This window comes from Bos indicus, chromosome 6 (genome assembly GCF_029378745.1).
Source record: "Bos indicus isolate NIAB-ARS_2022 breed Sahiwal x Tharparkar chromosome 6, NIAB-ARS_B.indTharparkar_mat_pri_1.0, whole genome shotgun sequence".
Taxonomy (NCBI): domain Eukaryota; kingdom Metazoa; phylum Chordata; class Mammalia; order Artiodactyla; family Bovidae; genus Bos; species Bos indicus.
In genome coordinates, this window is record NC_091765.1 from 14,882,256 (window position 1) to 15,026,434 (window position 144,179).

The 144,179-nt window shown below is 37.4% G+C and overlaps 1 pseudogene; it reads right to left on the reverse strand.

Moving 5' to 3' along the window:
- Positions 1-31,767: 31,767 nt before the first annotated feature.
- Positions 31,768-113,171, reverse strand: LOC109559982 (14-3-3 protein zeta/delta pseudogene; annotated as a pseudogene).
- Positions 113,172-144,179: the final 31,008 nt, after the last annotated feature.

A 144,179-nucleotide genomic window follows, 5' to 3' on the forward strand; every position in this document is an offset into this window, starting at 1 on the left:
TACAGTTTACAAAGGGTGCCCCCCCCCCATACAAGTGTAGTTTATAAATATATTGTAAGCATTATTTTTGTGGTTTTGATCATAAAAGTGAGGTGAAACTTAAACCAAAACACTCATTTTCCCTACATATGTATTATATATAATGAAAACTTCAATAATTATTATATGAAGTAAAGAAGGGACATTTGATCAATTGAGAAATCATTATGTCTTCACTCTGGAAAGTAGGTCTGGAAGACACTAAATAGAACGTAAAGATATGAATCCACTTTATTGTTAGTTATTTCAATAGAGTTAATATATAAATGATAAAAACAATACATATTAGAATTATTAACTTTGACATTAAACAGATGTGGGGCATAATTCACATGTTATTATTTCTCTACATCATCCGTTCATTGAGATAACTAAAAGAATAATGTCTACTATTCATGAGAAGGGCTTTCCAGATGACACTAGTGGTAAAGAATCCTCCTGCCAGTGCAGGAGACATAAGAGATATGGGTCGGATCCCTGGGTTGGGAAGATCCCCTGGAGAAGGAAAAGGTAACGTCTCCCATATTCTTGCCTGGAGAATCCCATAGACAGAGGAGCCTGGGAAGCTACAGTCCATGGGGTTGCAAAGAGTCAGACATGACTGAAGTGACTTACATGCACATTCATTATAAACCTCATATTATCCAGACAATCTATCAGACATTTTGATTAAAAGAAATATTATAATGTATTGAATATTTGCTGTCATTGATGGATATTAACAAGGATAATTTTAGCTACAGTAACAAATAATGTTCAAGATTTCAGGGGCATAACACAATAGGGATTTATTTTTTCTCACATCACAGTTCAGTATAGAGATGCCTAGTTAGTACGTAACTTTTTCATGATTAGGCAGGTTTTCAGGCTCCTAACAAAGGCTCCAATAATTCTTGAGGCTAGGATCTCTTTTTGCTCTGCACCTAGCCAGGGAAAGGGACACAGAACCTGCAGGACACTAATCTTAAAAGCACTTTCCACTTCTGCTCTCGCCCTGTTGTAAGATCTAGTGTCGAATTCCCATTGAATGTGCATGCTAAGCCACTTCAGTCCTGTCCTACTCTTTGCAGTCCCATGGACTGTAGCCCACCAGGCTCCTCTGTCCATGGGATTCTCCAGGCAAGAATACTGGAGTGGATTGCCATTTCCTTTTCCAGGGAATGTTCCCAACCCAGGGATCAAACTCACATTTCTTATGTCTCCTGCTTTGGCCGGCGAGTTCTTTACCACTAATACCACCTGGGAAGTCCTTCAGTGAATGTGAGGCATCTCTAAACTAGAGTTCCTGGCTGATAGCTGCCTCCCAGAGACTACTTGACATTATGGATATTTAAATCAGACAGCTTTCTGTCTCTGGCGCATATGATCTAGTGCTGGTAACTCTATATTCACTGTATATTTTAGTCCCTTACAAGCAATTTGACCTTGAAATTATTATTTCTTATTTTACAGAAGAGTAAACTTAAGCTCAGAGAAGTTATTTGCACAAGGAAAAGTTTGAACTCAGGTCTAACAGTAAAAAAATCATGTTCAATAATTATGATATATATTATCAAATTATAAGACATATAATTATTTCCAATACTGATATTAATAATATTAATCAAATTTGAACTCTTTTTATGGATTTGGCACTGTTCTAAATATTATTCGGGGATGCCTTGGAGAAGGAAATGGCAACCTACTCCAGTGTTCTTGCCTGGAGAATCCCAGGGACCGGGGAGCCTGGTGGGCTGTCGTCTATGGGGTCGCACAGAGTTGGACACGACTGAAGAGATTTAGCAGCAGCAGCAGCAGCCTTGTCTGAAAACCCTTGGTTCCTCACTGGCACCTTCTCTTCCTACAACTGCCACCACCAATTTCAACCAAATGACATAACAATCATTTGTTAAGCAGAACACTAATGACTTTTTATGACTTTGCAAACACAAGTGGGACGCCTGTTATAAGCACAAGAGAGATCAAATATACCACTTCTCTCTTCCTCTCAGACACGGCACTAGATCTGGAGAAGATCTTAAAGGCAGTTTGGTCTCAACATCCAGCAAATGTAAGTTCTTTACGATTTCTGAGTAAATATTCCTAGTAATGGAACCTATCCACTCACAAGATAACCTCCAGGTTTTGATAGAAAATACTTAGAATCATAGAGTCATATAAATCAGTCTAAGTGTAGTCTACAATTTTTTATACTGTGTTAGTCTTACAGGTTGAGATCTATGAGATCACTTCCCAAATTTTGTATCTGTGAAAGTGTAGGCCATGAGTCTTCAAAAAATAAATTTGCCAAAAATCCAAAGCTGATTTTTCTGGAACTTCAATGCTGACCCTGTCCTTGGAATTACTCAAAGCAATTAAAATTTCTTATCTACCTGACAGATTATTATTGTTCTTGAAACCAACTATCTTGTTTTCTTTACTTCTTTTCTTCTCCCAAAAAAAACCCAATTTTCTCATAATTGCTTATAAAAAATCCTTTCAAGTATTGATGATTTGGACAGTTCTTTGTTTTTCAATGTCTCATAAATACCCTTCCTTATAACACTGAACTCCAAATGTGGTTTGACCAGGGCAAGATATAGGAGGAATAATTTCAATTTATTATTTGACTCTCTGCTTATGTTAATTAAATTTAAAATAAGTTAGTTTTGCTTTGTTTTTCAGTCTAGATTTCCTGGATGGCTACTCATGATGTGGTTCCATAATATTTTTCCTCTGTCCTCTTCCTAAAAATGGTATCTGAATAGATAGGCATTGTCAGACTCATGTTAGAGGGCAAAACTATGGATGACACCATTGTGGTCTTTCATGAAGAGACATATACTGTCTTTTTCAAATCCATACAATCTACAACACCAAGAGCGAAGTTCAACATCAACCATAGAATCTGTGTAATTATGATGCATCCGGAGAAGACAATGGCACCCCACTCCAGTACTCTTGCCTGGAGAATCCCATGGATGGAGGAGCCTGGTAGGCTACAGTCCATGGGGTCTCTAAGAGTCAGAAACGACTTAGCGACTTAGCAGCAGCAGCAGCAGCAGCAGCAGCATGATGCATCAGTATGGGTTCATCAATGTAATAAATGTACCATTCTGGTGAGAGATCTTGAAAATGGGGGAGACTATCCAAGTGTGAGGACAGGGGGATGTAAGAAATCTCTATCTTCCTTTCGATTTTTCCATAAACATAAAACTTCTGTATAAAAATAGTTTTTATTAGAAAAAGAAGTCTGACTATTCAAATTTTCTTGGCTTCCCTGGTGGTTCAGTAGTAAAGAATCTGCCTACTACTGCATGATACAAGGGTTTGATCCCTGGGTCAGGAAGATCCCCTGAAGAAGGAAATGAAAACTCTCATCAGTATTCTTGCCTGGGAAATCCCATGGACAGAGCCTGGTGGATTACAGTCCGCGGTGTCACTAAAGAGTCGGACATGACTTAGCAACTAAATGACAACACAGTTTTCTTAGCATATGTCTTGTTGACCATTCTGTATCTATATTCTCAGGTGAAAAAGATATATGCTCTCAATAGGAGGCCCAGTTTAAAAAAATTATCACATTTTTCTTGAATGAAAGCTTTTAATGTATTTTCTATTTTCATGCTTTTGTTATGATTTTCTATGTTGGATTTTCTGTGCCTGTCTTTAATGAATATCAACAGCCTTTAATTACTTTCTTCTTTTTTTCCTAAGGCAACATTGATTTATAACATTATATAAGTCTCATGTGTACAACATTTTATTTCCACTCTTGTATACACTGGGGCCTTCCCAGATAGTGCTAGTGGTAAAGAATCTGCCTGCCAATGCAGTACACTCAAGAGACTCGGATTAGATCTCTGGGTTGAGAAGATCCTTTGGAGTAGGGAATGGCAACTCACTCCAGTATTCTTATGTAGAAAATTCCATAGACAAAAAAAAAAAAAGAAAATTCCATGGATAGAGGAGCCTGGTATTCTACAGTGCATGGGGCTGTAAAGAGTTGAATATGACTCATGACTGAGCACACACACCTGTATACACTACAGCATGGTCACCACCAAATATTTAGTTTCCATCTGTCACAATTCAGTTGACCTCCTTTACCTGTTCCATCCTCTGCCTCATCCACTTGCTGGTAACTTCTACTGTGTTCTCTGTTTCTACATGTTTGTTTTTGTTAAGTGTTGGTTGTTCATTTGTTTGTTTGTTTTATATTCCACATGTGAGAGAAATCATATGATATTTGTCTTTTTCCATTTGACTTGTTTCACTTAGCATAATACCCTCAAGATCCATCCATGTTATTGTAGATGGTAAGATCTGATCTTTTTATGGCTGAGTAGTATTCCATTATTCCATTGGAGAAGGAAATGGCAACCCACTCCAGTGTTCTTGCCTGGAGAATCCCAAGGACGGGGGAGCCTGGTGGGCTGTCGTCTCTGGGGTCGCACAGAGTTGAACACGACTGAAGCAACTTAGCAGCAGCAGTATTCCATTATGTCACATCTTTATCTATTCATCCATCAATGGGCACTTATGTTGTTTCTATATCATGGCTTTTGTAAATAATGCTGCAATGAACAGAGGGGTTTTTTTTTTTAATTGATATTTTTTCTAATTGATATTTTTATGTTTTTCAGATAAATACCCATATGTGGAATAGTTGGATCATATGGTAATCCTATTAACTTTGTGAAGAATTTCTATACTACTTCCCATATCCCATAGTGGCTGCACCAATTTACATTAACAGTTCCCTGAATGTTCCCTATTGCCACACCCTCTCCAATGCTGATTTTTCCCTTTTAGATAATGACTTCTCTAACTGACATGAGATGATACTCTATGTGGTAATTGATTTAACAGCATGATATTGGCATAAAAACAGATACGTAGATCAATGGAACCAAACTGAGAGCCCAGAAATAAACCCACACATTTATAGAAAATAAATGTATGATAAAGGAGCAAAGAACACAATGGAGAAAAGATTGTCTCTTTAGTAAATGATGTTGAAAATACTGGACAATCACAATCAAAAAGAAAAACCATACCATATCTCACCCCCACACAAAAATCAACTCAAAACTTGGATGTAAGACCTGAGACCATAAAATTGCTAGAAGAAAACACATGGTATGCTCTTTGATATTGCTCTTAACAATATCACAAGCAAGGAAAACAGAAGCAAAAATAAATGAATGGGACTAAATTAAAATGCTTAATTAAACTATATTAAACTAAAAATCTTCTGCACAGCAAAGGAAACCATTAACAAAACTAAAAGACAACCTACTGAATGGGAGAAGATCTTTGCAAATCATACAGCCAGCAAGAGGTTAATATACAACATATATAAAGAACTCATACAACTTAATAACCAAAAAAAGCACAATTAAAAATATAGGCAATATGGAGCTGAGTATACATTTTCCAAAGAAGACATAGAGATGGTCAACAGGCATGAAAATATATTGTGTCATTTTATTCTTTTTTAAAAGAAAACTAAAGTTTCTACTTTTGACTTTTTATTTCTCATAAGGCATTCTTTGTTTTGTAATATGTGTTTTTGTGTTTATTCTTTTTTATTTTTCACTCCTTAAGGGATGTTTTTCTCATTTATTTCTAATTCTATTTGAATTTTATCACCTCCTTTCTGTTTTTTTTTTTTTTTTTAATTCTTATCTATAGAATGCTTGCATCTCTTATCATTTTCTTAACATCTACAGTGCACTAAAGATGGCTACAATTTTTTTGACACTCCTCTGGTTTGTGCTAGGAGTGATGGTAAGGACTATGTCCCCTTTCTGCCTTCTTTGAGCACCAAACCACTTTGTAAGAAATATTACGCTGGGATCTGTGAAAAATTCAAGCCAAATTGACTGGATCTTAAGGGGGAGATTCCTTAGGCAGGAGAGCACCAAAGAGCACCAAGGTGATGGATGTGTGTGTCAATGAAGAAGCTATCTTGGGATTGCATTTTCCAGCTCTAGTTGCTTGATCTGATGCCACATGGATCAGAGACAAACTGTCCTGACCAGGTGTCCCCAGATTCCTGACCCATGAAATCACATGGGTGATTTTGAGCCACTACATTTTTTGATAGTTCGGTACCTATCAATAGATAACCCAAACAATTTCTTCAGCTCCTTTTGAAATGCTTGTGCTTAGTTGCTCAGTTGTGTCCGATTCTGTGACCCATGGGCTGTTGCCCACCAGGCTCCTCTGTCTTTGGGATTATTCAGGCAAGAATACAGGAATGGGTTGCCATGCCCTCCTCCAGGGGATCTTCCTTACCCACAGATTGAACCCACCTCTCTTATGTCTCCTGTATTGGCAGTGGTGTTCTTAACTGTTAGTGCTACCTGGAAAGCCTGTAGGAATTAATCCCCTGCTCCTTACAGTCTTTTTTTGTTTTTAAATAATATCTTTGTATGAGAGTTGACTTCCAAACTCCACTGTTTTTCCTTTTTACACTAGTTTAGCTTTCTTGATAGGTTCTCAAGGCTTTTCCAACATGAGACAGTTTCCTCCTCTGATGTTTTCATGCCGTCTTAAAATATCTGGCAGCTGTTTTTCTCTTTTATTTATTTATTTTGGTGGTATCTTGGATCTGTTCTCTCACCTCACTTTTTCCAGGATTCTCTCTCTCCTTTGTCTTTGCTCTTCTTTTCTGCTCAATTTTGATTCTACTCTTGACACTTTCTCTTTTAAGATGCCTTCTCCTGTAAGGAAGCCAAGAGGTTAGTTTCACAAGTTCATGGGGTCAACCTGTGACAGTTCCTTTAGGCTGGACTTCTTGCACTTATTGGGATTAAAGAGGGTAAAACCTAGTCAGTTCACTGGTCCACCATGCGTGTTATCAACTGGGTTCTCTTGCTACAGGTCTGCCTGACACTGTCTTGATTTCCTCTGCTTTCTCCTTCAAGATACTGCTAACAGAAGATCTTGGAAGTACCGATGGTTCCTTCTTTCATATTTCTATTTTATTTTGAGGGAGATACCTCATCATCTAGTTTTTCATGTGTCCTGTCCAAGTCTTGTTGGTTTTGCTCTCTAGTTAATCTTTCTGTTTTCACAGGGGAGTCAGGAAGATCCCAAAACTGCTGCCACCATCTCCACTATCTTTCCATAATCCACTCATAGTATACTCAATTGTAGAATTACATGCTTATTTTCAAAAAGTAAGTTCTTTTTAAATATAATCTATTTTGCTTATACAAGAGATCCCACTGTACTGAAAGTTTACTCCTCACATGTAGATATATAATTCTCCTGCATTTAAGTTTGTTCCAAGAGTAATATACCAATATAATAAAGAGTAGTTAAGCATCTAATTAACTAATTTTATTTGTCTTAGAATTTAGAAGAGTTTTTCAAGGAATAGAATGGGGTCTTGTAAAATAAATTGTGTAAGGACTTGTTACTGCTGTATTTTCTTTTAAGTCGAGGAAAGGATTTATATACAAAACTATTTCATTTACTTAGAGCCTCAGCAAAGTACTACAATAACTCAATTCCACAAGTTTGTGGTGAGGATGATGGCATTCTGTCCACAAAAACACTTTTATAAAGTAGGGGTGATCTAGTATTTTTTTCTTTTAATTAGCAAGCATTTATTGACCAATTACTATGTGTAATTCTTTATACCCAACATAATGAAAGTTTAAAAGAATGGCAGAATCTTTGTCTTCAAGCACTCCAAAAACTGATAAATGAAATTAACATTTATGCAATTATCAATAATATAATTGAGAATGACAGTTTGAAAACTAGTTCAGTATTTATAGAGACAGTCCCCTCAAATATAGGACAGCTACATAATAATAACTGGGAAAAGTTATTAAAATGACCAACTTAGACTGAGTCTAAATTTATTTAATAGATGTGCACACTTACATAGAATATTAAAATATTTAGATACTCTATGCCTCGATGTTTTCATTCGTAAAACATAAATTCTCAAAATTTTGAAGAGGTATCATTTTATACTTCTATGACTTCTTGGTAGATACCTAAGTTGTATGCATACCCTGAAAAATCTTAAACTCCCAATTTCCTGTGTGCAGCAACTGACAGAAAGTATACAAAGCAGCTTGGATTTCTCATATGTTTTCCTGTACATACATATGCTCAGAAGCACATATTTTCTATTTGGATAATAAGCAGATTTTTAAACTTTCTATAGTCCATTTGTAGCAGAACCACAATCTTGGAAAACTAATGCTTGTTGGAATTTACAAATTCTTTCTGTAATCCTTCCTTTTGATTTTTGTTCTAATAATTATGAGTCATTTGACTTTATATAGTTCCCTTATTAACCAAGTACACTGTCTCCAAAGGACCTAGATTTCTCTACATACTAACGATAACTTCTGTCACGAGTGCTTCAATCTGTGACCTGACCAGTGATCTCAGAAGCAAAAGGGATAAAAAAGAGATCACCCTTGATTAAATCAATCATTTAATCAACAAGTATTAAGAGCTGTGAGAGAGATACAAAAAACAAGATAATCACCTCTGCTATCAAAGAGCTTATAGTCTTGTTAGAAATGTAATACATGCAAGAGGCAAGTAGAGAATAAGACAGTATATAATGAAGTGTTTTAATTGAGATGTGGGTGCAACCTCAGCTCTTTTGCTGTAAACTAAAGAGTTGGACAACATGGGCTTTAAGATCACCTCCAGGAGTACTGTCTCTGAAAAGTAGAATGCTGCTGCTGCTGCTACGTCACTTCAGTCGTGTCCGACGCCATAGACGGCAGCCCACCAGGCTCCCGCGTCCCTGGGATTCTCCAGGCAAGAACACTGGAGTGGGTTGCCATTTCCTTCTCCAAGGCAGAAAAGTGAAAGTGAAGTCGCTCAGTCGTGTCTGACCCTTAGTGACCCCATGGACTGCAGCCTACCAGGCTCCTCTGTCCATGGAATTTTCCAGGCAAGAGTACTGGAGTGGGGTGCCATTGCCTTTTCCTAAAAGTAGAATGAGAGGACATTAATGAAGGTAAAAGCCTTAAAGAAGTTGCTTACTTGTAGGGCAGGAATAGAGATGAAGACGTGGAGAATGGACTTGTAGATACGGTGGGGGGAGGGGAGGATATAGCCCAGGGAGCTCAGCTCAGGGCTCTGTGATGACCTAGAGGAGTGGGTTAGGAGGTGGTGTAGGGGGGAGGCTCCAGAGGGAGGGGGTATGTGTGTACAGACAGCTGACTCACACTATTGTACATCAGGCATTAATACAGCATTGTGAAGCGATTATTCTCTAGTTTAAGAAAGAAAGTAGGAACTTTGCTGGTGGTCTAGTGGCTAAGACTCCAACTTCCCAATGCAGGGGGCCTGAGTTCAATCCCTGGTCAAGGAACTAGATCTCACATCCTGTAACTAAGAGTTGAGATGCCAAAACTAAAGATCCTGCAGACCACAGCTAAAATAGATCCTATATGCCCCAAGTAAGACCCGGAACAGCCAAGTAAATAAATGTTAAAATAAAATAAAAAAGAAAGTAATTTATCTCTTTGCCACATATGTTTCTTTTCTCCATCCTACTCCCATTCCACTCTAAATACTGAGGAAATCTTCTCTTTATAAAGTCTTGATTCACGGGTATAATTTTATTGATCATATCTCAAAACTACAGACAAACTTTTTTGACAAGCCATCAACTGAAGTAGAATGACAAACACCTAAAATAGTATCAATGTCTAAAATTGTTTAATGTAATTATTTTTACTGAAAGAAGACATACATATTTTCAATAAAGGCAAAAGTTCTGAAACACTATAAACAACGCCTGATTGGGTATGAATCTCCATTAGAAGAGAGGCAGGTTATCCGTGTCCTGCAAATTAAGCAGTTACTGAAATGATTGCCAGAGATGACCCAGAGAGAAGGGCACAGTGAAGGTATGACATCGCATACCACATGACTGCTTCCACCAGCCATCCTGGGAAGAATGGGGAAACCAATGACTGACTTAGGCAGCTGCTTTGAAATACGCTGGTGAGTTTAGAGAAGAAATTAAAATGCAGCCCTTTAAATTCTCATATTGAGATGACATCAGAAGACCATGATCATCCACGGATGTCCTAAAAGAATCATCACTTTATTACCTCCAGTGGCAATTGCCTAACTAGACTGTCCAGTCTGACTCTAAGTTGCTAAATTATTTTATAGGTTATATTCTGAACCTCCTCAAGGTTCTTGTAAGTTTTAGAGCACTTATTGGGAAAGAGTGAGATCCGCAAATTGGAAAACAGACATAATAAGTATATGACTTATACTTTATAAGTCTTCCATATATGACTCTGCAACCCATACTAGGAGACTGGCCATGATTTGTTTGAATACCTCATAAGTACCCCTGCCTAATAACAAATGCTAGTTTTTCTGAAATCTCTTTCAAGGTCTCCAATCTCAGTTACTCACGTAATTGTGACTACAGCTGTATTAGAGAGTGGTAAGGAGGGGTGGGGGCAGAAGCAGAGGCTCAACTCTCAAAGTTCCCCTTTACTCCTAGATCTTTAGTTTCTTAGCTCCTAACCCAGGTCTGCATGTTCTGCCAGGTCATTCCTTCATTGTTATTTCTCTGCTGAGCTGTGGCTTGTGACGAATTTAGTCATGTGTTAAGTCCAATGTCAACAGCTGCTCAAGAACTTGTCTCTTTATTGAAGCATATCAACCCAATCTCTAGCACTGGGCATGAAACAATTATCTGGCAAAGCCAGGGTCTCTGTCTCAAGAAGCAGAACATTCCAGGGCAATTGGTTTTCCTCTCAGTGACAATAGTATAACTCTACTATATTACTCCAATTTGCCACTTTCTGGTTCTTTGTCATAATTTATTCTGCTGGTACCATGGTCAACTCACCATTGCATAGAGTATAATGCAGGCCCACTCTATAGAGGTCTCTATGCTGATAGGAGCTGGAGGGCAAGAAATAACTATGATCTATGTGTGTATGTGGGACATGCATGCAAGAAGGTGAGAGCTGCATGCTGCAAAAAAAACAGAGAAGCTTGTAGAGATCCAGTAGTGTGTCATATGTAAGGTAATCTCCTCAAGCATAAAAGAACCCTTCCCAGACTTTGTATCAATTAGCATTGGAGAAAAAAAGGCATAATGCTTGTTGGACTTCTTTAGATTTAGAGGCAATTTAAACAATACTTGTCGGAGAAAGCAATGGCAACCCACTCCAGTACTCTTACCTGGAAAATCCCATGGACAGAGGAGCCTGGTAGGCTGCAGTCCATGGGGTAGCAAAGAGTCAGACACAACTAAGCGACTTCATTTTCACTTTTCACTTTCATACATTGGAGAAGGAAATGGCAACCCACTCCAGTGTTCTTGCCTGGAGAATCCCAGGGATGGAGGAGCCTGGTGGGCTGCCGTCTATGGGGATCGCACAGAGTTGGACACGACTGACGTGACCTAGCAGCAGCAGCAGCAAACAATACTTGTGGGTGTTTTTATAACCCATTCACTGAGTATGCCTTAAGGCTGCCACCTTTGAGTGAGTCCCAGAAAAGAAAGGGCTTCCCTTGTGGTTCAGATGGTAAAGAATCTTCCTGCAATGCAGGAGACCTGGGTTCCATCCCTGAGTTGGGAAGATCCCCTGGAGAAGGAAATGGCTACCCACTCCAGTATTCTTCACCTTGTCTAGGCAGCAGTGGAAGAAGTTTCTCCTTTGGGCCTATATGGTACAGCATATATAATGATGCTTGAAGATGAGAAAAATAAATGAAGACTCTGGGAGTGCTAGATAATCACGACCAGGCCTGTTAGATTTTGGAACAAGGCGTTTTGTGGTCAGCGAATTGTTCTGCTGGCATGCTACTGGAATGTATTGAACACCTGAGATACCGAGTGATCGTGTGTCTTGGACTCCCTATCAATAAGCAAGTGTTCTTATCACAAAGTTGTGGGGTTAGAAGTTCAAGCAGTAGTCCGTAGTCCAAGTTGACACAGTTTGTACAAGATCAACCACAAGCATTTTCTGAAAATCATAAATAAGTTGCTAGGGAAGGTGTCTTTTCCTCACATGGTGCCTATTTTTTCCACACTGCCATTCTTCCCTTCCCTGCTACCTCTGGCCTCATGGAGAAGACCCATAAAAGCAGTCTATTAGTTAACAGGTTGTAGAGGATGCTATGCTTTCCCCAACCAGAAGTGGATGCTCCCAGCATTGTAGCTGTATTCAGAAGTGGGCTTTAGGGGTAAATCTTCCTAGCAGGTAGAACCCTTGGCAACAGTTTTCTGGAAGGAGACATGACCAGGGCCTCTTCACTGGCTAATGTTTTGGCCAAGTGGTCAGGTGGAAGATTAGTGGCAAGAAAAATCTAAGAATGTTCTTAATTAGATTACTGCTGCACATCACAGGCAGGGAAGTGACCGTCGCCCTCCCAGAAAACCACTGGGAGACTGGCTGACACCTGCAGAATAAGACACACCAACCTGTGCAGGCAGATTCTTCAGGAATGACTGTTTGGCTTACTCTTCTCTGTGAACAACAATGACCAGCTGGGTGTTGTGGCTAAGAGCAAAGGGAATGTGGACTGGGCATTAGAGGAAGGATTTTATCATATTCTGATTCTGAATTAATTGTCATTTACAGATGGTAAAAAATCTGCCTGCCATGCAGGAGACCTAGGTTCCCTTGATTAGAAAGAGCCCCTGGAGAAGACAGTGGCTACCCATTCTTGCCTGGAGAATCCCATGGACAGAGGAGCCTGGTGGGCTATAGTCCATGGGATCCCAAAGAGTCAGACATGACTGAGCAATTAACACTTTCTTTTTACAGAAATAAGACTGTTGTTACTATCCACAGTGTACACGTTTATACAGAAAACACACACATGCATAGATCTTTGCAATGAAAGTATTTCAGATGTAATGAGATTGGTTACTGACTTGCATCATCCAACCAGTCCCTGCTTTCAAATGCTTCCCACATGGGATGGAAACATGAAGCCCAGAGAAGAAGTAGCAAGCAGCTCCATCTCAGGAAACTGAGGGGTGGAGGGTGAGGCCCTCTGTATCCTGCTGTATCAGGATGACTAGAATCCCTGCCAAAGTCCTAAAACTCACAGCCAGGGAAATGGCACAAATTCTCCCTGTTGATATTTAAGGCAGAAGAGACATTTAAAGCAGAAGGAACCAGGTGGTTCCTAACATGGAGGGACTGGAATTTATTTGTTTTGCAAAAAAGTGAAAGTGAAAGTCATTCAATTGTGTCTGACTTTTTGCGACCCCATGGACTATACAGTCCATGGAATTCTCCAGGCCAGAATACTCGAATGGGTAGTGGTTCCCTTCTCCAGGGGATCTACCCAAACCAGGAACTGAACCCAGGTCTCCCGCATTGCAAGCAGATTCTTCACCAGCTGAGCCACAAGTAAAGCCCAAGAATACTGGAGTGGGTAGTGGTTTCCTCCTCGAGCAGATCTTCCCGACCCAGAAATGGAACCAGGGTCTCCTACATTGCAGGTGGATTCTTTACCAACTGAGCTATCAGGGAGCTCTGTTTTGCAGAAGTAAGCCCCTATTTAACTTGCAATACAGGTTCACACTGGTCAATTCATTCATCTCACCTGATCCCCCACTTTATGTGAATGAATTTTTGAATCCTTCTTATTCCTTTTTCCCCACTCTCTTTTATCTCATGTATGACCATGATTGCTAAGTTTATTATTCAGTATATATGATTTATATGGTAATAAGACAGGATGGTAAAGAATCCACCTGCAATGCAGGAGACACAGGAGACGTGAGGAGGGCATAGCCACCCACTCCAGTATTCTTGCTTGGAGAATCCCATGGACTAAGGAGTCTGACAGACTACAGTCCACAGGGTCACAAAGAATTAGACACTACTGAAGTGACTGACGGAGAAGGCAATGGCACCCCACTCCAGTACTCTTGCCTGGAAAATCCCATGAATGGAGGAGCCTGCAAGCCTGCAGTCCATGGGGTCACTGAGGGTCAGACACAACTGAGCGACTTCACTTTCACTTTTCACTTTCATGCATTGGAGAAGGAAATGGCAACCCACTCCAGTGTTTTTGCCTGGAGAATCCCAGGGACGGGGGAGCCTGGTGGGCTGCCGTCTATGGGGTCGCACAGAGTCGGACACGACTGAAGTGACTTAGCAGCAGCAGCAGCAGAAGTGACTGAGTACACACACACAAGGCAAGACTGTAGCTGAATTAGAAAAAAAATCACCTTATTAGAGATAAATACAGTAATGGATAGAACTTTGTGTCCACCCTTTGACAGGGGGTGGGGCTTTTTCATTTCTATTCATTGTGCTTGTGTGTTGGAGATTGTGGCTGTTTTTCTCATCGATACTGTACCTGAGTATGACAAAAAGTGTATATATGGGTATTATGGCTGTTCGGAGCCAAAGAGCTGGACTGTTGAACTCTCTTGTCATGCTATTTTATATTGAGGTGGGTCAAATGCTAAAAGCCATATTTCCTAGGCTCCTTTAATGATAGGTCCTGGATGTGACTAGGGGCCCCAATCCAATGCAGTCACCTGAGTCTGAAAGTCAAAGGGAGGCAGAGGCCATGCTTCTGAAATACCAAGTGTGTCTGCTGACAGGCACCGCCGAGAAGGGTTTGATTTTTCTTCTCGACATTAACTATGAACTAGTGTCTTGTCAAGTTGGTGGGTGTTGAGAGGGAAACTCCAGGATTCCACTGGTTGGAGAGAGTCATATTAGGCATGGCATGGTCCTGGAGCTAGTAGATAGCAGTTCACCTATTAGGTTCATTCAACAAATCCTATTGAGCTCCTATGCAATGCTAGACACTCTTCCAAGTCCATGGGGTTTCTGTGAATGGAGCACACCCTGCTCCCTGGTCTTGTAGAGCTTGCCTGCCTAGTTTATGATGGTTATGCTTGTTCCCTTCATATGGGCAAGGACAGGGTGCTCTTGGCCAGGGATTTCCTGATTGGAGGAACACACAGCAGTTCCTTTGTGGCCTGACTCTGAAAGTTATTTTAGAAAGTGCAATTGAAAACCTTTCCTCAGTCCTCCCAAAGATTTATAAGCTAAATAACACTTTATATTAAATTCCTTCTTGCTCAAGCTGTTTAGAGAGAATTATGTTCTTTGCAAAGGGAGCCTAACCAACACCAGCTACCTTGGAGTGCTCATTCATTCCCACTCTGGACACCTTTAAAGTCCTACACATTCTTTAATGTCCTTCAGCTAACATGTTACCTCTGACCCTTGTCTGTACCCCATGCAATTAATCACTGTTTCCTCTGGCTGCCACAGCATCAAAGCAATGCCTAAATGCTTCCTATATGGAGCTTATCAAGCTGTGTGCCTTGGCTGCCTCTCCTGCCCTCTTCCTGTCACCCACACGACACACAAGACAGGGACTGGATCTTATTTACCTACAGTGCTTTGACAACCGACAGTGTTGGATGAGCAAGTCACCCATGTTTTGTTTACTCATATTAATAAATGAACCACAGTATTCCTGATTACAGACATGTTTTTAACAGCATTTACACTCTTCTTTTCCATATACATGTATTTGTATCACTTAAAAATTTATATAAGAAATCATCATTGAGCTCCAGGTTAAGGAATAGCATTAGAAGTTAAGTAGTTCAGACTTTTCCAGGTCAGGAATTTCAGGCCAGAAAAATCTGGTTTCTCATTTCAAGTTTAGTGTTCTTTTTTATGCTACAATTACTGATAACATATTAGCTTGTGCTTGATCAGGTTTGTAATTTCAGTGAAAACATGTACTGTCTCTGAAACTCCTCAAGGTTCCCCAGGCTTTGCAAGTGGAGAGCATAACTAGCCATGCAAGAACTCAGATTTTCCTCAAATATGCATTTATGGGACTGGTAATGCAGAGACAGGGTGTTCGCCTTTTACAGCAAGTAATTTTGTCAACAAATAGGTTCATGGACACTAGATAAACTGTAAAATATTTGATTCTGATTCCATAAATTATATATCTCTCTCTTCTACATTATAGTTTTACTCTGTGTGCTGCAAAATGATTCTAAAATACGAATGCACGTGCTCTTATAAAGTGGGTACAAACTAGTTAAATGTTTTAAAAGAGAACTTTGTAAAGATTTTTCTTCCAACACTTAACCAGTTTTATTCTAAGCATATTCTTCCATCTCTTCCAGGAGACTGGACCCCATGAGAGCAAACTTCATATCTTCATGGTTGTTGTTGTTCAGTCGCTCAGTCATGTTTGACTCTTTGTGACACAGTGGACTGCAGCACACCAGGCCTCCCTCTCCTTCACCATCTCCCAGAGTTTGCTCAAACTCATGTTCACTGACTTGGTGATGCCATCCAACCATTTTATCCTCTGTTGTCCCCTTCCCCTCCTGCCTTCTATCTTTCCCAGCATCAGGGTCTTTTCCAGTGAGTCAACTTTCACATCAGGTGACCATATTGGAAACTTCAGCTTCAGCATCAGTCCTTCCAATGAATATTCACCTCTGATTTCCTTTAGGATGGACTCGTTTGATCTCCTTGCTGTCCAAGGGACTCTTAAAGGTCTTCTTCAACACCACGGTTCAAAAGCATCAATTTTTCAGCATTCAACCTTCTTTACGGTCCAACTCTCACATCCATACATGACTACTGGAAAAACCCATAGCTTTGACTATAGGGACCTTTGTCGGAGAATAATGTCTCTGCTTTTTAGTGCTCTGTCTAGGCTTGTTATAGCTTTTCTTCCTAGGAGCGTCTTTTAATTTCATGGCTGCAGTTACCATCCACTGTGATTTTGGAGCCCCTCGCAAAATAAAGTCTGTCACTGTTTCCATCGTTTCTGCCTTGAAGTAATAGGACTGGATGCCATGATCTTAGTTTATGGAATGTTGAGTTTTAAGCCAGCTTTGGCACTCTCCTCTTTCACTTTCATCAAGAGGCTCTTTAGTTCTTCTTTGCTTTCTGCCATAAGTGTGGTGTCATCTGCATATCTAAGGTTATTGATATTTTGCTCAGAAATCTTGATTCCAGCTTGTGCTTCATCATGCCCAGCATTTCTCATGATGTACTCTGCATATAAGTTAATAAACAGGGTGACCATATACAGCCTTGACGGTCTCCTTTCTCAATTTTGAATCAGTCTGTTTTTCCATGTTCAGTTCTAACTGTTGCTTCTTGACCTGCATACAGGTTTTGTAGGAGGCAGGTAAGGTGGTCTGGTATTCCCATCTCTTGAAGAATTTTCTACAGTTTGTTGTGATCCACAAGGTCAAAGGCTTTAGCGTACTCAATGAAGCAGCAGAAGATGTTTTTCTGGAATTGTTTTGCTTTTTCTATGATCCAAGGAATGTTAGCAATTTGATCTTCTGGTTCTTCTGCCTTTTCTAAATCCAGCTTATACATCTGGAAGTTCTCGGTTCAAATACTTTTGAGCCTAGCTTGGAGGATTTTGAGCATGACCTTGCTAGCATGTGAGATGAGTGCAATTGTGTGATAGTTTGAACCTTGTTTGGCATTGCTTTGCTTTGGGATTGGAATGAAAATTGACCTTTCACAGTCCTGTGGCCACTGCTGAGTTTCCCAAATTTGCTGGCATATTGAGTGCAGTACTTTAACAGCATTATCTTTCGGGATTTGAAATGGCTTAGCTGGAATTCCATCACCTCCACTAGCTTTGTTCATGGTGATGCTTCCTAAGGCCCACTTGACTTCATACTTCAGGATATCTGGCTCTAGGTGAGTGATCACACCATCATGGTTATCCAAGTCATTAAGATCTTTTTATGTGTAGTTCTTCTATGTATTCTTGCCACCTCTTCTTAATATCTTCTGCTTCTGTTAGGTTCATACAATTTCTGTCCTTTATTGTGCCTATCTTTGCATGAAACGTTCCCTTGGTGTCTCTAATTTTCTTGAAGAGATCTCTAATTTTTCATATTCTATTGTTTTTCTCTATTCCTTTGCATTGTTTACTTAGGAAGGTGTTCTTATCTCTCCTTGCTATTCTTTGGAACTGTACATTCAGATGGGTATATCTTTCCTTTTCTCCTTTTCCTTTCTCCTCTCTTCTTTTCTCAGCTATTTGTAAGGCCTCCTCAGACAACCATTTTCCTTTTTTTGCATTTGTTTTTCTTGGGGGTGTTTTTGCTCACTGCCTCCTGTACAGTGTTACTAACCTCCATCCATAATTCTTCAGACACTCTCTCAGGTTTAATCTCTTGAATCTATTTGCCACTTCCACTGTATAATCATAAAGGATTTGATTTAGGTTATACCTGAATGACCTAGTGATTTTCCTTACTTTATTCAATTTGTGTCTGATTTTTGCAAAAAGGAGATCATGATCTGAGCCACAGTCAACTCCTAATGTTGGTTTTGCTGATTCCACAGTGCTCTTCCATCTTCGGCTACAAAGACTATAATCAATCTGATTTCAGTTTGATCATCTTATGACCTTCATGGTAGTAGGTTTAATTCCTAATAAGGTTCTTGGCCGAGGCTATATGTTTTGTTTGTTCATGAAGGTTCTTATATGCAAGGCAACCAAACTACTACATTTCCCAAAATAAATGTGGTGAGACCATTTTCATTTATCCCCTTAGACTAAGAGTTTATTCTTTGGAGAAATGGGTAGGTGTTTCCTACTAGTTTATGGATTGTTCATTTAACTTTAACAAGTGTCTCAAGATCTTTCCAATATTTCAAGGAAGAGCAAAATTTTGTTTGATCTGTGTTAGTTCTTTGCAAAGGCTGTTCAGTTTTCTTTCCCAAATCGCTCCATGCGGCATGGAGTATCTAGAGAACAGACCTATGAGTACTTTGAAATGACCCCAATTAACAAAGTTGACAACTACTTCAACAAATATCATCAAAAGTAGGAAAGGTCCATTTTTAAGTGGTACTTCTGAGAAGTGTGAACTCATCTTGGAAGACATACTCACATAATCACTTACAAATGAATCATCTTGAAAATGAGTCCTACACAAGTTAGATATAAAACACAGTGGTTCTGACAGAGCACACACATGTGAGCTCTAATGAGTGTAACAAGATCCCTTTCCTGGTGACAGTCGTGGTTGGCAGCAGGTGCTGGGAATGAAGGCCAGGGAATAGGAAATACAGTTGTTCAGGGAAAGTTGCAAATGAAGCTCGTGGAGACGATTCCTGTGTGCTTTAGAACAGGAGGAGTGAACTGTGTGGACATTTCTTGGTCTAAATTAAAAGATATTGCAAACTTAAATGACATAATGAAAAACAGGAATCAAATTCAGTACTTGGGTACTTAGCTCACTCGGTCTTTTCATCATATTTCCTAGGTGAGTTGAAGAAGACATAGGAGGATGTTTTTCGAGGAATTTTAGATATCTCAGGGGAAAATGCAACTTTTACATCTTGGACTACCCCAAATAAAAAGACAGCAAGAATTGGTTTCCAGAAGAAGCTCACCATGATTACAAATACACACTGAACATAAATGAGAGCCTCCTCACCCTTTAACACTCATACTGAAGAACTGGGTCCTATAAGCAATTAATGTGTTAACTTGATTCATTAATGCAGAGAATATTCACAGTTTTCCACCTTGGCAGAGACTGATTCTGTCATCGCTTTAATAGAACTCTGTTGGAAATCAAACACAATTTTTATTCTAGGGAATGATTACTGTGTCTTGTTTAATTCTCCCCTAACAAATGTCAGCACTAATGTATTACAGATTATTCAGTCAATTTGATGGTTCCAGGTGAAAGAAAGGAACACAAATCTCTTCTTTTAGTGTAAAAAGGGTCAGCCGATGACTTCCCCTGCAGGAGCCGAGATGAGGCTTGACATGAATCAATCAAGAAGGCTCAATTTTACAGTTATAGTGCCTAATGCCTAAACATGAGCGGACGGTTGGAAATTAGCACCCGATTATGAGCATACATGATCTTCCCCTGGAAGACAATAATATTGGCATTAAGCTTCTCAAGAGGGAAGATGCTGCTGGTTTTTAATATGTCTTAAATTATGTCAGGAAAAACACTGGAACATCACACAAAAGCCACAGTCAGTGTCTATTGCTATCTCATAAAGCTGGAGATCTTTACAGCAATATTGACACAAGAGCAGGCAAGCAAATGTCAGCCAATATAACATATGAAATACTTAACGTAACCAATTTTCAGCTGTCAATCAGCAGGGAATAATGACTGATGCAAGGAATCAATACGCCACAATTGAATTCCAGCTCACAAACTTGTTTCGTTCTGTGCTATAAAAGACTGTCAAATGTCACACCCCAAGAGATGCAACAGGATTCCGAAGATTTATTTATTTCAAGCTCTGAAGTCTATTAGCAATAGTGCTCCTTTGCCATTGGAAATAGAGCTTCAGTGACATTAAATTCTCAGAAACGACAACTGAAGTTTCTGACAAATTAATGATAGGACTTTCTTAGTCCCATATTTATTTATTTTTTGCCAACATGAAGTACAATTATACTCAACCAATTCTCAGGATTTCAGAAAGCAAATATTTGACATAATTTGTCAAGTAAACTGCTCACAGAGCCAACTGATCTTAGACAAGTTGTCCTATACATTGTAAATAAATGGAAATTGCGTATGACAAACCTTAAGCTTATGTTAAATCCAAACCTTAATATTATGAAAATGCTTGATAGCAAATTAAATCTATGAAATGTTATTTTCCTCCAATAACAATATTAAATTCTACTCTTTCTACTACATAGTTAACTTTTAGCAAAAAAAAAAAAAAAAAATGTAGTGTATCTGTGTGTTTAAAAAAAAAAAAAAAGTTGTGTTACCCAGAACACCAAGAGCTTATTTTAACTTGTTCTATTATTCTATGGCAGAAATTTTAAAGTGGATAATCTGAAGCTATGTTTTAAAAAAACCATTTTGGTATTAACCAAACATTTTTAAAATGTGACTTTGATGTGATGTAGTAAATCCAGAGATGTTTTTTATAAATGGGGAGAAAAATAAAACAGAAAATTGCTATTGACCCTTTCCTAACTGTTCCTACAAGAATATTTTGTTTTTCTTTTTGGCCCCTTTATTTTATATTTTGCTAAATATTCTTCCTAAATCAAAGGGAAAAAACATAAAACATTTAGTTTTATGAAAGAAAGAACAGTATGTCAGTGGTGATATCCCGGCAAGCATTCATTTTCCCTTTGGGGCCAAAAAAAAAGAGTCACAGACTCTTCTGAGCAAAATGAAGCAGCAAGCTTATACCCCTCAGGCCCCAGTTGTATGCAGCCGACATACAGCAGGTTTTCGCCATCACTAAAGACTGTGAGGACGGGGCAAAGTGAAAGCCTAGTACTCTTTGGGCAGGAGCTCATGGACGCATCTCTAAAGGGGTACAGTTATCACCAGGACTCTTATTTGGTCAGACACTTGTTTGTAGCCCTTTTCTTTCTTTTTTTTTTAATACAGAGTGTCAGTATGGTAGGCCGGTACATTGACACCAAAGCTGCTGTCTCAGGTAGATTTTATGATCTCATGTCAACTCCCATTATTAAGTTGATCTGACTTAGTATTAAATGTTTTAAAGGAAATTATTTTCTTCAGATGTATTTGGCATAAAAAAAAAAAAGATAAAACCCAAATACAGCATGTTGAGAATCTGATGTTTGTTTATGAACAGATCAGAAAGAAGCCTACATTGTTTATAAGTGGGAATACAAAAAATACTGTTAAGGCAGAGTTACTCATGTGGTTGAGTGGGCTGATTAAACCCAGAGAGAGCATCTTGGGCAGAGCTGCTGTATCCTTCATTTGTTCTTCACTGAAAATGATAACATCGAACTGTAAAAGTTGAGATTGAAAAGCCACTAGTGTGTTGTCTAATTTCAACTGCAGAAGCTGCTGTGCTCTCTTGGTGACTTTATGAGGGAATAAGATTACAGGTCACAAGAGCTTCTTTATTTCCCACCTGTAGCTTCTAACAACATTTTATTAAGGATTTTCCCATCTTCTTTCTCTGACCTATAGGGGTTGAAATCCTAACAGCTGTTACAGGACCTTGACCAAATGGTATTAACATAGATTAGTGACTCTGAAATGAAGTACCTTTTACCAGAGCTGTATTTATGGGTGGCTACTAATATTTTCATTGTGCTAATAAGATAAACATAATATATCACTATGTAAATAAAAAAGGGAACCCTCAATACAGTGAGAGACTTAGAGCTTCCTGTTTGCTTCACAGAAAATCACACCAAGCTCTTGTTATTTGAAGGTTTAATGTTAATTTGTAAAACAAACATGTCAGAGAGTCGTCCATAAATACCATCTTGACAGGGGGTTGCTTCCTGACTAGTTTAGATGGTTTTTTAATTGCTCACTCGCTGACAAGATCTCCAAAATAAAAACTAGGAGGAAAAACTTAAGTGCATAGATGTATAGTACACACTCTTATTGGAGGATATAAATTCTCATTTTCAAGAACAGTTTTTGAGATGAGATGTATGATTTCTTGCCTGGATCATTTTGAAGAGTAATAGATGATATTTGCAGGGAACTTGTAGAGCTAGGAAGGGTGCTAACCACCCAATATGATCATTGGTCTTCACTCAGATATACTTTAACTGAATAAACGTGAACACAATGGAACAAGAACACCCTGTTCACCACTCTGGTAGACTAAAATTTGGAGGCAATACATGGGTCATTGGAATGTCTGAAATTCGTGTATCTTATTTTTGTTTGTTTGTTGTTCTTAATCACTGTCTTTATGCCAAAGGCAATGCTGCCTTTTTTTTTTTTTTTTTCCTGGAAACTCAGTATTTCCAGACGTTAGCTCATTAATTGTGAATCTGTTTAGTTCCAGACACAGTCAAGTTAGGCTCCTAGGTTTAAGTTTTTAAATTGTTGGCAAACTTGTACTACTATTTAGGTAAATCAACCATAAAGTCCACTTTATTTTTTGTTCTTAGTAAAATGTGGGGGGGAAATGCCTTTCATTTGTTCTGCAGTCAAATAGAGGATTGGAGAACACTCTGACAATAATTATGCTTAAATAAAACATATCAAAAAGAGTCAATCTGGTATTTTCAGTTGTCTTAATGACAAAATCAGATTGTCTGCTCAGCTGATTCAATCAATAGTGAAGAAATCGGTTGATACAGCAGAGTGATTGGAAAGAAAACCAGGGGATTCAGTACAGTCCTGCCTGTTTATCTAAGAACCAATGTGTTATTTATATTGAGGCATTTCTCGGCTCTATATTTGTCCTTATAAATGTATATATAAGTCTAGCAGAGAAACAAACATACATTGCCTAGGATGTCTTTGATTATTAAAATGGATCAGATTGAAAAGCCACCAAACTTTGGCCAAAATTAAGTTTTTTAAAATTTGGATTATCTGTTAATAGAAATTTCATTAAGTGAGTAGGGTAAGAACTAAACAGTGACAGTAGGGACAAATTTCAAAGGCATGTATTTAATCTAAAAGGAAGTGACTATTTCAAAACTAAGTTGATTTTGTCTTAAATGCTTTCTCTAGCCTCTCTTTGTCTATCCTCTTCTTTTTTATATAATGTAATCCTTATAAGGAGATCCCAGTATTCTACGGAGAAAGCAATGGTACCCCACTCCAGTACTGTTGCCTGGAAAATCCTATGGATGGAGGAGCCTGGTGGGCTGCAGTCCATGGGGTCTCTAAGAGTCGGACATGACTGAGCGACTTCACTTTCACGTTTCACTTTCAGCATTGAAGAAGGAAATGGCAGCCCACTCCGGTGTTCTTGCCTGGAGAATCCCAGGGACGGGGGAGCCTGGTGGGCTGCCCGTATGGGGTCGCACAGAGTCGGACATCACTGAAGTGACTTAGCAGCAGCAGCAGTATTCTAACCTGTACATCTTAGAGTGTTACATGATTGAAACGCAAATGTCAAACTGGATAAACCCAGCCTTATAGGTTGAACTGCATGCCCACAAAAGATGCTGAAGTTCCCTGCCTGCAATTCTGGCATGTGTGCATGTTCAGTTGTGTCCAGTTCTTTGTGACTCCATGGACTGGCCTGCCAGGCTCCTCTGTCCCCGGATTTTCCATTCAAGAATATTGAAGTCGGTTGCCACTTCCTACTCAGGGGATCTTCCCAAACCAGGGATTGAACCTGCGTCTCTTGCATCTCCTGCAGTGGCAGGTGGGTTCTTTACCACTGTGCTGCCTGAGAATCTAAGGCAGTTCTGGTGACCTTATTTGGAAATAGGGTTTTTTGCAGATGATCAAGTTAAGATGAGGTCACTAGAGTGGGACATAATCCAATATGATTGTGTCTTTAATAAAAAGGGGACATTTGAATACAGATACACACAAAAGGAGACCACTTTTTGAACATGAAGCAGAGACTGGGTAATGTGTCTGTAAGCCAAGGAACACCAAAGACTAGCGAGCTGGTTTTAGTGACTAGGAGAGAGGCACAGAACAGATTCCCCTCCTTCAGAAAGCACCAAGCCTGCCAACACCTCATCTCAAAATTCTACTCTTGGTGTTGTTGAGACAATGAAGTTTGGTTAAGTCATCCAGTTTGTGGTACTTGTTATGGCAGTTTTAACCAACTATTATACCCAGTGATCACAGATTAACATATATTATCAAACTTTTATTTTTTATCCTTTGATTTATAATAAAAAAGGCAACGAATAAAATCATCTGAGGAACCTTAAGTCTCCTGTAATTGCATCTTTTCCCTGAACATACATCTAGGGTAATGGTTGTTGTTCATCTAAGTCATGTCCAACTCTTTGCAACCCCATTGACTATAGCCTAGCAGGCTCCTCTGTCTACTCTTATGCAAAGTTTGCTTAAACTCATGTCCATTGAGTCAAAGATGGTAATGCTATCTAGCCATCTCATTCTCTGCTGCCCCCTTCTCCTTTTGCCTTCAATCTTTCCCAGCATCAGGGTCATTTCCATTGAGTCAGCTCTTTGCATCAGGTAGACAAAGTACTGGAGCTTCAGCTTCAACATCAGTCCTTCCAATGAATATTCAGGGTTGATTTTCTTTAGAATTGAAGGGTTTTATCTCTGGGGTGATGGAGTAGACCAAACTCTGCTTGAGAGTCTGACACAGAGGGTCAGAAAATTCCTGAAATCTCCAGAACATTCTAGGTCTTTTGATGAACAGGATTTTACATATCCTTGGGCAAGTACCCTACTAGCCTTCTTTGTTAAAGAAAGAAAATTTCTTCCTTGAGACTTGACATTGGATATATAGATTTTTCTTAGCTGCTTTATCAAAATAGAAGATTCTCACCAAAATGCAGTGACAAAGCTAATTGAGTCAAATTATTCAGAGGCTTGCCTGGGAAAGACCCCCATTAGTTCTCTCTTCAAGGAAACTGGGTCATCTGAGTCAGAATTAGTTTAGAAGATAAGATAGCTAAATGACCTTGTATTTGTGTCAGAAAATGAGCCCCTTTGACTATCAAGTACCTGATACCATTTCCTTGATGGAATTGATTTATTCCTCACCAAAACATATTTTTCCTCCAACACTAAATATACAAATTGAAATTAAATTGACCTACCAAAAAGGAAAAATATACGGTGGACTCCCTTTATGAAAGGAATAGTTTCTCATAGGTTAATATTTTCCAGTCTTAATAGGGACACTACATAAGCACAGATTTATTTACTATGCCCATTTTCCTCGTATTTGGTTATTATTTTGAGATCGGACCTCCCAATGTATTTGTACATTACTAAACACTGGGGAAAATGTGAAGTCTACTGTTATGTAAGTAATACTCTAAAACGTCATTCTCTCTCTCCACTTCCTCCCTCCCCCTTTCCCCCCACACCCGTTTTATTTCTCAGTAGCCCTCTGTCACAGGTGAGAAATCTCAGGATAGCACAATAAATTTGGAAAATCAATTACGTCAACCAAAGAATGAGGACAGTATGTTCAACCTTCTGATTGGTAGTCTGATATAATTACTCTCCAAACCAAACTTCCTGTCCATGTACTTAGTATGCAATATATATTGGGTTTAAAATTATATTTTCAAAGCCCTTTGCAATGCCAAAAGTACCATTATGTAGCCTATTCTCTTTATTAAAAGATAATATTAAAAGGTTATGTAAAGGCAAAAGATTAAATTGTTTAAAGTAAAAATAAGGGTCCTTTACAATTGAATTCTTGCCTGCATTTTATAAAACTGAAATGAGTTTATTTTGCTAAGTCAAGCAGTAAAAAGAAGGAAATACTTCTCTTTTATAGCCATGTACCTCTAAAACCACTGTCCAGGAATTTTCCAGCACTAACATTTTTTGGTCTAAAGAGACCAAAAATATGCAGATAAAGTCAGTCCCAGCAAAGATTCCACAACGTTACCAAGCTTTCCTTACTTACACAGGGGCGAAACCAACCCATCGACTTAATACAAATTTCAAAAAAAAATGTGGCCTTGTAAAACTGTCATTCGGTGATCAGTAAGGACTCTGCTTTATCTATTTAGTGGTGGACATTAACATTTCCTCTGGGCAGACAATGGTCAACACGGTAATAAGCCAGAAACCTGTGATGGCTTGCAGTGGGGTTTTTTCCTATGAAAATATTAAAACTGCTTTATGAGATTTCATAAGATGCATGGTTACCTAATAACTGAAAGAAATCATTAAAAACAAAACAAACTTGAAATCAGGCTGTACAACAAAATTAGAGTTACATTCCAATAGGTGTTTGTTAAGTATCTAGAAGGTATCCAAAATTTTTCTACAAGCCACAGACATTTCTCTTCCTTTACTAAACACAGAATTGTTGTTAAACCCAGTAAGCTTCATTCTGAAATGTCACATTCCAAAAAGAACATCTTAATGTTTTGTGAATATTCGAGTCAGTTGTTACAGGTCTTTGACTTGGGCTCTTTGACTGAGTTGTCAAATGACACTGATGCACTGTCTGGGTTGGTTTGCCTTATCCAGAGTAATTTGTCTTTAATTTATGGCATAAGCTTTCATTTCACATATTGTCCCCAGTTTTTCTCCCCAACAGTATTTTTGTCTAATGCATTTTAAAAGAAATTTGTCATATCAGTCACAGATTAGGTATGATTAAAATCAATCATAATTCATCTAGAAAAAAAAGAGGAACCAAATTTATGTGTCACCTACCAAATTTGCTCATTTAAAAATCTTTTTTTAGCAGTATTGCAGACAATATAAATGCTATTTATTATTTTTTCATGTTAATAAATTCTTGGTTAAGTCCAGTCACTCAATCAAGTCCAACTCATTGACACCCCATGGAATACAGCACGCCAGGCTTCCCTGTCCTTCACCATCTCCTGGAGCTTACTCAAACATGTCCATTGAGTCGGTGATGCCATCCAGCCATCTCATCCTCTGTCATTCCCTTTTCCTTCTGCCTTCAATCTTTCCCAGCATCAGGGTCTTTTCCAATGAGTCAACACTTTGCATCAGGTGGCCAAAGTATTGGAGTTTCCGCTTCAGCATCAGTCCTTCCAATCAATATTCAGGACTGATTTCCTCTAGAATTGACTTGTTTGATCTCCTTGCAGTCCAAGAGACTCTCAAGAGTCTTCTCCAACATCACAATTTGAAAGCATCAATTCTTCAGCACTCAGATAGCTTTTCAGATCCATACATGACTACTGGAAAAACCATAGCTTGGACTAGATGGACCTTTGTTGGCAAAGTAATGTCCCTGCTTTTTAATATGCTATCTAGTTTGGTCATAGCTTTTCTTCCAAGGAGCAAGTGTATTTTAATTTCATGGCTGCAGTCACCATCTGCAGTAATTTTGGAGACCCAAAAAAGTCTCTCACTGTTTCCCCATCTGTTTGCTATGAAGTGATGGGACCAGATGCCATGATCTAAATAACAATAAAACATCTCTGTTATACCTATAATGATATTATGAACCTTCATTCTCCTGCTGACTAAAACTATTATAAAAATATCTAAAACCAAACTTCTTAAACTTCTGGATTTCAGATGGAAATCAGAACATTCCCTTTCTAAAAGTGGACCTGGGGAAGAACCAGGCACAAAGCAGGTTTGCTAACTTATTTTTTAATATATATATTAAGAAAGTCTGTCCCACATCACTATTTTAGATGAGTCACTTCATTACAACAAAAAATTAGGAAGACAAATGCTCGGACTAAAAGAATTATATTCACAAGACAAAATAATTGACAACTTTACCATCACACACATAAAAATTTTGTCTTTATTTTTCTTGTTTGGTCCTGAACTTGTGAAGATTTGCTCAAAGCCAACCCTGGTCTGAGAACTGGGATATGGGAACCACAGCATCACATTTCCTTAAGAGGAGAAAGAAAATGAAGCATAAATTCTGCACTTTAGAAAAGACCTGTTCTGAATTAAGGATGCCTGCTTTAACTATTTAGCTGTCTGGTTATCTATTCATGATTATAATACTTAGAGTTTTTTTCCCCATAATCAGTATGTATTGATCATTTATGGTATACTAGGCACCTTAGAACATACAGAGAATATTGTCCCTGCTCTCAGGGAGCTTACATTCTAGAAGGAAAAAAGTATACCTCTCTAAAAATGATATTTTTGTTTGATGTTTTTTGCAAGGTACTGAGGAAATAAAGGGTGAGTTTTGGGTATAACTTAGTCCCATCAGTATTTAAAGAGAGGAAGAGGCAGGATTTTAAAGGTAAAGACAATGACAGATGATTCAAGATAGGTAGGGTTTATAGGGAGATAAACAGTCTCATCAACTAAGGAAAGATTTGCTGCAGTGAAAAGAAAGAGGGAAATAGTTTGAGAGATGCAAGCAAAGGAAGCAGGGTGTCCTTGAACAGAGTGGAGCCAGAGAGACCATGCAATCTTTCTCCCAAGTACTGGGTTGGCCAAAAAGTTCATTCAGGTTTTTCCATAACGTCCTATGTAACATCAATATATGACTACCAAGTAGGAATGGTTGGTGACAGACAGAAGGCTAAAAAAGAAGCAATCCTGTGCTCCTGAACATAGAATAATGTATCAAAATTGAAGGCAGGCTACGAGTATCCAGAAAGTCTTAAAAACAAAAGTGATTTCAAAGTACAAAACTGGCAGTTAAAGCTATCCAGTTGCCATGATGATGGATCAAGAACATTGTGGCTTCCTAAATTAGAAAATGCCATATATCAAAAAAATTTTATTGTAATGTGTATACTACCCAAAGCAATTTATAGATTCAATGCAATCCCTATCAAGCTACCAACAGTATTCTTCACAGAGCTAGAACAAATAATTTCACAATTTATATGGAAATACAAAAAACCTCGAATAGCCAAAGAGATCTTGAGAAAGAAGAATGGAACTGGAGGAATCAACCTACCTGACTTCAGGCTCTACTACAAAGCCACAGTTATCAAGACAGTATGGTACTGGCACAAAGACAGAAATATAGATCAATGGAACAAAATAGAAAGCCCAGAGATAAATCCACGCACATATGGACACCTTATCTTTGACAATGGAGGCAAGAATATACAATGGATTAAAGACAATCTCTTTAACAAGTGGTGCTGGGAAAACTGGTCAACCACTTGTAAAAGAATGAAACTAGAACACTTTCTAACACCATACACAAAAATAAACTCAACATGGATTAAAGATCTAAACATAAGACCAGAAACTATAAAACTCCTAGAGGAGAACATAGGCAAAACACTCTCTGACATACATCACAGCAGGATCCTCTATGACCCACCTCCCAGAATATTGGAAATAAAAGCAAAAATAAACAAATGGGACCTAATTAACCTTAAAAGCTTCTGCACATCAAAGGAAACTATCAGCAAGGTGAAAAGACAGCCTTCAGAATGGGAGAAAATAATAGCAAATGAAGCAACTGACAAACAACTAATCTCAAAAATATACAAGCAACTCCTACAGCTCAACTCCAGAAAAATAAATGACCCAATCAAAAAATGGGCCAAAGAACTAAATAGACAAAAACGTACAATTTTCTTTAGAGAAGTTTCAGAACCAAAAGACTAATTTACATGAAAAGCTGTAGAGAAAGTAGCTGAAAAGTCCATGGAATAAAACTTCTATTCCATTTACACAAACTTAATACACATGTTCTTAACAATTATGCTTGGATTATTCTTGACAATCTCTTAAGACATTAGACAAAGCTAGCCATCATCTCAAGTTATTTCCCTGTTAACTAGTTTTATAGCACAGACATGTTAGGCAAGAATAATTAAAAAAAACTAAACTGAAAAGTTAAATACACTTTTTTGTGTTTTACTGCCCTGCTTGATATACATGAAGCAATGGATATAAGACAATTCATTTTTACTGCATCTTTTACTGTTCTTAGGTTGCCTAAAACATTTAAATATAAATAAAATGAGTATAGCAAAAATAATGAAAACAAATGGCAGGTAACTACAAATAATGGGATGTGAATTATTTCTGCCCTTACCCGGGGAAAATTGGGTCACAGCTAAACAAACACTTCTGTAACTGTTGTCAACAGTGAGCACATTGAGAATGGGTATTCCACAGATAACACCTGGTTTAACGTGTACTGCCCATGGGACATCCATTTCTACTACAGCCACATAAGTGCTTCGAATCTTAAAGTACCCACAGCTACACCTGTGACTGGAGCCAACTATCTCTTTTATCCCCCACCAGGACAAACCAATGTGTAGGCAGCTTTCTTTGCTTAGACATGGAAGCAGTTTTAATACTGGCCCTTGTGATGCCACATTGTACCAAAAGTACGATGCCAAACTTTTATTTCCTGTTTAGTCACTCAGTTGAGTCCGACTCTGCGACCACATGGACTGCAGCACGCCAGGCTTCCCTGGCCTTCACCATCTCCTGAACCTTGCTCAAACTCATGTCCATTGAGTTGGTGATGCAGTCCAACCATCTCATCCTCTGTCATCCCCTTCTCCTCCTGCCTTCAGTCTTTTCCAGCATCAGGGTCTTTTCTAATGAGTTGGTTTTTCACATCAGGTGGCCTTAGTATTGGAGCTTCAGCTTCAGCATCAGTCCTTCCAATGAATAGTCAGGATTGATTTCCTTTAGGATGGACTGTTTTGAGCTCCTTGCAGTCCAAGGGGTTTCAAGGAGAGTCTTAAAGAGCCTTCTCAAATACCACAGTTCAAAAGCATCGATTCTTCAGTGCCCAGCCTTCTTTAAGGTCCAACTCTCACATCCATACATGACTACTCAGAAACAGAAGCCAAGCTTTTATAACTTGTATAAAATTTCCATGTCCCCGTATTGGCCACCTCAAGATGAAAACAGATAACTCCCGATATGTTAATTGGCTCTATGCTGGGCTTAGTCACTCAGTCATGTCCAACTCTTTGTGACCTCACCAAGCCCTCCAGGCTACTCTGTCCATGGGGATTCTCTAAGCAAGAATACTGGACTGGGTTGCCATACCCTCCTCCAGGGGAACTTCCCAACCCAGGCATCAAACTCAGGTCTCCTGCATTGCAGGTGGATTCTTTCCCATCTGAGCTACCAGGGAAGCCCATGAATACTGGAGTGGGTAGCCTATCCCTTTCCAGGGGATCTTCCTGACCCAGGAATTGAACTGGGGTATCCTGCTTTGCAGGCAGATTCTTTACCAGCTGAGCTACTAGGGAAGCCTGTTAACTGGCTCTACTCCTTCAATATTAAACATAAAAAACACATGGAACATATAGAAATTCAAACAGCAGTAACATTAACCTATGAGAAATCATAAATAATTATCAGTAGATAGCATAGATGACAGATGGTCTATGGTGCAAGTTTTACAATGAGGCAGAAAAAATTTGGAAGGCTGGGCAATTTTCTTCTTCATCTGCTTCAGGTTCATCTCTTTGGGTATCCAGTGTCCACAGGTCAAGTTGTCTCTCAGTAACTGTATTATTAACATGCTGTTTTTGTGTGACCCTTCGCTTAATGTATCAAGTTCAGCAATGGCTCCATCAAATGCTGTTTTTGCACGAGAGCCAATTTTCTCAGGGGACTTCAAAATCTCATAATAGAACACAGAAGTTAAGGGAGAGATCCAGTCTGATAGGATGTGTTGGTTGTGTTTACTTTTTGCTGATTTCAAAAGCTTCTTGGTATGCTTGCCATGACTGATCCACAATCCCTCTCTTATCATCACCAGCAACAACCTTAGCCAAAGAATAGTAGTAGTCTCCTTTTATTTTCAAACAGAAGACTTTGCTCTCTGCTTGTGAAGCACTGGGGATCAAGAACTTTCCCTAAAGAAACAGTATATCATTGCAGATATCTCTCAGCCTTGTCTCCATTTTCTCTCTGTTCTTGAACCATCTGCTGTTTTCTCTCAGCACCTTTATCTTTTGATCAATACTTGAGACAAACCTCCAAGATGACCTACAGGCTCCTACAACCTTTTTATAAGCATGTAAGTCTTCACTGAGTGAAGACTCCTCTCCTCAATGGATAATTCAGCTCCTTGCTCAGTTACAGACTTCATACAGGCTGCCATATCATCATCTCGCTCAGCCTGCTCAGCCAGTTTGGCCTTCTGCACCAGTATATTTTTATCTATGTTCTGTGTCTGGAGTAGGTATGGCAGACAGATGGGACTCAGCAGTCTCTGGGCGGCAGTGCCAAGGCTGAGACTCTACCTGGAGTGTTTTAAGAGACAGACTTCTTACATCTTTTCCTGCAGGAGCAAGAAAACATACGTGGCTATTCAGGTTAAGTGCAGTCTAGACGTGTCCACAAGGACTTGGGCTGAAGGTTGGCTGCACCTGGGAAGATTGCCTGTACTTTCAGTTCAGTTCAGTCACTCAGTCGTGTCCGACTCTTTGCGACCCCATGAATCGCAGCACGCCAGGCCTCCCTGTCCATCACCAACTCCTGGAGTTCACACAGACTCACGTCCATCGAGTTGGTGATGCCATCCAGCCATCTCATCCTCTGTCGTCCCCTTCTTCTCCTGCCCCCAATCCCTCACAGCATCAGAGTCTTTTCCAATGAGTCAACTCTTTGCATCAGGTGGCTAAAGTATTGGAGTTTCAGCTTTAGCATGATTCCTTCCAAAGAAATCCCAGGGCTGATCTCCTTCAGAATGGATTGGTTGGATCTCCTTGCAGTCCAAGGGACTCTCAAGAGTCCTCTCCAACACCACAGCTCAAAATCATCAATTCTTTGGCGCTCAGCTTTCTTCACAGTCCAACTCTCACATCCACACATGACCACTGGAAAAACCATAGCCTTGACTAGACAGACCTTTGTTGGCAAAGTAATGTCTCTGCTTTTGAATATGCTATCTAGGTTGGTCATAACTTTCCTTCCAAAGAGTAAACATCTTTTAATTTCATGGCTGCAATCACCATCTGCAGTGATTTTGGAGCCCCCAAAAATAAAGTCTGACACTGTTTGCACTGTTTCCCCATCTATTTCCCATGAAGTGATGGGACCGGATGCCATGATCTTCGTTTTCTGAATGTTGAGCTTTAAGCCAACTTTTTCACTCTCCTCTTTCACTTTCATCAAGAGGCTCTTTAGTTCCTCTTCACTTTCTGCCATAAGTGTGGTGTCATCTGCATATCTGAGGTTATTGGTATTTCTCCCAGCAATCTTGATTCCAGCTTGTGCTTCTCCCAGCCCAGCGTTTCTCATGATATACTCTGCATAGAAGTTAAATAAGCAGGGTGACAATATACAGCCTTGACGTACTCCTTTTCCTATTTGGAACCAGTCTGTTGTTCCATGTCCAGTTCTAACTGTTGCTTCCTGACCTGCATACAGGTTTCTCAAGAGGCAGGTCAGGTGGTCTGGTATTCCCATCTCTTTCAGAATTTTCCACAACTTAGGAAAGAGCAAAGAAGAACATACTGTCTATAGTGGGTGAATGTTCTTCAAAATCTCTGTTTCATCTTTATTTGGTTATATACTTCGGGAGCCCAAAGAAGTGAATTCCTTATCAGTGACAGTCCTTGGGTGGGTGATACCCCAACACTTCTAAAATTAGTTTGTATATTTTTCTGTGAACTTTTAAGACTATGTGCTCTAAAACTTGTATTTATTTTAGACTGAAAATGCAATCAGGTAATTTCTCTGATTTCCATGGTCAGGAAAAACCAAGAGCATACTTTTCTTTTTACATAGGCTCTTTCTCCTATTGGGAGAGAAATAAAAAGAGCAAAATGTATGCATTTTGTACTTTCCCTATTAGGTTTCCTTTTATTATGCTTCTAAAATAAAGTAGGGGAAACATGTGAGATGTGTTTTTACACATACATATTGTACTAATGGGCTTCTCAGGTGGCTCAGGGGGTAAAGATGCAATGCAAGAGACACAGGAGGTGCAGGTTTGATCCCTGGGTCAGGAAGATTCCCTGGAGGAGGGCATGGCAAACCACTCCGGGATTCTTGCCCGGAGAATCCTATGGACAGAGGAGTCTGGCGGGCTACAGTCCACAGGGCCGCAAAGAGTTAACACAACTGAAGCAACTGAGGACACACACATTGTCCTAATGGAAAATATAATAGGAGTTATTTGGTACTCAAAGGAAAAAGATGAACTATCATTTAAGAAATGTTGCTTAAATAGCATATATGTTGACTCCTCTCTTTCTAAAATTAAAAAAAAAATTAACAGCATGAAAATTACATAATTTTCCTTCATTCAAATTTGAAAATAATATATAAAATAATATAAAATTTAAAAATCCATAAAACATAGGATTTATAGCATTACACCTAAAATTCAGAATCCTATCAAATTTGTGCTATTAAAAATGCTCTTTATCTCATGAAAAGCTTTGGCAAAACTGTTTCAGAAAATGCAGAGTGACAGGACACATTTTCCCCTTTCACCAAATCACCTTACTTTTGTGAATTTCTGTCAAAACTTAGTTATTCATTCAATGTGGAAATAAAGAGCAGTCACATTTGTTCAGTGGAGAAAATTTTTTTTCTTTTTAATATTCAACTCATAAAGCTGTACCAATAGATAACAGAGTTTAACAGGTTGATTAGAACTAAGATATTTTAAATTGAAGTTGGAAGAACTCTAACTTGCATGTGTTATTGGGCCACAGAAGTTTGAGAAACTAACAACAGAGGCGAATTCTGTTTGATGGCAGTGACACTGAAACTTTTCTCACCCCTCAGATAACATGGTTAATGTCGGGTAACCCTACTGGAAGTATCTTCTCACGTATTTTGTAACTTCATGGGTCTTTCAAAGGATAGTTTATTTATTATATTGTAATAAATAATATTTATGTATTAAGAAAAATATAGCAGTACTATTTAATACTCTTCAAGAGACTTTCAATCCAAGAAGAAAAGTCATTTCATAAACTCTGAAGCTCATTAACCTTCATAAAATACTGGTGAGTTAGGTGGCAAATGTTACTCTTCTCAGTTCATAGATGACTGATCTGAAGCACCAAGAGGTTAACTGATTTTTCCAATTCACAAAACAAGTCACGGCACAAAGTGAGGTCATGCAGAATTCTTGACTGTTGGTTCATATAGGGTTCTACTCTCTGGACAAGTGCTTTATTAAATAAGCTCTTATTGATTATCATTTTCTGGGTAATGCCATTTGGCATTTGTCCAAATATTTTGCTCATGACACAATTATCACTTCACAAAGGACAAAACTGTCAGAATTACCCAAATACTATAATAGTTTGGATCATTACAGTTGAAAAATCAAAGGAAAAATTCCAGGCTGCTTTGTCCTAGTGAAACTATTAAAATATATGAATATTTAAAAAATTAATAGCGTGTTTTCACCAATAAGTAAATAAACATCACATTTAATGTACCTTCTATAAGGAAGTCTTCAAATATAATATATGGGAGAAAATCAGACACATTTTTATTTATTGTTGCTAATGTAAAAGCAAAAGAATATCCAATTTTTTAAAAAAATTAGAAGTAGTAAGAAAAATAGGGATTGTATGAACACATTTGATGTGATATTTTTAAAAGCTATGTGATGGTTTAAAATGGGCTCCTTTTTATTATTTTTCTACCATCGTATGCTTTTTAAAGGGCTTCCCTCATGGCTCAGTGATAGAGTCCACCTGCAAATGCAGGAGACTCGGGTTCAGTCCTGGGGTCGGGAAGATCCCCTGGAGAAGGAAATGGCAACCCACTCCAGTATTCTTGCCTGGAAAATCCCATGAACAGAGAGCCTGACAGGCTATAGTCCATGGGGTTGCAAAAGAGTCAGACATGACTTAGTGACTAAACAATGACAAATATATTTTAATTTTTAATTTAAAATATTAAAATAAGTAAATTATTGAGAACAACTTCTAGAACATGTAAAATAATTATTCAAAATAAAAATAAAATTCAAGTATGCATATTTGGCAGTGGACATCAATTTGATGTATTTTGACCAGTGATCTAGAGTGTTGTTTAATGCCAAAACCAATTCAGATAAATAGAGTGTTTCCCAAGTTGTAAAAGGGCTTCCCTAGTGGCTCAGATGGTAAAGAATTCACCTGCAATGCGGGAGACCTGGGTTCAGTCCCTGGGTTTGGAAGATCCTCTGGAGAAGGAAATGTCAACCCACTCCAGTCTTCTTGCCTGGAGAATTCCATGGACAGAGGAGCCTGGTGGGCTACAGTCCATGGCATCACAGAGTCTGACACGACTGAGTGACTAACACTTTCACTTCAAGTTGTAAAATGTTGAAACCAGTGAACCAGAAAGGTTGCTCAGCCATATCTGACTTACTGCGACCCCGTGGACTGTAGCCTACTAGGCTCCTCCGTCCATGGAATTTTCCAAGCAAGAGTACTGGAGTGGGTTGCCATTTCCTTCTCCAGGAAGATCTTCCTGATTGAGGGACTAAACCCAGGTCTCCTGCATTGCAGGCAGATGCTGAGCCACCAGGGAAGCCTCCAGGAAAATGCTGAAAGATGATCTTATATGTCAGCTTTCTTTTAGTGACAAAATAGAAAGAAGTGGTTTTTCAATATTAAACAGTGTGGTCATTTATTAACTGTATGGGAAACTACTTCCCTTTTCTTGCCTCAGTTTCCTTATCTATAAAAATGGAAATAGTAACACACTTCATAGCATTGTGTAAAGTCAATAAAAGACTTAAAATAGTATTTGACACAGAATAAGCAGTTGATGAATATTGTGTAATTATTATTAGTTCCCTTTTCAATAGCCCTGTGGCAGATTCATGTTGATGTATGGCAAAACCAATACAATATTGTAAAATAATTAGCCTCCAATTAAAATAAATTAAATAAATAAATAAAAAATTTAAAAAAAAAAACCTTCTTTCAGTCAGTTTTTACCTCTGAACCTCCTTATTTCTCTCAGATTTTACCTTAGAATCTCCTTCTTTCTGTCAGATTCTTTACCATCTGAGCCACCCAGGATGTACTAGAAGAACTAAAGTTTAAAATTTCTGGATGCTGCTTGATTGGAAAAATTTTCTTGAAATGAAATCAACACTAGAAAATAGATCTGAGAGATTGGGAAATGGAAAAAACTGGAGAACTGAACGTATTTGAACTCATGGACTATCCATATATGAAAACAGTTCTATTCATGAGCTCTTCTGATATATGGGGGAATATACTTCCTTTTTCACTTATGTCAATTTGGGATTCTATCTCCAATAATATAAATTCAGTAATTACCACATAAACAGAATTGAATTAAATTGAATTGAGATTGTTTCCATTGCCACAATTCAACAGTAAACACACTTATCCATTGATTGAAGATATACCTAACAAAAATTAATTATAGAGTAGATTCTGGTTTGTGATATTAGTAGCCCCTGATGCAATCTTTTCCAATTCCCAATGTAATGCTTAAGAAGCACCAAAATTAGTGAAGTCTAAATGACACTGAAAATTAGCACAGAGATAAGCCCTGGGATTTCTTTGGACGACAGAGGATGAGATGGCTGGATGGCATCACTGACTCGATGGACGTGAGTCTGAGTGAACTGCGGGAGTTGGTGATGGACAGGGAGGCCTGGCGTGCTGCGATTCATGGGGTTGCAAAGAGTCGGACACGACTGAGCGACTAATCTGATCTGATCTGATGATTCTATTGCCAGAACCTGGAAAGAGTTTCCACTAGCAGTAAAGTTGATAAAAACAGAACTGAAAAATACCAATCATCATGCACTACAGAATATTAAAAAAAAAAAAAAAAAGAAAATCCTCATTGTGTCAAAGTGAATGGAAATAATTCTCATGCACCATTTCCTCTTTCTGATAAACAGGCTCTAAATTAACCTGAAAACTCTAGGAGCATTTTCTACTGCCTAGTACCTCTGTTTCTCTCTTTCCTTTTTCTTCAACTCCACAAATCCCCCATTAGTTTATTCTCTGTGAGCAAATGTTCGCTAGGCAGAAGGTAAGATGGAATACTGGGGGTTTATTGTCAACCTGAGTTTCATCAGAATAGGAGAAACTCATTTCAGGATATCATAACTTCACAAGATACATGCCTATCAAGGTCAGATTTGGAACAGCAGTTGTATGTTCTTGCATAGCCTCCAGCTTTAGATCTAAAACTGTAAATCATGCACAGAGAGTGAATCTGGTTAAGACCATATATGGACTGATTCTAAGTGCATTTAGATTTAACATTTTCTGAGGATCAAACTTATTTCTCCTAGTTTTAGAATAAGTAAAAAAGAAATAATACACCATTATAAAAACAAGATAAAAACAAGCCAGGACCAATTGGAAGACTAAGAGGAGGAATAGACCTCAAAAAACAAAATGACACAGAGAAGGAATACTTTATAAAATTATTTGTCATTCTCAATATACAAAGATCTATGGTTCTTTGATGTGGAAAGAAAAAGCTAAAGAAAAAGCTGGAAGACTAAAATCAACCTGATGTTATAAAAAAAGTTTACTGTAACTAAGTAGAATTACATAAAAGCTAAAAATTTAACAGCAATATGAAAATAATATGGGAAACATTAAAGAATAGGATTTATTCTTTTCCAATTTTTGGCTTCTTTCAATCTTTGACATTAGATTTTTCTAATACTTATTTTTTTTAATACTGAGCTACTGAAAAATAGATTACGGAAGGAAAAGTTGAAGCAGGAGTTTGACAGGTATGAGGAGGGAAAGATGACATCTCTAGTGTAGGTAAACCAAGATTTCTATGGGTTGAGACTTTAAGTTCAATATTACTGAGTTATATGTTCCCCTTAAGAGTAAAGACCTCAAAAACAAGTAAATGGGAATTGATTTCTGTTATTGTATGTGATGTGCTCTTGGGGGAAAAATTAACACCACCAAATTCATAGAATCAAATAGTGGAATGATGATTGCCATAGGCTGAGGGGACAGGAAAATGGGGAGTTATTAATCAGAAGGCAGAAAGTTTCAGTTAATTATGATCAATAAGCTCTAGAGATCTGCTATATCCATTGTAACTAGATCAACAACAGTGGAATGTACACTTAATTTGTTAAGAAGGTAGATCTTGAGTGTTCTTACTGGAATAAGATAACTAATTTTTTTCTTTTTAAGAGAAGAATGACGAGGAAAAACAAAGTACCTGGAATTAGAGGGACTTAATATATGATTTAAGTTAATTTTCTTTTGTTACAATTAAGCTTTATAGATCAAATAGGTAAAAATTCAAAATTAGTAAATCTTAATCCCAAACTTACCAGAAATGAGACAAGAGAAAAGCTTAAATGTACATTGTCATTAATGAGTTGAAACAAAATTAAGGAATCAAACGAGGGGGTGATAAATGTTATAGTAAGAGTTATGATGCTGTGCATTAAATTAGTCAAATGGGATATTCATTAGAAATTTGTTCTTAAAAGTGTTCAAAATTTTAGAATGTATGCCTAAAGACAGAATGGATAATGGTAAAATAAAATGTTAGCAATGATATTCTTGAGCTTCCCTGATAGCTCAGATGGTAAAGAATCTGCCTGAAATGCAGGAGACCTGGGTTCAATCCATGGGTCAGAAAGATCCCTTGGAGAAGGAAATGGCAACCCACTCCAGTATTCTTGCCTGGAGAATCCCATGGACAGAGGAGCCTGGTGAGCTACAGTACATGGGGTCTCAAAGAGTCAAACATGACTGAGCAATTAACAGAGACAGAATGATGTTCTTGTTCCTAATTCCTCCCAAAACCTAGAAAGTGAAGAAAGATGGTGACAAGATGTGAAAGGAGTAAAGATAAGTTTATCTTGTCTCAAAGTATATCCCTTCTTGATTTTGATAAATAGATAAATATGTTTAAAATGTTCTTTAAGCATAAAGTTTCTCAGAGAGGACGGGGTTGAGCCCCACGTGCCCATACAGCGGCTTCCCATTAGCTATTTCACACTTGGCAGCGTGTGGAGGTCAGTTCCACTCTCTCAATTTGTCCCACACTCTCCTTCCCCCACTGTGTCCAAAGTCTGTTCTCTTCGCCTGTGTCTCTGTTCCTGCCCTACAAATTGGTTCATCAGCACCATTTTTCCAGATTCCATATATGAGTTAATATATTATGCAAAATTTGTTTTTTATCTTTCTGACTTCCTTCACTCTGTATAACAGGATGCAGGTTTATCCACCCCACTAGAACTGACTCAAATGTGTTTCTTTTTATGGCTGAGTAATATTCCATTGTATATATGCACTACAGCTTCCTTATCCACTTATCTATTGATGGGAGGGATGGGGTAGGTGGTGGCAGGGAGGTCAAGGAGAGAGGGGACATAAGTGCCCTTGTGGCTGATTCATGTTGTTGTACGGCAGAAGCCAACATAATATTCTAAAGCAATTGTCCTCCAATTAAAAATAACTTTAAAAATAAAACTAAAATATGACTAATAGATTTCTAAAAATTTAAAGTGCTAAAGACTTAAAAAGTTGGAAAAGCAAGCATGTTGAAAACAAAAAGAAAGAAAATATTTAAATAAAATTTTAATGACATTAGAATACTGCATTATTTAGTACAGCAAGAAGCCTGTGAAAATAAATACATGATATAGACTCAATTGTTCAACTCAATAAGAAATAACCAAAATGTTAGTGGTGGTTGTATTTAGCAGTATGATGATAAATTGTTTTTTTTTTTTCCTATGAAATTGTCTTTGTTTTATGTATGGAGTACAAAATTACATTTGTAGTCAGAAAATAAGGTTTTATTTTAAAAAGAGCAGAAGCAAATGTGGCCACTGATGTAGACTAATTCTAGATTGTGAGGCAGAGAAACAAAGAGTTGAGGAAATTTGAGAAGAACTGAAGTGTTTGAAGCAAGAATTCAGAAGTATTATAAAAAGATGTACATACTTGTGGGGCAAGAAAGAGGAGAATATAGCTTATATTTGCAGCTGTGTTTTTCTGAATTTAAAGACTGCTCCTGGGAGCACAATTTAAATGGAGATAAAAGCATGATTGAGTCTAATAAAATAATGGAGTTTATAAAGTCTGTCTTCCAATTGAGTCAATATCTTTTTTTGTTTTCATTTGTTTGTTTGTTCTTAAGCTATATACCTTCTTTTGCAAATCTGTAGAATTATTAGGAAAAAATTCCTGCCTTTGCTTTGCCAGTGCCTTGACAAGTGTCTAATAGTCAAAACTATCACGGCTTCGTATTTCTTCCCACACCAAAGTCTCTTTTACATGATTCATTTATAAGCATTAACATTTAAGTAACCTATCAAATGTCTAAACCAGACCTTACCAAAAATAATGTCAGTTAATAGTGCTCTTTGTCTTAAATTAGATTAATTTTGCATCATCAGTTGGGAGGAGAGTTACCTTGGAGAAACTAAAGCTTTCTCATGGTGACTGTGTTTTGACCTAAAGCTTGTGAGTCACACAGAGCAAACAATTCTCTCAGCCCCCTTTCCTTTCTTTGTTCACAGGAAGTCAGTGAAGTTTCTGGATTCCTTTTGAAGGGAATTATCAATGTCATTCCAAAGATGGACATACAGGGATCAGTGTTTGGGGGCTGACATAAAATACCTATCGCTATTATCTGTTCCACAGGCTCCTTCTGACTCTTATCTTAGGGGGAATGTTTTAAATCTTTTTCATTCTGTCCACATTGTTTCAACGAATGTTTAATCAGCATTCCTGTCTTCTACTAAGTATGGGACCTTGTGAAATTTCCTTAATCTTTGTAAAATAAAAGACTTAGACTATATTTATTCATTTGTTCATTTAATCTTCCCACACACTTTTAGTTAGTTCTAAGTATGTGTCAGCCATTTGCTGAGAGTTGAGGATAGAATTCTGAATAAAATAACTTTCTATCTTCATGGAGTTGGGGGTTCAGTAGTGTATGATTTTGGAAATCTTTACATTCCACCATTTATGATTCTATTAGCTCTTCTATAACTGTTAAAGTGTGTCAAGGAGGACTTGAAAAGGCAGACAAGACATCTACTGGAATTTGCCATGGATGTCCTCTCTTCCTGTCAGTCTTTTACTTAATAGCTCCAAGAATTACAAAAGCAAGATCTAGCCAAAAGGGAGCTCTGTCTGCCTCCAGGGGTCAGTCTCTCCTTGAAAATCCTTCCCCGAATTGCCTAAAGCCACTTCTAAGGATCGCAGGCTCTCAGGTAGGAAGAAGCCTTCAAGAATTTTACTTGCATAGAGAAACCAGTGCTAAGTTTTCTTTCAAACGTGAACTGAATCTCAAGCAAGTCTTTCCCTTTGATTGAAATAGAGGGGCTTGTGAGGGTGCGTGTGATTTGTACGCTTACATGCACTTTCATATGTCTTTGAAACCTAGACAAAGATTTTTGCCTTAGGCCACTAAGGGAGGGAATATCACAAAAGGGATTAGCATGCTGTACTTCATAGCATCACATCTTGTATTGGGGTATTAGATCATACTTCTAATTCAAATAACTTCACATATGTCCAATTCAAGACAGAATCATGAAGGCACATGACTGAAAAGAGAAAAAAGATTGGCTTTACTTTGAAATGAATCTACTAGGATGGTTTACTTGGAAGACAAGTAATCTGAGTGCTTGTACATCCAGCACTAACATTCTAGCCCTACTAAGAGGCCGCTTCACAACCACAGGTGTGTGCCATTTGAGATCCGCCTGCTGTCTAGCACCCCTCCCCACCTTCTTCATTCTATCTTGTCCGGAAAACTCATTGAGCAATTAACAAAATGAAAGCATTCTCCTTCTGGAATTTTGACTTTCAAGGTGGGAATTTAATTTGCAAAACTGCCTACAACTAATTAAAATGAGTAGTCACTGTTGGTTTGAAATGGATTATCTCTGAGAAAATCACACTTCAAATTGTCAAAAGAGGGTTTATATCCTGATTTTGAAAAAGCATTTCCCTCCATTGTAAATGCTTTCTCTGTTCAGCTGACTGATGCTCATTCGAATTAATGGAATCTGAGAAAAAGCCAAACTGAAGATGATTGATACTCCAAGGTTAGTTTTATACATAGATGCTTTACATCACAGTATTTTTGAAAGAATTCTTATTCCTTTTTCCATTGTCTTCTCATTTCTTTCACTTCTGACCACTATTTCTACTGTGTAATATACAACCAAAGAAGTGATGTTTTAGATTTAGTGAATAAATTAAAAATACTTTCTAGCTCATCAGCTATGTATTTGTATTGCACATTTTCCCCATGACTCTTCACAGTTAATTTCATGATAGTAATCTGAGAACAATTGTGTCATAATTGGAGGGGGTATAGCTATAATTCTGCCAACTTTCAAACAGAGTTCTGTATGTGCCTGAATCTCAGAACATTTTAAGGCAAATTAATTTTTACAAGTTTAATCAAAAATTTAGATTTCATCTCACATAAAAACTTGCATGGACTTATTTTCTTCCATTGATCGACTTGAATTAGTCTGGTTAGTCTAAATATAATAGGTCTACTAACATTTATCATCTTTAGTTAGAGCATTGATAATAGAAAGTGTTTACGATATGCTTTTACCTATGTATGTGCTCATGCCTTTTTCTATACCCAATACTCAGATCTTTCTTTTTAAATAAGTCGATTAACTATTGTATGAACTAAAAGATCAAGAAATAGTAAGGATTAAAGGAATTGATGTTTTAAATGTAAGTATCATTAAGCTACTGCTCATTATATGCAGTGGTAATGCAAACAAAAAGTTGTTTTCATGAATCTGAGTAAGGATAAATAATATTAAACAAATTTTAGCAAAACAAGAAAACGAACAAAGACAGGATATTATATTTTGATGCCTTACTGTCAGTAAGTTCAGAAAGAGTTTTCTAATTAAATTCTTTCATTAGGAATAATAGTATTTCACACTATATGAACAAATGTATTGACTTAAGTTTTGAATTTCTGAAGAGATTTGAATGCTTGGAAATATAGAAAAGAGCTACTTCTGCTTAATTTTCTTAAATTATTGGAAACCTAATTTGTAATCACAAATAACCAGTGATATTAAACAGAACTGTAATATAATGATGTTTAGAAATATCACTCTGAAGTGAACGTGAAATATATATTTTTATACATTTAGTTGCATATATATGTTTTGTTACATTTTAGTGGTTTAGAGCTGATTAGGAATTATCTTTAAGAAAGATATCCAGAACTTAGAAATAGTACTAATAACATTCTGGAAACATTTGCTATGACTAATCTGTCTAGATCATGCCACAACATGTATATAGTTTAAAAGAAAAATAAATGTGCATCATACAGGAATATGCCTGAAATCGAATATTGTGCTAAAAGAAAGAACATTCAGAGAGAATGGGTGATTATAAACTGCAGAGCAGTAACAGGTATTGAAGCAGAAATACAAAATATACTAGGAAGATATTTAAAGCACAAATCCATCTTGAACACACAGAAATGGGCCTGTACATCAATACTTAAATTTTGTTTTCTGGCAATGTGTTGCTCCCATAAATAACATTGATAGTTGACTTAGCTAATTTATGGGTTAACCTAGGTCATTCTCATTAATTTACCAAAAGCTTTAAAGCCATTAGCAGCACTTCCCTTTGATCATTTCTTAAGTTTGCCCCAGGAATCTTTTCTAAAACTGTTAGTTTACCTCTCCCTTTTTTTATGATATAATCCTCAATCTTTCAGTCACGTTGTGTGTTCTTTAGGTGTTGATCTGTGCCCCACTAAATCACTTCAGTTTTCCTTAATGGGTCAGGATTAAGAGTCTCTAACTTGAACACACACTTAGGTGCTTTTTCATGTACATTCCCTATTGCCTTCTATGCCAAGGGCAATGTGGAGCAAATGTCAGCCTTAAAAATTCATATTTTTTATATCTTTGGAAATAATTTTTAGAAAAAGTGGGGTGAAAATGACAATTGCTTGGAGGCATAACCCATAAGAAACAGCAAAATACTCACATCTGCTTCATAAATATATATATATACATATATATCCCACAGATTTTGCTATCAATTAGAGAAAGTTTGGCTTAATTTTCTTGTCAAAGCTTTACAAAAAAAAAAGAAGATTTGCATCTTGGAATGTGTTTCTGACTCAAAGGAGGGCAGACTCCACAATCAGGCATTTCACGAGCAACACAGAACATGAGCTAGCATTGCAAAGGGGTAAATTATACTTACTTCATACATGCTATGCCTGATGACATCTATCTACTTGCTGTATCTCAGCCCATAAAAAATGACAAATTCAACACAAAGTCTTCAATCTGACACTGAGACATACACCATAATCTTTCAACAATCTCTGCAACCATAACCATGGATCAAAACAGTCATAAAGGTGCAATAATCGTATGAAATAAACATGGATATTTGAGTCAAGAGATCTGTGTTCAGATTTCAGTTCTTCTACTCTTTCTCTGTTCATCTATAAATAAGGACAATGGTATCTTTTCTTTGTGTTGAACTGAGATCACTGGAAATAATAAATGTTTTTCCTAGTACAATTCCTAGGATTCATGGAATATGCACTCAAAATTTATTTCCATAACTGCTTCTACTATGACCAAGAACTCCAACTTTGGGCTAAAAGGAAAGTTTAAAAAAGCAAATGGAAATATCTTTTAATATTTCTGTTGTTACAGAATATTGTCAACAGCCTTGTCCTGAAGGCTGTATTTAAAGACACAGTTAAAGAGGTCATAATTATATCTGGTGCTCTTGCATGGATCTATTCTTGTCATGGCTAAGGACCATGGATTCACCTAAGCTAGGTTTACATAGTAGAAGTATGACAGGGAAGCCCTCATTGTGAATACACACAGCTTTTAAAAAAAGTATTGTGAACTACTTTATTTTTTGAAAGATCTTTGTTTTAACAGTAAATACACACACACAAAATACTCCAATAGTAGTCTCCCAAAAAAGTACCTATTTTTTTGCTTTCCTGTCTTCTCATGCATGGGTTGGCAGTGTTTTTTTTTTTTTTCCTAGCTACTGATTTCCCTCTTGGAGTAAAATAGAATATTCTAAAAGATTTAGGACAACCTAGAGTCTTAGGTGATTTTAGATTTCACTGAGACTCATATCAAATGATTAGTATATGTTCAAATGCTTCAAGTTTTTAGAATTAGCCTGGGAAGGAGAATTGTCCCTTTATTAACTGTTGACTAAAGGATATCATGGAGACTTCTACCTTCTTAATTTGAAACCTAAAGATCCTTTAGAGCCTGATACATGACAGAACTAAGGGTTAAAGACACTCTATGAAGAGCCTGAATCTATAATTGTGAGTGCCTCAATCACCCCTCATCTTATGTTTTCCTATTACATAGTTCAGAGTGGGGGAAGTGGTTCAGTTCAGTTCAGTCGCTCAGTCATGTCTGTTTTGCAACCCCATGGACTGCAGCACACCAGGCCTCCCTGTCCATCACCAACTCCTGGTGCTTGCTCAAACTCTTGTCCATTGAATCAGTGATGCCATCCAACCATCTCATCCTCTGTTGTCCCCTTCTCCTCCTGCCCTCAATCTTTCCCAGCATCAAGGTCTTTTCAAATGAGTCAGCTCTTCACATCAGGTGGCCAAAGTATTTGAGTTTCAGCTTCACCATCAGTCCTTCCAGTGAACACCCAGGACCGATTTCCTTTAGGATGGACTGGTTGGATCTCCTTGCAGTCCAAGGGACTCTCAAGAGTCTTCTTCAACACCACAGTTCAAAATCATCAATTCTTTGACCCTCAGCTTTCTTTATAGTCCAACTCTCACATCCATATATGACTATTGGAAAAACCATAGCCTTGACTAGACGGACCTTTGTTGACAAAGTAATGTCTCTTCTTTCTTATACTTCAAATTGAATTTTATGATATTGATGGCTAGCTAAGCAGAATCATTAGAGCAAAATTCAGTGGGACTAATTTTACCAACCTTTGTTTTGTATATTCTGCTTCTATCAGTTTGTTCTGTTATTGCCTTAGGTTTTTATCTTTTTGTTTTATATATTCTGAGCATATTATAGTGATCAGATCTTCATCTTCTCTGCCTTACAAACTCTCTTTGGTAGCAAATAACAATATCTGAAGTCTATACAAGTCTTTAATACAAAACATAATAAACAATAAATAGATATGCCAAGAGGGAAGACCATATGATCAATGATCAGAAGAAAATCAAATACAAGGAGCTGATTCATATGACCTGTATAATCAGGTTATAGGGGGCAAATTGGGTAAATAAAGGAAAAACTAGGTGAAAGCATGAAAACTTTCAATAGAGAATCAAGGTGTATGAAAATAAAAACTGTAAACTGGAATACTTGAACTGAAAATCGCAAGATCTAGAGTAAAAACTCAGGATTGTAATTTGATTAAAACTCATAATTTAAAAAATATCAGACAGAGAAGAACACAGACTAGTGAATTATAATGGGAAGAACTATGCTGGAGAGTGATTTTATCTTACTTAGAAGTTCATTAGCTAGTCTTTCATGGATGCTGGCAGAAGACAGGAGATCCTTGAGTCCAAAACAAAGAACGTTATTACTCACAGCCCAGCATACAGCATGAACTTCATTTTGTACCAGTGCCTGATGCCTTACAAGCCCACAGAGTAATGCGGGAGGTCGCCCATGTGGATGGCCACACAATGCCACACAATGCCACACTGCATTTCAGGAAATAAACACTGATCTAGAGGATTCGCCGCTTTGCTAGCAAGCAGCGATATCCTGGATCTTTGTCCAGCAGTAGATGCTACCTCAGTCCTCAAGACTGCTCATTGAAAACACAACCCTAGAAACTGTCACAGGCAAAATATTGTCAGGCCCTTATACTCTTGGGCCAAGAACAAGCAGGGTTGCTCAGAGCCCATGGTGGAAATGTGGAAATGCAGAAGAGAATGAAGCACCAGCAAGGGTAAATAAATACTGTGGATAAATAAAATGGAATATAACCTCCACAAAACAATACTTGTAATAGTTTATTCTAAAATATAAGTAGAACTAAAATACATAACAAAAATGTAAAAGATGCAAAGGAGAGAATGCTTTAATGTTTCTAAGACAAACATTTGCTTTGTCAGAAGATGAGAGAATATATTTTTCTGTTATTAAGAAAGCATGGTATAATCTCTAGGGAAAATGCTAAAAATATATATTATTTTGTTTTTTTTTCTCTCTTTTTATTTTTTAAATTATGAAAATATGGTAACACATTTACAGGAGACTTGGAAAATATAGAGCAAAGTTACATATAGTTCCACTATATATTACAATTCTAAAAGAACATATTATTAACAGATTGAAGCCACTGAAAATTTGGTTGGTTTGTTCCAGAGCACTGTAAACTCTAACATACAGATATACATTAGAAAAGTAAGGAATAGGTCACCAGTTAGAGAAAAGTCTTAGCATAAAATAAATGGGACAGCTATTGTGTAATTATTATTAATAGAAGTGGAAGAATGAGTGTCTGATGCAGGACAAGGAATTACAAAGAAATTACAGGACAGGCTTAAGCGAAACCTTGTCAATAGGAAATGATATATAATCCCATGTATAAAATATAGTATAAGAAGAAATTGAAAATATAGTTTATTTTTATAATTATTGTCAAGGAAGAGTAAAAGACAATTAAGCAAGCTATGGAACACAGGAGGAAAAGCAGGTACAATGTGATCAAGTAACTTGACTTTATAATCATAGGATCAAAAGACTGACTGGCACCTTAAAAATGACTTAAGTCCCAAAGTTACCCTCAGGATAGCCATCTGGTCTCTGTTTAGAATCTCCAGTACCAGAAAGCATCGTGCCTGAGAGATCTAATGTTATTTTTTGACATAAAATTTCAAAATAATTTATTATTTTCCGTCCCTGAAACTCTCTTCTGATGCTATTTAGAGTGCACACACCTACTTAAAGGAGGTAGAAAGTCTTTCCACATGATTCAGGACATAACCTTCCATCCACCATCATCCTGTCGTCTTTCCTATCAATTCAGTATGCATTATGCCTCCACCAGAACTTTATCAAATTTTCCTGTAGTGTTCTGTTTACATTATGTTTCTGTAGGTGAGGTTTAAGTTTGTTGAGGACCAGAATTGTGTCTGCATCCACGCTGTTTGCTGTGTATCCCTCGTCGTTGACACTGATATGGTACGCAGTAGATGCTCAGGGAAAGGTTTGCTCAGTATAGTAAGGTGCATTTTGAAGCCTTTAGTAGCCAATCAGATGGCAGAGAAGTCAGTTTGGGTGCAATCAAAACAGAGAAACCACACACAATTGACTAAGAAAGTTTAATATTAAAAAAGGAACAAAATTGAGTCATTTGTAGAGACATGGATGGACCTAGAGTCTTTCATACAGAGTGAAGAGAGTCAGAAAGAGAAAAAAAATGTTGTATATTAATGCACGCATGTGGGATCTGGAAAAATGGTACAGATGAACCTATTTGCGGGTAGGAATAGAGACAGAGACACAGGGGACTGATGTGTGGACATGGGAGGGGAAGGTGGTAGGATGAATTGGGAGACTGGAACTGACATATGTGCACTGCCGTGGGTAAAGCAGATAGTAGGAACCTAGTGTATAGCACAGGAAGCTCAGCTTGATGCACTGTGACCACCTGAATGGATGGAATGAGAGGTGGGGAGGGGAGGGAGGCTCAGGAGGGAGTGGATATATATATATACATATAGCTGATTCACTTTTTTGTACAGCAGAAACTAATGCAACATTGTAAAGCAACTATACTCCAAAGAAGCTATTAATTATAACAGGGGATTGGAGCAACAAGGGGCTGGTATATAATGGCTGAAGACAGCTTGAAAGACTATAGGAGTATGGCAGTTACAAGGAACAGTCACTACCATTAAGGCTGAGATAGCATACCCAAGGGAGATGACCTGACGCTTCCTTAGGGCTTCAGTCCAAATCATGCTGACGAGAGCATGACCACGCCCACCGATGACAGGGAAATCATTATGACATCATGCTGGCAGAACTTGCAAGAAATCCACTCTCTGGGGTGCTGGGGAAAGCTATTGCTCTCATCACTTCTTTAGAGCGATGGGAATAGTCTTTAGAGATTATTCCTGGATGCCTTCTGGTTGAGATGTCAATCAACAAGTAGTTACCAAGATTAGCGCAACTCTTTAGAATTTCCACCACAGCACATAAGAGAATATTTTAGAAGGAGAGCACAGTTCCACATAGGTCAACATCTAGCTGCTCCGATGCTTCGTAGCCACTGCCTTCCAATGAAGGAGACACAGGAGATGTGGGTTTGACCCCTGCATTGGGAAGCTCACTTGGAGTAGGAAGTGGCAACCCACTCCAGTGTTCTTGCCTGGATAATTCTAGGGACAGAGAAGTCTGGCGGGCTACAGTCCATGAAATCTCAAAGAGTCAGACACATTTGAGTGACTGAGCACGCACATGTTGCCTACCAGGATATGTCTGCTATCCTAACATACGTCCTCACCTCAGGATTAGTGACAAGTCATCATTTACTTGCTAAAACATCCTGCATATTCTTCTGTACCTCTCCCAGGAGTTTGGCTCTATTTTCTGTGAGGCAATCTACCTATGAGTAACCGCAAACTGGTCCAAAGATGCAGAATGTTTTATTTGTCTCTCTTCTCTCTATCTTGTTCCTGTCAACAAAATAAAATTGGTATTTGTTTTAATTCTCTCCAACTTTATGTTTTCTTTTGAAGAAGATTTTTTTTTCTAGTCTAGGTAGAAAAAGAGCACACCCAACATGAAATATAAAAACATTTGCCTATTCTTCTAAATCACTTGTTTGGGAAGAATATATCGTGGCGGATTCATGTTGCTGTATGGCAAAATCAGTACAATATTGCAAAGTAATTAGCCTCCAATTAAAATAAATAAATTTAAGTTAAAAAATAAATAAATATTTTGTTTAGTGTGAAATAAAAATAAATATTTTTATTAGTGTGAAATGCTTCATTTTAGGCAGTTTTGTACATGCACATATTTTCATCTACATGCTATACAAATTCTAAAAGTGAAATATGTGGTCTTGCAAAGAACTTTCTCACAGGGAGAAAGCTGATTTTGGCCGTGAAGCTCCTTCATGGACTTCCAGGGAATTTAGATAGGTTTCTTAGGCAGACACTGCCCTTCAGATTTAGCAAGTTAGTCCAAAAAGCGATTAATCTCCGTAGATGTTCATTTTGAATGCATTTTTTAGGTACCTTAGATAATCTCAACCTGTCACTTTGTATCTTTAAAATGTCCAATTATCTTGATAATTGGCAAAATGAAACACTAAACCCTCACTACTGATGAAAGACAAGCAACCAATTAAGGTGTTGGATATGGTGTGGAACAGGCTGATTTTGCATTGCCAGTTCCTGTACCTCTTTGTGCTGTTTCGAACACGGGCTTAATTTGTCAAATGTTTTGTACCTTTATACTGAGAGCTGGAATATATGTATATATACATCTCTTGGTTTTATTACTCACCCAAAATTTCAAATTATGCCTTGAGTAGGAAAATTTTTTTAAATAAATGTTATATCTGAGGTGTAAAGTTTACAAATTATATGATAGCACTTTTACAAGTTTGTTGCAACTTAAAAAAATTTTGGTGTATTATTAAGTGAACCTTCTAATTCTTGTTAGTTATTCTTTTGTTTCCGATTCTTGGCATTCATTAGCAAAGGTAATTTTTTTCTTTTTGGTCAACAATCAGAATCCTACTATTCTGAGAACAGCTGCTGTGAAACTGTTGAAGTCTTCAGCTAGCTAAGATTATATATACATAAAATAGCTGTGTCATTCAAGTCTTTCCATTTATAATTTATATGCTTTGAGCCTCAACCAATGCCCCACTCTCAGCTAGTCCCTGAGGATAATATTTAGTTTGACTCAGAGTAGCCTAACACACTTATTGTCAGGTATATGTTTTGCTAATCAAATTTGCACTTCTAATCTAGAGGACTCAAGGGATAAATTTCTTACCCTCTATTTTACTTAGCTTACAACCCCATGGGCAAGAACAATTTCTATTATCTGAATTTTGTTCATGATTAAGCTACAGCAGGAAGAGTAAAGAGCAGAAAAGAAAATATTCTTTTGCAAATGCATTATTATATACAGAATTAGGTTTAAAAGACCCCGTTTAATAAATGGTCATATTATGATGGATATTGCTCATGGCAACCACACACATTGTAAAAATTATTTACTTACAGTTTTAAGCATCTTGAATGTTATTGTTTTTTGTTTTTAGCCATTATTAAAACAAATGCATTTCCTTCTACTTTGTGCATTTGCCTATTAATCACATAGTTTTATTTCCTGATTTGAGAAAAATTATTAAATTCTGTAAGATCTGATTGATCTATTTGAACTAAACTTGTTTTGAGTTCTAGTGTTCAAATTGACATGGTCACAATCTAAAACTTTTCTGAAACAACACCAAAGGCATTATTGAGTATTTTTTTGACAGACACAAATTTCCTGTCTACTGAGTTCTCAAAACAACAATTCAAAGATAATGTCCACGTAAATCTGTTCCCTTCCCCAGTGATAAAATTAAATGCTTATAAGAATCTGCCTGTATCCAAAATGTATACACCTAATAACTGATTTTTCCCTTTATATTTACTTGTTCAATGTCTTTAAACATAACTACATTTTAATGTATATGAATACATTAATAATTGTACAGTCTTGATTTTTTTCTAATTATTTGTCTTAGATAATTTATTTTAGTTTTGCGCTCATAGACATGCTATAATAGCTCTTACAGTGGTTTTTCTTTTATAATTTTTAATAATGTTCTTATTTTGACATTTCTCCGTTCTTTTTTCTTTCTCTGCTGTGTTTTAAGTATTCTGAAAGTAGAGCACTTCTGGGGTCCTCAGCAAATTCTAATGCCTCTGCTTAGATGTTCATTTCAGCTGTTACATTGCACTTTTTTGCTTTAGGACAGATAATTTTTCTTTGATGACACTAAATAAGATTCACTCAGACAACTTAGTTTATTTTTTCAGCTGTTCTTTCATAATAATTTTAATAAAAACTGTGAAACGATTCCAGTCCAGGGATGAGGCTAACCAAAGAACAATGGTGTACCAAAAATGCTTTTGTCTGATTTCTCAGATGGGTGCTATCACCGAGAAGGGCTTTCATTACAGCCAGAATGATGATGATAAAGCTGGAGCACTGTGGCTGTGAACTCCCTTTGGATAATGCTTCGTGACATATGGAAAATGTTTCCTGACTTAGGAAAACTAATATCAGAACAGAATTTACTAAAAGGCTCAGGTCACTGGGGTGAAAGAAGCATTAACACAACCCTTAAGTATACTCTTTAGATCAGAAGTATCCTACAAAAGAAAGAAGTATAAGTTTTGCCTTTTCTGAGTTTTAAGAAATTATAGGTAAAATATACAGTCATATACCTAATAGTTAATGGACAAATTTAAATAAATAATTCTACATTCTTGAGAAACAAGTCCATGCACTAAAAATGATAACAAATTGAATATACTGATGTTTTTATGGAAGTATTATAAATCTCATTTTTATAAATGAAAAGTTTTGAGTAGATTATTTCATTAGGTTAAAAAACTGTGGTAGGTTTTCAAATGACATCAAAAAATATATTAAGGGTGGGAATTCCCTGGCAGTGCAGTTCTTTCATTGATGAGGGCCCCAGTTCAATCCCTGGTCACGAAACTTAAGATCCAAAAGCTTGATGTTGTGCCCGCCTCCACCAAAAAGAGTAATGGCTCTTTGACTTGATGTATACTGTACACTAGATCAGGAAGGCCTCCTGGAATAGGAAATGGCAACCCACTCCAGTATTACTACCTGGAAAATTCCATGGGCAGAAGAGCCTGGCAGACTACAGTCCATGGGGCTGCAAAGAGTGGAACAAGATTGAGCAACCAAGCACAAATATCACTAAAATGAGGCTTATTAACAAGACATCAGCTGCTGCTGCTGCTGCTGCTGCTGCTGCTAAGTCGCTTTAGTCGTGTCCGACTCTGTGCGACCCCATAGACGGCAGCCTACCAAGCTCCTCTGTCCCTGGGATTCTCTGGGCAAGAATACTGGAGTGGGTTGCCATTTCCTTCTCCAATGCATGCATGCATGCTAAGTCGCTTCAGTTGTGTCCAACTCTGTGCAACCCTATGGACAGCAGCCCTCCAGGCTCCTCTGTCCACAGGATTCTCCAGGAAAGAATACTGGAGTGGGTTGCCATTTCCTTCTCCAATGCATGCATGCATGCTAAGTCGCTTCAGTTGTGTCCAACTCTGTGCAACCCTATGGACAGCAGCCCTCCAGGCTCCTCTGTCCACAGGATTCTCCAGGAAAGAATACTGGAGTGGGTTGCCATTTCCTTCTCCAATGCATGCATGCATGCTAAGTCGCTTCAGTCGTGTCCGACTCTGTGCAACCCTATGGACAGCAGCCCTCCAGGCTCCTCTGTCCACAGGATTCTCCAGGAAAGAATACTGGAATGGGTTGCCGTTTCCTTCTCCCAGATACCAGCTAGTAACTCATTTAAAATTCTTGGCACCCTAGCTCAGAAATTCGAAGTTGCTGCCATTAGATAGTTGAAGTGCCTTATTTAGTGCCAAAAACTATTCCTCCAGCCAGGGAATTTGACATATTGGGAGGTAAAACTAAATTCAGACTTACTTTCTATATTTGCAAATGCAGGCCTCATCACTGAATTAACTGGCTATCATCAATGTATTTAACACATCTCATGCAGACTTCTCTCCAAATGACTGAGAAATCCAAGGTGACTTCACAATGGCAATCTCAAAAACTGGGTTATTTACAAGGTTGCCTGACTGAGGGCAGCTTCAAACCTCTAAACCCCTTGCAAGCATCATGCCTTTTTTGTTGTTTTTCTTCCTACTTTACTCTTCTGATTAATTCTAACTTATTGTTGTTTAGTAGCTCAGTTATATTTGACTCTCTTGTGACCCCATGGACTGTAGCCCACCAGGCTCCTCTGTCCATGGGATCTCCCAGGAATGAACACTAGAATGGGTTGCTATTTCTTTCTCCAGAGATCTTCCTGAACCAGGGATTGAACCGTTATCTCCTGTTTGGCAGGTGGATTCTTTACCACTGAGCCAGCTCGGAAACTCAATTATAATTTACTTTTATTTATTTCCTCATATTACAGCTCTAGTCGGCATCAGTTTGGAAGAATTTTGCAAACATTAATTACAGATGTCCAAGTTATTGGCTCTAGATTTTCTCAGAAAAATTCTGGACATCCTTAGAATCTCTGGATCTTGTGAAAAATTCTGTCTCAGACCATGGACAAAGTTCCCCAGGTGGTATAGATGCAAGTGACGTCTTCAATGGAGGGTCATCTCAGATACCAAAGAAGGAACACTACCTCTGCAGGAATACTTCACTCCAAGATAGCCCTAAACTTTACAATTCTTCTCAAATAAAAAGGACAAAGCTATTCCATGAAACAGTTGATTATAAACCAGGAAGATTTTTTCTTTTTTTAAGTTTTTGCAATTACAGTAGAATTGAAACCCTGACCCCAGATCAAGGCAAGTCCAATTCTGGGGATTTAAAATCTAACTTTGGGATTTTACTGCCATACCAATTTTCAATCGGTGGTCACAAAACAAAGGTGCGATCTTTGATTATATCAATTGGGTACTCTTCTTGCTTAATAGCTGTTTTCTCTGCTCATTTTTCACAAACACACATGCACACACATGCACATTTTACCTGCTCTTCTTCCTTATACTCACGTAAAAGGCAACTTTTAAATGTTCCTTTTGAGGTCTGTCTCCAAATAGAAAGATAGATAGATAGAGAGAGAGAGAGATGATAGATAGATAGATAGATGATGTTAACTTGTAACTTTTTGATGTTTCTCCCCACATCGCTAATTACTAAGCAAGGTCAGAGTACCTAGGTAAATAGATTTTTAGCACAGGGTAGCACTGGCAGTGGCACCCACTCCAGTACTCTCGCCTGGAAAATCCCATGGACGGAGGAGCCTGGTGGGCTGTAGTCCATGGGGTCGCTGAGGGTCGGACACGACTGAGCGACTCCACTTTCACTTTTCACTTTCATGCATTGGAGAAGGACATGGCAACCCACTCCAGTGTTCTTGCCTGGAGAATCCCAGGGACGGGGGAGCCTGGTGGGCTGTCATCTCTGGGGTCGCACAGAGTTGGACACGATTGAAGCGACTTAGCAGCAGCAGCAGCACTTTCTCTGATGGTATGTACTGTAAGCAGATGTGCATAAGCTATGGGATAATAAAACTTGGTATTTGATTTTAATGCTTTCTCTGTGACCTTGGTGATATCATGTAATATCTTAGAGATAAATAGTTTCTATATGTGAGTGAGGATTAATAGTTTCTGTTCTACATGTCCAATAGAGCCACTGAATAAAATAAATTAGAGCAGCACTTTTCACATTATTTAAAGGACAGGATCAGGCATTAATGTACTTAGGCATGTATATATGTTTTTATTCTGATACATCACAGACTCTACTTTTGTAAAATACAATTCATGAATGTTACTCTAAATATTTTTTGAAAGAAAGAAAAGTCAAAACATACAAAATTCGTTATTCCTTTTTAACTGTTAGATTTAACTAGCGTAAAATTACTCTGTTGAGTTGTCATAAACGTTTGTAAGCATTTACTCAATTTTTGTATTTCATTGGAGACTAAAAACAAACAGTTACAGCTACTCTTTTCTGTTTGAACCATTTAATATATAATTAAAATGGTTATTTTTGTCCACAAACTTTTAAACATATAAATATATTTAAAATAGTTTCAACTCAGAAGATGACCCTGTGCTAAGAGCTAAGTTGGCTTCAGTCGTGTCCAATTCTGTTTGACCCTATGGACTGTAGCCCAAAAGGCTCCTCTGTTCATAGGATTCTCCAGGCAAGAACACTGGAGTGAGTGGGTTGTCATTTCCTCCTCCAAGGGATCTTCCCCACCAAGGGATTGGACCCCATCTCTTACGTTTACCTGCCTGGGCGTCTTTACCAGCCACCTGGGAAGGCTATGAACTTCATCTTCTATGCCAGTTTTAGTTCTTAAACTTAGCTATCGTGTCAGTTCTACACATGTAGAAGATTTGAAAAGAAACCAACAAAGACAAACACTATCTATAAATGAGAATCATAAATAATTAAATATGTCTAGTATGAAAGTAAAGAAGCACTAAAGAGCCTCTTGATGAAAGTGAAAGAGGAGAGTGAAAAAATTGGCTTGAAACTCAACATTCAGAAAACTAAGATCATGGCATCTGGTCCCATCACTTCATGGCAAATAGATGGGGAAACAGGGGAAATAGTAGCTGACTTTATTTTGGGGGGCTCCAAAATCACTGCAGATGGTGATTGCAGCCATGAAATTAAAAGACACTTGCTCTTTGGAAGAAAAGTTATGACCAACCTAGACAGCATATTCAAAAGCAGAGACATTACTTTGCCAACAAAGGTTTGTCTAGTCAAGGCTATGATTTTTCCAGTGGTCATGTATGGATGTGAGAGTTGGACTATAAAGAAAGCTGAGCGCCGAAGAATTGATGATTTTGAACTGTGGTGTTGGAGAAGACTCCTGAGAGTCCCTTAGACTGCAAGGAGATCCAACCAGTCCATCCTAAAGGAGATCAGTCCTGGGTGTTCATTGGAAGGACTGATGCTGAAGCTGAAACTCCAATACTTTGGCCACCTGATACAAAGAGCTGATACATTGGAAAAGACCCTGATGCTGGGAAAGATTGAGAACAGGAGGAGAAGGGGACGACAGAGGATGAGATGGTTGGATGGCATCACCGACTCAATGGACATGGGTTTGGGTGGACTCCAGGAGCTGGTGATGGACAGGGAAGCCTGGCATGCTGTGGTTCATGGGGTCGCAAAGGGTCAGACAGACTAAGTGGCTGATCTGAAGTATGATAAAGGAAAGATCTTAATGATGCTCCCTCAAAATGTTAAGTTTATAACTACCTTGTATCTTCTACTTCCTGTTTTCTACTTAAGACTCCACTACACCTACCTGTTTTCAGCTAATATGATACATGACAAAATTTAGTTCGCTAGTTTTATTTTAGGTCTCTGTATCTAAATATGCATCTGTAATTTGGATTGTGTATACATGCCAAGTGTTTTATTTGGGAGGGGGGGCTGCATCTGAGCACCTATTGCAACAATATAAGTGGCTATGGGAGTGAGATGTGAGACATTTTCATAGAACTAAAGGCAATCTAGGCAAAAAAACAATGTTGCTCTCTTAGGAAAAACAGCTTGATGTGATAATGATAATATCCTAATGAAATTTATATGGCCAATCTCTAAAGAATTCAGAGAAAATTTCTATTGTTGTTTTCATCCTTTCTGTTAAGATTTCAAGGAGTTTGAGATTTCCATTAAGTAAGCAATGAAAACTAAAATTAGGCTTATTTGGAAAATGGAGAAATTGTGATATGTTTATGTCAAGTGATTTGTTCAACAATGCGAAGCAGATCACTGAGAGCTAGAACTAAAATATGCTTTTTTATTTTCCTGTTTTTTACTTTTCATTATGTATCTCTTATTAGTTCTTTTCTCTCATAGACTAAAATGTTGCAAACAAATGAGATTATTTTTAAAGAATTTGTTATGTAGCATGCTCGGAAAGTTAAAACATATAAAAAGGTCAAGGAAATAAGCTCTCTTTTTATACCATTTAAAAATCAGGGATAGCGATAGGTTTCAATTTACAGTCAAAGTATCTCAAGGACCACACATGATCAGCAATGCAATACACATAGCAGATTGTTAATCAGTGCCTGCACAAAAAGTTCATACATGAAGCAGGTTAGTCATGAAAAAATATGACATTTACATAAAATAAAATAAGTTGTCATGTTCAAAATTACTCCCTCATTTGTTTATGTGTAATACATAACAGGCAATAAATTAGTTACTCTGAACACAAGGCCCATTTCATGCTCTCAATGAGCTTATAGTCATGTCAGAGAAACACACAATAAAAAGTCAATTTATTCATAGACTATAAAGTCCTGTGACCTAGGTAAGCCCACACCCTCTGGTGGAATGTCCATAGGATCCTGGAGGAAGCAAAGTCTGGTGGGTTTTAGGCTTTCCAGAAAGAGGTAAGAGAATGTCTATCCCAGAAAAGAGCACTAGAGGCAATAACTCACTGTGCAGGGAACACAAAGTTCGAGAAATATTTATGCCTCGTGGACATACGCACATTGAATACCTTTGCATTTTAATTAACTGAAACATCTTGAAGAAAATTTTGAGAATTTTACTACAAGCACAGTTTGTGGGAGATCTGATATGCTGACATGCCACCACCACCCATGTCTTCTTCTGGTGGACATCCCCAGGTGCCAAAGCCTGGAAGTATGGGAAGTTAACCCACTGAGAGTCACCTCTGAATCCCAGCAGCCTGAACTTGCATGAGATTTCTAAGAACAGACCTAAAAGACCACATCCCACGAGTTCAGTAGATGCTACCATCAGGCGTGACCCTGGAGACCTCGGGTAGCCTTGCCTGAGCATTCGTGTGTCTGTCACTAGCTCAGTGACTGTCGAGGGGCATTGGTAGCTGCCAGAACTTCCTGGCCCAGGAAAACAGCTCTGGCAGAACTCTCTTGAATGCAATTCCCCTGCAGCCTCCCTGTGCCCCACACTCCTGAGGATTCTAAGGCATGTCCCCCACCCCTACCCAGTGCTGGGGCTCTGGGAGTTTTTCCTGGGGTCCTTGTGGAAGTCCCATTCCTCTAGCATTGTAGAACATTCTTGCCCTAAATCTCTGTCTACTGTGGTTGTTGTTTAGTCACTAAGTCATGCCAGACTCTTTTGCAACCCCATGGACTGTAGCCTGTCAGGCTCCTATGTCCATAGGATTTTCCAGGCAGGAATAATGGAGTGGAATAATGCCATTTCCTTCTCCAGGGGACCTTCCCAGCCCAGGGATGGAATGAACTCGAGTCCCCTGCTTGGCAGGCAGATTCTTTATCGCTGAGCCACCCAGGAAGCCCAAATTGATTTTTTAAATCTTTAAAATTTCTTGGTGTTCTGTGTAACAAATTGACTAGCTAATTCTTCTGTTTTCAGTTGTGATACATACACTAACCAACAACAATTTCTTCCATATGAAAGGCAACCATTCCAGGCAAACCATGAAGACAACTAAAGAGAATTCAATAGAAGACTGAAAGTATTGAGCCACTTGCATGATAATTTGTATATAGCTAAATTTGAGTTCTGGAAGCATTAGATAATGATTGCAAGATAATTTCTTCGGAATTTTGGCCAAAACTGGTGGCATTTTGTCTTCTCTAGTCCTGTTCACTAACAACATGAAGTGAAACTCTTTAAGAGGTACCAATTTTGTTATTTTATAAAAAGGAGACTTTAAATCACCACGAGTCTGAGTAACGAATAAGCTATTCAAGACAGTCAGCCAAGATTATTTCTATTCATTCTTGATTATGATTATATTATAGATTACATAATAAATAAAACATAATATAAAATCAGAAAGTGAAGCATACAAGACAGCATGCATCACGTTATAATTACTATGGTATCATGGGTGAATGACAGGCATACAATTTTCTGCTGAAGACAAACCTCTATGCATGACTCAAGATATAAATATCAAACTCAGATCTAAATTATATCTGTAGATTCACTATCTGGGCTTCAATCTCTTTTCTTTAGTAACTTACTCATAATCAAAGTCATATAAATAAAACAAGACACTCTAGGCCTTCAGTGGGAAATAAGGCTAAAAAGAGCTCTGGCAAAATGTCTTTCTCTCTCCATAGCTCTCTCTTTACTCTCCACAGAAGTCTCAACAGACGCTTTGGCTACTTTCAACATACTTTTCTGTGGGCACATGACTAACAGCAGCTGCAAAGCCAGCTTCCGAGGTCGGGCATCACATTCACTCTACTGAGCATGACCTGCTTAAGAAACTAACACTATCAAACTGTCAGTGGGCTGCCGTCATCTCATATCTAGGGAGTCTAGGCTTATGGCATGTTTGACAGGGAAAAATACATTGATGGAAATACATTGGTGTTTCTGGGGGAAAAGCATCAAGGACTCAATGGGAGGAGGATTTTTAAAAATGGAAAACATTCTAATCTCCATTCGTTGATGTTTCTGACAGTTTGAAACAATGAGAGTAGACCTGGAGAATTGGCATGCTCTAGGAGATTCTTTAGGACTTGGGTAGAACGGGTTGGGTCTTGCTTACTGGTTGATAAGAATTATTCTATCACACTGCACTTACGTGGTTCTAACAATTCTATTATTTATCCTCTTTCAACGGTAACTCCACCTCATATACTGTATTGATATCCATACATTATAGAATGATTTGAATTAATAAAAAGAAGTAGGCATTTTCCAGATGATATGAACTGGCATAGTCTAGTGAGTCACCTGAAGGTTTCAATTCATGGAAAAATGTTAGTAGCCCAAGATGTCTCTAAATGAAGAGAAAAACAGATTAATAAACTAATAATAAGTATGTATATAAATACTAAGGGATAAGTGGGGTTGAGAATGACCTTCTACTTCAGTACAGAGCCGGAAGTTTGAATTACCACATTATAGACAAGTCAGTGTTCAAAGATGAGAACATTTAGGTGAACTCAGCTTGCTTTAGTTGAGTAAGATAAGACATAGAGGCATAGCAGGTAAGGAAACAGATTCCAAAGCATCCACAGGCCCCAGTAAATAGCTGTAATAGCATGTCGAAAGACATCATACTACTGATCCAGTTTCAATACAATTAGTTAAAATGTGAAAAATGTCACTTGCTTTGTCCCCATGACGTCAAGATGTCTCTTTGTCAGTTTCTCATGAATTACAGTAAATGCCTCATTAAACTATAGACTTTCCAGGATGTTTCATAGAAATAAATTTTTATTGGACTTAGTCCATCATCTTTTAAAAAACAGGTATTTTTAATCATAAATATTCATAGAAACGTACTTATTTTGTCTGCCACTTAATCAATCATGTTTGATTTAAGATGAAAATGCACATGAATAAACCAAAAATATCTCCTCCAAGTCTTTCATATTTAGTGTTATGCTTCAACTAGATTTTAATACACCCTTAAGGTTTCTCTAATAAGGAGTTTATCTTATAGCAGACCCACCTGTTTGTCACATATTATCATTCTATTTTCCTGATTCAGATGAAATGCTATTCACAAGATTCAATTTCTAAAATAGCTTTTGGCAAAAGGTTGGAACCTTTTGCAAAAGGTTGGAACATTTTTATATCTTATCTTGTGTCCATTGCATTACGTGTTATTACACTGTATAAGCAATTTATATATGCATTTGTTAGGTGGAGTCCAGGAAAAGGAAGAAAAAAGAAAGCTTCAAATGAGTGATTTTCAGGTCCATACTTTCCTTAGAAAGCAATATGGGGAGGGACACCAGCCTGTTTGTGAGATTGCATTATGATCTAGTGACCCTGAAAATAGGGTCAGAAGGAGGTCTCCCTGCTAACTGGAAAACTAATCAATATAATTCAATGTAAGGACTGGTGCACCCAAATCACATAACTTCTCTCCTTTTCTGTTCCCCTCCACTACCAACCCTAAGACAGCCAACCTCCTCCACCTCATGGTTTTCGCCCTCCATGGCTCATACACTCAGAGTCCCACATGTAGGCAAATGTTCACCAAAAAATTGTAAGAATCTTATATTTTTCATTAGCTGTATAGAATCAAGAACTTTCAGTTGAATGTCATTTTCATATTCAACTTGTTTGGACTGAGACGTATTTGTTGGAAATGAGATTTAATCTACTTAAAACAATAACTTAAAACAGTAACTTGGGAATGCAGTTTTTGTTTCAAGGTCAGATAAAGGTATAGAATTGTGTTTTTCTTTAATAGATCAACATTATTGCTGATACCAAAATCCAGCTATTTAGATTTGTAGCAGATTATCAGAGAAACTTCTCTATGGACTGGTCTGCATTTGATTCAAATCAGGTACAGTTGCTGAGAAGGAGAGCAAGACAAAGGGTAAAAGGTCACTAGTGACTAATTTTCTGAAAACTAGCAGCTTGTGTAAGTAATAGAACATTTATTGCCTTTCGATGTTGTCCCAGCAATGAGCTAGAAAATCCATAAGAATTCCCAGCCCCAGCCTTTATTAAGGCATAGCCCTGGATTAGTTTAATGTGCAATTTAAAGTCATTGCCTGCCAATAGTTTGCTTACTTTTCTTAAGTAGGGCCATTTTCCATCTCTACTCCCCCAACCAAGTTGTCAAAAAGATTAAAAAAAAAAAAGAGGTGTCCTTTTTTTAATCATTTGAGAGAGAATCATTTTCCAATCTAAGGTATGCACTTATTTCTTTTTATATAGTATGGATTCTGATAAAATGGCCAACTCCACGTGAAGCTCTAATTATTCCCATAAATTCAGCAGCGTGGAAGATGGGGCCTGTTTCCTTTGTGCCTGTCTGTTTCCTGCCCAGGTTGACCAGTCCTTTGGATTCCAGAGCTTGTGAAACATTCACATATCCCAGAACTATTTTATTTAATACTTTAAAGTATAATTACAATGCCGAAGTAATTTTTAAGACTCAAAGTGTTTTTAAACTAGATAAATTTTAAATATTTAGAAAAGAGTGAGTCTTAACATTAACACCATCAGATAAGTGGATAAGAAAGAAAACTAACAGTATTTGATGCTAAGCAGTGTGTATATTTTATCTCTGAATCCACTAAGCAGCTTCATAAAGTAGGCTACATTATCATCTTTTTCAGGATGAGCAAACCGTAATTCTGGAAGCTTCATAAACTAGCCAGAGTCTCAGAACTAAAAGAATTAGTCAATTTTGCTGTAACCCAAATATCCCTAATTCTTTTTACATGACTCTACACTGTCTTCCAGAAGTATGTTGTGGGTCAGAAAATCCTTCAGGCTTCTGATAATGTCTTTTATTAAACTAGATCTTTTCCAACCTCTGAAGCATGTTTAAAAATGCCAACAAACTTTTTTTAAGTATTTAAAACAATGCTGAGTCCAAGCTCATAGAAAGTAAAGAGCAAGTTTTATAAATAGAGGGTTTATAAAGGAAGTTTATTTTCTTTGGACTTTTACTCAAGAAAATGAGAATCAACATATGAATGCAGGTATCAAATGAAGCAGGAAAACAAACAAACAAAATTATGCTGATGCTTCTTTGCTGCTAATTTTCCTGATAGAAGTTATTTTTAAACAATGTTAAAAATTTTTAAGTTATGGTTCAATATTATTAAAATGATATTTCAGAGTTAGATATGTGTTTTGCCAAAATCATGAAAATATCAATGAGGTTGGAACCTGGTTTTAATAATATTGGTATCCTTGTTACCGCATATAGTTCTTGGCACATAGAAGGTGCTTTATGTCTGGGGCTGTACGTAATGGTTAATGAAATACATGCTGCTGCTGCTGCTGCGTCACTTCAGTCGTGTCCGACTCTGTGCGACCCCATAGATGGCAGCCCACAAGGCTCCCCCGTCCCTGGGATTCTCCAGGCAAGAACACTGGAGTGGGTTGCCATTTCCTTCTCCAATGCATGAAAGTGAAAAGTGAAAGTGAAGTCGCTCAGTCGTATCTGACTCCTAGCGACCCCATGGACTGCAGCCTTCCAGGCTCCTCCATCCATGGGATTTTCCAGGCAAGAGTACTGGAGTGGGGTGCCATTGCCTCTCCGAATGAAATACATACCCCTACCTAAAAAGTCATTGTAAGCTTTCATACATTTGAAAGCTGTAACACAGAGTATTAAAAAAAATGTCAGAACTGTTCCTCCCTTAGTTTAAACTAAGGTGCTAACACAAAATATATCAGATCTCAAACTAAGATAAATTTCCAATACAGGTTTTTCAGAAGAAGTGTTTTAGAGCCGGATGGGGTGGAGGGGGGATCCTATTTGAAACAACTTTAGCCTAACAATGGGCTCTTCTTTAGAAAGAGTTAGATAAATGAATTAAGCGAGACAGTATGTGTGACTTAAAGTGAAGGCAATGCTGTCTGCAACTCTTTCTGTTGGGGATGGTCTTGAGACCATCGATGCACAAGATTGCACACGATGATGCAATACCACACAATTAAACATGATGGTGTGCTCACTCACCTAGAGCTAGATATCCTGGAATGTGAAGTCAAGTGGGCCTTAGGAAGCATCACTACCAACAAAGCCAGTGGAAAAGATGGAATTCCAGTTGAGCTATTTCAAATCCTAAAAGATGATGCTATGAAAGTGCTGCACTTGATATGCCAGCAAATTCGGAAAACTCAACAGTGGGCACAGGACTGGAAAAGGGCAGTTTTCATTCCAATCCCAAAGAAAGGCAATGCCAAAGAATGCTTAAACTACCACACAATTACACTCATCTCATACTCTAGCAAAGCAATGCTCAAAATTCTCCAAGCCATGCTTCAACAGTATATGAACCGTGAACTTCCAAATGTTCAAGCTGGATTTAGAAATGGCAGAGGAACCAGAGATCAAATTTCCAACATCTGTTGGATCATCAAAAAAGCAAGAGAGTTCCAGAAAAACATCTATTTCTGCTTTATTGACTTTGCCAAAGCCTTTGACAATGTGGATCACAATAAACTGTGGAAAATTGTGAAAGAGATGGGAACACCAGACCACCTGACCTGCCTCCTGAGAAATCTGTATGAAGATCAAGAAGCAACAGTTAGAACTGGACATGGAACAACAGAATGGTTCCAAATTGGGAAAGGAGCACGTCAAGGCTGTATATTGTCACTCTGCTTATTAAACTTATACACAGAGTACATCATGTGAAACGCCGGGCTGGAAGAAGCACAAGCTGGTATCAAGATTTCTGGGAGAAATATCAATAACCTCAGATATGCAGATGACACCACCCTTATGGCAGAAAGCAAAGAAGAACTAAAGAGCCTCTTGAGGAAAGTGAAAGAAAAGAGTGAAAAAAATGGCTTAAAACTCAACATTCAGAAAACTAAGATCATAACATCCAGTCCCATCATTTCATGGCAAATAGATGAGGAAACAATGGAAACAGTGACAGACTTTATTTTCTTGGGCTCCAAAATCACTGCAGATGGTGACTGCAGCCGTGAAATTAAAAGACACTTGCTCCGTGGAAGAAAAGTTATGACCAACCTAGACAGCATTTTTAAAAAGCAGATACATTATTTTGCCAACAAAGGTCCTTCTAGTCAAAGCTACGGTTTTTCCAGTAGTCATGTATGGATGTGAGAGTTGGACTATAAGGAAAGCTGAGCGCTGAAGAATTGATGGTTTTGAACTTTGGTGTTGGAGAAGACTCCTGAGAGTCCCTTGGATTGCAAGGAGATCCAACCAGTCCATCCTAAATGAAATCAGTCTGAATATTCATTGGAAGGACTGGTGCTGAAGCTGAAACTCCAATACTTTGGCCACCTGATGCGAAGAACTGACTCATTTGAAAAGACCCTGATGCTAGGAAGGATAGAAGGCAGGAGGAGAAGGGGATGAAAGAGGATGAGATGGTTGGATGGCATCACTGACTTGATGGACATTAGTTTGAGTAAGCTCCGGGAGTTGGTGATGGACAAGAAAGCGTGGCATGCTGCAGTCCACGGGGTCACAAAGAGTCGGACACGACTGAGCAACTGAACTGAACTGAATGCTGTCTGACATTTAAAAACTGGACACCTTGAGCAGTAACAAAGGAAGATTAAACCCTCTTGACTCTCAATCCTGGTGGATCGGTTAAACATTAGAATACTGGCCCGGCTATGTTATTTATTTGAGTGCTCTATCAGAGACCACATTTACCAACAGCTCAAGCAAGAAAAAAGAGTGTTTCTCTCACTTCAGTCTGGAGGGAAGCAGTTCATCTCTGCTCTTCAAGGATGTCTTGTCTATTAACACCGAGTTTTGAGGATGGCTTGCAGCTGCTTTCTTAGGCCATCAGTGGGGAGGGAGGTGGAACAAAGCAAACATAATGGGAATTCAGATCATGAGAAGGTTTCTGCTGCATCAGAGAATACTTAGTACTGTGGGTAACATTTTAGTTAGCTTTAAAGTTTGTGTACATGTTCCTGTGGCTGGAGGAACAGTGGGAGACTCAAGAGGTAGTAACAGCATAACAAGATGTCATGAAGATAGAGAAGTAGATAAATGCAATGCTGATTTGAGGAAGACAAGTCTTTCTGGCTTGTCTACAGAAATTGTCTGTTCATAAATTGTGTTCCAGCTAACTTTAAAACAATCTATTCTACTGTTGATGGGTATTTGGATAGTTTCCAGCTTTTGGCTAATGCATACAGCGCTGCTATGAGTGTTTGAGTATATGTCCTCAGGTAAACATATGTACACATTTCTGATGGGTAAATAAAACTAAGGATAGCTTGGTCACAGGATACAGATATTTTCTACTTTACTAGATATATTTATCAGCCATTTTGATATACTCTTTTGTAGTGTGTATATTTAGAAAATATTTTACCCATTTTTTTAAAGTCTTTTTTCCTTTTTTAAAAAATTTTATTTTATTTAACTTTACAATATTGTATTGGTTTTGCCATATATCAAAATGAATCCGCCACAGGTATACATGTGTTCCCTATCCTGAACCCTCCTCCCTCCTCCCTCCCCATACCATCTTTCTGAGTCGTCCCAGTGCACCAGCCCCAAGTATCCAGTATCCTGCATTGAACCTGGACTGGTGACTCGTTTCATACATTGCTTTTTTTTTTTAACTTCCTATTGACTTATAGGAGCAGTCCATTGTCAGAGGACTTCTAAAAATTATCTTAGAGGGTCTGTAAAACCTGTGGGACCAACTTGAAATTCTATACAGGTCTGGGAAAGAAAGTGTCAGCATAGTTCAATAAGGAGTGTCAGGAAAGAATTTTTCTCACGATTGAATCATACTTAGCCCAACTCATCTAACAAAATAGTTATCCTTGTACACATTTTATATTTATACTAAACATTTATGTGTATACACATATTTTGTTTATTTACCAAAATGAGATTGCGTTACAGACACCAATCAATTTCTTTTTCACTTAATTTACATTATTTTGTGGACATCTCTCCAGTTAAACACATAGACATGTTTCATATTGTAAACATTAACTTGATGCCCTTGCTTTATTATAATTTGCAACCATTCTTTTACTGATGAGAGTTTAGGTTGTTGCTGAATTTTTGTCCTCACCATGTTGCTATAAGTATTCTTGTACATATAGTCTCATATGTAAATGTGTATGTACATATGTGTATTATATGTTTGTGTTGTGGCGCTGTCATGTCTGACTATTTGGCCTGTAGCCTGCCAGGATCCTCTGTCCATGGAATTTTTCAGGCAAGAATACTGGAGTGCATTACCATTTTCTCCTCCAGGGGATTTTCTCAGTCCAGGGATCAAACCCACATCTCTTGTTCTTCTGCACTGACAGGCAGATTCTTTACCACTGAGCCACCAGAGAAGCCCCATGCGCGCGTGCGTGCCTGTGTGTGTGTGTATGTATACATACGTGTGAAGAATTTTATAACAACAATGTATTTTGTTGTCATTATTGTTAACTGCCATGTATTAAATTCCCAAAGTCAGGTTGCTTTATCAATATTTGTATCAATGTTTATGCCTTTGGTTCAAACACATTGTTTAAACACTCTAGTTCAGGAAGCTCACTTAGCCTCATATATTATGAAAAGAGTAGATGAAATAGCTCTCATAATGGTCAATTCTCGTGCACTTTCTGATTTTTCCCCACATTCCTCACTTTTACACTGGTATATATTTGAAAAGCTCTTTGTGATTGTGCTAAGTAGGAATCTTAGAGCCAAAGTGGCATGGTTTCCCTCCACATTAGGAATGCAGTAAGTGTGGTCTGGAAGCAAATTTACTCTTTTCAAATGATTTCTAGGTAAAACATATAATAACAGGTTGCATTTGCTTCTGACTTGACTTTGCTTCTGAGTAGCTAGTTCAGACTGGTACTGACTAGAGAGTTCACCTTGAAATCAGCCCACGTGTACTCACTAAGATTTAAAAAAAAAAATTGCAGGCAAAATATTGCCTTTAAAAAATCTGTGTTACTCAACCTTTAGACTTTTCTAATTTAATTTGTGTCAGTTTTACAATGGGCATATCCCATATATGTTTCTATTTATGCCTTTCTTTCTCTTACTAATATAAAATTTTGATAAGTGATGAAGGAAAAATTGTAAGACAAGATATTTAGAATTTTTAAGTAGCTGTCTGTTGAACTGCAGAACAACATATGGGTCATCTGCTTGCATTCCTCCTATATCTGCCTATTCCCCCAACAGCAACTTCCACTAAATCTTCTTTTGCTTCTGTTGGTTGTGGCGCACTGGTCTTCATTCAGCTTCTCGAACATACCAACTCTCTGGGTTCAGGGCCTTGGCATATGCTATTTTCACCCCTGGAAAACTCTCCTTCTTTCTGTCTTCCTAAATTCTTTCCATCTGATTAATCTCCTCCTATCTTTCATATCTTGACTCAGAGATTATTTCCAAGGAAGGCTTTCCTAAGCCCCCTAAACTGTGCCAACTTTCTGTCATATTCTTTCAATGCATGTTAACCCATTTCTTCATAATACTTATCTCAGTTTATAATAATATCTATTATCTGTGTGATTATTTGATTTATATCTATCTCCTCATAAGCTTATGAGAGGCTTCTATTTTTTCCTTATTAATGTATCCCAGGAATTTAGTACAATGTCTTTCATATGGTAAGAATTCAATAAATATTTGCAGAAAAAAATAAAATATATTCATACTTTCCTTGGGCTTTCCTAGATCCATTTTGAGAGAATACGATCTTCTAAATGGAATGTGCAATGCAGGGATTTGTGTAGTTCTATGTTGGGAAAGGCTCTCTTTATAAAAAAAATAAAGCAATAAATAAAATATGTTTATATCAAGATAAAATAGGAAAACATTGATATCAGAAAGGCTACTCACATGAGTGAAAAAGCTATTCAAAATGTATTCAGTTCTCAGTGATGTTCTAGATGGTGACTAAGGGCGACATATATAGGGCCCACCAACATTTCACTGGACTTCCTGACCTTGACATTGACAAAGAGAACTTACTTGAAGGGTTGGGATGCAAGAAAATCCTATGGCAGCTAGACAGAGAAAATCTGTCTAAATACTTGAGTGTACATTTGTATTTGAGACGTTGGTAGAAGCTTGGCTTCCTGGAGGAAATAAATGAGGGTGGAGCGCACTGAATGAGGCACATTGTGGTGTTAAGAGTCTAGCAGAAGCTGTGTCACCTGGAGGCAGCAGCCCATTTAAGAGTTTTGAATTTCACACAGAGGGCCTAGAAAGCCACTAAAGATATTAAAGTGAGAAGTATATGGTAAGACTTATGTTTTGCCAAGATTTTTGGTTGCTCTATGAGAGTAAGCAAGCATTCATTCAAGGAAGCATGTTGAAAGATAAAAGATGATGGTAGACAGGGATCATGTGGCCACAGGAAATACAGAGAGAAATAGATACCTTTGAGGGGAAAATATCAGTGATGAATAGGTTTATATCTTGAGGAAATGACTAGATTAAGTAACTGACACAATTTGCTGCAATGAAAGTGAGTCAAGAAGAAATAAGATTAGGAAAAAAAAATCAAGAGTAGATTCTGGGCAAAATACCTATGAGACATCCAACTGAATCTCTGGATGTGAGGCGCAAATGAATGATCTACACTGGAGATACAAAAGTAAGTAACACCCACGTCTGAACATCATTCACAACGATGGTACAGAGGGGATTGGGAAGGCGTTGCAAATGTATTGGTAGGGAAGGTAAGAAATATGTCACCACAAGGAAGGAATGGGCATGTTTGGCAAATTATGGGGAGTAAAATGTAAGATGGAAATAGGAAAAAAATGCTATTTTGTTTTGGATCTTTGTCAGCTTGGGCTGCCATAACAGAATATCATAAACTGGGTGACTGAGACAATAGAAATTTATGTTCTCAAAGTTCTGGAATCTAGAAGTCCAGAAGTTTCATTGTGAAAACTCCCACTTCAGTCTTCAGATGGTCATATTTTCACCATAGCCTCATGTAGCTGAGGAATCATTTCTCTCATGTCTCTTTTATAAGGACACTGACTTCATTCATGAGGACCCTTCCTGCGTGAACTAATTCCCACCTCCAAATACCTTAGCTCTGAGGATTAAAGTTTCAATACATGGATTTTGGGAAAACAAATTCAATCCATAGCAGATCTGGTAACCTGGATATCATGAGTCATTTTCAATTGAATGGTAGTGCTTGGAAGAAGATTGATTAATTATTTTCATTGAAATGAGCTGACTATTCCAGGACATCCACTTTACAGTTAAGATTTAAAATTTTTTCACTGTGTATGCCATACTCAACTTGCAGTATTTATTAGCATTTAATTTTAAAAAGTGTCACTGATTAAAAATCATAATTCGCATAAAAATGCTCTGGAGGGAAAAAAAAATCACAAAATCTGACAACCGTGTGCCTATGTTCCTGAATGGCAATAATCAGTTGGAGCTCACTGGTTTACCCTGTTGCGTGGTTGCCTCTGCTTGCAGTTTACTAGAGGCCCAATTACCTCATGTCATTTCACACCACCACCTACTTCATGTCACCTTCCCATCTGCATGGCTGCAAGCAACTTAAGAAAGAAACTGTGCCTTCTTCTTATACTCCACAATGCCTGACACAGAATGTCATACGGAGTAAGCAACCCAATAACATTCTATTAAATCAAGTTGATTCAGGTTAATAAAATTGAGTAGCTTCAAAGAGACATTGGTAAATATATAAAAAAGGATTTTTAAGGAAGCTTTGAAGACAAGCTGACTTTACAATTTAGTCAATATTTGATCTGGCCATTTTTACTCTTATAGATAGCTTGCTACACAAGTCAAACTCTGTATTTTATTTAATTATTGTTTCAATCTGTGATCATATCTGATATGGTTAATATTTTGAAAATAATTTCTTTCTTTTAAATAATTTCTAATTTATAAAAGTTTTTTATTGGTGTACAACATAGTCAATGCAATTTCCAAAGGTTGTGTCAAATTTTTGCTCCTTCTTATCCTGGTAGACAATAGGAACGAATTTAGTGACTTGAGAGAATGAGATAGATTCTATCCTTGAGGACCAGAAAGACATATGGTACCAACATGCATCCGGGCAAGAAAGAGGTCTTTTATGTAGCCTATCCTAGTAATATAATTGATGGGCAGAAGACAGATTCCCACTGCCAACCTCCTACCACATATGTCCTAAATTTGCTTCTACATTGTGGAAAGAGTATGTATATTTATATCTCTTTCACAAGTACTCTGAGAGCTAAAAATTAAAACATATGATACTTTGTGCTAGCTTAGAGCCCAGCACTATTTCATTTCATACATATCCTGTCCTTCTTTAAATTTTATCAGTTAGCCGTTGACAGCCTCTTACACATAAACCATCTTGGAATGTAATCAGTAACTCTCACATTAGTGTGAATCACATTGTTATTCTCTTGACACCTACAGCAATATATCTCAGTGCTCAGTGGAGTGGAGTGGAGCAGAAAACTGAGACATCATAGAGCAGAAAAGATGAGATGCCAGAAGGCTTCAAACTGCAGAAGACCAGAGAGATGGATGGACAACAAAGGCAAAGTGATTATTTCAAATTTCTGTCTGGGTTTGTACACCCCTAGACTAGAGTACCATCACCTAAAGTCTCTCCTCCCTAGCACTGTTCGTGATTAATCTGTTTCTTTCATATGGAAAATCCAGATGTATTTGTTTCCTTTCCAGATCATCAGATTGTATAAATGAACAAATCTCTTCTTTCTATAGAGATGCCTATGTCCTAAGGTGTGATCCAAGAAGTTTCTGCATCTATGTGTGTGTGTGCGTGCACACATCTGTTCATGTAATTTCACTTTAAAAGGGAAAGTGTAGGTGGGACTTTGAAGACCTACTCATGTTCTACAGATAATGGTTTGAATACAATTTTCTCCACATGTGCTATCATTGTTTTCAATCCTGATAGTGAGACTGACTTAAGAAACATAAAACTACAAATAAAAAAAATGCCCAAATAATTTATTTTAAAATGATCTAAGAGCATAAACTGACAATTTACAGGAGAAGAACCCTAAAGGATTAATAAATATATCAACCAACTTCATTAGTAAAGAGAAAATTCACATTAAGCAGCATTATTCCCAATAGATTTAAAAGTCTGACAATACCGGATATTGTTAAAAATGTAGGAAAAATCATAGTATAATACTGAGCGGAAGTGAAAATTCTTACAACAAATTTTGGAGACTTGATTTTTGCAATATCTGGTAAAACTGAGAATTTTCACCTAAGACATAGCAATTCTACACTTCAATAAATACCCTAGAGATAGTTTCACTCAGAACTATAGACAAAGAAACAAGCAAGAAGGTTCATAGTGGCCTTGTTTGTAATTGTACAAAGTTGGAAGCAAATCGATATTTATCAACTTGAAAACTGATCAGTAATAATGGTATATTCAAGTAACCAGGTGTGTTTTCAGCCATGAAAATGAATAGACTTTATGTCAGATTAATCTCTCAAAGATAATGTTGAATGATAAAATAGATTGTGAACATTTTAAAAAATGCCAGGCCATGACACATGTTTTTCCTAGATATAAACATATATAGTCAAAGTTTCAAAAACATATAAAGAATTAATAAAACTTCTCTAGATGGTTTATTTTAAAGGAAAGGCTCCTTTAAAGGAGTTCAAATTTATTATAAGACTTTATTAAAATTTTTTGACTCAGAATTTTAGGAATTTCTAATAAATAAATCTACACTGTGTCAGTAATATTTAGTCTCTATAATTTTCTACATGTATAAAATACTACACAACAAAAGTACTTCAGAGTGTATTATCTGTGCAGACTTAATGTTACCACAGCATGAGGCACAAGCATGTGTTATAACAGTAACTGCATTCTGTTAAGATTATCTCCTTAGGACATTAAGTTTATCACTTTACGACATTAGGACATTATTGACGCCACCAGTCTAGGACTGTTTCTTATTCAGTTCTTAATTTATTGCCTCAATAATTGTTGGTGAATGACTATAACAACTTTATTATAACATTAGAAATAAAGGTTGCAAAATTACACATAAAATTAATAGTATACTGATCAATATTACAGTAAAGAGATTATAAAACATGTGTCTCTACATAAAGGTTTTCTCCTTTCTCCAGCTCCCATCTCAATTATAGGATGTCATTTTATTACACTGACTTTTGCTGATGGTATGAGATGACTTCACAAAATACCATGTATCTGGTACTCACATACAAATGAATTATGCAATGTAGTTCATAGTCATGACTGTAAATGAATAAGCAAACATTTTAACTGAATTTTACATTTGTATTTTCTCTGAACAAGGGCAATATTTTAGGAGTAGTAAAAAATTGAGGAATCCTTTCAATCACTCATTCTTAAAATTTTTTTTCTTCTTTACTGAAGTATAATTGATTTATAATGTTGCATTAGTAAAACATTGTAAAACAACTTGTGACAAGCGCTTGTAGTTAGATTTCAATTTTTTACGATCAGATAAATATTTTGTTATGGTTACCTGCCTGCTCAGTCTCAGTAGTGTGCGACACTTTGTGACCCTATGGACTCTAGCTCACCAGGCTCCTTTGTCGGTAAGATTTTCCCGGCAAGAATACTGGAGCAGGTTGCCCATTTCTCCTCCAGGAGAGCTTCTTGATCTAGGGATCGAAGCTGCATCTCTTGCATTTTTGTTATGGTTAACCAGGAGCTAGTTTTGAATTTTTAAATCAAAAGAAAAAGATTGACCATTATTACTAAGCCTTAAAAACAACATCATTAAGAAAATAAAAACTAAAACAGTTCTCATGTAAATATTTGATGCATTGATGTACATATATTGAGCATTTAAACTGGTTAAGAGAGTCCTTCCACAATCTGAAGGACACTCACCACCACTCCCCATAACCCAGTGTTCATTGTTACCATTGACTTTGATAGCTCCAAGATATTCTAATAAGGTTCAAGCATTTAGAACCAAACATGAATCAGAAACATTTCTGGATAACCCAGGAGTGAATGAACAACATCCCCAAGGATTCTGGCATAAAATAATCTTTGTTAGCATACACAATTTAAAAAAAATTAGATTTAAAAACATTATTTTGTTTCCTGGAAACTAATCTGAGACTGGAAACATGACTATCAAATAGTAGAATATTTTCTTCTAGTAAAACATTAAGAGAAAGATCAATATGTAAATAGATAATTTAAAGATCCACAAATATAGATGGAGGGTAGCAGAACACCTCTTACCAGACTGTGGTATATCCTCTCTGAATCCTTATGATTCAAAGGAGCAGGTTTATAAATCACTGGCCCAGAGGATCTGTTTCTGATAATGGTGGGAAAGCATTTATTAGACTAATTCTCCCACAAATAATAATTATAAACTCTGGACAAAATATAAAAAACAACTCTTTGAAGGTATCAAAATCTGGCAGAAACTGTATTCTGTTTAACCCTTAAAAGAAGAAAACTGTAATGAATGATATGTAGGTTGAAAGGGCATTTCACAACACAGATAAATGAATCAGCTAGAACTTAAACAGAAAGCCAGTTTTATTGGCCATAGAAGTAACAGGAGATATTTGCAACTGCAAAAGCAGTTAGAAATTAAAGAAGGATCATCTGGATACAATGGAGTTACAGAGGAAAGGGCTCCAAAATGTCAGTATAGGTTTTCTTCTAATCCGTGTCTTCAACTGTAGATTATGCACACGTGGGCAAGAACCCAAAAGTCCAAGGGAACAGATTTTTCAGCAAATGCTTACCATAGAGGAAACAAAGGCTCAATCTATTACTTATGAGGTAATGTGCATCTATTTTCTAAACGTTTGTATAATTGGTTCCTAGAGTTGAGAAGAAACATAATGATGTAAAAAAATGTATTTTAATAAATATAGGCCAAAATGTTTCACATTTGGTAAAAATACCATCCCAAGGAGCAAAGTATCTAGATAAGCCATAAAGAAGACCCCACCTTCACACACTGTAGTCAAATTGCTAAAAATAAAAGCTGAAGAAATGTCTTAAGAGCAGTCAAAAGGAAAGGACAAATGAAATAAAGGGAAACATATCAGAATTATAACTGACTTCGAATTAGAAATAATAGAGAGCATAAAAAAATGTAAATGGCATATTTAAAACGCAGGAAAAATAGAACCTATCAGCATAGGATTTTTACCCTGGAAAAAAAAAAACCTTCAAAAAATTAATGTGAAATAAGGAATTTTCAGCATTCACATGAAAGCTGAGGAAAATTGTCACCAGCATAGATACATGATAAAAAAAAAAATGCTAAAGATGTTCTTCAGGTAGAATAAAATGATACCAGATGGAAAACTGGATTTATTAGAAAAAAGGAAGATCACAAGAAATAATAATAAATATTCTTTTACTAATTTTCTTTTAAAACTCAACTGCCTAGATAAAGCAAACCTAACAAAGCATATGGAGTACATAAGATGTAGAGAAATAGAGTAAATGACAATAGCAACATAAAAACGGAAGGCTGTGAAAGGGAAATATAGTTCTGCTGTCCTAAGTTTCTTATATCAAACATTTGATGTTATATTATTAAAATATAATATTGTGATAAAGTGTAATTCAGAGTGCAATTTATAGAAAAGTCACCAAAAATAATACAAAGAGATACACTTAGAAAGGTAATACTCAACTAAATACTCAAAGAAAATGCCCAACTAATCCAAAGAAGAAAGAACAAGGGAAAAATGAATAACAGACAAATGCAAAGAATATTTACGAAAGAGATACTTTAATTTGTTTTTCTAAAAAAGTGTAGATTTTTACTTAATATCTTTTAAACATTTATTTATTTGGCTGTGCTGGATCTTGACTGTGGCGTGAAGGATCCAATTCCTTGACCAGGGATTGAACCCAGGCCCCTTACACTGAGGACACAGTCTTAGCCACTGGCCCACAAGGACAAAAGAGACACTTAAAATTTAAGGATACCACCAAATAAATTAAGATGATATACAAAGATTTACCATAAAAACAATACACTTATAAAAGATGAGTTGCCTATATTTATATCAGATAATTAGATGAATAAATCAAATATAATCACAAATGATCATTTTCTAATTAATAACTGACATAGTTTCCAATAAGACATAAGACTCCTAAGTGTGCATACACCTAATCACCGTTTTTCAAAGTACATAAAGCAAAAATTTAAAAGAACTAAAGAAAAACTGAGCGCCGAAGAATTGATGCTTTTGAACTGTGGTGTTGGAGAAGACTCTTGAGAGTCCCTTGGACTGCAAGGAGATCCAAGCAGTCCATTCTGAAGGAGATCAGTCCTGGGTGTTCTTTGGAAGGACTGATGCTAAAGCTGAAACTCCAATACTTTGGCCACTTCATGCGAAAAGTTGACTCATTGGAAAAGACTGATGCTGGGAGGGATTGAGGACAGGAGGAGAAGGGGACGACAGAGGATGAGATGGTTGGATGGCATCACTGACTCGATGGACGTGAGTTTGGGTGAACTCTGGGAGTTGGTGATAGACAGGGAGGCCTGGCGTGGGGCAATTCATGGGGTCACAGTCAGACACGACTGAGCGACTGAACTGAACTGAACTGAAAGCAAAACAGAAAAATCCACAATGATACAGATTTTAATTTCTACCAGTTATTAGTAGAACAAACAGACAAAAAAATAAGTAAATAGATTTGAATTAAATACTAATCAAATAGAATTAACTAATGTTTCTAGATTTATATTAAAAAGAAAAATTAACTATGTAAGAATGTTTATGGCAGCATTAGCCATAATTATCCAAACCTGAAAATAAGACAAAATGCTATTAAGGAAATAATAGGGAGTAAGAGGAAATATGGAACACTCAATAATGCTAAGATGCCCTTTTTTCCCCAAATTATCTGTGAATTCAATACCATCTCAATCATTAGGCCATTTTCTTTCCTGTTAAGAAAATGACAATTTGAGTCAAAGTTTTACATGGAAATGCAAAAGAACACAAATAGCTGAAGTAATTTTGAAAAAGGACAAAAAAATGGGTGAATTATACTGTTTAGAGGTCTTCCCAGATAGTGCTAGTAGTAAAGAATCTGCCTGCCAATGCAGGAGATGCAAGAGATGAGGGTTCCATCTCTGAGTCAGGAAGATCCCCTGGAGTAGGAAATGGTACCCCACTCCAGCATTCTTGCTTGGAAAACTCCATAGGTAGAGGAGCCTGGCAGCCTACAGTCCATGGGGCCTCAAAGAGTCTGACGGGACTGAGCAACTGAGCAAACACAAACTGTTTAGAGGCTTAAAGTTACAATAAACCAGAGTGTGTGGTATTGGCCACCGGAAAGATGAAGAAATCAATGGAACATGATAGAGTCTAGAGGTAGATCCACATACATGTGGTCAGTTGACTTTCACCCAAAATAATTTAATTACGAAACGATGCTCTTTTCAACATATGGTGTTAGAAACCCTGAATGTCTCTGTGTAAAACAAGAACCATAAGTCTTGTTTCATGCCTCACTAAAAAATTAATTTAGGTAGAAAGCCCAGAAATAAAACCACACACCTATGGTCAATTAATCCATGACAAAGGAAGCAAGAATGCACAATAGAGAAAGAACAGCCTCTTCAATAAGTGGTGCTGGGAAACTGGACAGCTCCATGTAGAAGAATGAAATTAGAACACTCCCTAACACAATAAACACAAATAAATTCAAAATGGATTAAAGGCCTAAATGTAAGGTCAACCACCACAAAACTCAGAGGAAAACACAAGGAAAACACTGTGACATAAGTCAGAGCAAGATCTTTTTTGACCCACGTCTGAAAGTAATAAAAAAGAAAAACAAAAATAAACAAATGGGACATAATGAAACTTGAAAGCTTTTGCACAGCAAGGGAAACCATAAACAAGATGAGAAGACAATCCGCAAAATGGGAGAAAATATTTGCATACAATAACTCTTAAAGTCTCCCCGCCCCCCCGCCCCGAAAGGTCCACTTTTTAAAAATTATTTATTATAATTGGGGGCTAATTGCTTTACACTACTGCAGTGGTTTATGCCATGCTGCTGCTGCTGCTGCTAAGTCGCTTCAGTTGTGTCCGACTCTGTGTGACCCCATAGACGACAGCCCACCAGGCTCAGCTGTCCATGGGATTTTCCAGGTTTTTGCCGTACATTGACATGAATCAGCCTCGATGCAGGCATTCAGCTGACCCCACTAGGACTCCGCTCTCTCCCTGCTTCTCCCCACTGCTTGCTTCATCCTCTGGCCTGAGACAGTTCTCCCCTAGAGGGGGGCAAGGTGGCGTGGGCAGCTCCAGCCTCACTCCCCTGGGTAGGTCCACTTTTAAACATTTGATGTTTGTACCTTTAAGAGAAAAGAATAGAGAGACAATCCCCTCTTTTCAAATAGAATTTCAATCGCTGAAACCACTGGAATAGTGTTTTGAGCACAGTGGAAATGCCAGGAGGTGAGGGCTGGGAATGGCACTGTGTGGTCCTTTCAGACTTCTCCCTTGCTTGTCTAACAGGACTTCTCTTGGGGTGGCTGGGGTAAATGAACGGAATTGTACTACTAATCATTTATGAAAATTTATCTTACTATGTAAAGTATTTGTTATCTTCAGACTTAAATAAATATCTGGAGTCAATTTGAGAGTCTCTAGTTTACAAATGTAGAAACTAAAGTAGCAATTATATGTTTACTTCATCAATGAAGGAACTAGGGCTGTACTTTAATGTTAACACTATTTTTTTTAATTTTTTTAAAATTTTATTTTATTTTTTAACTTTACAATATTGTATTGGTTTTGCCATATATCAACATGAATCCGCCACAGGTATACATGTGTTCCCCATCCTGAACCCTCCTCCCTCCTCCCTCCCAGGATAGAACAGTCTTTTGGACTCTGTTAACACTATTTTTAACTGTACAACCTAAACAGGTGCAATTTTGCAAGGCACCCATCTTTCAGAAATTTAGAAGCTTTAATTATCTAGACATTGCCTAGTAGAGAAATTCAACAGGTCAATTATGTTTAGAAATTCTTCTCAGGCATCTCAATTCAGTAATAAAACTTTTAAAGATCTGCCACCCAAATCTAAAATTATTTTTCCATGATTTGAAAATAAATGTTCAATATTTTATAATGTGCTGCTGCTAAGTCGCTTCAGTCGTGTCCGACTCTGTGCGACCCCATAGACGGCAGCCCACCAGGCTCCCCCGTCCCTGGGATTCTCCAGGCAAGAACACTGGAGTGGGTTGCCATTTCTTCTCCAATGCATGAAAGTGAAAAGTGAAAGTGAAGTCGCTCAGCTGAGTTCGACTCTTCGCGACGCCATGGACTGCAGCGCACCAGGCTTCTCCACCCGTGGTATTTTCCAGGCAAGAGTACTGGAGTGGGGTGCCATTGCCTTCTCCGATTTTATAATGTAACACTATATAAATTAACACATGTTCTAAATTGGTTTAATTAGTAGTCCTCCTTTATAAAGAAGTAATTCTGTCACTTAACTATTTCTCATTCATCCATTCATCCATTGAGCATGGACTTCCCTGGATTTGAGATTTTTAGAGTCGGACATGACTGAGCGACTTCACTTTCACTTTTCACTTTCCTGCATTGGAGAAGGAAATGGCAACCCACTCCAGTGTTCTTGCCTGGAGAATCCTAGGGACGGGGGAGGCTGGTAGGCTGCCGTCTATGGGGTCGCACAGAGTCGGACACGACTGAAGTGACTTAGCAGCAGCAAAATTAGAACACCAACATAGAACTCCACAAATACTTAACTCTTATGGGTGGAGTCATGTGCCCTGAAAAAAGAAACCCAAGTATCTCAGAGTTTGACCTTGTTGGAAAGGAGGATTGTTGTAAATGTAATTAGTCAAGATGATGTCATACTTAGTAGAATATATCCCCAATCCAATATGGCTGGTGTCCCTATAAGAAGACAGCCACATGAAGACAAAGACACACAGGAAAACATCACGTGATGATGAAGGCAGAGACTGTTGTGATGGAGCTGAGAGCACAGGGACACTAAAGGTCCCAAAGGATTACTTTTTCACTTTGCTATTGTTTTGTTTTTTATAAAGTAACTTCTGATTATATTAAAACTTGAAAAGTTCTTCCTACTATGTTTTTTTCTCTTAGCATACTAATTACTAGCTCTAATACAAGATTTCTTTTGCCTTTTAAAAGGTTTTGCAAGAGCTTACCTGAAGAAAGCCAACTCCAGTTTACTTTTTCAGTAAGCATTTATGTTTTTTGGTAAGGAGATTACAGGGGTCGAATAGATTTTTCAAAACTTAATTTTAATCATCTATCTTTGCATATTTTCATTGCTGAGAAAATTCATCGGTTAACATTTTCTTAGCCCTGTAGTCTTGTGATGATGATATGAACTTCTGACCATTGAATGGAGTCAGCTATTTGGCAAATCTGCTTAGGATCTGTTTTCACAACGTGGAACTTATTTCACACCACCTTTCTCGTTCAGGTTTGCACTGAAGCTTCCCTACCCTTGGGCATGAGTAACAGTGTTATGACACTGGCTTCAATAAGCAACTTTTTATGGTGTTTAATCATGTGCAAATGTGTTAAAATTGGTAGTTTTTAGCGAACAGTTATGGAACATATTACCGTAAGGCATTTGTTCATGGCGTGACAATGATTGGCCCTTGGCCACTTAAATGTTTTATTTAATAATGTGGGAATTTCAGTGTGTTTTCCTTTCATTATTTTTAACTTGAAAACAGAAACGGAAAGCCCCTTCTTTTAAGTTAAAACTTTACTGCCTACAGTCTGTCAAAAGTAATATAAGCATCTGGATTCTGGAGACGAGCTTTTGCAAGATGTTAATTTAATAGACTGGCATATTTCATGCATGCTTTTTGTATTTTGTATGCTTGAAGCTATCTACAGTGACCACCCAGGAATGATAGACTTATTTTCGAGATTGTGCACCAAAGAGCAAAAAACTTTGTTCAAATAGTAATACAATGCTGGATTCAGTTTAATTTCATCACACTTGACACAGTGCTTGAAATGCCAGATAGTCATCCATGTATACTAAAGAACGGGGTATATCTTCTTAAGATAAAACTTTGCATTTCCACAAACTGCACTAATTTTTACTTCCCTCTCTCCAGACTATCTCACAGAATGGTTTTCTATGAAATATAAGATGTCCAGCAGATACTGTATAAAGTGAATTTTCAAATAATTGCTGAAAGTAATCTTGTGTTTCCAAAAAGTAGAATTTTTGATCAAAATGAAATACTGTAATATTCTGCTTGATTTCTATAGGGACAGAGCACTGTATATTTTAATGTTTACTGATCTGAAAGAATAAAAATATTCTTTATTTTCAAAGAGCACAGCTTAGTACTGTTATTTGGTATCTGAAATGAATCTTTCAGCCTGACTTCAGAGACTTTTCATGAGATTTAGCTCTTAAGTTTAGACTTAACTTTCTCTCTTTTGAAAATAATGATTAACTATAAGAAACCAAACTTAAGCTTGAATATGCACATTAGACTTGCTTAGTTTCAAATTTTGAAAGGTTTGTTAAAATCTGTTTTCAGTGTACAATTTATACATAGCACAGGTTTGTTTTGGTGGTCTGCAAATGCATTTACAGAACTAAGCTATTGATCCAAAGCGAACAGATGGGAAAGAAGACCTTTATGTTGGGGCTATTTGGCTTTAAGATGGGGATACTTAGCGGTCTTGATCCAGTTAAGTATGTACCTAGGAGAGGAAGATTATAAGAGGGAAGCCGAATGCATCCAAAGCTCTACATGTAGATCAGCTATTGGTAGCCTTGGTAGACACCACATTCTTGACAACTGCCCATTAAGGCCCAGTCTGCAAGACTAATAATCTCTGCAGACAGCTACTGCAGGAAAGATAGAGGAGCCTCTTAGACACATCCATAGGTAACTACCCAGAGCTTCCATCTTCAAATGGAAAGCAGGGGCTAACTCTGCTAAGTGTAAAATGCAAAATCAAATATTATAATCAACTCATTATATGCATCCTGGGGAATTATTTAAATATTTGTGTTGTTATTGTAGTTCAGTCACTAATTGGTGTCCAGTTCTTTGTGACCCATGGGCTGCAGTACACCAGGCTTCCCTGTCCTTCAGTATTTCCAAGAGTTTGCTCAAATTCATATCTATTGAGTTGGTGATGCTATCTAACCATCTCTTCCTCTGCCACCCTCCTCTCTTTTTGTCTTCAACCTTTCCCAGCATCAGGATCTTTTTCAATAAGTCAGCTTTTCATGTCAGGTGCCCAAAGTATTGGAGTTTCAGCTTCAGCATCAGTCCTTCCAATGAATATTCAGGATTGATTTTCTTTAGGATTGACTGGTTCAACTTGCAGTTCAAGGGACTCTCAAGAGTCTTCTCAAGCACCATAATTCAAAAACATCAATTCTTCAACACTCAGCCTTCTTTATGGTCCAACTCTCACATCCATACATGACTACTGGAAAAACCATAGCTTTGACTATGTGGACCTTTGTCAACAAAGTGATGTCTCTGCTTTTTAATATGCTATCTAGATTTGTCATAGCTTTCCTTCCAAAGAGCAAGCATCTTTTAATTTCATGGCTGCAGTCATCATTTGCAGACATTTAAGCCCTTGAAAATTTTAAATTAGACTTTTAAAGTGATTCTTCTATTGATGCTTTAATAGAAAGATTTTAAATATTATGGAAAGTGCCACTCAAATGAGACCAAATTCTTAGGCTAAAGTACAGGTATTTTTGCAAAATACATTATTTTGTTTGATAAATTATTTTATTATAAAATAATATGTACTAATTTTAGAAAATTTAAAGTATATTTTAAAAAGGCATAAGGAAGAAAATTAAAAATCACTTATAATCTTATCCACAGATTGAATAGTGGTAACATTTCAGTATGCCATAAAATACAAAATGTATATAATATGCCTTTCATGATATACCAGCATGTTATATATGTAGAGGCATATATATGCCTTTGCTGCTGCTGCTGCTGCTGCTAAGTAGTTTCAGTCATGTCCCACTCTGTGTGACCCCATAGACAGCAGCCCAGCAGGCTCCCCTCTCCCTGGGATTCTCCAGGCAAGAACACTGGAGTGGGTTGCCATTTCCTTCTCCAATGCAGGAAAGTGAAAAGTGAAAGTGAAGTCGCTCAGTCGTGTCCGACTCTTAGCGACCCCATGGACTGCAGCCTACCAGGCTCCTCCGTCCATGGGATTTTCCAGGCAGGAGTACTGGAGTGGGGTGCCATCGCCTTCTCCGATATATGCCTCTACTCACATATATAAATGTATATGTAAATATGCCTCTCTGTAATAGGTCTGATGAATTTTTATTGCAAACTATGTGTTTCTGTTTTTAGAAATCCCTAGTTCCTAATTTTCTTACTACATTGATCATAAGAGCAGAACTTATTTGATTAGGAGTTTGGTGTTTCATTATAGGGCTTCCCTGGTGGCTCAGGCAGTAAAGAATCTGCCTGCAATGCAAGAGACCCCAGTTCAGTCCCTAGGTTGGGAGGATCCCCTGGAGGAGGGCATGGCAACCCACTCCAGTATTCTTGTCTGGAGAATCCCATGGACAGAGGAGCCTGACAGGCTGTAGTCCATGGAGTCTCAAAGAGTTTCCATTACTAAGGGCAAGCTGTGAGGTCTAATGCTCCCAAAGAAGAGGAAATATCTCTTTTAGAGAGGAGGAGGAACTATAAGGCCCACCTCCTCTGAACTTGAGTAGCACTTTATTCCCATCCCACCTTGGACAAACCTTGAAAGAATGGGATGGGATGATCTTGAGGTCATCAGAACTGGTGTCCACTTCCTTAAGCAAATGTAGGAAAGCATGCAACCTTCTAGAAGAAGCCCATGTCCAGATTGGTACCATGACCAACAAAGTAAATGACCAGTAACATAGCATTGACAGTAAGAGATGACCCTGTCACAGGACTGCTGGCTTCCCATGGCCTTTGAAAGGTTAACTGGGGTGCAGAAATTTCAGTGAGCTTCCTAGAAGGGATGCATAATTTTAAGATTGGTTGGGTGTACCGGTAGAAGCAAGGTGCATGGACAAGGAGGTCACAGTGATCAGGGACACTGAAATTCAACATGAGTAGTCAAGGCTGTGAACATGAATGGTTGCTAACAACCTGAAATCCCAACAGAGCAGATGGGACTAGTGTCTCCATGATGAACACCAGAGCAAGGGCAGGAAGAACTGAGCTGCAGAGATCAGTACAGATAAAAAGCCATTGTGGGAAGAGGAGGTCTTTTTCCTAAACAGCCAGAAAGTCATATAATTTTCCATCTACCTATATATCTCCTACAGAGAATCAGTATACATGGGGATGTGAGGGAGAAGAGGAAAATTCCAAAAACTAAGCATTTGCCCCAAAGATACTAGAACTTTTGAATGGACTCAAAGTGGAAAACCTCACTGCTATTAGCAAGTAAATTTATCCTGATATATCTATCTCCACCAGCCCAGCAGCACGGGAAATAGTGCGGAAATTGGATTGCTTGTAGAGAATAAAGAAGTTAAATTTATTTTCCATCTGTGGAGCAGAGGTTCAGTACGCAACTCCAATACATGCATGTGAATCTTTCTGTGTGTGTATATAAAATAAAAACTAATAGAACTTATTATTTTCAGTTTGTAAAATGTCACAGTCTGTCTATGTCTTCTAGTTTCAGGTCTATGTGATCATATATTAAATATGCCATACTTATTTAACTAATCCTCTTATTAGACATTTATATTCTTTGCTTTTTTGTTTTATAAGTGTGAACATTCTAAAATCAGCAGTTTTCAAAAGCTAAATTAGATGGTGGTATTTCACAAAATTAAAGGATTAGATACATAAAAGCTTATTAATTAAAATAATGGTTAGCATTTTAGCATCAAAGTATAAATTCATATTTCCATAAGATCTTGTTATTACACAGTCTTCCAAATCCTTGCCCAAGAATATCTTACTTGAAAATATCTTCTCAGAACTTTAGAAAGTAGTCTCATTGAATAGGATCCAGAATAGACACGGATTATAGTAAACTTCACCAACCATAAGAGCAGAAATAATTTTGTACTAAAAAGAAATTTTAGCAATAAAGAGGATGGGAAATTGGAAATAAGATGTTGGTCATTATCAGAAGAAGGAAAGAATGGTGGCATATTTAAAGGCAAAAGTGGAAAAGTTGTTATTATTTCCAGTGAGCATAGTTAGAGCAACTCTTAGATCAAGTTTCTAATAGCTAAAATGTGGGGGAACGGGGACTGGATAATTCAGAGAAAACTTATTTATACATACATAATTTCTATGCTTCAGTTTGAAAGAGGAGATGTCTTCTACGCACTTTTTTTTTCTTTTCTGCCTTTTCTTTTACTACATTGCAGATCAACTGTCTTAATTTACCCCAGAGATAGTCAGTGGCCACATGGGAAGCATTGCTTTGATTCACGCACTTTAATTCTCATTAAAGCAAGTGTAAGTTTGGTTATGGCACATTGCTTTGAAAGCAGTTGGGGTGGTGAGGGACAATGAGAGAGTGTGTAAAAGAAACAAATGGTTCATATTCTGGGAACACTGCCAGCGTTTGATTCAAAACCAGAACAAGTGCTGGCTGTCAGCTGAATCTGTGCTTAAAATAAAAGGAGGCTCATAAGAGCCTAGATTAACAGGAAGGAGGAACGATCTGATGCTGAAACCTTAGTACAAGTAGCTGAAAATGGTGGGTGCTATCTCTGCATATTTTGTGGCTTTTAATATGATTGCAGAAGACTTAGCTGATAAAATAGGAGATAGAATTTCCCTAACCCAAGTGCCCTATGAAATATTTCCTTGGTAATATTTATGAAAACTGAGTTTATGAAAACCAAGAAGGATCACAAATAAAATTACCATAAAACATGTAGAGCAAGTTCAGAAATGGCTGCCAACCCATGTCTCATATTAACTGATTGTATAAAAAATCAATGAATTGTAGGTATCCAGTAACTACATTTTAAAAATTTGCTATAACCTCATTAATTCTGATATTTGAGGATTAAGATGTGAGCTGGGCCCAGGTTCTCTTATATACTCTTCAGGAAGAAATCAGTTTGGTAGACCAATTAATTTTATTATAAGCAAGTATAAAAGGGAATAATTATTTCACACAAGATGACAGTAAACTATTTTTAACATTTTATATACCAGGTATATGAAATTGAGATGAAAATTACAAATCATTATCATGAAAATGGCCACTAAGAGCGTATCTTGCTAGATTATTTTGGCTTGCTAGGTACATATATTTGGAAATAGTAGACATGAATTTATTTGAAAATGTTTTTATTGAGATATAATTGACATGTAATATTAATTTCAGGAGTGCAACATATTCATGATATGTATGCACTGTGAAATAATCACCATAATAAGTCTAGTTTGCATCCACCACCACACATTAACATTTTTTCTCTCGTGATAAGAATTTTTAAGATCCACTCTTTAAGCAACTTCCAAGTATATAATACAGCACTATTAACTGCAGTCTCTAGTCTGTATATTATATACCTAAATCTTTTTGTTTGGTTACTGCTTTGACCACTTTCACCCATTTCTTTTAAAATATCATGTATATCAAATTCTCTAATTCAGATAATCTCCCCACCAAGTCCCAGCTACTAAAGATTTACAGTGTCATTTAAAAGATAGGTGCCTTACTTGATTTCACAGACCTTCAGTACTACAGCAGAGAGAAACCACTTGGAGCCCTTTATTACCAAAGAAAGCAACGAGAAGAGTCACCCCTACTTGTTCTTCAGGGTCGCCATCAGTGATTCACATAGTCAGTAATTCAAACTAGCTTGTGGCTGTGTGGGAAACCCTACACAATTCAGCCATCACAAAGTTGACCAACATGCACGATTGCTTTGTACTATTCTGCTTTAAATAAATACAGATAATTAAATAAACCTTTGCAGCAGTAGAATAAAGCATAAATCCAAACTTTGCCCAGCCAAAGGCTGCCTTGGCCACTAGCCAGAAGCCAGAGGGCCAGGGCTAATTTGCATAAAATTGAACAGATTGCTGCAGCTGCCATCCTTATTAATACTGAGGCGTAATCATAATCAGGAGACATTCCGTGCACGGCAGAGCCACCTCCTGTGCGGTGCCACCCATTGCTTTGTGGGACCTATAGATGCAGATATATGATCCCACTTTAAAGAGAAAAGCTATTTCTAACAAAACAAAGGAAAATAAAACTTTTTTTCAATTTGCTTAAAAGAAAATCCCAGCTCTTTCTCTGAGTAGATTTACCAAGATTTTGGTCCTTTGACTTATCAATGTAAAACATTACAGATATTTTGTATGTTGTCATTACTTGGCAAAAATCAGTGTGTGGAAATGAGTGAAACCGTTGATTTCAAATTTTCCTCAAAGGGGTTGTAGGGAACTCTTCACAAGTTCCTTTTTTTTTACATGTCTGCAAAATATTATTTATGATACAGTGACTGCTACCAGTTGCTGATGATGTCACACTTGGCTTTCTACATTCTGTCACCCCGATTTCAACTTCAGGAAACTCTACACGGCAGTGAAATGCAGAGAGATGTCAAAAAGCATGTGCTATGACTTATCACGCCCCAAACATGCTGAGAACACAGACACTATGTAATGCCTGATAGAGCGCTTTTGCATCAGGATATCAACAGCTCTCTCTTTGTCAGAACTACCAAATGAATCGGAAGATTGCTGTTCTACAGTTTCTCAGTCAGAAAGGCTGTCAGCAGTTTCATAAGGGCCATCTGGGGAAAACAAACTCTTGGCCCACAGAAAGATGATGTAACCGACAAGGAGCACTGGCAAGGACGGGTTGGATTATATTAAAAACCTATCATATTTGTTAGCTAACTGTGGATGACAGCGGTGGAGTGTACCAACAACAACAAAAAAATTCTTTTATAGTGCTCTGAAAATCCCATGAGTTTGCCACACGGGAAGACATCTTGAGCTCATCTATTGGTCTGGACACAGACTGTTGTTTTTCTCTGATCATGTAACGTGCATCAATATAGTAAAATAAACTCTAAATACCCATTTAGTGCCAAATTTTGTTGGTAAAGTTTTAAAATTTGGTATGCATCCTTTCTGCATCCCTATTATTTGAGCATGTTTGATTTTATGGTTAGGATTATATATTCATTGCCACGGAATTCCCAGTGTGCAGAGGGCTATATCTCTATGCTAATCCCTAAACCAAGGATTAGGGATTTTTTAGCCATTCTCAAATAAATGATTAAAATATAAATACATAATCCATATCCTATTAGAGAGAAATAAAATATCTCATATAGTTTTTTCTCTTTCCATCAACATATTTCTTTCCTATGTGTTCTATTATCTATATGCTAGTAATTGTTAAATCTACATCTCAGTTTATAAATTTCATGTTTTGTTGTTTATGGATATTTTTATTTTTGGAATTCCTCCATAAATATTAAGGAGAGACATCAAATGGGAGAACAAGCTCCCAAAACTCTACCTTGAGTTCCAATAACATCTCCCTTTTCTAAGTTTTGCTTTACTTCTCTACATTTGAGCCTGTCCATATCTCCATGGTCCTTGCTCTGGTTGTCAATAAAAATGAGCTCAAATATTATATCTGCATTTACAGTCACTTGCTTCTTTTTGATGTGCTTCCTGATTAATTTTACTTCTGTCTGGCTTGTGCCCCTTACTCTTTGGATTCATCACCTTGAACTTTGAACCTTAAATGCAAACACTTTCTAAAAATTATAGGATGCACTTGCACCTTTGACTTCCGCCTTCCCAGGTGCCTGGGGATAAGGAAGTACAATACAGTTTCAGCTCAGATCTTAGAACTTTTAAGAGGGAAGCCTCTTATCATATAAAGAGAAGGTATACTGATTTACAGAGGGATGGACGTCAAGCAAATGTTAAACCAAACTATTGGTATTGATATTAGTATTAAAAGGCTCTTGCAGCCATTTATCAATGTCTCTATTCACTTCTTTGGGCCTGCTATGCTTTTTGTCTTTGTTGATTATTTTCTACTCTAATTTTCCCTTCAGAAACTATGTGCGGTTAAAATGATGAAACAAACCTGGGGACAATTCCCACTCAGGACCAGTTCTCACTCTGAGACATTTGAAGTGTGACTCCGAATAAATGCATAATCATGTAAGAGGTTTAGGCTTGTGGTTAATGTAGGCAAATTAGGGAATCCCATGGGTTTACACATGTCCTGTATCTATTTTTCGCCTAAGGGTTTGAGCCCAACCTGATCCATAATAAGTAACAACTTTAGATGACCTCGTTTTGTTGTTGTTGTTTGTTTGCCCACCTCCATCAGAAAATGGAGAGTGTGATGGAAATGATGCCAACTGTTCTAAACAGATTCAAAGAGCTAGAAATTCTCGTGCTAGCAATGTGCATCAGAGCTGGATGTTCTCTCGATCATCGCAAGATCAAGATGGTGTTTTACTTAAACCTCCCCCAAAATACCACCTACATTTTTCCACACCAACTTAACTAACAAAGTCATGAGTGTGGATTCCAGTCCCCCAGATGACCTTGTAGTTATCTTTATCTTCTGCCCTTTCTTCGATCCCCATACCTATGGAAGCACTGTAGATCCCATTTCAGAAGTTTGATCGTTATCTAATTTTTGTTATCTGAATTATTACAATAGCCACCTTCCACTAAGAAAAGATGTTCTTCCTACAATACAAATTTTCATATTTGCCAACTCAAAGACTTTCAAAATCCCCTGCTACCAATACTATTAATTTTGAAGTACTGAGAATGGCAGTCAAGTAACTATAAGAGCTGATTTTAACCTACTTTTTCAGCACAAATCTATCTTTTTTGTGACCTGTGGTCCACAGTTCATATAGTGAGACTGTTGCCACACCTAACATAATTGTGTGTCTCTTCTTCATTTGCAGTTACTCCTCCCTCAGCATATTACCTTCTTTGCCTACTTGTCAAAATTTATTAAATATAAATATCACTCAATGTTGGCATTACTTATCCATTCCTGATTTGATTATTAATTGTTCTCTAACGTGCTAAACTTAGAGCTCCATGTTGCTGGGAGGTTTTGTGCTGAAAGTGACCTAGTCTAAATCATCATTCGGCAAGGAAGGAAACATTCTGGAAACACTAGGTGTTTGGTATCAGACATCTCACAGTTCATACCACATGCACTCTGATTCACATCATAGTTTGCAGTCAAGTTAAATAACTGTAAACTTGAAATTCACTTAAACACCTAGGCTTGTATTTCATTGACCCATTACTCCCACTAATTTTCACAAATGCTGTGAAAAGAAGGGAAGTGAAAAGCAAAGGGGTAAAGGAAAGATATACCTATTTGAATGCAGAGTTCCAAAGAATAGCAAGGAGAGATAAGATAGCCTTCCTCAGTGATCAATGCAAATAAATAGAGGAAAACAACAGAATGGGAAAGACTAGAGATCTCTTCAAGAAAATTAGAGATAAAAAGGGAACATTTCATGCAAAGATGGGCTCAATAAAGGACAGAAATGTTAGGGACCTAAGACGAGCAGAAGATATTAAGAAGAGGTGGCAAGAATACACAGAAGAACTGTACAAAAAAGATCTTCATGACCCAGATAATCACGATGGTGTGATCACTCACCTAGAGCCAGACATCCTAGAATGCAAAGTAAAGTGGGCCTTAGGAAGCATCACTACAAACAAAGCTAGTGGAGGTGATGGAATTCCAGTTGAGCTCTTTCAAATCCAAAAGATGATGCTGTGAAAGTGCTGCACTCAATGTGCCAGCAAATTTGGAAAACTCAGTAGTGGCCACAGGACTAGAAAAGTCAATTTTCATTCCAATCCCAAAGAAAGGCAATGCCAAAGAATGCTCAAGCTACCACACAATTGCACTCATCTCACACGCTAGGAAAGTGATGCTCAAAATTCTCGAAGCCAGGCTTCAGCAATACGTGAACCATGAACTTCCAAATGTTCAAGCTGGTTTTAGAAAAGGCAGAGAAACCAGAGATCAAATTGCAGACATCTGTTGGACCAACAAAAAAGCAAGAGAGTTCCAGAAAAACATCTATTTCTGCTTTATTGACTATGCCAAAGCCTTTGACTGTGTGGATCACAATAAACTGTGGAAAATTCTTACACCAGACCACCTGACCTGCCTCTTGAGAAATCTGTATGCAGGTCAGGAAGCAAAGTTAGAGCTGGGCATGAAATAACAGACTGGTTCAAAATAGGAAAAAGAGTATGTCAAGGCTGTATATTATTACCCTGCTTATTTAACTTATATGCAGAGTACATCATGAGAAACATTGGGCTAGAGGAAGCACAAGCTGGAATCTAGAGCAGGGGGAGAAATATCAATAACCTCAGATATGCAGATGACACCACACTTACGGCAGAATGTGAAGAAGAACTAAACAGCCTCTTGATGAAAGTGAAAGAGGAGAGTGAAAAAGTTGGCTTAAAACTCAACATTCAGAAAACTAAGATCATGGCATCTGGTCCCATCACTTCATGGCAAATAGATGGGGAAACAGTAGCTGACTTTATTTTGGGGGCTCCAAAATCACTGCAGATGGTGATTGCAGCCATGAAATTAAGATGCTTATTCCTTGGAAGGAAAGTTATGACCAACCTAGACAGCATATTCAAAAGCAGAGACATTACTTTGCCAACAAAGTTCTGTCTGGTCAAGGCTATGGTTTTTCCAGTAGTCATGTATGGATGTGAGAGTTGGACTGTGAAGGAAGCTGAGCACCGAAGAATTGATGCTTTTGAACTGTGGTGTTGGAGAAGACTCTTGAGAGTCCCTTGGACTGCAAGGAGATCTAACCAGTCCATCCTAAAGGAGATCAGTCCTAGGTGTTCATTGGAAGGACTGATGCTGAAACTGAAACTCCAATACTTTGGCCACCTGATGCAAAGAGCTGACTCATTGGAAAAGACCCTGATGCTGGGAAATATTGAGGGCAGGAGAAGAAGGGGATGACAGAGGATGATATGGTTGGATGGCATCACCAACTCAATGGACATGGGTTTGGATAAACTCTGGGAGTTGGTGATGGAGAGGGAGGCCTGGCGTGCTGCGGTTCATGGGGTCGCAAAGAGTCGGACATGACTGAGTGATTGAACTGAACTGATTGATTAGTCCTGCATGACTTCAGGGCTTCAAGTCAATCTCGTCCTACAGAGTTTTTCCTGTCAAGACAGAGAGTTCATGAGGGGGCGGTGGGGGTTCTGAGTGCTCTCTAGCACACTTATTACTTTAAGCTCTCCTGTTTATGCACTAAGTTTCTGCAGCAGATGTGCCATGTCAGTATGTTAACATGTCTATTGTAATTAACCTCAGTTCAGTTCAGTTGCTCAGTCGTGTCCAACTGTTTGCAATCCCATGGCCTGCAGCACACCAGGCTTCCCTGTACTGAGAAGGCCAAATCTAGACTTCTCAACTCTATGCAACCTATCCCATTTGGGGCCACTGAGTGGACATAATCCTAATATTCCAAGGAAAAGACTTGGACTCTCCCTAACTTTGGATTACATTTTTATATCTGTGCTTTTAGACAACATTGTTTTGTCCCAAACTCTCTGAGTCTCTTGGAAATATTTCCTTTGATTTCTTCTGTATTCTTCATCTCCAAAGGGACTCAAAATCAGCCCCTGGTACCAACAGGTAATCAACAAGTTAGCTAGTTAGCTACCTTCCACTGCTCTATTTTCCTCTGTCCTCCAGCCATGTGTATAACCATATTTCTGTCACTTCCATCCAGTCAAAAAGGAGGTCCTCAAACATATTAACTCGAATAGATAGACACATAGAGACTTGTAGCTCAGCATGTTTCTTTGGAGAATAAGTTTTTCTACATGGTCTCCTCCATGAAAACTGCTGGCTAAGAGTGGGTCATGACCATGTCATACTCACCTTTGTATTCCCTAAGGCACCTTGAGAATGAATAGCAGATAGTTGGAGCTGAACAAATATTTCTAGTTTGAATGAGGAACAAATGAAACAATATAAATTCTAAAGGTAGGTGATCTAATATAAAGCATTTGGATTATCTCATAGGAATAATGCAATGTTTTAAATTAAACAGGTTTTGTTAAGTAACCACAAGTAAAACTAGAGTGCCCCTACAAAAAAGGTACACAGTGATTAAGTGGTAAGTGACCTAGAATAACATTTTTAGTCATTCCGGTTTATTCTTGGATTTAACCATGACTTAATAAATTCCAATCCTTCTATATGTGCTAAATGAATCCAAAATCCTAATTATAACTTTAGTTCTTTGGGGGTGTGTTTTCAGTATTCAATATCCTCAAAATCCTTTTCCTCCATATATGATTTTGCCTTGATTTCTTTTCATTTTTAATGTCACTTTTCCATTTTCTTTTAATGTTATTTCTCTCTTTTAACATCCTGTGTGGTTCTTTCTGCAGCAGGAACAGAGTGTTGGGAATGAACATGCCACATATTTTCCATCCTATGATTTAAAATATTGTTTTTTTTTTTCAAAAAGGTGTTTTAAGTACCTATGGTCTAGAGTTATAAATTTGCACCTGCTGGTCTTTAAACTGTTCTGAAAAAAAGGAAATAAATCCTCAGAAGGCCCCCTTTCCTCAGTCTCCTCATTCATTTTAAATGAAGACAAGAATTTGGTAAGTATGTTGTGGCTCATCAAACCTCTCTGAATGCCAACAGGGGCCTCTGGCTCAAGCCTACATTTCCTTTTATTAAAAAGGTGAACTGCAAAGTAGATTCTGAAAAGTTAATCCTTATAATTTAAACCCTTATTCGTTCCACATGAACTAACTTCCAGATTGTTACTGAAACAAATTTTCTTTTATTTGTGTATTCAAATAAGTATGATTCACTTAAAAAGCAGTCCCGCTCAACCACATTTGCATATCCTAATTAGTTTAGCATGTTCATTTTCCATTCACATGTTTTTCAAATAAATGCTTTTGAAGAATAGTAAAACTTAACTAACATCTGAGGCTGCAAGTTCACAAAAAGAAAAAAAGAAAAAGAGCTGACACACATATTAGCTAAAAAAGGCAAGAATTTCAATATGTGGCACAGAGGATGTGGATTTGATTCTTCTTTCATAATGGAGGCTTGATTTGTGTTTAGCATGTACCAGGATGTGGGTGGCTTCAAGGCTAGCTCATTTGTATATTTGTATAACCAACACAGGGTAGAAATCAAAGTAATATTCTAAGACTCTACTAATACATAGTAAGAATTTATCAATGTTTGAAGAATGTATTTTATAGTCTAAAATAAGCTAGCGGTAAAAAGTTACAATCCATCAGTAAGGAACACTAGGAGAAAAAGCTATTGATAAAAGTAAACATCAGATTCTAAAACGTTCTCTCACAAGCATAGATGCACATTTTGTATCTTATGGAACTACATGCCATCGATTTGAAAGAAGTTCTTAGTGGAATATGGTCTGTGATTGGCTTTCAATAAAGGGAAGAGAGGGCAAAAAAGGTTCTGTGTCACAAGCATGGTTTCAAATACACAATTATCTGCCTAAATTATTTCCTAAATCTCATTCATTCCTACAAACTAAAAAAAAAATAGCAGTTACAGAGCATTATGTTGCTGAACTCAGATCCTTATGGGAATGTTCACAGGTAATTTTGGAAATTGTTTTGACTTAAATCCACCCTTAGCCAGTTTTGCATCTTCTTTCCTTCACTTGTAAGAAGTATAAGAAACACTCCTTACCTTTTCATTCTAGTCCAGGTCAAATCTGGGAACCTCCTGTGCACTTTCCATATTTCTTTTCATTCACTAGTACTGCATTTTTGGATTTGAGTAATTATTTAATTTAACGCATCTATACAATATGAAATAGTTAATCAGTCAGTCAGTCAGTTCAGTCACTCAGCTGTGTCCCCTCTTTGCAACCCCATGGACTGCAGGCCTCCCTGTCCATCACCAAATTCCAGAGTTCACTCAAACTCATGTCCATTGAGTTGGTGATGCCATCCAACCATCTCAACCTATGTTGTCCCCTTCTCTTCCCACCTTCAATCTTTCCCAGCATCAGGGTCTTTTCAAATGAGTCAGTTCTTCGCATCAGGTGGCCAAAGTATTGGAGTTTCAAGTTCAGCCATCAGTCCTTCCAATGAACATCTAGGACCGATCTTTAGGATGGACTGGTTGGATCTCTTTGCAGTCCAAGGGACTCTCAAGAGTCTTCTCCAATACCACAGTTCAAAAGCATCAATTCTTCAGTGCTCAGCTTTCTTTATAGTCCAATTTTCACATTCATGCATGACTATTGGAAAAACCAAAGCTTTTACTAGATGGACCGTTGGCAAAGTCATATCTCTGCTTTTTAATATGTTGTCTAGTTCAGTCATAACTTTCCTTCCAAGGAGTAAGTGTTTTTTAATTTCATGGCTGCAATCACCATCTGCAATGATTTTGGAGCCCCCAAAATAAAGTCAGCCACTGTTTCCACTGTTTCCTCATCCATTTCCCATGAAGTGATGGGACCAGATGCCATGATCTTAGTTTTCTGAATTTTGAGTTTTAAGCCAACTTTTTCATTCTCCTCTTTCACTTTCATCAAGAGGCTCTTTAGTTCCTCTTCACTTTCTGCCATAAGGGTGGTGTCATCTGCATATCTGAGGTTATTCATATTTCTCCCATCAATCTTGTTTCCAGCTTGTGCTTCATCCAGCCCAGCGTTTCTCATGATGTACTCTGCATATAAGTTAAATAAGCAGGGTGACGATATACAGCCTTGACGTGCTCCTTTTCCTATTTGGAATCAGTCTGTTGTTCCATGTCCAGTTCTAACTGTTGCTTCTTGACCTGCATACAGGTTTCTCAAGAAGCAGGTCAGGTGGTCTGGTATTCCCATCTCTTTCAGAATTTTCCAGTTTCTTGTGATACACACAGTCAAAGGCTTTGGCACAGTCAATAAAGCAGAAATAGATGTTTTTCTGGAACTCTCTTGCTTTTTCAATTATCCAACAGATGTTTGCAATTTGATCTCTGGTTCCTCTGCCTTTTCTAAAACCAGCTTGAACATCTGGAAGTCCACGGTTCATGTATTGTTGAAACCTGGCTTGGAGAATTTTGAGCATTATTTTACTAGTGTGTGAGATGAGTGCAATTGTGTGGTAGCTTGAGCATTCTTTGGCATTGCCTTTCTTTGGGATTGGAATGAAAACTGACTTTTTCCAATCCTGTGGCCACTACTGAGTTTTCCAAATTTGCTGGCACATTGAGTGCAGCACTTTCACAGCATCATCTTTTGGATTTGAAAGAGCTCAACTGGAATTCCATCACCTCCACTAGCTTTGTTTGTAGTGATGCTTCCTAAGGCCCACTTTACTTTGCATTCTAGGATGTCTGGCTCTAGGTGAGTGATCACACCATCATGATTATCTGGGTCGTGAAGATCTTTTTTGTACAGTTCTTCTGTGTATTCTTGCCACCTCTTCTTAATATCTTCTGCTCGTCTTAGGTCCCTAACATTTCTGTCCTTTATTGAGCCCATCTTTGCATGAAATGTTCCCTTTTTATCTCTAATTTTCTTGAAGAGATCTCTAATCTTTTCCATTATATTGTTTATAATATTTTCTTAATACCTGATGCAAGAAAGTAGTCATCACTAGTAGTCATCACTATATTGTCCCTCATTTAAAAGACAAAAGTAAAAAAGTCATTGTAAAATGGTGCCAAATCTATTTTGTATTGAATATTTTATTGTTCTATTGACTATTTTAAATCACTAAGATAGTCAATACATGAATGCAATAACACAGATTGATATCATATAGTGCCCTAGGTACTAGGGGTGAAAAACTCTGAGTTGTATATCCTGGAGTGTCCTTGCCCACCAGGACACTGTGCTAGCCCACTTCCAAGATTGCATAGGCGACTTATTTGGAAGAGAAATTCTATTCAGTAGCAAGAATAATCTTGGCTTTGGGAGACAAAAAGGTCTGAGACTAGAGAAGACTCACTTTCATTTTAGGATCAGAGTTAATTGGGTATATCCAATATGTATAAGAAATCATCTAGAGTTACAAATTCATAAGTAAATCACATAATCCATATTTTGCGAAACATTTTTTTTCACAATCACAATCAAAAAATCCACAAAGCAATATTTTGTTTGGTTTGTGCAAATTCACTCTCATATTTTGTACCTGAAGAATATTTAAAAACAAAACAAAAGTGATATCCCAAAGTCCCCCGAAAATAGGAGTTTCAGTATGAAATGGATGACATATGTTTAAAATGGTGTCACAGCCACACATTTCTTATTTTATTTACATTTCCTAGAACTAGAGGAATGTTGAAAAAATCTGGGAGTTAGCGAAGAGGGGACAAATGGAGGAGTATCTGTGCTCCAGCTGAAAAAAGTATAAGCGGTGTCATGCCGGAGAGCGTTTCCAACCCTCTGTCACTTTCTTGTGTGAGAAATGAAGCTGAAGTGCCTGGCAGTTCTTGTCAACAATATGTCCAGGCGGCGACTGCACGATGCTGTGGCAGCTGAGCTTTCAAACAAAAACACCAGAACCTGCGAAGTATGTGCCTGTGATTAGTACCTGATGCTATGCACCATGGATGGCCCAGCTCATGTTTTTAATGGAATCTCTTCTGTATAAAGCTAACCATGCTTCCCGCTCCGTTCATCACATCAGTGTGGAAAAGATCATATGGCTGCAATCAGTTCTGTAGCATGAAAAAGTTTGTTTCTTCCCTTTCCAGATCCATCAACAAAAACACATGAATTGAAATGCCATTTTTGCCTAGCTCTAGACATCAACTTTCACAAAAAACAGAAATAAGATGTACACATTGAGGAGGATAACAGAAATGCCTAGAGCTCCTTGATTCAAAATAGCAAGAAATATGCCAGTTCAGTCTGACAACTTAGAGTTCTTCCAGAAAGATTATAAATTTGAAGAAGACAAACCATAACCTCTAATAATAGCTTCTCTTTAATGTATTTTCCAAATGAATACCAGATACATCCTTCCCATTCTACTCCTAAACATATATACCCCAGTTGAACAGTTCTATTTGTAAGAACATGCACTTTGGTTCTGTGTAGTTATTTAGTTATGTCATGTCCACAAGGTACTTACCTGATTGGCAGTCTTGATTGTTTTTCTCAATGAATCATGTAGCTCTAAGAAAGACTGTTACCTGATGACACCATTTATGAAAAGAATGGCTGGTGTATAAAGCATGATGAGGAACTTGAATGAAAAAAGTTACTTATTATCAATGTTTTAACTGTATGTGTGTGTGTTTGTCAGTAAGCAGATGGTACATCGGGCTTCCCTGGTGACTCATTGGTAAAGAATCTACTTGCTAACGCAAGACTCAAGTTCAATCCCTGGGTTGGGAAGATCCCCTGGAAATGGCAACCCACTCCAGTATTCTTGCCTGGGAAATCCCATGGACAGAGAAGCCTGGCAGGCTATAGTCCATGGGATTGCCAAGGGTCGGACATGACTGAGTGACTACACAGGCACTCATTAAATATAAAACTCACGTAATTAAAGTTATGTTTTATGGAGATAATACCAGCAGTATTGGGAATATGGACTAGAAAAAGGAGATAGGAGACATTTGGGATGCTATATTTTATTACGGTCCAGATGAAAGACAATGAGGACATAACCCAGAATGAAAACAATGAAACTAGAGAGATGTTTAGAAAGTAGTTTCAACAGGGCTTTCGGGCCATTTGAACATAGACTGCATGTGAGAAGGAAAAGGGAGAAATTAAAGATATCCATTCAGTTTCCTGTATAAGTGATTTGGCAAATATGATCTTCTTAGAATAGACAGGGGACTCGAGGAGGAAGCATGGATGGGAAAGTATAGCAAGATCATGAGCTAATGCTGGTGGCTTATCTACACATCAGACACATTAATTAAAACTGAGGATGTTATTGTAATTAGCTCAATCTATTCTATCCTGCCTAAGGAGACAAAGTTTAGTAATACCAGAAATTAAAACATTTTGCAGCAGTCTTGTTGATGAATACAATATGTTAAACTTTTGCTCTTTTTTAAGTGAGGTAGTTTTGATTCATCTAAAACAGACACTTGCCATCTTTTCCTTATCTTCCAACGTAAAATAACCACAAACAGCGTTTAGAAATCTGTCTTGCGAGGGGATGCTGGTCAGATGATTGTGTGATGTGGCCCGTGTCATTCATTAGGTCTTCAAGCATCTTTAAGTCTTTGCTGTTTTTTCAGATTTAGGACTTAATAAAGTCAGTTTTCTTTATCTGTAAAATGGTGATGATAAAATAATCCTCATCTGTTTTGGGGCTATTTTTGAACATGTAGGAGTTCTAGGAGATATTAATATGGATTCTTGATAAACATTTAAATGCATGTCTTTGCATGACCTATAAGGTCTTGATTTTATTTTAAGATGATGCATTGACAGTGACCACTATCTAGGAGGATGTGCTGGACTAAAGAATAGATTGTCAATAATCTTTATTTTTTTGACTACCACCACATTTGGATACTCTCTTGTCGTTCATAAAGAAGTCGAGATTTTCAAATCTTCCTACAAGACATGATTTTCTGAGAATTTATGTTCAAACAAAATTTTCCTTTCAAGTTACTATTTGCTAAAGCAGACATCTAAATGTGTGCTCTGCATCAAAGTGTGGCCGGTGTTAGCCACCACAGTAAGAATTAAGCTCTGTTCTCCTCTTGTTCCATAAGCAGTGACCCAAGCATGTTAACTCGTGTAGAAAGATCAGGAGTATCCAATCCCTCATAGACAAACGCGTTATTCTGTTTATTTATGGTTATAAACCATCTGTCAAACTGAATTGTGTAGGCACTTGTCATTGTGCCCATCATTATGAGTTGTTTACTTAATTAGAATTATTGAGTTTAATTTTATGTTTATTAAATTTTGGACTCTCTAGAGAGTCTCATATTGAAGGTCCAATTGCAATAAAGAGGTAACAACAAAGGCATTTTAAATAGTAAAGCAGAAGCCACGATTATCAAAATGAGTTATGAGTTATCAAAGTAAGTTATGCTGATAGTTGTTATTCTAGTTCTTGGAATAGTAGCAATGACTTCACTTGAAAAAACAAAGGCAAAAGATATGTAAACATGAAATATATATGTTTATTCTTACACACATTTTTTCTTTTGTTACACCCCAGCTGGCAGAAGTTACAGTGCATAGGCTTTCCTGGCATAAGACAGCTGTTAGATATGCCTCCACGTGGAGTGCTATTTTACAGTCTACAACAAGAACATTAGAATCAATTTTGTTGCTATAAATGTTTCTTGGTAAAGGCATGCTAATTAAGACAGTGACTAAATTAGTTCTATAAAACTGCAGTATTATTTCTTTACTTTAAAAATTATAGAATTTTAAAAGTAAATTTTGTGTAATGCATATGATAAATATAAAGTAAGTATAATATATATAGTATATAGTCTAATATCTGATGTAAATAGCAAGTATAATGTAAATAATGGCTAAGAATTCATAGACCTATCTCTTAAAATAGTCCTCAACTACCAAAGTATAATAGATTAAAACTAATTCTATTAGGCGCTCCAAATAAGGGTGATTAGCTGCATGATGGTCCATCTTGGTTAATAGATGAAATATCTAGTACAGAGGATGGAGTGTGGGAAATACTAGCAAAATTTGAATAAAACCTTTTTGAATAAACCTTACAAGGATTCTTTGTTTATTGTAGCCAAAAGATCTTAACTAGTACGATCATGATGGCAAACATTGCATTTCAGTAGTGATCTCATAATAATTATTTGAATATTTACTATAACTGCATTTAGTGACAAGACATTTTTTCAATTAAAACAAAAGTCTCATTACCAACAAACTATTCTTTTAAAGTATTTTATGGCGATAATTTTTTCTTTAAGCAAAATTTATTCACATATTTGTTTTTCCTATTTTCAATAGGAAAACTCTATCCATTTGTTATGCCTGATGATAAAAGTATTTGCTTGAAAAAATATGAGGTAGAACTATAATTCTTTAAATATTGGTTTTTCATTCAGTATGTTCTCCTTATCCTCCCCTTTTCCTGACTTCTTTAATTTTATTGTTCTTTTGGGATTTATGCCCTCAGAGAGAAATGGCAGAGCAGAAATACACTGAAAGACACTCTTTAACATTTTCAAACCTTAGTAGCATTCAAGTCTTCTTGCTAGTTGTCTTTGAGGCAATGTAACAAGTCAAAACAAGCAAAGAAACAAACCAACCAAAAATATTGTAAGTAATGGAATACCTCTAAGGGAAAAGTAGGAGGTTACTGGGATAAAAAATTTATTCTGAGATAATATATATACATAAATACACACACACACACACACACACATATATATACACCATGAATAGTATATATAATAGAGGTAGTAGAGTAGGCAATATCTGAAATTCTTTAACCAGTTTCTGCTTCTGTATTTTTAGGAATAAGTTACCTGACAGAATTATTAGATGCACAGTTTAGGCAGTAATTTAGAGAACAAATAATAAATTATAATGGCTCCTAAGCTCATTTGATCAGGTTATAAAGTCTCTACAACATTTTTAAAAATTTTAATTGGAGGCTAATTACTTTACAATAGTATAGTGGGTTTTGCCATACACTGGCATGTATCAGTCATGGGTGGGAACAGTGGCTCTTCTTAACTCAGATGACCACATAATTCATCATCCATGCTAGGACACTTATGAAAGTGAAAAAGGATGCTGCTAATAATCACACCAGGAAAATTAATGTAACAGGACTTTTCAAACAGAGACGTCCATTTACACTTTTCACATTTTTATAAAAAATGAAACAAGAAAGAAGAAAAGTTAAATTTGGCAACTGAAGTACTCATGTTCAGTTATAATAATACTTGTTTTAACATGATATTTTGATTTTTTTTCAACTTGGAAATCAGATCTAGATTAATAGCTTCCTTCTAATATACGTGATTTCAAATTATTTCCAGATTCAGTTTTCCTTATGGGAACAAATAAAATGTAACTTGATAAACATATAGTATTAAAATCTGTCCCCAATAATTTCAGACAATATCATTCCAAAAACTGGAGAGAATTTGCTGTAGGGAATTTAGGTTTTGTCTTTTAAAGGGAAAATGGGTAAAGGAAAACATAATCTCTAACATATTGTGGCAAATGAGTGAAAACTTAGGTGGAGAGTCGAAATCCAAGGAACAGTTTTATGGAAAGAATGTAGATGTCATTTTATCCCATGCTTACTATTTGAACCTTGAATTCAGTGGAAACTTCCTGAATGTTTTTAATATCAGGATTTAAAATAGAATTTTTTTTAATCTAGTGTGTAGGTCATTTATTTTAATGCATTTTTAAAAAGAGAACTGTACAATTTTATGAAATTGAAATTGATAGATTTGATAGAAATAGAGATATATAAGCATATACTATATGATACATAGTAAATATAAATATTACCATACATTGTAATCAACCTAACTAATGAACAAAATTTTCTGTTAAGTTTTTAATGACTGTCCAATGTGTCATTGTTTTCATGTGCTATAGGTTATTGAATTTGATTTCATCCAAATAAGTTCTGCCAAAACATTAACCCATAAGGTGTTCTGGAAAAAAAGACAAGGGAATATATTTTTTGGTTACATACACTTGTAAAAATACCATAATATAATCCCTTTCTTAAAGATTCATGGGATACAAATTAATCATGTACTTCTGCGTGAAGAAATTGTCTAAATTTTGATTACCCATACTTTCTCACCTTTATTTTGTCAATGACTATTTTTTTCATGTAAATCCTTTTAATGTCCTACAGAATTAATAATTTCATGGAAACACATGTTAGGTAACATGATTTTTAAAACTGTCTGTAGTTCAACATTTAGGAAGTTTTCTATTATCTTTTGTCTCTTCCCTAGTGGTTCAGATGGTAAAGAATCTGCCTGCCATGCAGGGAGACCTGGGTTCGATTTCTGGGTCAGGAAGATCCCCTGGATAAGGGAATGGCAACCCACAGTAGTATTCCTGCCTGGAAAATCCCATGGACAGAGGAGCCCGGCAAGCTACAGTCCCTGGAGTCCCAAAGAATTGGACACAGTGAGTGACTAACACACACTATTATAATTATCCAGTCCCATGGTTGGAGGAGCCTGGTGGGCTGCAGTCCATGGGGTCGCGAAGAGTCAGACATGACTGAGCAACTTCACTTTCACTTTTCACTTTCCTGCATTGGAGAAGGAAATGGCAACCCACTCCAGTGTTCCTCCCTGGAGAATCCCAGGGACAGGGGAGCCTGGTGGGCTGCCGTCTATGGGGTCGCACAGAGTGGGACACGACTGAAGCAACTTAGCAGCAGCAACACATTTCATGGTAGTAAAATGGTAAGAGTAGAGAGCTAAAAATGTTATAATGTCTAGTAATGATTTACTAAGAATATATTAAGTGTGTAGAGGTAAGAGTGAGCAAACTGATTTTCCAATTTTCTTTTAAGCTGTAGTAGTCTATAATTTGTCCTATTAATTTTAACTGCAGTGGAAGATATAATTTGAAAGGATCCTATGTTCTTAAGGAACAAATGTTGAGCTACATAAAATTTTTTTCTTACTAGTTATTTCACTATTTTAATTGGTCAGTGAAGAAAGAAACTAATTTTATAGTTTATATGTAATTATGATTAAATTAATTAAAATTCCATGTTTTGTCCAGATACTAAGTTGAACTAAAATACACATAATAGAGCAACTCAGATCTTGAAGCAGAAATACATTTATTTCTAATTTGAAATCAATTAAGGCATTTTGGAAATCACAAATAGGACTAAAATGAGTTGAGTTTGAAATCTGAGATATTTTATGGGCTATATCTATAAAATAGAAGAAATCCTGGATGTTAAAGGCAAACTATTTTTTAAGATTTAACAATGAAAAACTTACTTTTCACTGCATTCAGGAAATTTGGTGCTTCAGCTTTAGAATTATGTATTTCTTTGATTATGAATTATTGTAAGTACTCTTTTAGTTGATTATGTGGGTGAATTGGTTTGCTTTTGTGATTCCAGAATGCTGGAAAATAAAGTGGATATTTGAGTCCTTCTTGCCTGCATTTTGTTTTTTAAAATAAAATTAATGAAGATGAGAGGTAAAACAAAATTTGACTTTGTAAATACCACAGAAACCAATATAAAATTTTTCATGTTTTTGATGATCTGGTAACATTTCATGAATTTCTAACTTTTCTATGCTATTTAGATTTTCAAGTGAGTCATTTATTTATATTTCCTGTTATAACAGCTTTGGTCTTTCATTTCTTTAAAAAACTTTGGGTATAGTTGCTTTACAATGTTTTGTTAATTTGGAGATTGGGATTGACATATATACACTAATTGATCTTTCATTCTTTGGTTTGTTTAAATGTATAACCTTTATACCATAATGTTTGGTTTGCATGCATGCATGCATCCTTGCTCAGTCACATCAGTCATGTCTGACTCTTTGTAAAGAATCTATAGACTGTAGTCTGCCAAGCTCTTCTGCCCATGGGATTCTCCAGAGAAGAATATTGGAGTGGGTTGCCATGCCCTTCTCCAAAGGATCTTCCTGACCCAGGTATAAAATCCATGTTTCCTGCATTGCAGGTGGATTCTTTACCCATCGACCCACCAGGGAAGCCCCCACTGTTTGGTTGATATAATATAAAATCTGTCAAAGTGAAAGTCAAAATCAAAGTGAATTCGCACAGTCGTGTCTGACTCTTTGCAATCCCGTGGACTGAAGCCTCCCAGGCTCCTCCATCCATGGGCTTTTCCAGGCAAGAGTACTGGAGTGGGGTGCCATTTCCTTCTCCAGGGGATCTTCCCGACTCAGGGATTGAACCCAGGTCTCTGGCATTGCAGGCGGATGTTTGACCCTCTAAGCCACCAAGGAAGCCCATAAAATCTGTAAGGTTTATCTAATATTGATGTCCTAATTGTATCAAAAATATTTCCTTTTAAAAAGTTATTTTATATAACAAAAGTTCTCTCCACATTTAAGCTAATAAATATTATTGTCCCTCTACATTCTGCTTGGTTATTATGTAGATTATTTTATAAGAGAATTCTCATTCAAAGTGACTCATTTATTGTACATTCTTTTCATAGAAATATTTCTTTCCACATTAATAATATAGATACTTCTAGGTTGAAAAGAAATAACGTTCATAAGCACAAAGCAGCAAATCTACAAGGCTCTATTTCTTTCCAGATCAGATGACTTTTGTATGGAAGTCACAGTTTCATTATCTTTTTTTCTATTAATCTCATGTAGAATTCCATTTCAGCCTCATGTTTCTTAAATAGAATGAGCAGGTAGGGTTATATTAGGAATCTGAAAACTCGTACATATACATTATAGATAATATTTCAGAAAGATAAAAAAATTTATGCTCTTATAGAATGCTTCACACTTATTAGTGGTCTTATAATGGCACTTTCCCCCTTCCTCACAGATGTTATGTTTGTATAACTTTATAAACCTTCAAGAATCTTGCTTTCAGTGCGAGTACTATGCACAAATTAACGAAATGTGTAATATTTAAAATAATATTTATGACATTTTTTATTGCTCAAAAGTGAGATATTTGAACAGGACACTCCAATATCAAATACTTTCTTTCTTGGACCTCGCTTGGTAAACCTTTATATGTCACATTATTTTCCTCTGACCAAATGATGTCAGTCAGTCAAATTGTATACATTTTTCAGCTCAGATGTTCAGAAGGATATTTTATAAATCATTCTTTAGATATTTTCTCTGCTTGAATAACAGATCATAGTGGAAAATCATTTTACGTTGTTGCAAAATAGTTTTTTTATGTTATATATTTATAGAATTGGAAGCAAAATTCTTATACTCAAATTCTGTCTCTATTACTCATTTTTTATTATTGCATGTGATCTTAAGCAAGTGCTGAACCTCTTTAATATATGTTTTCTCATCTAAATAAAGTTAAAATGTGAAATTGAAAATTTGCAGCCTATAGAGGGGAACTGGATACCTACTTCATAGTACTCATAGTACTTCTTAATACTCATTTTAATGAGTATTAAAAATTTTTTGTTGTTCAGTTGCTCATTTATGTCTGACTCTTTGTGACCCCATGGTCTGCAGCATGTCAAGCTTCTCTGTGCTTCACTGTCTCCCAGAGCTTGAGCAAACTCATGTATACAATCATATGAAAAACAAATTAAATTTTTTGCTACATAGTAAACACTATGACTGTGACAGCTATTAATTAATATAATTTCTCTTTTACTAGAAATCTTCAAAACATATCCAAAGTATGAATACACATTCCCCTTATAGACCTGACTTTTCCTTGGGTAGTAATTATGAAATTATACTATAACAGAATACTATTAAGTCCTTGACTTGAATAGAATATAAATTGAATACTAAAAGTCTTATTCCAACTTGTAGAAAAAATAAAGGCATTAGAATTTCTCAATTATTTTTCTGCATATTTTACCTTTTAACCTTTTCCATTTTTTAGTGCTTGATTTTTAGTAGTATCTGACAGAAAAGTAAGTGAACGAATGAGTGGCAAAAACTAATAGATAAACTGTAGAATATCTGAAAACATTTGAACATTCTTGGCGGTGGTTTAGTCACTAAGTAGTGTCCGACTCCTTTTTAACCCTGTGGACTGTAGCCTGGCAGGCTCCTCTCCATGGGATTTCCCAGGCAAGAATACTGGAGTGGGTTGCCATTTTCTTCTCCAGGGGATCTTCCTAACCCAGGGATTGAACTCTCATCTCCTGCATTGTGGGCTTCCCTGATAGCTCAGTTGGTAAAGAATCTGCCTGCAATGCAGGAGACTCTGGTTCGATTTCTGGGTTGGGAAGGTCCCCTGGAGAAGGGAAAGGCTACCCACTCCAGTATTCTGGCCTAGAGAATCCAAGGACTGTATAGTCCCTGGGGTCGCAAAAAGCCAGACATGACTGAGCAACTTTCACTTTCTCCTGCATTGAAGGCAATCTCCTGTATTGCAGGCAAACTCTTTACCACTGAGCCACCAGGGAGTCCACGCTCTTAGTTAAAGCTTTTCTCTTTGTTTACATGGTGTTGCTTGAATTTTATATTCCACATAGATATTAACATACATATGGTAGAAAAATATCCCTATTTAATTCAGTAGAAACAAAAAGTGGCAGAAAAATAAAGTGCATCTGATGTTTTTAATTTGTATTACTTAAAAATTGTAAATAAAGTTGTAATACTTTATTTACATAAAGAAGAATCAAATTATTCCTCTTAAAAGTTGTAATTGTAATAAAGTTGTATTACTTTATTACATAAAGAAGAATCAGATTATTCCTCTATATGGAGAAGGAAACAGTAACCCACTCCAGTACTCTTGCCTGGAAAATCCCATGGACAGAGGAGCCTGGCCAGCTACAGTCCATGAGGTCACAGAGTCGGACATGACTAAGTGACTTCACTTTCACTTTCACTTCTATGTTAAGACTCCAAATTGCAGTATTGTACTTCTTTCTTCAGGATAAAGAATAGTTGTTAAACTATACATAAACCATCTCTGCAGCTTCTGCCCAGAACAGCATAGAATAATTTATTTCCCTAATATTCAGTTTCTTCTGTGTCTATGCCTGGGTTGGACACTGAGGATAAAAGTAAGGCTGCAAAGGACAATGTTTATAGAATAAGAGGAAAAGCCACAGACTGGGAGGAAATATACATGTATATATATATAATTATATATATATTTATTTAATGGCAAATCTGATAAAATACTATTTTACTCAAAAAGTACAAAGAACTCTTAAAATTCAACAATCAATAAATAAACAATCCAATTAGAAGAATGGGCCAAAGACTTCCAACAGATACCACACCAAAGAAGATAAGGCACATAAAAAGATACTCTATATTCTATGTTTTGAGGAAAGTGAAAATTAAACTAAAAAGACATCACCTATTAGAACAGCTATAATACAGAACACTGACGACATCAAATGCTGGTGAACATGTAGAGCAACAGGAACTCATTTATTGCTGGGGGGAATGTAAAATGGTACAACAACTTTGGGAGACTGTTTAGAAATTTCTAACAAACTAAACATATGCCTACCATATGATCCAGAAATTAAACTCAGTATTTATGCAAAGGGATTGGAAACTTAAATCCACACAAAGACCTGCATACAGATGTTTATAACAGCTTCATTCATAAGTGCCCAAGCTGGGAAACAATCAAGATGTCCCTCAGAAGGTGACTGAATGAATTAACTGTGGTGCATCCAGACAATGGAATACTATTCAGCACTAAAAACAAATGAGCTATCAGGTCAGGAAAAGACATGGAGGAAACTTAAACGCACATTGCTAACTGAAAGAAGTCAATTTGAAAAGGATAAATAATGTTTGATTCCAAGTACATAAGATTTTGGAAAAGACAAAACTTTGGAGATAATAAAATAGTCAGTGGTTGCTAAGGGTTGGAGGGAGTGATGGATACACAGGTTGAGCACAGAGGATTTTTAAGGCAGTGAAATTGCTGTGGATTATAACTTTACTTGTGGATACATTTGTCCAAATGTACAATGTACAATATCAAAAGTGAACCCTCATGTAAAGTCGGGACTTTGGGTGCTAATGATGTGTCACTTGTAGACACTTGTAGATGTGCAGTTGTAACAAATGCACCACTCTGGTGAGGGATACTGATAATGAGGAAAGTTATACAGAAGACAAAATTCCGTATACTTAAAGCTATGGTTTTTCCAATAGTCAAGTATGGATGTGAGAGCTGGACCATAAAGAAGGCTGAATGCTGAAAAATTGATGCTTTTGAACTGTGATGTTGAGTAAGACTCGTGAGAGTCCCTTGTGGACTGCAAGGAGATCAAATCAGTCAATCCTAAAGGAAATCAATCCTGAATATTCATTGGAAGGACTGATGCTGAAGCTGGAAACTCCAATACTTTGGCCACCTCATGTGAAGAACTGACTCATTGGAAAAGACCCTGATGCTGGGAAAGATTGAAGGCAGGAGGAGAAGGGGATGACAGAGGACGAGATGGTTGGATGGCATCACTGACTCAATGGACATGAGTTTGAGTGAACTCTGGGAGATGGTGAAGGACAGGGAGGTGTACTGCAGTCCATGGAGTCACAAAGAGTTGGACACAACTGAGCTACTGAACAACAACAAGAAACAGGGAGTGTATAGGAAATATCTGTACTTTCTGCTCACTTTTGCCATAAATTTAAAACTGCTTTAAAAAATAAAATGAATTAATAGAAATTAATAAAAATGATGAATAATATATCATTTCCAACTTTGAGGAACTTCCCATTAATGTAGTGAGAAGAGCACTGGTCTTGGAGTCAGCACTGTGCATTACTTTTACTTTCCCCACTGTCTTGTGGGATCTTACATAAATCATTTAATCTCTCTGAGAATTTTTCAGTATAATCCAATTCATCGTCATCATCATCATCATATCTATCATCATCACCTTACTTCAATTCCTCTCATTTTTTTCCCCTAATTGGACAACTGAAGTTATGCCATTTACATGCTTCCTGCACTCAAATTCATTTTATACCCCACTGCCAGAGCAATTCTAAGCATCACTCTTCTGTTTAAATCCTTTAATAGCATCCCGTATCTTCGGTATCAGTATAATCTCCATAACACATTCTTAAAAGTCCTTTAGGATCTGGCCACTGCACTCATAGCTTTCCACCACTTTATGATGGTGCTCCAAGCATCCCACATTTCTTCCTTACATATCATGGACCATGTCAAGCTCCTTTCCGTGCCTGAATCTGGCCACATGTGCATTCCTTTGCTTGAAATGCCCCATTATACTTTTTCTTCAAACCCTCCTTTACCAAAAAAACTCCCCAAAGGAGTTTCGAAAGACCTCTTTGATCCCCAGCAATCTGAATTACTTGGCCTTCTTTTGCCTCTAGGCAGAGGATTTATCACATTGTGTTTTCAAAATGTATTCTGGACTAATTCAGCGATCTGCCTTTTTGTCGCCTGCACCCAAATGCCTAATTGTAGCTGGAGAAAAATCACACACCCAAGTCTAAAGGTTTCCCATTGAGTTTCTTTCAACATAGCCTAGAAATCCAAAAGCTCAATTACATTTCTATAAATAGGTCATTTTCCCTCTGATAGTTATTATTAATTTGGTGATAACTAAAGAGTCGGACACGATTGAGCGACTGATCTGATCTGATCTGATTAATTATTAGATTGATACAAATGTAATTTCAGTCTTTTTGCACTGCTGAAATTTGCCATTTGATATTGGAATACTTAAATACATGTGGTTATGTTATGCATCATTTTAATGCATATTTCTTGCTTCCTGCTTTTTTTTGCTGGTGACTTATTACTTGCTGTGTATTTTATATTTATTTTAGACTATGGAAATAATGTTAAAAAGCAAATTTGAGAGATTTTCTTATTCAAGATCAAAATAAGTGGTAAAGCAGCGGACACAATTTGCAACATCAACACCACATTTGGCCCAGGAACTGCTAATGAATGTACAATGCAGTGTTGGTTCAAGAACAGTCTTTTGGACTCTGTGGGAGAGGGAGAGGGTGGGATGATTTGGGAGAATGGCATTGAAACATGTATAATATCATATATGAAACGAGTCGCCAGTCCAGGTTCAATGCACGATACTGGATGCTTGGGGCTGGTGCACTAGGATGACCCAAAGGGATGGTAGAGGGAGGGAGGAGGAAGGAGGGTTCAGGATTGGGAACACATGTATACCTGTGGTGGATTCATGTTGATATATGGCAAAACCAATACAATATTGTAAAGTTAAATAAAATAAAATTTTAAAAAAAGAAGTTTGCAAAGGAGACAAGAGTCTTGAAGATGGGGAGAGCAGTAACTGGCCATAAGAGGTTGACAATGACCAATTGAGAACAATCATCAAAGCTGATCCTCTTAAAACTACAAGAGAAGTTGTCAAAGAACTCAGCATCGACCATTCTATGGTAATTCAGCATTTGAAGCAAATTGGAAATGTGAAAAAGCTTGATAAGTAGGCGCCTCATGAGCTCACCAGAATTCAAACAAACAAACAAAAATTGTCATTTTGAAATGTCGTCATCTCTTGTTCCGTGTAACAGCAATGAACCATTTCTGTATCGGACCATGACGTGCAACAAAAAGTGGATTTTACATGACAACAGGAGATGACCAGTTCAGTGGCTGGACCAAGAAGAAGCTTCAAAGCCCTTCCCGAAGCCAAACTTGCACCAAAAAAATGGTCATGGTCACTGTTGCCTGGTGGTCCGCTGTCAGTCTGGCTCACTTTCTGAATCCCGGCAAAACCATTACATGTGGGACATATGCTCAGCAAATCAGTGAGATAGACCCAAAACTGCAAGGCCTGCAGCCAGCATTGGTCAACAGAAAGGGCCCAATTCTTCTCCACAGCAATGCCTGACCACATGCCGCACACAAGCGTTGAATGAATTGAGCTGTGAAATTTTGCCTCTTTCGCCATATTCACCTGACTTTTCACCAACCGACTACCACCTTTTTAAGCTTCTTGAAAACTTTTGCAGGGAAAATACTTCCACAACCAGCAGGATGCAGAAAATGTTTTCCAAGTGTTCACTGAATCCTGAAACATGGATTTTTATGCTACAGGAATAAACTTATTTTTCCTTGGCAAAAAATGTGTTGATTGTAATGGTTCTTATTTTGATTAATAAAGATGTGCTTGAGCCTAGTTATAATGATTTAAAATCCAAGGTCTGAAACTGCAATTACATTTGCATCAACCTAATACACTTTTTTTTTCTATTCTAATTTAAAACATTTTTTTTTTTAGGTTTGAAAACTTTCTAAGTGTTCTTTTATATTGGAGTGTAGTCGATCTATGACGTTGTCTTAGTTTTAGATATTCAACAAAGTGATTCAGTTATGCATATACATGCATCTATTATTTTTCAAATTCTTTTGCCATATAGATTATTGAGGAATATAGAGTAGGGGTCCCTGTTCTGTACAGTAGGTCCTTGCTCATTATCTATTTTATATATTTAGTAGTGTGCATATATTAATCTCAAATTCTTACTTTATTCCTCCCACTTTTCCTCTTTGGCAATCATAATTTGTTTTCTAAGTCTGTGAGTCTGTTTCTGTTTTCTAAATAAGTTCATGTGTATTATATTCCACATATAAGTGATATGATATGATATTTGTCTATTGCAACTTTTTTAACTTCCTATATTCCTCTCACTAACCTCATACGTCCGGAGAAGGCAATGGCACCCCACTCCAGTACTCTTGCCTGGAAAATCCCACGGATGGAGGAGCCTGGTAGGCTGTAGTCCATGGGGTCGCTAAGGGTCGGACACGACTGAGCGACTTCACTTTCACTTTTCACTTTCCTGCATTGGAGAAGGAAATGGTAACCCACTCCAGTGTTCTTGCCTGGAGAATCCCAGGGACGGGGGAGCCTGGTGGGCTTCCGTCTATGGGGTCGCACAGAGTCAGACACGACTGAAGCGACTTAGCAGCAGCAGCAGCAACCTCATACTTCATACAGTCTGTAGAGGACTTGAGACTCTTGTATTAAAAGCTAGTCCTCCACTTAGGCTTGAAATGAAATACACTCTCTGGTCTTGATCTCAAGGACTTTATTCTTTCTTTTATTTTTAATAGTACATTTTCTTATCTTTCTCTTCCAACAATTTGAATCCTTAGTGTGTAGATGCAATTTCTTTTGTCCCTGGAAATATTTCCAAAGAATAGCTAGGAAATTTAAAATTTTATATACGATCACAGAGAATTCATTTAAGGACTTTAGGCATAGACTAACATACTCAGAATTCAGTTTTGAAAAATCACTTTTATCTCAGGAGCTGAATTGTTTGTATCAGATCAAAAGTGATGTAGGTTCATCAAATAGCAGTTTATTACAATGATTCAGGCTAAAAACGATGACCCATCAGTATGGAATTGAGATTCTTTGGCATATAGAGAGCAGCAGAAGCCATGGACTTCCCTGGTGGCTCAGACGGCAAAGCGTCTGCTTACAATGTGGAAAACCCGGGTTCAATTCCTGGGTTGGGAGGATCCCTTGGAGAAGGAAATGGCAACCCACTCCAGTACTCTTGCCTGGAAAATCCCATGCACGGAGGATCCTGGTAGCCTACAGTCCATGGGGTCGCAAAGAGTCAGACACGACTGAGCGACTTCACTTTTACTTTCAGATGCCATGTTGTAGAGAAGATATGCCAAGGAGAGGACAATGACAAGACATGTAGGACCATTTCATATGGGAAAGTCAAAGAAGAGAAATTTGGAAAGCAAAGTGAGAAGGGGCAAATAAAGAGAGGAGAGTATCTAATCAGGTGAGCAGATGTTGCTGCTGCTGCTGCTAAGTCGCTTCAGTCGTGTCTGACTGTGCGACCCCATAGACGGCAGCCCACCAGGCTCCGCTGTCCCTGGGATTCTCCAGGCAAGAACACTGGAGTGGGCTGCCATTTCCGTCTCCAATGCATGAAAGTGAAAAGTGAAAGTGAAGTCGCTCAGTTGTGTCCGACTCTTCGAGACCCCAAGGACTGAGCAGATGTTACTGCATCCTAAAGAAGATGTTTCAGGAAGAAGAGATTGATAGGATCATATGACTTCAAGTGAATGCACAAAACCCCAAAGGTAGAGCCATTTTACATACAGAAGTGCTCAAAGACTAAATTCTTGAGCACACCAATATACAAAGTGCAAGAATATGCGGAATACCAGCATCTTTCAGGGAGGTCAACTTGTTGAACATCAACTCTACGTTGAGTTGTAGGTGGACACATTTACAAAAGAAAGATACGATAGTCAACATTATCTGGGTTTTCTGAGAATAAATGTGATACAAGATGTAGAAATTACTTGTTATGATTATTATAGGTCTTTTGCACACTTGGTGTTATAAAGCTGATCAGTATTAGTTCACTCAGGGGGAGAACACTTCATTCCCTAAGAAATATCTTTTTTTTTTTTTTATAATGTACTAAATTGCCCCTAAGGCAAATGAATCTTTTTTTTTTTTTAAATTATGGACACTGTGAATTCTAAAAACAAATGGACCACTTCATGACTTATATGTTTAAATAATGGCTGTTGGTTTGATATAAAGAACATGAGAGTTAGTTTTGGCCTTACTCGAAAATGGAAAAAATAATCATATAAGAAAGCTTTAACAACATGGTTGTGATGTGAATATTTAGGAATAAATATACCTAAGATGACTCTTCAGTAATAAATAATTTACACTAAAAATTCCCTCTATTTGTAGAGAGAATAGCTAAATAAATTCAGTGTCTGTGTTGCTAATGATCACTTAATGGGCAGAGACTTTTCCAACTAACTGTTTCATATATATTTGGTGGCTATAATGCAGGATTAGGGTATTTTTTAGCATGCTGACTTAATGCTATGTCTGAATGGTCAGGATTAGTAGCAAATGCTACTAACTCATACATCTATGGTTTTTGTGTAATTAGAGCAATGCCAACCAGATGCCCTAGAAATTCTTGAGCCAAGCAAGCTACAGGACAAAAAGCTGAGGCAAAAAAAATTTGAAAGACATCAGAGGGGCCCTTGAGGAAGTCACTCCAGTTTCATAAGCACTGATATTTCAGCATGAACATTTCTAAAATGTATATTTCCTAGGCCATTTGGAGCAAATACAAAGACATGGTAGGTTTCAAAACCTCATTCAAAGGGGAGAAAAGACATTTTGCCAATTACATCAAATTTTTACTGGTTTTGCACAGCTTTAATTTAGGCCAGCTGAATGTAACACCACGCTAATCCCATATACCCACTATATTAAAGTCATTGGATAAAATAATTGCTTCTAAAATACATTAATATAAATGACCAATTTAGCAAACAGCTGAATACCATATTTCTTTTTTTTTTTCTTCTACAGTAAGGGTTGCTTTACCACAAACATCTTGGAAGAACACGGGTTCTCCCATCTGCTACAAATTAATGTGAATCAGATCCTAGTAGTCATATTGCCTTTTGTCTATTCTGGGTGCATAAAACATACAAGCCGAAGTGAAGGTAAATAAGATGCCCTGCCATTCACTGTATGCTAAGAAGCTCACTCTGTTAAATAGACTGCAGTGCACCCTGGGAAATGTTGGATCAGCGCCTGCGGTTCTATTTGTTCAAGTAGCTCATCTTGAAAGCATGCCCAACCTCAGCTGTAGACTTGGAAGATACAAAACAAGCAATTTGGATTTTCCAAGTCATCAGTCCCTGCAAAGGCAGGAAGGAGTCCAGTAATGACAAAGACTCCTCTAATTCTTAAGTAACCAACCCCCACAAGATGGGGATCATCGGAAGAAACAGCTTCTTCTGCAAGCTCGTGTGTGTGTGTGTGTGTGTGTGTGTGTTGTCATCTCCATAAGGGTGACTGAAAAGTGCTTTCTATCATTTCCAACATCTGTGCTGATTGCTGCTGTTCCAACACAAGCTTTCAGATTTTGTGTCACAGCTGCAGTGAAGCTGGCAATTGGCGTGGCAGGAGATCCACCCCCGTCCCCGCCCCGCCCCCGCCGCCCCCCCCGCCGCCGCCCCCCCCCCCCCCCCCCCCCCCCCGTCCCATGTACTGCATAAAGCTTCCAGTCCCAGTGTTAAGAGTTCAAAGCCTTTCACAAAAGTAAATCTTTTCAGGCAACGCCATGATATATTCAAACAGGTTTAACAGTGACTGAAAACCTGGCCCATGCTACATGGAAGTATGGTGACCTCTGAAATAAAAGCAACCAAACACACATGCACAAAAATCGTTGTTTTGCAGACTAATGTAAACTGAGGAAATATGCCAAGAAATATTTATTTGGTGGGGTTTATATCTATGCTTGGAAACTGCAATGGAGATTTGTTAGGTACAGATATTCTATATCAAAACATATTAATTTTAGGAACATTTCTACCACCATTGAGTGGAAATAGGAAGTTTTATATTTCTAAGATTTCATAGATGTAACTTGAATCTGGAGAAGTAAGAAAAAAAATAAACTTGTCCTACTGTGTATTAATGCATATGTCACACACATATTAAATTATTTTAAAATAGATGTTTGAACAAAGGATATTAATTATTTTTAGGTGTGTTTTGAGAAGATATTTTTTAAAATTGGCATATTTTATTCTGTGTGTGGACTGTATTCAAATTATTATTGAATTTGAACCCCAAAACAAACATATTTTCTATATTATTTTTTTACTCTTCCCTTATTTAAGAAATAAATTAAAACTTGCATAAAATAAATAAGAAAATTTCCAGATACACCAAAGAAATAAGTTTTACAATTATGCTAGTCAGTTCAGTTCAGTCGCTCAGTCATGTCTGACCCTTTGCAACCCCATGGACTGCAGCACGCCAGGCTTCCCTGACCATCACCAACTCCCTGGAGCTTACTCAAACTCATATTCATCAAGTCGGTGATGCCATGCAACCATCTTATCCTCTGTCATCCCTTTCTCCTCCTGTCTTCAGTCTTTTCCAGCATCAGGGTCTTTTCCAATGCTGTTGGTCAATTCCAAATATGTACACTGACTCTCAATGCAAAGTATTTTGTAACATGGCAGTAAGTTTTTAAGAGACATCAAACATATATCTGGCCCTCAAGCAGTTTTAAGTTGAGATGTGGTAGAAGATAAGCACATCAATTATTATGTAAGAAAAGATCATAATTTTGAGGATGGCCAATTTAGTTTTGAAAGATTATAGACTTTACAGTCATAATTACCATGTCCAGATCACATTCTGTAACTATCAGCTATGTAACTGTAGGAAAGTCATTAGGCATTTATCATGAAGAGAATAGCCCTTTCTCTGGTTTTATGTCAATGCCCTTCTTGTAATTTACAATAGACAGCCTTGCAGTCTTAGGAAACTTGTGTCTCTAGTTACTGGGGAGGGTGCATGATCTAACTGGGGCCAAAAAGAATAATTTCCTGATATTTTTTCTAAATTTAATGGATAAGATTCCTTTTTTATAGGCAAGATACTGTAAGGATTAGAATCATAGCCACTTAAAAATATTAGTTGCAAACAAGTAGGGATATCTATCATGAAAAAATAAGCCAGTATTTAGAAAGAAAAAGAAACAAGAAAGGATTCTGACAGTGTGTAGGTCCCTGGTTAAAGTTATTTCTAAGCTATTAATAGTTTTCTTCAACTTTTCACAAAGTTTAACGACATGACCAATTGAGTAACTTTTTTTCCAAGTAAATGTTGTTTGAGCTGTTTCTATCATATCTGCTCAAAGGATTTCAACTAATACAGGCGAATGACTTATACATCTTGATTATAGTAGGTTGTGTTTTAGTTTTTAATTATTAGTTGAATAAAACACACACATTTTTTAACCTGAAGAAAATCCACTGGAAGAGAAAAAGACAGAACACATAATTCCCAAATAGCTGCTGTGAAACAATAAAATTCACTAGGATAAACAGAATCCATGTATCAAAATAGAGAGTAAAATGAAGAAATAGAGCAAGAAAAAAAGTCAGAAATTATATAACAAGATGATATGGTAAGACTAAACAGAAACATTTTAACATAAATAAATATTAATCAATAAAAAATCTAACAGAAAAAAAAACTTAATTTGGGCGAAAAACATCAAAATCCCTCTCGTATATTCTGTTCATATTAAAGTCATCTAATGTATAAATATAAATGATTAAAATACATACATTTATCTCTATGATGACATGTATTTTTATTGAATGGCCTAAAAACTAGAAAATTTCTTTTCAAAGGGAATTTTTATGTTGCTTATGGAAAGTGGAAAATAATACCATTAATATGTCAGAAACTTAAATTTCTTCAAGAAAAGATGAGACTGAGGACAATATCTTAAATCTTGTCTGAGAAGCAAGCACACATTCTCACAGTGTGAATCTACTAGAACTTTCAGAGTAGTAAGCAGCAATTTTGTGCTGAGGTAGTTGAAGGACATTCAAAAATGTTCAAGGATTCACAACATACCTCTACTCACAACCTTCTTGAAAAAGTAGGCCAGAAAAGACATGAATTATAATTAAGAAAGCAAAGAAGAAGAAGGTTGTGGTGTCCCAAGAGAGTAGTACCTCAACACTTGTTATCTAGTCCATGCTCCTACCAACTGGCTGCATGACAGGGCAATAAATCCAGAGACTAGATTTGGGGGCGAGGAATAGTGACTTAATTGCAGAAGCTAGAGGACAGAGAAGAAGGCAAACTAGTGTAGTGTCCCAAAGAAACATTTACCCAAGTTAGAACTCAGGCTTCTAGGGAGGGTGTGCCAGCAAGACCCTGGAGGGGATGTGATAATCCTTGGTTCTTACAACTGTCCATGGAGGTTTGTTCAAGACATTCCTATAAACAACCATCAAGACAAATGTTATTCTCCGTTTGGCAACTTTTTATCTCTATATGAATGAAAAGTACTACCCTTTTAAAGGTCAAGCCTGGGCAGCAGAACCTTGAGAAAGGGCTATTATGTTTATTTTAAGCCATAGGCAACATTCCTTTACAAAGGTGCAGAGTCAGCATGACTAAGCATAGGCAATCAAGCACAAAGTTTAGAGTTGAAGAATAGATCCAATATGGATCAGGTTTATTCTGTTACAAGAAAAGAAAAAAAAGGAAAGTCGATTGGTCATCTCCCACTCTTCGCAACCCCATGGACTGTAGCATACCACATTCTTCCATCCATGGGATTTTCCAGGCAATAATACTGGAGTGGATTACTGTCTCTGTTACAAGCTCACAGCACTTCCTTTTTCTCTGCAACAGACCCTGAGACACAGGCAAGGTACTCCGAGAGTCTTCTCTATGATTTGTAATTCTAACTCCTTTGGTCATGTGATAGTTACCTGACTCAATTTAAACATAATGTAACATTTGAATTGGAGCTATCAAAAGAAGGACTGGAGCCCTCTCTGGTAGCCAAAGTCCCTAAATAGCCCCAGATTTTCTTTTAAATTAAGTCTTATGATGAGATAATGTATTACTTTCTTTTATCAAAATTAATTTAATTCAAGGATAATCACTTGATAATATTGTGATGGCTTTTGCTATACCTCAACATGAATCAACAGATATACATGTGTCTCCCCCATCCTGAACCCCTCTTCCATCTGAGTTGTCTCAGAGCACCTGCTTTGGGTGCCCTGCTTCATACATCAAACTTGCACTGGTCATATAGTTTACATATGGTAATTTTTGATGATATCGGTCTATCATCTTTGGAGAAAGCCAGTCTTCAGTATTAAAGAATATAGATAATCCTGAGGAAGGATAGAAAAAAGTGAGAGAGTCCCAGTTTCCTCTAAGTTACTATAGATATTCACTTGCCTTATGCTAAGGTATAAGCAGCCAGCCCTAGCAGCTACAATAATTTCTTCCCATTTATTTTATCATTAGAGGCATTTTCATCATCCTTATGGTAATAAGTACACAGGAAATAGTGTGACAAAATCATTCTATTTTGTTACAACAAATATTTCTATTTTTTCAACATAAGATTTCATACCAAAAATGAGTTCAATGTACATGTTGTTTGAAATTCAAGGTGTACCTTTTTCTTTTTTGCCCTTTGGCATTCCTGGTAGGCCCAGGAAATCTCCTGTATTAAAATCATCACTTCAGCATAAATTTTCTGGAAAAAGAAAAAAAGTGAGAAGAGAGAAACAGAAGAAGATAGAAGAGGATAAAAAAGGAGAGTGGGAAAAGGACACAGCAGAAAATATATAAGAAAAAAATATCATAGAATGGCTGAAATAGAATCTTTTACTATTTATAGGTATAAACCATGACAGATAATACATGAAGGTAGTTTTGAGCATTTATTCCAAACTGCTTTTTAAACAATCATTATTTCTTTTTTTATGATCATAGCAGCATTAACTTTTGTTACAGGAAATTTTGAGAAGAACTCAAATATTTTTAATAGTTTGTATACAAATGAAATATCTATCACATTGTTAATATATTTGTCTTTCAAAAGCTGGCTAACAGTGCCAGAAGATTCAAATAAATTTATACTTGAGTCACCGAGACTCAAAATTTTATCCAAAAAAGTTCACCTGACTAATTTTTATACCATGGTAACTTTTCTGGATTTTGCAAGAGTCCTCTCATAAAGACAACTACGCATTTGAATCATTGCATATATTGGTTTTAATTCCATTATTTCCCTTAACCTACCTCCAAAAACTTTCTAATAATTTGTGCCTATGTTTTCATAATATTATGATGAACGTTCTTGTGTGGTTTGTATTTATTTTTATTGCAACACCATGCAATAAGAAATCTTATTTCCCTAACCAGTGATCAAACCCCCACACCCCCTTCAGTGGAAGCATGGAGTCTTAACCACTGGACCACCAGGGAAGTCCCTGTAGCTATTTTTAAAACAAATTTTGACTAGGCGAATACTTACGTACACACACAAGCACACATGCATACATTCCAAAATAGTGGTTTATAACTAAAGAAATCTTCAAAGTAAGTAACCAAGTATTTATATATTACAGCATTTCATTCTCAATTGTTTTATATCATTATAGATAATCACAGTCACTTTCTTGTTGGGTAGAACCCAATAAAATCTCTAAGTATGATAAACACTTTTTTCTTTCCCAAAATGTAAACAGGCTGAGCAGGTGTGAGCCTTTTGTTAGGAAGGGGCAAAGGTCAATAATCTATTCTTCATTTTCTGTGGTATGCCCTCAAGGAGAAGAATGTCAAGAAGGCTGCCATATTTGTAGCATAGGGCAGTTCTGTAAATTAAGGAATACTGAAGAAAGAGAAGTTGTAGGAGAGAAGGTGTTTAAGTATATAAAGTTAGTTATGGATTTGATATATTTGGCAAGTCACATCCATTTAGTTTACTGAGTCCCTACTAAGTATATGATCATATGTAAAAGAATGCATTTCACAGTCTTGAAAAAAGCCATGAACTGTCTACCTGAGCTCTGCTCTTGGTTCCTTGAGTGACACTATGTTAAATCTTAACTCTTTTTTTTTTTTCAGAGTTAATATGCACATTTTTATATTCATCTTGCAACCTATTAGATTTGAAGCAAATTCAAATAGGCCTAATGGGATATATTACTCTATTTGACCAAATATTTTATACACACAAAATAGGTATAAAAAGAAAGACAGAAGTGGAAACAATTCACAAGTTCTAGATAAATAAGAATGGGAGAAGCAGGATCAATTATTTGTGGGTGGTTTTCATGAGAAAGACATGGAGAACAATTATTCTAAAGGTAATTAATCTGATTTGCCAAAGCCTAGCTATAAAATCATAAAATGCAATTATAGCCCAATAAGGAGAAGGCAATGGCACCCCACTCCAGTACTCTTGCCTGGAAAATCCCATGGACGGAGGAGCCTGGTGGGCTGCAGTCCATGGGGTCGCAAAGAATCAGACATGACTGAGCGACTTCACTTTCACTTTTCACTTTCATGCATTGGAGAAGGAAATGGCAACCCACTCCAATGTTCTTGCTTGGAGAATCCCAGGGACGGGGGAGCCTTGTGGGCTGCCGTCTATGGGGTCCCATAGAGTTGGACACAACTGAAGCAACTTAGCAGCAGCAAGGAGTTAAAAGTTTATAAAATGACTACATATGTAGTATGAGAGTGAGACCTAGCTCTTGTGTGAACTGCAAGATGGTATCTGACATCTCTGTGTCCCTCTTACTTTCATCTGGGAAATGGGGATAAAAATTTTACCTTCTTCATAGGGTTGTTTTGAGGATAAAAGAAGAAAACACATATAAAGTGCTTAAAACAGCATGTGGAAAGTACTCAAAAAAGCTAAGCATGCATTTATCATTTAGATATTTGCAACGATAAACATACATTGTATTGTTGAGAGGTATCTGGCTCAGTAATAATTATGTTATACTATACGTAGTCAATGAAACTCATATGGTTTTAATTAATAAGTGTACATAATAGTTAATAAGTTTACACAAGATTCCAGCATAATGATAAAGAAATAACATAATTTAACCAAAGTACAAATGAAAAATATCTTGATCATTGCATAGACTGTTATAAATATTTAACATCTGACCAATCGGAATACATGCCAAGCATGTATTTGTAGGGTAGAAAATGTCTGAGAAACTCCGATCCATAATTAACAAAAGACAATGAACTGAATAAAGAGAAGTATAATCAAAGTGAAGTATGTATGTGTACATATATGCATACATATACTGTTCAGTCTGTGCTTAGTCGCTCAACTGTGTCCCACTCTTTGCGACCCCATGGGGATTCTCCAGGCTAGAATACTGGAGTGGGTTGCCTGTGCCCTTCTCCAGGGGATCTTCCCAACCCAAGGATCAAACCCAGGTCTCCTGCAATGGAGGCAGATTCTTTACCATCTGAGCCACCAGGGAAGCTCATGAATACTGGAGTGGGTAGTCTATCCCTTCTTCAGGGCACCTTCCAGGCCCAGGAATTGAACCAGGATCTCCTGCATTGCAGGCAAATTCTTGACCAGTTGAGTCACCAGGGAAGCCATAAGTACATATATATACATATATATATATGTATATATATATATACATGTGCGTGTGTGCATGCTTGCTAAGTTGCTTCAGTGTGTCCGACTCTTTGCCACCCTATGGACCATAACCTACTAGGCTCTTCTGTCCATGGGATTCTCCAGGCAAGAATACTGGAGTGGGTTGCCATTTCCTTCTCCAAGGGATCTTCCTGACCCAGGGATGGAAACCGAATCTTTTGTGTCTCCTTGACTGGCAGGTGGGTTCTTTACCATTAGTGCCATGTGGAAATACATATATGATTAATATTAAGTGCTATGCAAGTTCTTGGTATCCTGACTAAAGTGCCTGAAGTGCACCATAAATCAAATAAACAGTTCAGCTCTCCAAATAACCTTCAGTTCATTCAACACTCTGGGCTCTTTCATCCTTCATGACCTTCACACATGCTATTTTTCACCCCAAGTAATTTCTACTCCAGGTGGTTCAGTGGTTAAAAAGAAAAGAAATCTGCCTGCCAATTCAGGATACCCAGATTCCATCCTTGGGTCAGGAAGATGCCCTGGAGAAGGAAATGGCAACCCATTCCAGTATTCTTGCCTGGAAAATCCTATGGACAGAGGAGCCTGGTGGGATATAATCCACGGGGTCTCAAAGAGTCGGACAGGACAGAGTAACTGAGCACTCAATCAATTTCTACTCATCTCTTGGAGTTCACTTAAAATGTCAGTTCCTAAAAAAGTCTTCTCGGATCTCTAATCCCCAGAGGTCAAAACTCCTTCAAAAATCCTTCTGCTGTAACCAGCATGGTATAAATTTCCTTTCATAAGGGTACTTTCGACACTCTGGCACTTTCCTTTGTCATAGGGTCCTTTGGAAAATTCTAGAGCAAGCCTGATGATTTAATTTCACATGGCCCCATGTTAACAAGGCTGCAGAGTACTCTGATGAGGGAAACATGCTGAGTCCATAGAGTAAGAGTTCAAACTCACATCTTATTTTAAACTTTATATTATGATTAATATATCATCTCTCTGCCACCTGTTTTTGTAAATAAAGTTTAACCACCACACTCATGCTTCCATATCATAATAGCAGGGTTGAGTAGCTCTGACAGTCCACCACACAGTCCTTGAAGCCTAAAATGTTTGCCATCGGGACCTTTACAGAAAACTTGCAAACCACTTCCTTAATCCATCATAGAAACTCTCTGGTTCTCTGACTTAAACTGAGAAGGTAAAGTCCTGAGTTTATCATGTTCTTCCTGAGAACTCTCTAGTGAAGACAGAAGCAACCATGTCACTTGAATGTTCGAGGAATTCATTTTCACCATTATGGCAACCACCCTATTTACCAAAGCCCTGCTAGCAATAGGCACTAAATCTCTGATAGTCACAGATAATAATTTTTACCACAAAATGCCATATGATGTCATTATCATATTTTCCATTTGTAATGTTGCTGCCACCGCTATTTAGTCACTAAGTAATGTCTGACTCCTTGCCACTCCATTTACTGTAGCCTGCCATTGCTCCTCTGTCCATGAATTTTGCCAGGCAAGAATACTGCAGTGGGTTGCCACTTCCTTCTCCAGGGGATCTTTCCTACCCAGAGATTGAACCTGGGTCTGCTGCTTGGCAGGCAGATTCTTTACTGCTGAGAAGCCTCCATTTGTAATTGAATGCTTTGAAATCCAATTAGACAAAAGGTCCCAAATTTCAATCATCAAGGTTTGGTTTCCTGGAATAGCTCTTAGACTCAATTATTATGTCAGTCGGGGTCCCATTAAGGCAAAAAACAAACAAAAAAAGACTCTAAATATTTTTGACTGGATACATACACTAAACCAATTTCACATTTTTGGTTCTGTTATTTTCAGCATCTAAATCTTGTTAGAAGCCCCAGCAAGATGGTAGGCTCTGGAGCAGCAGCTGTGCGGTGCTAGAGAGATTTTGAGGAGATACTCCATGTCCAAGGGCAAAGGAGAAGCCTCAGCAAGATGGTAGGAGAGGCAAAATTGCATTTAGAATCAAACCCCATACCCGCCAGAGAAGCTCAGAGAGCTCAAACAAACCTTGTGCGCACCAGGACCCAGAGACCCCACAGAGACTGAGACAGAACTGTGTTTGAGTGTCTTCTGCAGAGATACAGGTCATCAGTGGACTGTCGCAGGGGAAGGGGCTCTGGGTGCAGCAGACCTGGGTGTGGCATAAGCCCTCTTGGAGGAGGTCACCATTAACCCCACTAGAGAGCTGCCAGAACTTACACAGGACTGGGGAAACAGACTCTTGGAGGGCACAAATAGAAACCTGTGGGCACCAGGACCCAGAGAAAGGAGCAGTGACCCAGACTTGACTGTGAGTGTCCAGGAGTCTCCGGCAGATGTGTGGGTTGGGGGTGGCCTGCTGCAGGGTTGGGGGCACTGAGTGTAGCAGTGCATGCATGGGGCCCTTTGAAGGAGGTCGCCATTATCTTCATTACCTCCACCATAGTTTGGGCCCAGGTAAATAACAGGGAGGGAACCCATCAACAGAAAATTGGATTAAAGAGTTACTGAACATGGGCCCCACCCACCAGAACAAGACCCAGTTTCCCCCTCAGTCAGTCTCTTTCATCAGGAAGCTTCCATAAGTCTCTTATCCTTTTCCTTCAGAGGGCAGACAGACTTAAAACCACAGTCACAGAAAACTACCCAATGTGATCACATGGACCACAGCCTTGTCTAATTCAATGACACTATGAGCCATGCCCACGTAGGGCCACCCGAGATGGATGGGTCATGGTGGAGAATTCTGACAAAATGTGGTCCACTGGAGAAGGGAATGGCACTTCAGTATTCTTGCCTTGAGAACCCCATGAACAGTATGAAAAGACAAAAAGATAGGACACTGAAAGATGAACTCCCCAGGTCAGTAGGTGACCAATATGCTACTGGAGATCAGTGGAGAAATAACTCCAGAAAGAATGAAGGGAGAGAGCCAAAGCAAAAACAACACCCAGTTGTGGATGTGACTGGTGATGGAAGTAAAGTCTGATGCTGTAAAGAGCAATATTGCATAGGAACCTGGAATGTTAGGTCCATGAATCAAGGCAAATTGGAAGTGGTCAAACAGGAGATGGCAAGAGTGAACATCAACGTTCTAGGAATCAGCAAACTAAAATGGACTGGAATGAGTGAATTCAACTCAAATGACCATTATATCTACTACTGTGGGCAAGAATCCCTTAGAAGAAATGGAGTAGCCATCATAGTCAACAAAAGAGTCTGAAATGCAGTACTTGGATACAAACTCAAAAAATGACAGAATGATCTCTGTTTGTTTCCAAGGCAAACCATTCAATATCACGGTAATCCAAGCCTATGCCCCAACCAGTAACGCTGAAGAAGCTGAAGTTGAACAGTTCTATGAAGACCTACAAGACCTTTAGAACTAACACCCCAAAAAGATGTCCTTTTCATTATAGGGGACTGGAATGCAAAAGTAGGAAGTCAAGAAACACCTGGAGTAACAGGCAAACTTGCTCTTGGAATGCGGGATGAAGCAGGGCAAAGGCTAACAGAGTTTTGCCAAGAGAACGTACTGGTCATAGAAAATACCCTCTTCCAACAATACAAGAAAAGACTCTACACATGGATATCACCTGATTGTCAATACCGAAATGAGAATGATTACGTTCTTTGCAGCCAAAGATGGAGAAGCTCTATACAGTCAGCAAAAACAAGACTGGGAGCTGACTGTGGCTCAGATCAAGAACTCCTTATTGTCAAATTCAAACTTATATTGAAAAAAGTAGGGAAAACCACTAGACGATTCAGGTATGCCCTAAATCAAATCCCTTACGATTATACAGTGGAAGTGAGAAATAGATTCAACGGATTAGGTCTGATAGACAGACTGCCTGAAGAACTATGGATGGATATTTGTGACATTGTACAGGAGCCAGTGATCAAGACCATCCCCAAGAAAAAGAATGCAAAAAGGCAAAATAGTTGTCTCAGGAGGCCTTACAAATAGCTGTGAAAAAAAGAGAAGCAAAAGGCAAACAAGAAAAGGAAAGATATACCCATTTGAATGCAGAGTTCCAAAGAATAAAGAGAGATAAGAAAGCCATCCTCAGTGATCAATGCAAAGAAATAGAGGAAAACAACAGAATGGGAAAGACTAGAGATCTATCTCTTCAAGAAAATTAGAGATATCAAGGGAATATTTTATGCAAAGATGGGCTCAATAAAGAACAGAAATTGTAGGGACCTAACAGAAGCAGAATATATTAAGAAGAGGTGGCAAGAATACACAGAAGAACTATACAAAAAAAGATCTTCATGACTCAGATAATCATGATGGTGTGATCACTCACCTAGAGACAGACATCCTGGAATGTGAAGTCAAGTGGGCCTTAGGAAGCATTACTGCAAGCAAAGCTAGTGAAGATGATAGAATTCCAGTTGATCTATTTCAAATCCTAAAAGATGATGCTGTGAAAGTGCTGCACTCAGTATGCCAGCAAATTTGGAAAACTCAGCAGTGGCACAGGACTGGAAAAGGTCAGTTTTCATTCCAATCCTGAAGAAATGGAATGCCAAACAATGCTCAAACTACCACACAATTGCACTCATTTTACACTCTAGCAAAGTAATGCTCAAAATTCTCCAAGCCAGGCTTCAACAGTATGTGAACTGTGAACTTCCAGATGTTCAAGTTGGATTTAGAAAAGGCAAGAGGAAGCAGAGATCAAGTTGGAAACATCTGTTGGATCATTGAAAAAGCAAGAGAGTTCCAGAAAAACATCTACTTCTGCTTTATTGACTATGCCAAAGCCTTTGACTATGTGGGTCACAACAAACTGTGGAAAATTTTGAAAAAGATGGGAATACCAGACCATCTGACCTGCCTCTTGAGAAATCTGTATACACGTCAAGAAGCAGCAGTTTGAACTGGACATGGAACAACAGACTGGTTCCAAATAGGAAAAGGAGTATGTCAAAGCTGTATATTGTCACCCTGCTTATTAAACTTACATGCAGAGTACATCATGAGAAACACTGGACTGGATGAAGCATAAGCTGGAATCAAGATTGCTGGGAGAAATATCAGTAACCTCAGATACGCAGATGACACCACCCTCGTGGCAGAAAGTGAACTAAAGAGCCTCTTGATGAAAGTGAAAGAGGAAAGTGAAAAAGTTGGTTTAAAACTCAGCATTCAGAAAACTAAGATCATGGCATCTGGTCTCATCACTTCATGGCAAATAGATGAGGAAACAATGGAAACAGTGATAGACTTTATATTCTTGGGCTCCAAAATCATTGCAGATGGTGACTGCAGCCACGAAATTAGAAAACGCTTGTTCCTTGGAAGAAAAGTTATGACCAACCTGGACAGCACATTAAAAAGCAGAGATATTACTTTGCCAACAAAGGTCCATCTAGTCCAAGCTATGGTTTTACCAGTAGTCATGTATAGATGTGAGAGTTGGACTATTAAGAAAGCTGAGCACCAAAGAATTGATGCTTTTGAACTGTTATGTTGGAGAAGATTCCTCAGAGTCCCTTGGACTACAAGAAGATCCAATCAGTCCATCCCAAAGGAAATCAATCTTGAATATTCATTGGAAGGACTGATGCTGAAGCTGAAACTTCAATAATTTGGCCACCTGATGTGAAGAACTGACTCATTTGAAAAGACCCTGATGCTGGGAAAGATTGAAGGTGGGAGGAGAAGGGGATGACAGAGGATGAGATGGTTGGATGGCATCACCGACTCAATGGACATGAGTTTGAGCAAGCTCCGGGAGTTGGTGATGGACAGGGAGGCCTGATGTGCTGCAGTCCATGGGGTTGCAAAGAGTCGAACACGACTGAGTGACTGAACTGAACTGAATTCCTGTTACCAAATTCTGTATCCATTTGGATCTTGTTTGGCTTTTTGTAATATGTATCTCTACTGAACAATGGCTTAAACTCATTAAGGGATTATTTTTCTCATAAAATAAAGAACCCAGAGGTAGGCAGCCCAGTGCTTGTACAGTGGTTTCCTGGTGTCATCAGGAAGCCAGGCTGCTCCCAGCTGTTTGTCATCCTTTGAGATTTTCACGTTATTTAAGCTAGCTCACAGACATGAGCTTCAGGAATTATGTCTGCATTCCATTAGGAAAAAGAGGGAGACCAAAGAACGAAAATATCCCTTTGTTTTTAAATAAGTGCTTGTTACATCTAATCTTCCATATTATAAAGTTTCCCCAAATGTTTCACTGGGCAGCTTTGCTCCCATCTCTTTTGCTAGGTCTGTGTATTATGGTTGCCTTTTAGTGCAAGGAAGACTGGGGAAATTTTCACCCTAGATAAAATCAAAATTCTTATAGTGAGAAGGAAGGGAATGTCTCATGTCTTCACTATACTGTTTCCCCTTGTTCACCACAATTCATTCTCCCCTCAGCAGTCAGAGTATGCTCTCTAATAGACAATCCTATCATACCAGTCCTCTTATAAAGCTCTTCAATACAATCCTATTGAACTTAGTATAAAATAAGTTCAAAATCCTTACTGTAGCCATCAGACATTGTATACACTGTCCCCTGCTCCAATTCTATGACCCATTTTTTATCCTATTTCTTACCCTCTGTGCTTCAGTCACATGGGCCTCCCATGATTCATTTAGTTGAGCTTGACCTGCCATATAGTCTTGCCCTCACTCTTCACCTGAATAACTTCTCATTCTTGAGATATTTATTTTAATATCATTACTCAGATAAAGTCTACAACTTCCCAAATTAAGCCATTAATGCCCCCATTTCAATCTCATATGATTCCTTTTATTTCTCATTTATAGCACTTGAAAAAATGTGTTATCATATGCCTGAAAAAACTTAATGGAATCTTGTTTATATCTCCCAAGAATCTGAAAGATGAAGAAGGGAGTGACTTGCACAGCTAGTCTTTTCTATAAGCTTTAAATACACACACACACACACACCATAACTTAGCACTTACCTTAGAAAGCTAGAACACTGAGAGCTCTTTATTTCCTCTAAATCAACACAGAAGCAAGAGATCAGACACCTTTCTTGTACTTCTTTCCAAATTGTCCCTGATTCTGTGATCTGTCAGCCAGCCATTTATCTTCTTCTCCCGATGTTCTGCTTTCCAGTGTAAAAGCTCTGTCAGCACTGGGAAGACGTATTCAAACAGGGTGTACCCACTGGTCTTATTGCCTGATTCTGTCCCTATATAATTTATAAGATTGGTGTGAATCACAATTGAGCTGTTTGAATCTTTTCTCATCTGTGTAGTCCTTTATAAAGATAAATTAGAAACATTTACAAATCTTCTCTGAAGATTTCTTCTTTGACCAAGCTGTAAATCTACTTTTTGACAGTATAATTCAACTGACTGCTGTTATGAATTTAAATGTAATTTTCACCAAGATTTTCTGGTATATAAATCCTCTCTGCTACATAGATGAGAAGCAGTACATACTGAGTATGATAAACTATTATTTTCATAATTTTTTTTTCTAATGCAGTAGATGAAAGTGAGAGAGGAGAGTGAAAAAGTTGGCTTAAAGCTCAACTTTAAGAAAACTAAGATCATGGTGTGTGGTCACATCACTTCATGGGAAATAGATGGGGAAACAGTGGAAACGGTGTCAGACTTTACTTTTTGGGGCTCCAAAATCACTGCAGATGGTGATTGCAGCCATGAAATTAAAAGACGCTTACTCCTTGGAAGGAAAGTTATGACCAACCTAGATAGCATATTAAAAAGCAGAAACATTACTTTGCCAACAAAGGTCCATCTAGTCAAATCTATGGTTTTTCCAGTGGTCATGTATGGATGTGAGAGTTGGACTGTGAAGAAGGCTGAGCGCCGAAGAATTGATGCTTTTGAACTGTGGTGTTGGAGAAGACTCTTGAGAGTCCCTTGGACTACAAGGAGATCCAACCAGTCCATTCTATAGATCAGTCCTGGGTGTTCATTGGAAGGACTGATGCTAAACCTGAAACTCCAATACTCTGGCCACCTCATGCGAAGAGTTGACTCATTGGAAAAGACTCTGATGCTGGGAGGGATTGGGGGCAGGAGGATAAGGGGATGACAGAGGATGAGATGGCTGGATGGCATCACCGACTCAATGGACATGAGTTTGAGTAAACTCCAGGAGTTGATAATGGACAGGGAGGCCTGGCATGCTGCGATTCATGGGTTGCAAAGAGTTGGACACGACTGAGTGACTGAACTGAACTGACTGATTGGCCAGAGAGTAAAGATTCAATTGAATCATGTAAAGACAGTTGAGATCCTTTCATTGGCTCTATAAGTTCTGAGCCACCTTACCCTATTTTTTGTCCCTAGAGAGAAAGAAAAGATATCCTAACAATAAAAATCTATTTATTGATGTGTCTTTATTTTGAAAATGGTAATCAGTTCAGTTCAGTTCAGTCACTCAGTCGTGTCCGACTCTTTGTGACCCCATGAATCGCAGCACGCCAGGCCTCCCTGTCCATCACCAACTCCTGGAGTTCACTCAGACTCACGTCCATCGAGTCAGTGATGCCATCCAGTCATCTCATCCTCTGTCGTCCCCTTCTCCTCTTGCCCCAAATCCCTCCCAGCATCAGAGTCTTTTCCAATGAGTCAACTTTTCACATGAGGTGGCCAAAGTACTGGAGTTTCAGCTTTAGCATCATTCCTTCCAAAGAAATCCCAGGGCTGATCTCCTTCAGAATGGACTGGTTGGATCTCCTTGCAGTCCAAGGGACTCTCAAGAGCCTTCTCCAACACCACAGTTCAAAAGCATCAATTCTTCGGCACTCAGCCTTCTTCACAGTCCAACTCTCACATCCATACATGACCACAGGAAAAACCATAGCCTTGACTAGACGGACCTTTGTTGGCAAAGTAATGTTTCTGCTTTTGAATATGCTATCTAGGTTGGTCATAACTTTCCTTCCAAGGAGTAAGTGTCTTTTAATTTCATGGCTGCAGTCACCATCTGCAGTGATTTTGGAGTAGTAAGCTTTATTTTTATAGAATTTGTGGAAATTTATCAAGAATTATTAAATAGTTGTGTGTGCGTGCTAAGTCACTCAATCATGTCTGACTCTTTGTGACCCCATGGACTGTACCCTATCAGGATCCTCTGTCCATGGGGATTCTCCAGGCAAGAATACTAGAGTGGGTTGCCACGTCCTCCTCTAGGAATCTTCCTGATCCAGGGATCAAATATGCATCTCATGTCTCCTGCATTGGCAGGTGGCTTCTTTACCCACTGAGCCACCTGGGAAGCCCATTAAATATATATTAAATAGTTGAGCACATGTTAAATAAAAGCTCATGACTTTGAATCCTATACATAAAAGTCATGCTTAAGGCATATTGGAACTGTAAATTAATTTCTGTAATTATTAGCATTACCCTTTCTGCATTATTGAAACGACAATGTTTTCACTATGGTACCTATAACATACTACCTAGCATAATATGCAAAATTTTTTGTATGTCTGTCTTCACAACTTCACAATTTGCAAAATCTTTGAGTACAAGGACATAGTGGCCACTAAAATTTTTTGTTGAATTATTGAATTTTTAAAAGGTATTTCAAAGAAACTTATATTTAATTAATATTATATGTGTTTTTTAGATAGACACTATTAAAAACACTTCTTCAAAAATTATAAGGGACGCTGACAATGTATTAGCTTATTATTTTATTTGTATAAAAGCATAGAGAAATTTAGTCTATCAGATACTAAATTTTCTATTAAAATGCTAAGCAGAGTATAAAATGGCTTAGTAAATTTTCTAATACAGGGGCAAATATCACATGGGGAATTTGATTGACAAATGGGATGCTATGTATAGGTACAGTAGTTGATATATATTGCAAAATTCTTTGGTTTTCTTTCTCTTTAGGAAGATTTTGAAAGTATTGCTAGTGTAACTGAAGAGTGGACACATCAAGAAGCTTTCCTAAGATCCTCGGTTTTACTCCAGAAATATTGTCTTTAATGTAAATCTTTCCCACAAATTTGTACTTGCTTTTTACCATGGACAGAAGTTTGTGAGGGTAAAATTTGTCTTCTTCCTCTCTAAGAACAGCTTGATTTCATATTAAATACATTTTTCAATGGTGTGATATACATATTTAAATTGAAGATATTAATATTAAAACACAAAGGGGTAAGATTCATATTAAAGATGGTGGCACAAGTTTTAATTTAAAAAAGTCTCACTAATTCATATCCCCCCTAAAATAATTTTAGCTCTCATAAATCAAAGACATTAATGGAAATATGGTGCATTAATATGTGAACCTATTTATACATGCTCAATTTAACACCATATATTTTCTTACCATTCTCATTTTGGAGAGAACAAAGATATTCCCCCTGATTTTCTGACTTTTCCATTTTCCTAGCCAACTCTCTTTGTCACATATCTATAATTAAAACTAACCTGATTTTCCCATGTGATAAATGTGAGAAACAGATTGCAAAGGTTCATAATCATTGAGATATTAAAACATACGTATGTCCCTTGTTGTCGTAATTAGTCCATACCAGTCCTTCATTATCCAACCTGTATCACCATATGCTCCTCAGAGAACATTGCTAGCATTGGCACAATTTCCTTGACATGATTTCATATCATTCATCAGTGCACACTACTTTAATATATTAAAGTGGAAACAGGTAGACAGCTAAAGGCAAAAGTAAACATTGTTAGAAGAGCATATTTATTGACCTGATAAACCAGCTAAGTCTTTGCAGATACAGATATACCTTATTATGAAATTATTGCTAAACATTTAAAAATAGCATTTATAAGGAAACCTAATCTTTTACTAGTCTTCTTTTCAGATCCATGCTTATACTAAACGAAATAATAAATGACATCAGTGTACTGATGTATTTGAGAAAAAGCACTAGACATAGAGAAGTCATTCCCTAGAGAAATGGGTGAATAGTGTTTCTGAGAGTGATGTGCATAGCGTCTTGGTCTGCCATTAAGAACAGTAGAGGCGAGAGGGTGAAATGCCTGTCAAAAATTGTCTTTGAGTTTTCTTACCTGTGTACAATAGCAGTTCAATAATTTAATTCTTTATTTTCTCTAACGATTTGGAAATCGGGCCCATGATGCTATGTCCAGAATGTGCATGGTAGATATTTATGATTATAAAGAAGTTATAAAGATGCAGTGTGTATGTTTCCTAAGATCTATTACTGGGAAAGAGGGAGGGGTTGCAGAAAACTGGCAGGTGAGAGTGGGCTCAGAAATCTACACTCTGAGGTGGACTCATTTGCCCGTGAGCATCTGCAGGCTGTGAAGAGCTGGGAGAAAGTCACTTCTCATGATTTCATTTCTTACTTTTCAGGAGAACTTCATTTATCATTAACTTAACTTTAAAAAACATAATTTACATCATTTAAAAAAAATAAAAGTCAACCAGAACCCAAGAATTCTTTTGACCCAAAGCCAGTGGCATTAATAAATAGAACTGAGAGGCTTGAGGGACATTCTGGTGTATTTGAGATTTACACTAAATCTGCCAGTAATTAATTGTGTGATGCTCAACTGATCACGTGCCGCCTCTAGCATTCCTGTTCGTTGCTTGGAAGTGAGAGGTCAGAATTCTCCATGCGTTCCCTCATATGGGCTTGCGAGATTCTGGACGATGGGGGCTCTGTCTATCCACCCTGAAAAGTTGAAATAGGTTGTTGATTTTAAAGAACTTGCCCTGTCCTTTTGCTATAAATAATTGCATGGAACCATTGAGAGAGTTCAGTGTTCTTTGTAATATGTCCATTTTGAAGTTATTTAATCTCAGTATTGTTTTATATGCTATTTAATCTCCTAGGTAGGTCAGAGATCTGTTTACACTTAAGATCTCTCTGATTTCAAGATTCTCTAATGTTTTGCTTCTAAGGACCAGGTCTACCTAGTCTGTAATAGAGTCTTGGTTTCCTGACAGAGAATTTTCTTGTTGTGAGAGCAAGGGAAATGGAATATTTGCTCAGTTCCAGCAGACCAGCAGCACAGTCTACTTCTGGTTTTGTGGCCAGGGCCTATCCCCACTTCTTCGGCAAATGTCACAAGAATTTGTGTTTATAAAGTTTTGTTTGTTTTGTTTGCCCTGTGTAATAGACTAAAGTAAGAAGTTTCCTTATGATTAAAATTTTCACATTGATTTTATTAATCTTCCATTTCTGACCCAAGTAGGACAGAATCCCTTCCAGCACCACAGCTTCTTGTTCCAGTTCTTGACTCATCCTGTATGAGTGTACAATTACACAACTGCTATAAGATGAGATGCTTTTTTCAGTCTGCACAGTCACTATTCTAATATCCATTCATATCTTTAAAGACACAGTAAGATATAGCTTCTCATGAAGCCAGAATATAATAAATTCTTATTGAATGTAATTGTTTTTATCATCATCATAAGAGATACCATTTTTAGCACATTATATCTGAGACTTTCTGCAGGGTGTTTTATATATTTTAAAGAGATAGATCAACACGTTTGCATATGTAGTTTACATGTGACAAATCCACTGTCTCGACTTATTGCTAGAATGAAAGAACCATAGATAAATAAAACATTTAAAATGTGCTTAATTATTAAATGATCAGTTTACACTGTGACTTGTGTTTAAAGCAGTTTAAATAACTTAACAAATGAGTCATTATGTACTTCAGAGAGGACATTATCATAATTCCGTTTTTTTTTGCTCAAGATGAGCCCCAATGTTTATAATAAATGTAATGAGTTTTCCCATCTTAAGAGTTATCATTTCCCCCAAAGAAAACTTCTTGGGTACAGGTGACATTTTGTGTTTTTAAACCCTTGAAATAAACACAAAGAATCTGATAGTACCCATTTTACTGAGCTACTGAACTACTAACCCAGTTATAGAAAACAATTTTCTGAAGAAATGTGTATTGTGTATATTTACACACAAATTCTCTACTGCATCAGTGTATTTTAAAGTACTAACTGTACCACTCTGACTATTGAAAGGAAGAGCGTCCACATTTTGACCTCACTCCCATACATTTGGATGTGAAGGTGCCTGGAATGATAAATCCAGGACTTAAGAGGACGGTACAGGTGACAGGCCTTTAAATTCAAGTACTAGGGAAACCAAGGCCTGGGAAAAGATCTACTGCTTTTTTGATCACGTTGGCCATGATTCTGCTGGTCGCTGCGGAAGGTGTCTTTCCTACCTCCTTGTGTGATCTACACACGGGGGATAACTTCTGCATCTCGAAAACTAAAGGACAGATGGGTCTGGTCTAACACTGTTTTCTGTCTCTGGTGGAGAATTATACACTTGTATTTTGTGATATTTAACCTTTGTATGAGGTTTCATCTAGGTAACACCTTATATTTAGCATAAAAAGTAACAAGAATTCTTAAGAAATGACTAGCTCAAAAGACTAAATTAAGGTATTTGTTTCTTAAATAAAAAGTTTATTCCTCAGGAAATTATTTGTATTATCACCATTTCTATCCTGAAAGAAAGCAGATAAACATGGTAGTTTAATTATATATTTTAGACAAGTTCCATCTATCAAAACACGTACATATTTTTAAGAGTACAAATTAAGCATGTCTAAGGTTCATATAGTGACTAGATCTGAAAGTCCAGCCCAGTCCTCTCTCCTGTGCCCCAGACTTGCAGTTGAACTTGCCACCTATTCCTGAGTATCTCCATATTCCCTTATACTTAATATGACTTCAAAAAAAAAATCCAGCTGCTCTCTCTACCAACATTGCCTTCAGGTTATCTGGAAGTAGAGTTATAATTCTCTGAAGAACCAACCAAGAGCCTCCTTTTTCTCCTGGACTCATAAGGCAGCCACTTTTGTGAGGATGGAGGGTAATAGAATACAGATGGTCTGGTTTCACTTGGTTTGGTTGTTATTGCTCCTGTGGTTGTTTCTTGGAAAGTTCCTGAAGCTCTAAAGGATCTTTAAAACTTCCTGTGCCTAGGAGTTTAAAGTCACTAAAGAGTGGTCAAGCAATTTTGAGTTAGAGCCAAGGAGTAGTAATTGAACACTTATTATTATGAAGTACTATAAAATAAGTGCTTACAGGACAGATATGATTGAGAAAGTTACTGCTTATAAAAATCTCTCAGTCTAGCAGAAAAGGCAAATCTGTAAGACAGAAATTAACAGAGCTCAAAAGTGCCCTGGATGAGGATGGCTTCTGAATCTGAAATCTTGGATAATACATGGATTCACCCAAATGAATATATTAAAAGAAGTAGGTCCTAAATTGGTTCTGATTTCTTTAGACACCCATCAGATAGATTTATCTACAAATGGGTTTGATGTTATCCATTTAATTCTATTCTTAGTATTTTTCAGATTTCACATTTGCACTGAGAATAAGTAATGTTTATCTAATAACTGCATGGTCAGTTAAAAGATTTGGAAATTGAATTCAGAAATCCCTCAAAATCCTAGTCTCTTGTAAAATATTCAGCCTGTAATATATTCTGCAGCATCTTTGGTGTAAGATAATGAAAGAATTATCTTTTTGTTTTTATCTGTTTGTTTTTATATTGTTTTCTAAAAGAATTTCAGAAGTCCAATTGATCAAGTCTTCACAATTCACTGCTGTGAATGATGAAGAAGTAAAATAAATTAAGTTCAGGAACGTAAAGGTTTTCATCACTTGCATTAAAGTAACTTCTATAGGAGATAATTTTATTAAATTCTAAGAAATGTCCTTTAGATGCAACTGAACTAAAAACATTGCTGCCTAAAAGACCCAAGCATTTCAGTGTTTTCTATTACTAAGTCATAGGAAATACATTTGGAGTTAATGACTGAGAAATGATAAAGTAATGATTAGCATAGCTACAAAAGAATTTTAAGTGCCAACTTTGTATTAATGGTGGGTGTTTATAAACCATTTTTAATAAGTTATTTTTAAAAATAAAATCCCATTGCTTTCTTTTAAAGTTGTCTTTTATTTGCCTTCCAACTTACTTTTTTTTCTTTTGACCACACCATTCTGGCATGTGGGATTTCAGGGATCGAACCTGTACCGCTTGCATTGGAAGTGCAGAATCTTAACGACTAGACTGTGAGGGAAATTCTATAAACCGTTTTAGTTTTAAAAAGTCAAAATGAATGTGTAGTACTGCCATAGGAATTTCCATGAGTATATTTCCAGCATCAGCTTTGCTCATCAGCTTTATACTATATCTCCCGAATAAAGATAAAATATTCAGCCTTGTCACACCACACACCGTGACATTCACTTACAACTGAGTACCAGTAAGAAAATATGAAAATTAATTTCTTAAGAATATGCTTCTGCTTAAAACCATTTAAACTTATCAAGAAATCTTTGTTTCTAAATAAAGAAGCAAAAATTCAATTAAGAACAGAGGCCTAACATGTGAATACGATTTACATGATTAAGCGGTGATAACACCCTGTTCTGCATTTAATTCCCACACACAGTATTGAACCAAATGTGAAACTGATACTTTGGTGACATTAAATATCCATAGCTTTGAAATGTGCTGCCATTTAATTACTACCAAAGCCGTGTGCCTGAGAGTTTTTATTCCTCTCTATTATGAAGCTCTCAATACGGTGCTAAGACAAAGACACTGCAGTCCTATAAAACTAGGAAAAAGAGTGCGATAATTAAAAATCTCATGCATACTATCACAATGTTGGCCGCATTAACAGGAATGAAAATGATCTCTGTACTCGGACTCAAAACTGAGACTCAGAATTCACGTCCAAATTTGTGTTGTTAGCAATATGACAGTTTCCAAACCATGAGCCTAACCAAACACACATTTAAATCATTAACATCACTCTTCTACTCAAAACAAAAAAAGGAATGTATGATTAAACCGATAACTATGTCAGGAATTAACCAACTCCGAGAATAATGTTCATTTGGGATCCCTCATGCTTTATTAAACTTAAAATTGAACATTACTAAAATGCTCTTTTCTTATCCAAGGCACCAAAGAGAAAATGTGTGTAAGCAAAAACTAAGTGGATATATGATTCCTCTTGTCAGCATGTCACAGAAATGAAAGAGAAGGAAGAGTAGTGTTAGGCATGTTGACCAGACTGTTTTTCCATATTAGCAGACCACTTAGAGTCAACTTCTTTAACCAGCTCCTCACCCTAAAGTGCTTAGATCTTTGGGACACATCTTTCTGTTGCTGCTGTTAGTATTGAAAATATTTCTTCTTTTTGTTATATCATAATAGCAATCATGCTATGCTAAGTCACTTCAGTCGTGTCCGACTCTGTGTGACCCCATAGACGGCAGCCCATCAGGCTCAATGCAGACAATTACAAAGAAAAAGTTAAAATCATCTGTGAGGTCATCATTCAAAGAAAACCAGTAATAAACTGTAGGGTGACTCTTTCTAGACTCGTTACTCCCCACCCCTACCCAGCCCTATATCCCACATACCCTGAGTCCCCAAGCCTTCACTTTGCTAAGTTGAGGCTTTTGCTAAAAGTTGCATGAGCAGCAAAAGGTGTAGCAAGAGTAGGAAGTCTTTGTCCAGAATTTTGAAGGATTTTTGAATTTAAATCTCAAATCTTATAACTGAACTTTCAGCGATTAGCTAAACTTTACTTACTCTCAGTATAAATGTGAAAACTGAAAAATATTAAGTGTATAATTATATGAATAATATCAAACCCATTATCAGGGAATCTACTTGATACACATCTAAAGAAGAATTACTCACTCTGTGACATAGAAGCTAAAGATATTTCATTTTAATATATATATGTATATATATATATCAGACAAGATATAGCAAGAAGTTAAGTCTATTGACTCCATAAAAACCATGAACACAATTCAAATTTTTGTTGGAAATCTTTAAGGACATGTGTCCTATTATCTGTTGGCACCTTCATTGTATGTAGGTGAGAAGAAAATTTCCACATACAGCAAGGAAGTTGAGAAATCACCAAAAGCTTAGAACACTTGGGAAAATTTATACGTTTACAATTTCAAGCCAGGACAACAAATAGTTGTCGTTTTTACATTTTTTTAAATAATTGAATGAGTATTTTTGTAGTTGCTCTATACCCATTGGTTTAGTTGAACTGGTTATAGATCTTAAAGATCCCTGAATATTTATGTAGTATTATACAGAATGAGTGCCACAATGATTTATTCTACTGCGTTATCCAGATTATTCACTCTCCATGAAGCAGAAGTAAATGCTTTTCTAGAATTCTCTTGCTTTTTCTATGATCCAGTGGATGTTGGCAATTTGATCTCTGATTCCTCTGCCTTTTCTAAATCCAGTTTGTACATCTGGAAGTTCTTGGTTCATGTACTGTTCAAGCCTAGTTTGGAGAATTTTGAGCATTACTTTGCTAACATGTGAAATGAGTGCAATTGTGGGGGTAGTTTGAACATTGTTTGGCATTTACCTTCTTTGAGATAGGAATGAAAACTGACCTTTTCCAGTCCTGTGGCCACTGCTGAGCTTTCCAAATTTGCTGGCATACTGAGTACAGCATTATAACAGCATCATCTTTTGAAATAGCTCAGCTGGAATAGATTTGTTTGTAGTGATGCTTCCGAGGGCCCACTTGACTTTGCACTCCAAGATGTCTGGCTCTATGAGTGATCACACCATTGTGGTCATCTGGGTCATTAAGATCTTTTTTGTATAGTTCTTCTGTGTCTTCTTGCCACCTCTTCTTAATATCTTATGCTTCTGTTAGGTCCATACTGTTTCTGTCCTTTATTGAGCCCATCTTTGCATGAAATGTTCCCTTGTTATCCCTAGTTTCTTGAAGTGATCTCTAGTCTTTCCTGTTATATTGTTTTCCTCTATTTTTTTGCATTGGTCACTTAAGAAGGCTTTCTTATCTCTCCTTGCTATTCTTTGAAACTCTGAATTCAGATGGATATATCTTTCCTTTTCTCCTTTCCCTTCTCCAGAAAAACATCTACTTCTGCTTCATTGACTATGCTGAAATCTTTTACTGGGTGGATCACAACAAACTGTAGAAAATTCTTAAAGAGATTGGAATACCAGATGACTTACCTGCCTTCTGCAAAACCTGTATGCAGGTAAAGAAGCAACAGTTAAAACTAGACATGGGGGTAAGGAGATACCCCTCGTCCAAGGTAAGGAGCAATGGCCGCGCTTTGCTGAAGCAGCCTGAAGAGATACCCCATGCCCAAGGTTTATTCCATGAGGAGCAACTTAGAAGTATTCCACAGAAGCTGAAATGTAAACAAACAAACAAAACACAGAGAACCAGAAAACTGCACAGTTCATAGGATCAAGGACCTGGACTGAGGATGCAAGGTGAATGACAACACAGACCTTGGTAAGAAGACAAGAGGGGGAGGAGCCAAGATGGCGGAGGAGTAGGATGGGGAGAACATTTTCTCCCCCACAAATTCATCAAAAGAGCATTTAAACGTCGAGTAAATTCCACAAAACAACTTCTGAATGCCGGCAGAGGACATCAGGCACCCAGAAAAGCAACCCAACTCTTCGAAAGGAGAGAGAAGAAATACAGCTCTACCCACCAGAACACCGACACAAGCTTCCCTAACCAGGAAACCTTGACAAGCCACCTGTACAAACCCACACACAGTGAGGAAATGCCACAATAAAGAGAACTCCACAAACTGCCAGAATACAGAAAGGACACCCTAAACTCAGCAATTTAAACAAGATGAAGAGACAGAGGAATACCCAGCAGATAAAGGAACAGGATAAATGCCCACCAAACCAAACAAAAGAGGAAGAGATAGGGAATCTACCTGATAAAGAATTCCAAATGATAGTGAAATTGATCCAAAATCTTGAAATTAAAATGGAATCACAGATAAATAGCCTGGAGACAAGGATTGAGAAGATGCAACAAAGGTTTAACAAGGACCTAGAAGAAATAAAAAAGAGTCAATATATAATGAATAATGCAATAAATGAAATTAAAAACACTCTGGAGGCAACAAATAGTAGAATAACAGAGGCAGAAGATAGGATTAGTGAATTAGAAGATAGAATGGTAGAAATAAATGAATCAGAGAGGATAAAAGAAAAATGAATTAAAAGAAATGAGGACAATCTCAGAGACCTCCAGGACAATATTAAATGCTACAACATTCAAATCATAGGGGTTCCAGAAGAAGAAGACAAAAAGAAAGACCATGAGAAAATACTTGAGGAGATAATAGTGGAAAACTTCCCTAAAATGGGGAAGGAAATAATCACCCAAGTCCAAGAAACCCAGAGAGTCCCAAACAGGATAAACCCAAGGCGAAACACCCCAAGACACATATTAATCAAATTAACAAAGATCAAACACAAAGAACAAATATTAAAAGCAGCAAGGGAAAAACAACACATAATACACAAGGGAATTCCCACAAGGATAACAGCTGATCTTTCAATAGAAACTCTTCAAGCCAGGAGGGAATGGCAAGACATACTTAAAATGATGAAAGAAAATAACCTACAGCCCAGATTATTGTACCCAGCAAGGATCTCATTCAAGTATGAAGGAGAAATCAAAAGCTTTTCAGACAAGCAAAAGCTGAGAGAATTCTGCACCACCAAACCAGCTCTCCAACAAATACTAAAGGATATTCTCTAGACAGGAAACACAAAAACGGTGTATAAATTCAAACCCAAAACAATAAAGTAAGTGGCAACGGGATCATACTAATCAGTAATTACCTTAAACGTAAATGGGTTGAATGCCCCAACCAAAAGACAAAGACTGGCTGAATGGATACAAAAACAAGACCCCTACATATGTTGTCTACAAGAGACCCACCTCAAAACAGGGGACACATACAGACTGAAAGTGAAGGGCTGGAAAAAGATTTTCCATGCAAATACAGACCAAAAGAAAGCAGGAGTAGCAATACTCATATCAGATAAAATAGACTTTAAAACAAAGGCTGTGAGAAGAGACAAAGAT